The sequence below is a fragment of the Rattus norvegicus genome, chromosome 8 (genome assembly GCF_021556685.1).
Source record: "Rattus norvegicus strain SHRSP/BbbUtx chromosome 8, alternate assembly SHRSP_T2T, whole genome shotgun sequence".
NCBI classification, from domain to species: Eukaryota; Metazoa; Chordata; class Mammalia; order Rodentia; family Muridae; genus Rattus; species Rattus norvegicus.
Genome location: NC_141541.1, coordinates 49,319,786 through 49,463,964, shown reverse-complemented (window position 1 = coordinate 49,463,964; position 144,179 = coordinate 49,319,786). Strand labels below are relative to the sequence as shown.

The following is a 144,179-nucleotide window of genomic DNA, read 5'->3' as shown; positions in this document are numbered from 1 at the left end:
AGCCAAGTTGTGTTGAGTCCTAGATTTGGTTTCTCCCAGGAATAGTTGAATTTAGACTCTTCTTAAACTTGATCTGTTACCAGCCCCTAAGTTTCTGTGATCTTGGAAGTAGAGGGAAGTACATATTCAAATATCCCCCTCTAACCTTATACAGAAAATATAGAGAGTTTCAAAGAAGTGAATAGGTTCCCAAAGGGCATGAGACTGACATGGGCAATACACCACTCAATACTTCTCTGGTGGTCAGGCAGGATTTTAGGCAACTTGTTCAGATGAAACAGTCTTTCTGAACAGGCATGGTCATCACCATAGACCCAAGTGCACCGGCCCCATGATGAAGAGACTCTGAGCCAGGGAGGGATAGCAGAGGGATCATCACAAATGCCCAAACAGCCCACTGAAGCATCCCTGGGGGAAGTAAATAAATAACATAGAAAACTTAATTTTTAATACAGAGAGTTCTTTGCAGTCCTCAATGGTGGCCAAAGTTCATGAAATTACTAATCATTATAAAGATGGGAAATTATCATTTGAATTATCCTCATAATAGCTTGTAAAGGAGTCCTATTCTGCTATAATTTGCCGAGGGTAAGTCTCAGTGCTAAGACTGCAAAGTTCATTTGCAGCCTCTAAGCTCAGTAAGTTCATTGCCTGGATCTGGGTTGGGAGATGAAAACAGGATGTCAGAGGGTAGATAGAAGGCCTCAAACTATCAGACTTTTAGACAAAAGGGGAACCTTCCTGGTAATGCATTTGGAATGGTGTCTTACATATAACCCCCGAAGCTCAGACAACCCAGGAAACATTAGATAAATTAGATGACATTAAAACTTATGTAACAGGATAAGAGTAACAAACTGGGAAAGACAATTTTCTGGATGGAAAAATATATATGTGCAAACCATGTATCTCATAAGAGACCTGAAATCCAGAAGGAATTGGTGTGTTCATCTATAAACAAACAAGCCAGTTCCAAGACGAACACGGAACAAGAGAGTTCTCTAAAGGTGACAAAAGACTGGCACACGCCTGAAATGATGTTTAATATAATTAAACGAAATGCACACCGTCCATTTCTGATGGTAAAAGCTTACAAGCCCTGCTACTTGGAAAGACTGAGAGGCATGAAGATCACAAGTTTCAGGCCTGCCTGGGTTACTTAGTGAGACCATCTCAAAAGAAAAGGCAAAATAGAGGGCTCAGGCTGGATCTCAGCGTAGAGTGATCTTTAGTGTGTAAGGTACTAAACTCAGTCATTAGTACTGAGAAGAGGGAGGGAAGAAAGGAAGGAAGAAAGAACAGAAAAGGGTAGAAGGAAGGAGATCAAATATACAATGTGATCCCACTCTACCCCATTAGGGAATCTACATTTAAAAAAAACAGCAAATAAGAAGTTTTGATGAGAATCTCAAAGAATTGGGATATTCAGTGAGTGTGGAATGGTGCAGTTATGCAAAGCATAGTCGGAACCTCCACAAATTAAAAATACAAGAACTGTTTAATCCCTCAATGCCATTTTTGGTCATTTATCCAAAAGATCTGAAATTGGGACGTTGTTGGGAAAACCTGGGCACCCACATTCACAACAGAGTTATTTTAAGCCAAGAAAGAAGAGGGGAAAAAATGTCCAGGGGTAGATGAGTTGAGATTTAAGACATGGCATGTAAACAAAATAAAATATTGTTCAACCAAAAAAAAAAAAAAGAAAGAAAGAAAGAAAAAAGGAAAGAAGCACAGCATGCACTGTGGCATCATAGATCTGAAGGGCATTGTTCTGTGGGATAATAAGCCAATCAAAAGACAAGCGATCCATGTATATGAGGTACATAAGGCAGTTCAGATACATAGGGATGGAGAATAGAAGGGTGAATGTGAGGTCTGGGAAAAGAGAGGGGAGGAAGGAATTATTGTTTAATAGGCATGAGTCAACTTTGCAGATGGGAATGGCCTGTTGGATGGCTCAATGACACGGGTGATTTAACACAACTATATGTTCACTTCAAAATGGACAAGGTGGTAACTTTCATATCAGTAAACACACACACTAAGATTGTCATCATTAGTAACCCCACATAAGCTAACACAGGTACCCAGTGACCAGCTGGTACTGCAAGGATTCAGCCAAGAGACACAGGAAAACCCTCTCAACAAAGAAATCTCAAGATTCAGTATGGATCTCGAGAGACAACTCAAAGAATAAGGTGCTTCCTTCATTCCTCAAGATCCTAAGCTCAAATCCTCCATGCTCACCTAAGAGACAAGTACCGTGACAGTGTTTGTAATTCCAGCAGTGGTGGGGCAGGCAGAGACAGGTAGAGCACTCCCTGCATAGGATTACTGAGTACCCATGTAGCTGAGTTAATGGGCGCCAAACTAAGACATATGCTTTCAAAGAACAAGGCAAAGAGTAATGGGGGAATACAACTGATGTGAACCTCTAACCTCTATACATACATAAACATATAAAAAGGCATACAACATACATAGACACATACACACATCATTGTGAAATTATGCCTTATTGCACACACAAAATAGGGAGACCATACTGAAGAATGGTCGGCACCAAGTGCCTGTAAGTCTTCTATGAAGACCAAGGCTCTTTCTAAAGCAGTGAGTCTCAAACATGTGGGTTGCGACCCCTTTAGCAAGCCTCCTTCTCCAAAAAGTATTAACATTATGATTCATAACTGGTGAAATTATGGTTATGAAGTAGCAATGAAAATAATTTTATAGTTGGGGGTCACCACAACATGAGGGACTGTATTAAAGGGTCGCAGCATTAGGAAGGTTTGAGACCCCACTCGTCAAGAGCTTGCAAAAGCAAGACTGTTAAATCTCTCACTTAAGGAAGTTATTTTAAATGCCCTTTCATATAGAATAGACACATTAGGGCAGACAAGTATGCTATCCATCATTGCCTTTGACTTCTGGTTGCTGAAAGGATTCCTTCCTGTCTCCTGGAAGAGCCACAGGGAATAAGGTCAACTGAAGTTGTTTGGTTTTGAAGAGAAATATTGACTTGTTGGAAAAAAACACTTACCAACCTCTTTGCACTTAGGAGCTCCTGGCTGTCTCCGTTGTTCAGCAATGGTGAAACTCTCCTAAAACATCATAGCCTTGGACAGATGAGGTGAGTCCACCACGGGATTCACTAAGAGTGAACAGAGAAAGCTGAGCTGCCTGGAGTAGGGGTACGATGACTGCACCAAGGTCCCGACATTCACCCATCTCACTCATCGGTGCCCTTAACAAGCTGGTTTTTGTCTCCAGTATCTAACAAAGTCCTTGAATATATTCTTTATGTGGCGCACTGTGCTGGATTTCAGGGAGCAAGACATTCCTGAACTCTGCATCCTGGAGTATGAGAAGCCATTAACGAAAAAGTTTTCAAGACCACAGCATCCGCTACATTTTGGGTTGGTGTGCCTGCATTAACGGAAGCACGCGTGTCTCCCTGAACACTACTGTCTGATGAGTCAGAGAAAACGCACAGAAATGAGAAGTAAGTCAAGTACCCCACCCGCGACTGTATGCACTTCACTTGCTGTTCCCCGGTGCCTCGTCTCTGGACTTGGTGTAGCCCAAAGCTGAGGCTGAGATCACACAATCTCCCAATCCTGTTCCTGCTCTGAGCCTCCCAAAGGAGCAGTCGCCATCCCCTGGCTTCAGAGGACACAAACCTTCCTTTAGTCAGGAAGACAAGCAGCCAGGCTGTGTAAACGGCAAAGGCAAGCAATACTAGCATACGGACTGCAAGGTTGACTGTACTGTCTCCACGAATTAAAAATGACATATCGCAAAGATTACACGGCTCCGGGAGACCTCATGGCCTGCCTGACATGCTAGTTCAGTCTAAATCACAGACTGATTCAGACACCCAAACAAATTAACACGTGTTTCCTGATGATACAAAATTGCATCTGTGTGTTTGTGTGTGTGTGTGTGTGTGTGTGTGTTCAAACCACTATGCAACCTCATCATCAATTAAATATTTATCAGACTTCCACTGATCTATGAAAGTCATCATCCACCGGCCCTCAGAGCATCATGGCTGGCTGGTTTTAAAAGCTAGCTTGCAGCCTTGGTCAGTGGCACACATTAGACCTTCTCTGTGAAAAGCTCTTTTCTGTCTTTTGAACCGGATCCACACCCTGGACTGAATGAAGCTTTTAGAACCAGTGAGAACCAGATGGCCCTCCGAGATCATTTTTGAATGTTTGGATCTGAGTCATTTGTATGCAGAAGGTTTCACAAAATAGCAATCTGGGTGGCAGGCTCCAGGCTGGGTCCAGCTTTCCAGGCAGCCCGTCTTTGCCTACAATTGAGAAGACAATATTGTAAGGTTCTATAAAAGTATTGCAACATTTATCTATATGTGTTGCATCAGATACATGAAGTGTTCTTGTCAGGCTGTTATTTCCGTGGGAGTTCTCACAACTCCCCCTTCTCTCTCCTCCTTCCTACCCTATTCCTCTTGCTTGTTTCCATTCCACCTATATTTCTTGTCTTGTTTTGTTTTGTTTTAATCACAGGCACCATGGATCCAGCATTGTGAACCAGCCAGCACAGAGTACTCCCTTACTGGTGTAAAAATCCAAGCCACAGGCAAACAGGGCAAACAGGAGCTGAGAAAATGTAGATGAATTAAAATGGGCACCACTAGAATTCTGTTCTGGGAGTTCCTCATTTGCAAAGGAAAGGCTGTGGGATGGAAGAGATGAGAAGGAGGGGGTGGGGGGTGGGGCGGTGGGGGGGTGTTCTTATCCAAGAGGAAAGGCAAGTGTCTGAGAGCAGGAGGCAAGGGGTGGGACACACTCAGGTTCAAAGGGGGAAAGTGATACCAACTAAGAGATAAGCTTACCTCTTAGGAAGGTCGGAAGAGGGGAAAAAACTAACTTTACAGTCACACAGATATAAGCATATGGATATCGTGGCAATCTTATTTACCGTCATTCCAAACTGGGAGGAGTCAAAATGCCCTGTAATCCATGAATGGAAGACCAAGAGTAGTATACCATTGAGCTACAAAGAGGAATACATTCTAGCAGGATGCGGATGCGGTAACTTATGACTGAAATCTCAACACTCAGGATGCTGAGATGGAGATCAACGCTAGTTAAACACCAGTGTGGATGGCATAGCAAGGATCTATTTAAATGATGAAAAAAGTTACTGACATAGCAATATGGATGCATCTAAAGGACATTGTATTGAGTGGAAGACGCCATCCACGCAACCTCCACCAAACGTTATCTTCTTCTAATTCCATTTGTACACTATTCTCAGCAAACTTGAGGCTGTAAGGACAGGGCATGGCAGAGGTGTGTTAGGACAAAGCAGTGGTGTGGGAAAAGATTTAGGATGGCAAATGTTCTGCTCTGAGTGATGAATGATTCCACACAGGAATTAAAATCATAGAACCACACACCCAAGAAGATGAATTGCTTTATATGCTAATTTTAGATGTAAAGTTTTTAAAGAAAAAAGTAACGTGTGTTTAAAATGACTGCTACAAGAATACATGCATATACATGCATATACATATAACATGCATATACATATACATGCATATACATATAACCTGATAACAGTATAACTGAGAACAGTATGGGATAAGCAGATACTTGTGAAGTCTGGAGAATAGGGGAAGGGAGCTGTTAACTCAGTGGTAGATTGCTTATCTAGCTGGAACATGCAGGAACCTTTTTTGCACCCCCAGTGTTGAAAGCGGAGAGATGATACTGCAGGTGAAGTACATTTATGGTCAACTCCAAGAATGTGCAGACAGAGCAAACATGGAAGGCCAGAGTGTCACTGAACCCAACGGAACAGGTTAGCAAGAACCAGATGAGATGAGACTCCCCATGGCAGATTAGTATGTACGCACAGTAGGCCTTCACTGACTCCAGCAGCTCAGGCTGAAGGGACCAGATGAGCCATCGGCTCCACATGGTGGTGACATAGCCATGGCTAACAGTCATTTCTGGTGCCATGCCAGGGTCTGCCCGGCCTTAGAACCACCATCCATGAGAGCGTGAGACAGCCCCCAAGGATTTCTCTCCCTGACTCACCGGTAAGAATGGCTCACTAGCTTTGGACAGGAACTCAGGTGAGAGGGCAAGTAAAAAAGCAGCCTAATCCTCTGACAGACAAGGTACAGAAGCAGAACAGAATGATTTAGCGGGGAGAGGAGTTTACACCTCATCCCCAGACCCTTGTGTCTCACAGATCATGTGTTATCTAGCTTGGGATAGCATTTCTCTTTATACAGCAGTTACCAGCCTGTGGGTAGCAACCCTCACAGGACTCACATATCAGACATCTTGCATAACAGATATTTACATTATGATTCGTAACAGCAGCAAAATTACACTTATGAAGGAGTAACGAAATAACTTTATGATTAGGGTCAGCACAACTTGAGCAACTGTATTAAAGGGTCTCAGCTTTAAGAAGGTTGAGAACCACTGCTCTTATCTGTCCTAAGAGGACAAGATTATATTCCACACCAATAAGAAACACATCACGTGATTCCCCCCACCCCTGCCCCATCGGCATCCACATCAAATTCACCATGCCCCCTCGCCTTTTAGTACTTGTTGAGATCAGTTTGGGTGAATTGCTTATTAATTCTTGCTTTGGCTTCCTCTATCACCCATCTTAGTCACTGAAAAAAAAATAGTCTAGGGGTTGGGGATTTAGCTCAGTGGTAGAGCGCTTGCCTAGCAAGCTCAAGGCCCTGGGTTTGGTCCTCAGCTCCGGAAAAAAAAAATAGTCTAGGAATTTTTGCCTATTAAGTCTCCTCCAATGTCTATTTGTGGTGTTTGTTTCCATCTAATTCTAGGGAGCTCAGAGGCAGGAGGATGACTTATGCCTCCTGTATGTGGATTTCTCGGATCCCAGGATACACTGTAGCAGTCCTGGTTAAGAAGCTGCCATCTGGGTGGGGTTCCAGCTTTGCTAAGTAAGAACTCGTTGCAAGACTTTGAGTCTCTTCCTTTTTCTCTCTACTTCCTCTACAAGGTGAGCTGGTTAGGTCAGAAGACCTTCAAAGGGGCTTTTGAATCTGATATTTTTACACCCCTGTGTTCAGTTCTAAGCATTAGTGAGAAATAATTAAGTTGATGTACACCAGAATTGATCATTTCTGTTTAACTCAAGATTTCTGAGAGTCTACTCCTTTACAGATACATAGGAACCAGAACAAAGCTAAAATAAACAAGAAAAAAGAAGAAAAAACTTAAAATACATATGGTAGCACAAATGGCCCCAGATAACCAAAGCAACACATGGATAAGAACATCCATGTAACAGCCCCACATTTGATGAATAAGCACAATTAAGGTTAATAATAAACACTTAATAATAGTTATTATATATAGGTATAAATAAAATAATAATAATTTAAAAGTTCCGCCTTGGGATCCATCCCATATGCAGCCACCAAACCCAGTCACTATTGCTTATACCAAGAAGTGCAAGCTGACAGGAGCCTGATATAGGTGTGTCCTGAGCAGCTGCCAGAGCCTACTGATACAGATGAGGATGCTTGCAGCTAACCATTGGACTGAGCATGGGGACCCCAATGGAGGAGCTAGAGAAAAGACTGAAGGAGCTGAAGGGGTTTGCAACACCATAGGAAGAACAACAATATCTACCAGCTAGACCTCCCAGAGCTCCCAGGAACTAAACCACCAACCAAAGAGTACCCATGACTCCAACCACATATGTAGTAGAGGATGGCATTGTCTGGCATCAATAGTAGGAGAAGCCCTTGGTCCTGTGAAGGCTTGTTTCCCTAGTGTAGGGTAATGTTGGGGTGTTGAAGTGGGGTTGGTTGGGATGGGGAACATTCTCATAGAACTGGGAACTGGGAAAGGGGATAACATTTGAAACATAAATACATAAACTATCCAATAAAAAACACATTAGTGAGATATTATAAACTCAAAAAATTAAAAAGTTACAATATTTTAAAATCAAAATTAAATTGGAGAAAGAGAACCCTACCTTTTAAGGACACATATCCTAACCAATCAGAATAAGACTCTGGGTAACGTAAAGGATTTGCGTTCAAGTCTTGTATTCTAACTGGAACCACTTGAGACTTTTATTCAACCTCTCGGAATCCATTTCCTCTACAAATTGGGGTAACGATGACTCTGGCTGTAAGTAAAGGATAAATGGTAAAGTACTTAGTTTTATAATTCATTCACTTGTATCACTGCCCTGCCCTATTGAAGTGTTGGCACCATTGTGGCCATTTATCTCCATCTAAGCTCCCCTCATCTTCTGAGTTGAACAAGCCCCCACTGCTGTAAGAACTAATCTAGTCCCCCAACCCAGGAACACTTCTCTGTTCCCATCAGCCCAGATACCTGTTTCCCCCGGGTTTCTGCTGATATTACTGAATGCCTATTTGCTGTCTGCACTGCTACTTCAAACTGACTTGGACATCTCAAAACTCCAACGCTCTATACGAATGCCTATCTATCATCCAAGACCACTTATCCAGTAGAGGCCAGAATCTTATGCAGATGCCCTGATTCTCTTCCTGGATTCATCTTGGTCACTTCCTCTGGACATTTAAGTATTGATAACGTTTCCTGTCCACAACAGCATCCTCCGGCCCATCCTGCTTTCCGATTCTTGCCCATCTCTCAGATCCATCTTTTCTTATCACCATCATCAAGGCTAACTTAAGCAACCTTGCTGTAACATCCGACTTGGAATGATGATGTATTAGCAGGCTTTTCCAAAACATCCCTGCTTGCTTCCTCACCACCTCCTATCATATCAGAAGCTTGGGTGGAGGAGACAAAAACCAGAGGACGAAAACAGCTTTGGATATTTGTACATACTTCTCATTGCGTTCTGAGACATTGCCCACCCTTGGTGAATACTGCTTCTTAGTCTTTTTCCTCTTCAGCCCTTTCCCTGCTCTCTTGCCCAGGTCACTTTCCAAAGCCTCCATTTGGTGAGAGTCTACTTAGCCTTCAATACTTAGGAGCCAATGCTACCTCCCTTGAAGCCTTTCTAACTCCTAGTCCCTTCCAGATGAGTCTGTCTCTGCTTTCTCTAAGTCTCTACACCTCTCTGCTCAACAGGTTCTCCTTCCATTTAGTACCAATACCAAATGGCTTAGCTCTACTTACTGGACTCTCAAAGGTATAAAGGTTTATCCTTCGGACTCCTGGGTAAGTTTTCATGTCTCTATCATGGTCTATTGTCTATGCAACCCCTGTATGTGGTATGTTTAAGGTCCTGCGTGTCTTCTAACCTAGACTGAAATATCTTCAAATATAAACCCTGCCTTTTACTCCTTTGAGTCCCAAGCACAAGCATAATGTTAGTGAATATAAGATTCAGACTGTCTCCTCTTCACACCCTTCCTAGTCCTGTAAAGTGTCTACAGGCTGCTATTGTGACAGCTGGACTGAATTCATTGTTATCTCTTTATACACAACAGATTTCTTGAGGTGTTTTTTATTATAGATACTATATAATACAGTTTATATTTTATTGTATTACATAATATATCCTATATTTATATACTTATTTGATATAGTAGATAATATATAATAATAATAGATGCTCTATTCTATATACAAGATATATATATATATATATATATTGCATCTTTGATTATTCTCATATTTTTGCCATTATCTTTTTCATCCCTGCACTGAGAACAAGTCTTCAACAAGCAAGTACCAATTAACAAACTTTTATTGGTTGAATAAACCCATGCCTGCCTAGGAAAGGATGAAAGTCTCTTGTAGAGGTGTTGTCGGGAAAAGAAGGAATCACTCTCCCAATGGTTATTTCCCTGTGCTGTTGGCTGTCTGCTGGAATCCTGGGATTCCATCAGGTTCAGTCAAGTCCCTAGGGAAAGTGGATCCACTGCTATTGGAGTTCTTGGATCATGGACTTGGATCAGCCATGTTTTTTAAGTGGTTCCCCAGATACAGCCACCAAACTTCACAGTAACTTTGTCTGGTATTTTTTTCTTTTTTCTTTTTTTCGGAACTGGGGACTGAACCCAGGGCCTAGCGCTTGCTAGGCAAGCGCTCTACCACTGAGCTAAATCCCCAACCCCTGTCTTGTGTTTTTTAAAGTGTTAAGAGGACATAGAATGAAACTGAGAACCAGCCAAAGCGCCGCTTCGACAAGTGCAAAGCGAAGGGGTGCACCACCGTCTCATGCATTCATAGTCACAGTCCGTTAGAGAACACAGGACTGCTTCATCCTGTGCAAATGGTTACCTTTCCTTGAGTAAGTCTCTTCACTTTCTCCCCTTCCTGTGGCCATCCTCCACCCGCCAACCCACACACCAGTCTGCAGGGGTAACCTAGTTCAGTTTAGGAAATTTTTTAATTGCAGGATTTATGCAAATAAACTCAATATTTCATGAACACTAGAATAAAAGATACCAATATACTTTGTGGTGTTTTATTTTGAACAATAATAATTACCCGTGACGTTTTTGAAAAGCGCTTTTTAGATGTTGTTTGAGTGAGACAGCACAAGCTTCTTTACATGACTCTGCACGTCATACCGTCCTCCTTGGTGTCACCATCCAGAACAGTAAGTGAGCCGATAAGCAGCCAAGGAAGTAAGTTTTCTAGATGTTAGCAAATCACATCAGCTTGAGTTAAGCAAAAGGAATAAGTTCAACAGGGACAGAGCTACAAACTAGGAGGAGAGGCAGAAGGTCTGGCTGCCATCATAATGCAAGGTGACAGAGACATGAACAAACCAGGAAGCTGTCCCAAGATCGTGTAGTATGAAAACACTTGGAGTCAGAAAATAAGGTGACAGTCATGGGACGTAGGTGATACATCACAATTGTCGTTTTATGTAACGGTCCTAAGAGTATTGATTGTGCTACAGTTCTGTCCCCAAGCCACCTTTCCCCCCTATTATTAGTGACTTTGCTTGTGTGAATAGCCACAGTACAGTAATTTTAAGGCTCTTAAAAGGAAGAAATTAAGAATGTAAGATAATAGTCCACGTTGACTTTGGTGTGTGTGGGGGGGGGGTCATTTGTTGGTTTTACCGAGACAAGGTTTTATTCTTAGCCCAGTCTTGAGCTTGTATTCACTCACAGCAATCCTCCTGCCTCAGTCTCCCAAGTGCTGATAGGACAAGAGCAAATGCTAGAGCTAGAACTAATATCTCCTTTCCAAGCTCACCTCAGCTGAGCATGAGTTTCTTAAGAGCAGTTTGGGTCTCTCTGATCACAGTAACCAGCCTACAGAAACAAACGGACTGAGAAATAATACACCCTGAGCCAAGAAGCTCCTAGCAGGCCTGGGCGTCATCTCAATTCATGACTGAGTACAATACATTTTATTAGCATGTGTGTATACACGTTCCTGTGCATACAACGGGTAGGAGTGCAGGTTCACATCTCTCTCTCTCTCTCTCTCTCTCTCTCTCTCTCTCTCTCTCTCTGTGTGTGTGTGTGTGTGTGTGTGTGTGTGTGTGTGTGTGTGTGTGTAGGCTTCAGGATGGCATTAGGTATCTTCCTCAATCACTCTGAGGTAGGCAAGGGCATGGAACAGCCAAGCAGCATGGGTCTCTCCTTGGTTTGGTATACACAACACACCCTTCCTCTAACAATGGATTCAACAATCTAGGACCCACAGCTGTATGTACTATGAAAACATACCCCTCTTCCAGCAATTCACCCCACAGCCTAGAGCCTCCACCTGTGTCGACCTGCAGAGATGCTCTCCTGAAGAGATAAGTTTCTACTTCCCTTAACAGCCATAAGCTATGGACATTCTCTGTTCAAACATCCCCAGTTATAGCTCAGATTAGGAGCAATGGGTTGAAGCCAATCTGGTTTGAACTATTTTGGGGTAGGTCTAGTAAGGCAAATTCTACCCTCTGACAGAACTTTTCTCAGAGAACTCCCCCACTTGTCACCTTATTGCCTGTGCATAATTGAGCATGCATATGATTAAAATCAGATGCATTGTGGGAAGGGGCATGCACAATAAGCAAATATGTACATAATCCAAACCTGCCAATCAGAACAGATACACACACACACACACACACACACACACACACACACACACAATGTCCCTGAACAACAAATTACCATGTCCTTTAAACGCCATTAAAAAGAAGCCCCAACAGCAGTAGAGTACTCCAACCTATGTGACCACTTTGCTTTTGAGTAAAGTTTTATTGCTACTTCATAATCTGTGTGTATCTTTGTTACAATTCTTTGAGTAAGAGACCAACGATCTGTAATACCAGTTCCAGACACGGACCACTGGTAACAACTCTCCATCTATTTTTCCTTTTGAGGCACAGTCTCTCACTGAACACTCCGATTTGTCTAGATTAGCTGGACAACAAGCTCGAATGTATTCTCGTCTCTTTATCTCCCAGGGCTGGGATTCCAGGTGTGTGCCACTATGTCCAGAATTTTAAATAAGGTCCCATCTCCCCAGATCATCACCATATGTGACTTAATTGTGGGTAAACCAACTCCCCTGAACCCCCAGTTTCCCTTCCTCTACAGCAGGGAAGAAAGACTATGAAGATGAACTAGATGATCATTGCCAAATGCATTGCACAGTAATAATGGATTTCCTTCAACAGATTGAATAGAATATATTTATCTGTAATTTCTTAGCTTATGCTTAAACAACCTGACTGTACTGGCCAGTGAGGCTGGCGCTTCTGTTGGGTACCACTTCAGTCTTTTCTTGTCAGGCACTGAGGGAAATGGGCTGAGAGGCTCCCAAGGGCAGAAGGAGAAAGAAAGATGTTGCTAACATTGGGAAGGATTAAGTATTCATTTGAGAATGCCTCTTATTACCCTCCTAACAACTTCCTTTTCAACAGTTCTGGGGTGGCTAATTTTCATACCATCTCACTTCTTTTTTTTTTTTTTCTTTTTTTCGGAGCTGGGGACCGAACCCAGGGCCTTGCGGTTGCTAGGCAAGCGCTCTACCACTGAGCTAAATCCCCAACCCCACCATCTCACTTCTAAATCTGTTCCCAGAGAAGTGGCTAGGGGAAGAATTCAGCCCCCAGTCTTCACTGCTTCTCTTACATACAAGTACATACAAAGGCTGGTGAGATGGCTCAGTGGGGAAGAGCACCAGTCACCAAGCCTGATCCCAGGAATCAACATGGTGGAGAAAGAAAGCCAACTCCTGTGAGTTGCGCGCTGACCTCTACACATGTGTTGCAGCATGCATATTCCCCATCCCCCAAATAAGTTAATGAAGTATTTATTGTAAATATTTCATACTGAATGAATGTGTATGCATCATATGTGTGCATGTATTCCATGTGTTATCACACTTTGTCTCTTATATGCTAGAGAACTCTATAATCTACTTAACAAGCCAGCTGTTAAGATAGAATTATTATGTTCAAAGAAGCCTCAAAGGTCTACAGGTTGTGTGTACCCCTAGACTCCATCCTGAAATGGTTGGGAATAAAAAACAAACCGTTGCCAAAGCACCATCTCCAGAGAGCACCTTCATTTCTCACATTGGCTATCTTTAAACTCAACTCCTTGAACACAGAACATCACCTCCAAGCACCACCCTCTGCTGAGCCGACAAGTCACTGGGGTTTCCCTGTTTATATTCCTACAAATCACAGGGACAGCAGGGCCCTGTGGTTGGTTAGCAGTGAGAGCAACTCCTCTTTGAACAAATGTCTCTCATATATCTCTGACAACTCAGATCTCGACATCACGAGTAAAGTTATGCGAATGTGGGGCTGCAGAGGCTTCCGATCCTTGGATAGAGAAGGGCATGCTGTATGTTCAAAGGGATAGGCCACCTGTAACCCCGTACTGGAGGAAGAAAGAGGAGGTCTTCCCAGTACTAATATGAGATAAATCCAAAAGATGCTGTGGCCTCCGAACTGGACAATCTCAACAATAAACACATGGTTTAGAAAAGAGGAAACCTTTTCAATTAGTCATGAGACTGGGTATTAGTTTACTATTCATGGCTGTGCTCTATTATTTTAACAGGTTGTTTACGACATTATCAGGGCATTATGGGTAAGGAGTAATGAAGAGCCACATTTTGTCTACGCATATGATTGTGATCTATTGTTTGTGACTGGATAAGAAATAGTCCCACAAGGTCAGAAAACACTGTTTCATCCTTTCTTTTTCTTAAAAAAAATGTGTATGGGCTACAGAGATGGCTCAGTGGTTAATAGTACTAGCTACACTTGCAGAGAAGCTCAGTTTGGTTCCCAGCACACACATCTGCTGGCTTACAACCATTCGGAACTCCAGTTCGAGAGGCTCCAACTCTGGCCTCTGTGGGCACACACACACTCATGTGCAGGCACATACACACACACTTACTTTAGGGTTACAATAAATAAAGTTTTTACAGATACTTATCATCTTAGGTTCTAAGACACAAAAGGCATCAAGTGATGTTCTGACCAAATGATGTTTCAATACAGAAAAGTCCAGGAACTGGAACAAACCTACAGCTAAGTAACGCCCCTGGGTTGGAGAGATGGGTGAATAGTTAAAGTGCTTGCTGAGAACCTGGGTGGACCAGAGTTTGGATCTGCAGAACCGACTTCACCAAGCCAGGTGGAAGTGACAGAGATGGGGGAATGCCCCCAAGAAAGCTGTCTAGTGACACTAGTCACATCTGTCCACTGATGGTTCCACTGGGAGACCTGCGTCCATGACAGAGGTGAAGACGACAGAGAATGAAACCTGATGTCCACCGGCATGCATGTGCATACGCACACACATATTACACGTCCCTACACGCATTTGAACATGCATGCACTTATGTGTAAAATGCACAGAGAGAAATGAAAAGAGACGTGTCCAAGTGAGAGATCTACGTGTTTTCAAAGTTTTGTGTCAGCTGGAGGTGGCAGTGTGCACGTGTTCCCAGCATTTGAGAGGCTGAGGCAGGGTGGTCACGAGTGTCATGCGTGTAGCTTGGGCTACAGTGTTGAGATTCTCTCAGAAAATAAAACCAACATCAGAAGTTTTATGTCTACTTAAACAACTACGGCGATTGTATGATATACACTGATCAACAAGTAAACTTGAATCCACACCTGTAACACCTTTGGGGATCAGTCTCTGCCCCAAACTCGGTTGTCCCAGAAGTTAAACATCTCTAGAGGACACAGGCCTGGAGGGGTTTTCTCCAAGTTTGTCTCCGTGGGCATGAGAACACCTCCCAGCCCATGGAGAAATCAACGGCCTGATAGTGAGCAAACAGAACTTTCCACAGCTTCACCCCTACAGACCCAGGGACTTGAACCCACCTCTGTGGCTTTTCTGGTATTGCTAAGGTGGAGAGAGACAGCTCAACCTCACATTTTGCCCATCTCAGATTTTGCCAAAATAGAGCTGACCAAAAATGGAACACTTGCTCCATTGCTTTCTGGCCAAAGTGCTTTGAAGAAGCCAGAGAGACTGAGACTGACTTCTGATCTCCCCATTCCCAAAACTTACTTATCTAGTTTTGACTTTGAATCAGTCCCAAATGACTACTCAATAGTTCAGATAGATAGATAGATAGATAGATAGATAGATAGATAGATAGATAGATAGATAGATAGATAGAGATAGATAGACGGACAGACAGATAGACAGATAGCACTAAGGATGTAGTTCAATGGTTGTTCCCTAGCATGTTCAAGGCCTTGGTTTTACCTCTAGCAATAACAATATTTTGTTTTAAAGCCAAGTAAACTTTTTAAAAAATATGTGTAACTACCCTATCACAGAGAAATTGTCCTTGCTCACAAAGTTTGGTCGAAAGCTGCTGCAAGGATTACACAGGCTGCAGACACACACTGGGAATTACACAGTGGCCTATCAGGGTGGCCACAATTAAGCTCAACCTTTCGTTCACACTGCAGCCTGCCCTGCATTTTTACAAGAATCTTTTTTTGATAGACATTTCAAACTGTCTCCTTACAAAAGAGAGACAAGGTGGCTCAGCCTGAGAGCCTTTTCTATCCACACAGGGAGGAGACAGGGAAAGGAGGTGCATGCTGTTCACCGGACCAGATGTTCACACACACAGGCTTGACACTTGGCTGATTTCCTAAGGAACCCAGAAGATTTTTACAAACTCACATTAACCAACCAACTGTTACCATCATGTGGAAAGGGAAGGAAAAAGTTTGTATTAACCAGCAACCACACACCCACATCATGTAGCATCAATTGAATGACTTCTGAATAGAACATGGTCTCTGCATGTAGACACAGCCACCTTTGACTTAAAATCATTTTAGAACAGAAAAGCTGTGTATTTATCAAATTCTGAAACTAGCAAGGAGTCTTAGACCCCAGCCAGAGTAGGGGAAAATAGCAGAAAGGGGGAGGGGGGGAACTTACAATGTATTTATATTTACTTAGATAGAACCTTGGAAGTAAATTATACTTAGCCACTTGGACCCAAGTGATTTTTCCAAGCTAAAACTTAAGTTTGTAAAATGCATGAAAGTGCTTGGTAGTTAAACACTCTGTATACAAAGTTAGCACTTAATCCATCCTGTGAGTCAACGTATATGGAATCATTGTGGGTTGATTTTATTTGTAGAAATAAAAGTTGTATAAAGTCAAAGTGGCAGGTTGAAAAACCCAACACTCTCACGCTCCATCAAATGCATATCTGAAGTTAACTTCCTAGGAATTTCACTTGGGGGTGTGACTCTGTAACCTATGATAACTTTGAAAGCTATCAGGAGTTAACCTGTTCACAAAAGATAATCACTCACACATAAAGACCGTCTGAAACAGCAGCTAAGGTTAAGGTACAAAGCAATAGAAAACCAAGAAGGCAGATGCCTACACAAGCAATGGTCATTGTGTGTGTGTGTGTGTGTGTGTGTGTGTGACATAGCTCATTGAACTACCACTGTAATCCCACATGCAGACTTAGATGATCCAAAAAACACAAAACCAGACAGGCTCAGGCTGAACTGATTTCAGAACAGAACACACACAGAAGTTCGGGCCTGCCCTAAAATTCCCACATAGGTTTGCACGGAACCAATCAATAAATAAGCAGAAGCAGGACAGATGAGGGGGCCCCTCTCTCATGATTTTAAAGACTAAAAAGAAGCAGCACACAGCAGGGATTGTGACAGAAGGAACTGCCTTGGGCGGGGAGGCTGAGGTGGGGTTTCCACAGCATCCCCTCCATCTCAGCTAGAATCCTCCAGTTGCACTCCATTCTCGAATTCTGTGGCCTGCACTGCTGAGCTGTTTATTAAAACGGCGTACAATGAAAACATTCCATTCCTCCAGTCTATGAACCCCTGTAATTTCCTCCCTCCTCCTGGACAGAGGCCACTAGGACAGGAAAGCCTCAGGGGAAAAAAATTAAAAAGAAAAGCGGTGAAAGCAAAGAAGACAATAGACAAACCCTGGCTCTGACAATGCTGTCCCTCAGCCCCCTTTCCCTGCCTGCTGTGACACTGGCCTTCAAGAGCAAGGGTGGCTGCCATCTGATGCATGGACAATGAGCTGAGAAATACAAGGCAGAGAAGGGAAAGAAAACCAGATGAATTCCGAGCTAAGATGCAGGGCTCTCACCTTGTCCAGGTTATTATTATTATTATTATTATTATTATTATTATTATTATGCGAATAGTATGGATAGAGGTGCCCTGCAGAGAAAGGGGGGAAATGGGGTGTCTTGCATCGTTGGATGGTTCTGAAGCTTTCTGTATTTGCGGATGCATTTTAGAACCATTTGCAGGGTGACTCTCTCTCTCTCTCTCTCTCTCTCTCTCTCTCTCTCTCTCTCCCTCCTGCTTTATGCCCCATAACCTCCAGCACAGTCCTGTTGGTACGAAGACCACCAGCCTGTGTAAGTGAGCCGTGTGTCCCTGAGTATTTGCATGAACACACACATCTGCATGGGTTTCTGACCTGAGGAGCCTATCACGGTGACTACCAACATCAATTAGTCAGCACTAGCTGAGACTTTCAACGCCTCTGAAGGAACAAAGCTCGAAAAACACGCATAAGTTCCAGCATAGGTAGCTCATGGGCTGTACACAGCAGTGCCTCTCTCTGTTCTGCCTCCTACTTACCCCCCAAATCTATGTCCTCCTCTGGTTATTAACAGACCTAGCCGAGTAATTAGCTGCGTCGCATCCACAAACACAGTGCTTCTCGAGCATCATTGGAATTAAGATACATTAGACTGAACTAAGAGCAAACGCAAGTTTACAACGTATTTGATCCTTTCACCGTTTTGTTTTTTTTTTTTTACCCAGCTGCTACGGGGAGCTAAAAGTTACTGTGTGGCTAATGTTCTTTGTCTCGGTGTCTTCTATGAAAGAGGCCAAGGAAATTTAACAGAGAAGAAAAGCAAAAAGCAAAAAAAAAAAAAAAAAAAAAAAGAAGAAGAAGAAGAAGAAGAAGAGTGTTCAGTTGCAGAAAAGCATCCTGGGAGGTTCATTCTTCTCCACAGAGGGTAGCACTTCAAGATTTACAGGCAGCCTAGATTTTTGGCTAACATTGGGTGTGTTGGCTTCAGGGGGAGGGTGTGCGTGTTGCGGTGCTTGGTTTGCTCATGGAGAATAACAGCTTATGTTGGACATGTCTGTATTAGCTTTTACTGGATGGATTCTGAGCTTACTCACTGTTTGAAATAAAATAAATAATTTTTCATTTCATTTTAGAGAAACCTCCATGTAATCTTTGGAAAAACAATGCACTGCCTTCAGTGGCCAAGGACACAGAAATATTGCTAATCCGAAAACACAGGAGAGAGAGAGAGAGAGAGAGAGAGAGAGAGAGAGAGAGAGAGAGAGAGAGAGAGAGAGAGAGAGAGACTATTTAACAATCGCTCTCCCTCACTTTCAAATTTCCAGAGGGGTGGTGTGGTCTGGGGCTGTTTGTATGTGTGCTTTGTGCCCCTCCTTTCTCCTACATGGGAAACCAGATTTCTTTCATCAGTGCCTCTTGTTAGAATTAAAATCATTTCAAACGAGACACAAAATATCTTGGGTGCTCTCTGACTCTGTAAAGGAGACAGTCGTCTCACCTGGAGAACTTTTCTCAGCCATGCTGGAGCCGAGCACACAGCGTCCTCTGTGGTCTCTCTACTCTGATCTCCTTTCTTGAGATTATCACTCTGAAGAGTCCCTTCTGTTTTCTCTCTTCTCTAGCACAATAGCTCAACAATCATTTCAGCATGTGAGGTAGCCACAGAAGCTAAGACATTTGGAGCTGATATTCAAAGAGAGAGAGACCCCCAAAACAACAAATCATTTATAAAAAAAAAAAAAAACCCTGTTTACAAAGACAGGGACCGAGAGTCTAGCAAGCTTTCCTAATGAGAGGACGTGTTACAAAACCTGCGAGAGAGATTCAGATCAGAATAGATAGAGAGGGGCTAAGGAACCCCCTCAAACCCTGGGCACTTAGGAAAAAAAAACTAACAAGGTTAAGGAAGAGAAAGGAAATGTGCAAAATAGCCAGCGAGGTGACCCACCGTCCTGCGTGCGCCTTGACTCTTGCGGAGGGGAGTAACAGCCACAGCAGTGACATCGGAGTTCTAGCGGGTCAGGTGCCACCTCTGCCCAGCGCTCTCGCCCTCCCCGGCAGGATAGAAAACCATGCTCGAGACAGAGAAGGAGCAAGCAGGCGCCACCGCCAAGTCACGGACCCCCATCAGCACCGGCTGGTCTCTGAAAGCCTTGGATCAAGGGTCCCATTCAAAGGCAACGAGGAAGCAGACAGTGGCAAATCAGACCCTGGCGGGCCTTCTGGAATAATTTAACTCCTCGCTCCAGCATTTAGATGGGGATAGCAAGAAACACAGGCGAGAGAGCTCCTTCACACCGAGGCGCGAGCATATGCCTGCATCTCGGTGGTGTATTTTTAGACACGCTGTCATGGGCAAGGCAGCCTGCGACAGCTTTTGCTTCCCAATGTGGGTGCCGCCTTCCCCGGCAGCCTGAAAGCAGCTGAGAGAGCCCAGGGTAGCCACCATACACATCTCTCAGCAAGCCAAAGGTCAGGCAGGAGGAGAGCACCCCCACCCCCAACCATAAGCCATTGTCCCTGTGCTCAGAAAGCGATGGAAACATTTTCAAGATGTGTTCTAGACGGAGGGTCATGTTTTGTGGCCGTGTGAGCACTTCCTGTGTTTGTAGGCTGAAAGCACCAGCAGGATTCAGACACACCTTGGGGAAGAAAATTCTAGTATAGGCCCTCCCGGAAGGGTGAAAACGTGAGGCTGAACATGTGTTATTAATAACATGTACTAAACTTTTCAATGCATCCAAACTGCATTATTCTAGAAAAACAAGAGATGAGTGACACTTTGTGGTAGATTTAAATGTGCTGTGAAAAATCTGGGTACCGAGCCTAAAAATGTTTAAAGAATAAACACTCATCTCATTAAAATGTAACAAACCAAACACAAACACCTGGGCGTTACTTTGTGAACCAAAGCAAGAAGTCTGGTGCTTCTTATCTGATCTGGGGATTTTTGCCCCCCCCCCCCGTTGGCATACTTTAGAAGACCTCCTTAAATTTTTCATATTAGCTTATTTATGAAATATGCATGCACACATACCTGATGTATGTAAAAGCTCTCAGGTTAATTTGAATTTGTGGGAGAAATCTATGGGAAGAGTAAGTTAGGCAATCAAAATAGCAAGATAACCGTAAACAAAATCTCTTAACTACATACCAGTCTCTCTCGGGTTTCATATATTCTGAGAATGGGGAGTGGAAATGAGTCAAAAAAACAACCTTGTAACAGGCAACATTGCAAATTAAACAGCTTAAGGCATGAACAAAATGCCTGCCTTCCACCTCTGGGAGTTCGGTTTTGAGTTTGTCTCTCTTTTCCTCTCTGTCATATGTAGGTAATCTGGGGTGACCAAAATGGTGACTCCCGACTCCTCCTCCCAACCCCACAGACAGACAGACAGACAGACAGACAGACAGACAGACACACACACACACACACACACACACACACACACACCGAGCTCCCGTCTTCTTTCAGGGCAGAGGCAGTGTACGATTTCCAATTGTAAATCTCACGAGGCCTGAATAAAGCTCTCACAAGAACTGACAAAGAAAGAATAATTCACGTCAGACCAAAAGGCTCCTTTCAGACAGATCCGGACCCAGACGCAGGGAGAATCCAGAGTTCAACTCCCCATCACACTTTCCGAGCCTTTCAGTTAATGACTTTGCAATCAGATCGATAGAAAGTAATAAGGAAAGAGCTTTGCATTTCTCTAGCTATTAATTCGCTGAGTAACTCCAGCAGTAAAACGTGACTGGAAAGGAAAAACACTTAGGAAGATGGATTCTCTTAGCGCGCCAGGCAACAACTCCCCGGCCCAAAAGTGAACCCTGCAGCTTCCCAGTGCTGTGAGGATCGAGCAGGTGAGGAGATCGAGGAGATCGTGCTATTAAGGCTGAGCCTGTCCTTCTGTCACAAGACACTGCAATACGCTAACACCACGGATCGGAACCAATGGGTCTTTGCTCAGGATTCTGGTGCAAATAATCCTGATGTGCTGGTTGCTGCATGGGTGGATGGGGAAGGGCAGCCATTGTTCTCTGACTAGGAAGGCAGCCCTGAGCCACTAGATCCCTGATCTTGGTTTTCAGGGACAGTCTGCATAGAGGAAAGGCTAGAGCAATGGCAGATCGATGAGGATGCTTACTTAGCCCTGCCACAGGCCAGACTATCACAAACAGTGAAGGACATATCGGGGCAATGCCGTGCCTGACCATCCATTTTGTCACCAGAGACAGGCCTGAGAGAAAGCTGGTGTTCTCTGTGGCAGGGCACAGAAGAGCAGGTCTAAAGTGCTCCTTGTTCTGTCATTCTGGGGCTTGAAAAATATTCAAAATATTCAAAAATTCATAGGAAGCACAAAAGCGAGCACCCCGAAAGTCAATCCAACACCAAGTAGTCAGCCCTAAGGGCATAGACGTACAAGCAACACCAAATGGACTCAGTAGATTGTATTTACATATTTATATATTTATGTGCACGCGTTTGCACACTGGTGATAATAATTAAGCAAAAGAGGGTATGGATTTGAGAGAGACTGAGGGCAATATGGCAGGAGTTGAAGAGAGAAGAGGGAGGAGAAATGATGTGGTTGTATTTAATTTTTGAAAATGAGGTACCTTTTAAAAGGGGGAGGGGAGTGTAGTCTAACTTTAAGTATAAGATGAGGTAACAGGCATAGAAACGTCTATAAACTGTTCCCGCCCCTCCAACTGATCTTATTTTTGACACAAACTGGCACACTTTTTAAAATCGAGCATGATACTCAGTGTCAATCATTTGCATAAGGAGAGGATGCTGTGACCCAGGTCTGGTGGATACTTCAAAGCCATAGAGCAACAGCAGCCATTTCTACTGGGAAGGATGTAACTGCTAAATCACTTTCCCAGTGGTCCCAATCTTAGCATACTGGCATCTTCTGAAGGCAGAAAAGTCTAAAACCTTAAAGCACTGAGATGGGATTGCAAGGAATGCAACAAAGTGTCTTAAACTATTACCCATGTCCCCCAGAGGAGTGGAGCTACTCAGTGAATGTGTTGTTCATCTCTCAGGAAATAGTTAACAAGAGTTATTATGTGGCTTATGTAGGGGAAACACTTTTGCAGTGTAAAATCTTAGAGTCTAAAGAAGACAAATTCTAAATCTGGAGATGATTCTAACGATGAATTGTTAAGTGGGGAAATGTGACTAGTTTCCTGACGATGTTTTACAGTAAGCCAGGTTAGACATCTGCAGTATGTAAAGTGTTCTTTCTTCTCTTTCACATGTGTATTCATGTGGGGTATGTGCGTTCATGTGTGGGTGCATATGTGCATGTCAGTGCATGTTCACATGGGTGAAGGTGGAGAAGCAAGGTTGACATTGGGCATCTTCCTAGATTGCACTACATCTCCTATAGAGAGGTAGGGTCTCCAACAGACCCTTGAGCACACTGACTTGGCTAGTCAAACTCGGCAGCTACCCAGGCTTATCTCTACCTTCTGCACCCGGGGATTACAGGCAGATTTCCAAGTCCACTCAGCTTTCACATAGGTGTTGGACATTAAAACGTCAGTCACAGGTACATGGCCAGCACTTTGCCCATTGAGCCATCTCTGCAACATCAGAAGCAGTTTTAAAAAGAATTCTTGTCATTGCTTAGTCATGGTAATCCTGAACTAATAATGAGACAATGGATGTGAGAGCTTCAAAAAATTGCTACAGAATATCAAGCTTCATTAAGACATCAAGCTCAGGGGCTACAGAGATGGCTCAGCAGTATGTACTGCTCTTCCAGGGGACCCCAGTTCAATTCCCAGTGTCCACATTAGATGGATCCTGATGGCCTATAACTCCAGTTCCAGTACGATCAGAGGCTTCTCATCTCTATGGGCATCTGCACTCATACACATATATCCACGGACACAGGAATAATTTTAAATAAAAATAAACATTTTCAAAAAGACATTAAGCTAAATACACTTGATATGATTGATAGACTATTTGGAGACTTGTAGAAACCACAACCAACCTATTTCTATAGGTATGGTAAACCAAAGGGTACATCTGCCATCTTTAGGGAAGAAAGTGATACAGTTGCAATTCCAAGAACACCCACTCTGTGCCAGGTAATCTAGAAAGTGCAGGGTTTCATAGCGTTTCATTTTAAAACCCACTTAATCCTCAACACCCTCAAGCCTTATGTGATAGCTACCACCAGTGTTTGGCAGACAAAGTTCTGAAGCACAGAGGGGTCAAGTGACTTTCTCTAGGATGCAAAGCCAGTTCATAACAGTCAGACCTGGACAAATTGATACCAGAATCCATGTTCCTTTTAGATCCTTAGATCTCCATCAGCTGAACGTCAGAACAAAATAGGACCAAATGCCTAACAGGCAAATTGTGAAAGAAAAGGCTCATCTGCTGAGTAAAGTTACAGTCAGAGACAAACGAGGGGAGGGGGGTGAGGGGCAGTGAGACTTCATTCATTCACGGAGGGAGCACAGCTCTGCCACAGAAAGCTTCCAGGCCTGATGTCAACACAGGAAGCAGTTCTGCTGGGGAAGCTAGACTTGAAATCCTATTTTCTTTTTTTCATTAAAAATAGCTTTTAAGACAGGGTGACGACGTAAGATTCCAGGGAGAACGCATCTCAGTAGTATTTGTATCTAGATTCATGATAAGTATTATTCTAATTTCCGTCTATGAATAGCCAGGTAGAGTGGCTCACACGTGTAATTCGAGCACTCCAAGGGAGCTGAGAGGATCACAGTGTGGCCAAGGCCAGCCTACCTACATAGTAAGTTCCAGAATACTCTAGACTATATAACAAGACTTGTCTCAAGGAAACAGTGGAGCACCTGGGGACAGTTTGCAGAGGCCTTTGGAGCCCTCCAAGACTCACTGCCCAGATACTGGAGACACACACAGTGTGCCTTTCAACACCAACAGTTCACACTAGCCCAGTCACCACAAAAGAGAAGGAGGTACTGCCCTTCTCTCCGCACCAATATTTTAAGGAAACTAAAGAAGAACATTTAGTGATAATTCAAGTAAGACAAGTGCTCACACTTTAGTAATGCCAATTACTTTTATGAGTATAATAACACAGATTTGTTAGCAAAAAATCAGGGGGAAAGTTGCAAAAGCCATATCGGTGACAATTCAAATCATCTTTAATAGTTGTAGATAGCCACAAGGGAGTTGATGAATCTCCTCCTTATCCTCTATGGATACAGATGTTTACCCATGTACTGGCTAGTTGTTTGTTTGTTTCTTTGTTTGTTTAATCAACTTGATACAAGCTAGAATCATCTGAAAACAGGTAATCACAACTGAGAAAAAGCCTCCATAAGATCCAAATATAAGGCATTTTCTTAATTAGTGGTTGGTTAGGGAAGACCAGTCCACTGTTGGTGGTGTCGCCCCTGGGCTGGTGGTCCTGAGTTCTATAAGAAAGCAGGCTGAGTAAGCCATGTAAGCAAGCCAGTAAGCAGCATCCCTCCATGGCCTCTGCATCCACAGAGGATCATCCAGGATCCTCCCCTGTTTGAGTTCCTGTCCTTACTCCCTTCAGTGATGAACAGTGATGTGAAATTGTAAGCTCAATGAGCCCTTTCCTACCCAACTTGGTCATGCTGTTTGCTCAGAGCAATAGAAACCCAAACTAAGACAATCCACATAGCCGTATGATTTTTTACAATGTAGGTATCACCACAGCCACAGTTTTTCTTCCTGTCCTGTCACCTGATGCCTAAGCAAAGTTCAAGTACACATTAAAAACTACAGAGCATTCTACTTGATAAATATAACTTATTTAGTTGCTCTGCCAATGCTGGACATTTAAGCTGCTTCCAAATTTTAGATTATATATAACATTTTTTCACTCTGTCTGTGTCTGTGTGTGCATTTGTATGCGTGTCTCTCTCTCTCTCTCTCTCTCTCTCTCTCTCTCTCTTTCTCTCTGTGTGTGTTTGTGTGTGTGTGTTTGTGTGTGTGTGTGTGTGTGTGTGTGTGTGTGGATGTGTTACTATATAGAGTGTTCTAGAAATCGTGGTCTCTTTATGTAGCTATTGGATGGGAGTTCCATCCCTCTGCCGTGTCACTGATCTTGAGTTACATTTAATTTTGATTTCTGCAACTTATTAGTATTGGTGAGCACTGAGCAAGAGTGCACTGACTGGCATTTCAAGAGTCCAGGGAGCATTTCTTCTGGCTTTACAACTTATTCATTCCTTTCCTTTTCTTTTTCTATGTTGCGTAAGTATTGCTTTTCTTATTGGTAAATAAGGCGCACTCGTGTGTTTAGGTATATTTTTAACTATAGTCTCTGACGACGATCACAAACACATTTTTCTTCTTAAAGATTATGTCATGTGGGGTATGTACACACATGTAAATGTGGGACTGTGTATGTGTTGGTTCATGTGTATGTATGTGGAGGACAGGGGTTGATTTCCACCTCATTTCTTGAGACAGTCTCTAAGTGCACTCAGAGCTCACAAACTAGCTGACCCGTGAGCTCCCAGGATCTGTCTAAATCCAGCCCACGACAATAGTATTACAGATGTGACCATGAAACACAGTTTCTCTATTTGGCTGCTGGGAAACCTCTAGTGTCACAGTTGCCATGTGGACATCTGAGCCCTCTCCCCAGGCCAACAAACACATTTCCCTATCCAGATTAATTACTGAAATTTCAACAGTGTCATGTATACCTCCAAACATATGTGAGTCCCCCATATTCCAATCAGATTCCGTATTTAACTTCTCTGTGGGGGGTGGAAAACTTGGAGACATTTTCTGTTTTTCAACTTCACTAAGACCGAAAGTTTCTGTGATCTAGGTCAAAGGCAAGCGTTTCCTGTTTCTAAGGCTTGTAGAGTGGTTTTAAGGATGCCAGGTGTGATCAGACTGAGGAAGACGTTTGCTATGTCTGTACAGGATTGACCAAGCTGGAAAAGGGTCTAAAATTGAATTCAAGGGGCTTGAGTTTAAGACCAAACAAAGCTCAAACAAAGAAAACCAGGAAAGTCAGGAGTCACAAGAGCTGAGCAAAGACCTTGTAAGGCCCAAATACTGACAAGAGCACTTAGAAATTTGAGTTTGAAAAGATCAGGCCCCACTTGAGCTAATCTCTACAGAATGGACAACAGGGGCTGAAGCATCCCACAGGGAAGAAGGCTGAAAATATGGAGAGAGAGGAGTGGAACTTGGGTCCCATCTTCTGCCTGGCACGTGGACAATATGTGTCAACAGACTAGGTCAAGACTGAGGAACATGAACACACTTGGGCATCTCATTTGCAAAGGCAGTTTCAAGTTCTATGTCCCTAAACATGGAGAGAGCTCTCATGTCATGTCCCATGGCTGTCATGGGAATGGGCTGTCCTGGACAGTTGGAAATACTCTTATTCTCCACTGGCACAAAAGTGAAATTTAGGCTGAAGTTGGGCAGAGAAGAATGCACTCTCTGGGCAGGAACCAGTTCAAACAGAAAGAATGAAAACTGAAGCCACCGATTCACTCACTGTAAGCACACAAGCAGGGAAAGTAGGCTGCAGCCATGCCACCAGCCAGCACTGTCCCGCCGGACTGATGGGAGCATGTAGGGGATGATGGAGAGTGGTTGGTAACAATTGGAGCAAGCAGGTGGATGCTCGTCTAGTAATGCCTCTGTGCTCTTCAGTACGGTTCCTTGATGCCATCTGCTATAATGGGGGCATAGTAACTGCATTCACCTCATAGGGTGGCTGCAGTAACTTAGATGTTTATGGACTATGTAGAGACCAGGGATATGAGTAAGATTCAGACAGTAGCTCCCTGGACTAGAAGGCAGAACAGAGAGCCTAAACCTGAGGCTCAGATCTCAGGTCTACCATTCATTAATTCTATTACTTTCTTCTCTATTAAATGTTGACACAGCGATAACCATTGCACAAAACTGTTGAAAACAGCAAACGTAATAACTGCAGAACTGGGAGCCGGACCCATCTTTAGAGGCTGATTGAGTTGCTGTTCTTGTTTTAGTGCCTAAAATAGCAAACAAAAATCTTTAGAAGACCTGAATTTGGATCCCTAGCACCAACGTAAACATTTTTTGAAGGCACAGAAATGCGTGCCCGCAATCCCAGCACTGGAAATATGGATACAGGCAGATCCCCCGTGCTCTTGGTGAACAGCCAGGCTATCCGAGATCAGTGAGCTTCGGGTACAGTAAGAGACTGAGAAAGGAGTCTGATATTGGCCTCCAGTCTTCACATACATGAGAGCACATTTGCACATGTATTTACATTCACACAGGCACAGGTACACAATTGTTCACACACAAAGAGAGAGAGAAACTGAAAACATGAAAATAGGAGGAATCCTCTCCTGGGTTATGGGTTGTAACTGAGGTTGGCTTTCTGAACTGATCTCCTATCCCTAATGGAATCCTGCAGTGCAGCAGCACGGGCTCCTGCAGCAATGATGGGGGCATCCCCTGTGGAATCACAGACAGACCATGCCTCTGACACAACCAGGTTGGCAGTTCCGAGGTGCTCTGAGTTCCCTCAAAGAGCACAGATGCCTTTCCTCAGGAGGTGATGGATGGATGCCATTCTCTATCCTCAGCCCCTTAGCTTTCTTCTTCCTCTCCCTCTCCTTCCCTCCCTCTCCCTTCCCCTCCCCTCCCTCCCTCTCCCTCCCCCTCCCCTCTCTCTCTCTCCCTCTGTCTCTGTCTCTGTCTCTGTCTCTCTCTCTCTCTCTCTCTCTCTCTCTGGAATTCTGTAGGCGATTTTAGAAATGTGATCTGTGAGAAAAGCACAAGGTGTCCTTAATCTCTGACCATCATCTCTACTTACTCCTGATTTTATTTTTGAATTCTTTCATCCCTGCATTTCTGCTTTTAATATCTAGATTCATTGTCTGTGCCCAACTCATTAGGTCCTTGACTAATACAGCTCACATTCATGAGGGAAAGTCAAACAGTTATATAATCACACTGGTAAATAAAGACTCACAAGTTGGGATGTGACGGTAAGGAGAGCAGGACTGGCTGATGTGTCTGTGATGTAAGACCATGAGGGAGTTTAAAGGGATGCCCAGACAATATTCAAGAGGAAACGCCAGCTTTGACTCTAAAGTCTTCATGGGTATGTTTGAAGGAAACTGCTGAGACTTCCCAACAGAAGATGATCTCTCTGCTGGGTTCCGAAGCCCACCAGCTAGTCACTATGGAGGCAAAGGTGAGTGAGCATTGGTCTCAATCTGCCCAGCAAAATGAGGGAAGGCAAAATGAGCAGTTGATGTTCTTTTTCGTGGGCTAATCCCTCCCACAGTACCCACTATGGGTCTCTTAGAAAGGATATCGATTGGAGGATGACAGAACAGAGTCCAGTCAAGATAACCATCTGAAGCAGTGGTGGTTAAGAGAGGTGGGAAGCGTACGGGTAAGAAGGTAGGGAATATGGTTCCTGGTATTTGGAAGAGGGAAACCTCTGGGAAAGTGAGTGAATGAAATCTCAAATTCATACATTATTTACACATAGTGGAGATACTCCCACCCCCAAAAGAACTCTTTTCTTTCTACCAGTCTAAATGCGACACATTCCTCAAGAGCCGACTCAAGGCTGGCCAGGTTCCATGGCACATCCCTCTATCCCAGAGCACATCACCTCCCTGCAGCATCACAGTTCCATAGCATTGTTCTCAAGGATGCGTTGTTCTCTAGTCACTAGTGAATTATTTCCTGGCTCATTCAATAAGATGATAGACTTCTCAAAGACTAAGTGCGTTCTTTTCCTTCCTTTGTATTCCCCAGAGCTCAGCTTACATTGTGCTCACTCAAGGCACTTAACATATCAATGCCTATGGGATAAATGAAGGGTTTAATTAATCTGTATATTGGTAGGATTTCAGTAAGTCCAAAAGAAAGGAAAAGGAAAGGAAGTTCTCTGCCTATCAGAAAATTGAACCAACCCTGACTAAGACATCCATAGGACTGCTTTTAATCCTATACATTAGTTCTTATTTAATCAGAGGGCTTGGGGTCCTCCATCTGAAGTTTTTATCTATCTAGGGTAATTGAAGGACACCCTGCAGATAGTGGTATAAGATGGTCCAGCGGTACCTTTAGAAGCTCTTTCCATTTTAATTCTGACTCTCTAGACTCTGATTTATCACCATCTCAACCCAGAGAGATCATGGCAGATGCTTTAGCTGGGCCTTAGGAACCCTCCCCCAAACCATGTCCTTGAAAGAATTAGGCTCCACACCCACCAGACCCCTCAACTCTTTGGGAGCTCAACTCTCCCACCAGATCAAAGTATATCCTTGGATGCCAGCAAAGTGCAGTCATTGGTTTGGTGCCACAGATGCTGGATTGCTATGCAAGAATTGGTAGGAGAGTTTGTTGGAAGGAAGGGAGGGATAGAGGGAGGGAGGGAGGGTGGAGAGAGGTAGGTGGAGAAAGGAGGGAAGGAAAGGGGGAGGGAGAGAGAGATTGTGTCCAGCACTCACTGCTGTATTACTTTCTTCCGCCTTACTGGAAGACGAAATGAGACAATCTTTTCAGAACACCGAAGAGATGAAGTAGATTTGTGTAGCCTTATTGTTATTCTTATTTAGAAGCTTCATTGTATTTATTCCCAGCTAGGATTAAAGGGCATCTTTCTATTTACTTCTAACGAGTTTTAGTAAAAATAAAATAAAAAACATACAGAAGCATAAAACTTGACTCTCTGGAGGCACCAATAGTCCATTAAATCTGATGTCATTGCCTCGGCAGGCACTGAGACAAAAAGCCAGACGCCCCCGAGCCTGTCATCTTACTGCGCCCAGCAGTGGCCAGGCCAATGCACCGGAAGGTCTGAGCCCCTGCACAGAAAGCATCCATCATTCCCTGGGCTCGTCCCGACACAAAAGGCTTGGTTTTCTCCAGTTCGGCAGCATGGTATGCCCTCTTGCAGACCCCTGTCACACTCCATGACCTCCTCAGTTGGTGTGGCCTTTGTTTCCTTTGCTCATTTCAAAACTGGCTCAGCTGGCGCTGCGTGGAAGCGCAGCCATGTTTCCATTTTCAAAGCAGCCCCTCCCTTGAAAGTCTCCGCCACGCTTTTAGTAGGCAGGTACCAAACGGTAAAGTTATAAGAATGCGTTGTTTTATGCATATCATCTACTTGGAGCAAGAACAAAAGCAACGACAACTGATTTCCAGAAATAGGTTCTACGAGTGGTAACTTTGGAATCCTTGGGTTTGTTTGGGGGTGTTTCGTTTTGTTTTTTCAAGGACTTTGGTCATCTTTGCACTTTTCTCAGTCTGCCCAGCCCCCTCAAATCTATCGTCCCAGTTGGAGCTTGGGGAAATCAATTCACAACTGAAGGGAAAAGGTATCTAGAGACACAGATTTCCTCTCGACAGCAGCGACTGGCAACATAAATCACAGGAAGCTGTGCGAAGGGGCAGGGAAAGCCGCATGAACATCACAGTGGGTTTTGCGTTCAGCTAGGAATAACAACCCCTGATTAATTTTTAGCTTCATTGTTCATTGGTGGAGATGCTTTCAAATTCACTGGGAAGATTTTGGAATATCTTATTATTGTTGTTTTCTTTTTTAAACCAGGGAAACAAGCTCTCTCTCTGTGTGTGTATTGATCCATTAGCATCCTTGAGCATGACTCCCAGCATAATCATCCATCTGGTCAACCTTCAATTTTCCTCCTCTTCATACCAACTCTGCTTTAACTTGCTCTGTGGGCTATGAATGATCTTGAATTTCTCTGCTTATGTGTTTATGTTTCATGTTCAGAGGCAGACAATAGATGTGGTAAAGGCCATTACTCATGAGGTGCTTCAAGGGTAATGTGAGAAATGCCCCCATTGCCTGACCCCTCTTAGCATAAGAATTGATGATAAAATTCTGAACTGAAAGAAAAGTTCTGAGAAACAGACTACTTTACTCTGGAGAGCCTTTTTGGAGGAAAAAAAATCTTGGGAAGGGATTTAATAAAATATGCACAATAAAATATATCACACGAAGGAGTACACTGACTATAATTAAGATCACTAATTCACTACTATCATTGCTGCCTCTGAAAATAGCAATACAAACCCAAAATAACAATAACTCACCAAATCCTTGAGTCAACAAACTAGAGGTCTTTTAGCAAATTTCCCATCAGATCCCTTTGCCCTCCCCTGACTTTATTTGAATCAGCTGCAGGCAAGTGGTACCAAGGCAGAGTCATGGAAAGGGAAAAAACACACATAGCAATCAAAAACCCACAGGAGCAATCAAATCATTCTCTGCTTACTCCAGAGTTACCTGTAAGAGAAGTATGCAGCCCAGAGGTACCCAGAACAATGACTCCCGGGGTTCCTTTTGTCAGTAACATTATTCAGAGTCAAGTCCACCGCATCCTGAAGGCACTGGTGAAAAAACAAATTACTTCCTGTGCCCATTCTACTGCGCCACTACCAATGGTTTCCATAGCTGAAGCTTCACCCCTTGTCCATCCCACTAATATTTCTCTTTCATGGTCACCTTTGTCATCCTGCACCTGTCTCTGAACCCCCCAAGGAAAACGCTTCCTAACACTTCCTGGACTTCTCCTAGTTCCTGGGAGAAACTGAAACACAACATGGCTGACTAAAAGAATTTAACACTGATGTCGATTCTACACACACACACACACACACACACACACACACACACACACACACACTGTTCACCCTACTTGACTGTCCGGAGAATTAGAAAACTAGAAACCTGAGACTCACCCTAGTTCCTTCACCTAAATAACACACTCCATCCCCAACAACTAGTCTTGCAAATGTGCCTCACCAGCCCGCCTTGCTTTTCCTATACCTGTATTGCAATCCAGCACAGCCTCTGTTACTTTCGTCTAGATGGTAGCGACATATAAGCCCCCCTTCAATGTTTTAGTTCTTCAGTATTCCAATGTACTCTTCAGTACTTTGTCACATGAACAACAGTGTTCTCTTAAAAAGAGAGAAACATGTTGCTTTTGCTGTTTAAAACCATGCAGTATTTCTTTCTCATTTTCAAAATAAGCATCCATCCCTTTAGAAAAGCATATAGACCCCTTTAGTTGACTCCTGCACACTTCTTGGCCTCAACTTCTGCCAAAGGCTTGGATTCTGTCCGGGTTCCAACTGTTTAGAAATATTAGCATTCCCTGCACATGCTGTCTTTTCCCACAGTTCTTTCCTTTCTGTGCGTTCCTCCATTCCTCTGACCTTTTTATTGTGTTTTCTTTTGTTTTGAAGCAGGGCCTCACTATGTATCCCAGGCTAGCCTTAAACTGCAGTCTGCCTCAGTCTCCTGAATGCTGGCATTTCAGGGGTGAGCCACAAGTCCTCTGATGCTTTGTCTAGGCAGCACCAATTCTTCAAACAAAATAGCCCAAGGGTGACTTTCCCAAACTTTCCCGGTACTTAGGTTCTTTCTTAACCGCAATGCACACCAAAGCACCCATCCTTGGTTTCATTACACAGTTTTGTTCTCCCCTACAGGACCTTGAAACACACATAATGCACTAGATAAGCACTTCTCTTCAAGACAAAACTTTCTAAACCAGGAATGTGTGGTAACCAGAGCAGGACATCCCAACACCCAGCATCAGTTCAGCTTGATCATATGACAGACTTCCCATATCACATGCTATTCACATAGTCTGCTAATACCATATGCATTTCATAGATAAAGAATTGAACTTCGGAGCAAGTGAGCTGTTGTCCCCCTTTTTTTTTTTTTCTGGACTATGGAGAGATAAGTTATGATGCGATTTCTAGCAAACCTCTGAAAACACAGAGACCTACGCCACAGCCCCCACAATTATGGACAGAATAGAAATTACCAGTTTCACAGATGCTCTGTGATGGAGTGAAAATTGACAAAAATACAAATTTTGCCAGAAGAAGGTCTATCTCATACACCTGAATTAAAAAGACGTAAGTGCGGACCCCTTACCTATAATTAGAGGCCTAAAAGCTCAGAGGGCTCAGTGCTTCTCATCTTGCAATGAAGGGAAAGCAATGTCTAAAACGTGACATAATTAATCTACAGAGCACCGCTCAACCCTCCTGAGTCAACAGAGTATTATTGGCTGTTCCATTGTGTAGAGAGACTGGAACTCAGAGCCTATGGGGCTGATAAATCTGAGCATTCCATTCAAAGACCAGTTGAACATTCCAAAGCTGGCCTATGGGTTGTGGTGATGCAGACTGATAGGATATGCAGAAGAGGCAATAGCAGGTGGGTCACAAGTTGAAAGCTGGCCTCATACTCAGCACCCGGATAGGCTGGGGATATGGCTAAGGGGCAGAACATATTTGAAGTCTGGAGTTCAATCCTCAGCACCACCATCGGGGGAGGCTTCTGATACCTCTCCTTACAGATGTTTCATATCATTATATCTGTCTTTATTAAACAAAACAAAAGCAAGCTTATCCAGGAAGCTGAGCTTCATAAGAATCTAGAGGAGACAAGAGGGATGTTAAGAGCCAGGGGGAGCTGTCTTTGGGCACAGTTCAGCCACTGCATCCATCAACTCACACTGCTGGGTTGCTACCACAAGATCTGTAGAAGATCAAACCCCTCACTGAGGAACCAACTCCTAAGTGAAGAATAATTGGCAGTTGGTAGCTACAGATGGAGAGAGGCTGATTCTTCTTTGAGAAAGTGGTTGTGAATATAGAAAGTTGCCTATGCACCAACGGATAGCCCCATGCCCACGCATGTTGGGGGAGCACCAATTTAACTTCGCAGAAGAGGAAGAGCGAGGAGCTGGTGGGAGGTAGAGGGAGGAGAAGAGTTACGAGAAGAAAAGTTAGGAGTCAGATGTGTGGAGGGAGATTCAGGGGACATTGGAGGAGTTAAATGTGATCAAAGATTCATTGCATGCACATATGAAATTCTCAAAGAATAATTTTTTAAGCAATAGTATAGGCTATACTAGAAAAATGGGGAAAAAACCCATAGTAATAATGCAAGTAGAAACCCTGACCCTACTTATGTTTTAAGTAACAGACAAAGTTAATTTTCTGAGTTTGGGTTTTTCCCACCTTAAAATAAACATTTCAAATAAAATGAAACAAAGTGACACCTTGCTACTGGGGAATGACATCTCTGCTCCTGTGTCCGGTAGGCATCGTCAGATTCACTGCTATTCATTAAGAGCTGTTGACATGCCAACTTTGGCCAATTCGCCAAACCGCATATGATTTTCGTTTCTATTTTACAGTGATAATAGCTGTCTGATACAGCTACACAGAAAGATGTCGACATACTAAGACATAAACCGTAAACTGTATTTCTTCTTCTCGTATTAGGTGCCAAGTCTGCCTGTAGGCAGTTTGGGGTGCCAAGAATATCCTTGTAGATTAGATGTGTTTTTAGTTCGTGTGTGTGTGTGTGTGTGTGTGTGTGTGTGTGTGTGTTTAAGGGTAAGAACATGGAGGAGTATCATTTAAACGCCACCTTAGATGCCAGATATGACTGATGAATAAGAGTCTAGGTACTGAATAACCACAATGGGAGAAACTTTGCCAACTACAGACTGGAGAACACGAAGGATGGTCAGTCTCACAAGGCTGTGGGAAAGAGGAGCCCTGGCCTGCTGCTCTTGAGAGAAGCTAGTGTAACCACCACAGAAATCAATATGGAGATTTCCCAAAAACCTGGAAACCAAACTACCATGTAGCTCTGTTTTGCCCCTCTTGGGCATGCACCCAAAAGATTCTGGATCCTCCCAGAGACACATACACATTTGTGTTTATTTCTGCATTAGCCACAAGGGTAAGATTGTGGAACCAGACTTGCTGCCCATCAGTAGAAGAGTGGTCCATATACACAAAGGAATTTTACTCTGCTGTTCAGAATAAGGATATTATGAAATTTAGGAAAGCAGATGAAAACTGGGAAGTATTATGTTAACAGAGTCACCCATTCTCGGGAAGACAAGGCACACCTTCTCTCTTACGTAAAGGTCCTAACTTTGAATGTTTATGTGTGAGTAAATAAGGGCTTGTGAGAACGAGCTAGACTATGAAATCAGATAGGAGACAGGGGTGGGGATGGTGGGGAGATGAGAGGCACTGGGGAAGGGAAGAGGCAAAGGGTGAGTGATGGTGGAAACTCAAGAGAGCTCATGGGAGTGAGAGAGGATGAGGGAGGGAGAGGAGATGGAGAAGGAAGCAGTGGAAAGAAAAAAATTGAAAAATGCCATTATGAACCCTAATTCTACGTAAACTAATTTTTTTAATTAAATAAAAAGTATCTAGGCTCTGAAATCAGAACAATGACATCAAATTTCATCCCAGTATAAACAAGCTATTGGTATTGGGCAAGTCACTTCTCTTTAGAGGTGGAATTTTCCTTATATATGTAGAATAGACAAACTCATAGAGCCCATTTTGAAGAGATGTGGCACACATTAAATAGATTGATGCCTTCAAATGAACACAGATCTGACACTTGGTATGCATTTAAAAAAGATGCAGCCTGTTGCCACCATGTTCTTTAAAGCCACAGTTAATCAGGAAACAGCATCACAGTGGGGAAAGCATGGAGTTGACTCTTCTAGAAGAGTCCTGCTTTGCCATCTTGTTCTACTGATTCACAAACTATGTGGGTCTGTGGGCCTGTGGGTCTGCGGGTCTGTGGGTCTGTGTGATGTTTTGGGTGAGAATTGTCTCAACCAGTTTATTTGTTCGCAAGTCCTGAACTTTGTGTGGTACTGTTGTGGTCAAGGAAGGGTGTGGCACAGTGCTAGAGGACCAGGAAATAGAATGTGGCTAAAACCAGGGGTCACAATATAATCTTCAAAGACATGCCTCTAATGACTCAGGTACTTCCTCTGGCTAGGCCATACCTCCTGAAGATTCCATAACTTCTCAAAACAAAGCCATCAGGTGGGGAACAAACATTCAAAACAAGATCCTGTAAGGGATATTTTGGATTTAAACCATAGCGGTACTCCTCTCTGTAGAGCTTTTCTTATACTCTATTTACACGTCTTTTTGAGGTCATAATCAAGATTTACACACACACACACACCACCACCACCACCACCACCACCACCATCACCACCACCATCACCACCACCACCACCACCACCACCACCACCACCACTACCACGTGGCACCACCACCACCACTATCACCACCATCACCACCACCACCACCACCACCACCACCACCACCACATTGCTAAAACACAACCTCGCATCCAGTTATACACAGACAAAGGTGGTGGAGGGGCATGATAGTTTAATGGTTAAGGCCTCAGATAGAGCTGTATTGCCTGGGGTATAATACCAGACTTGCCTTCTTGAAATTTTTTAAGATTTATTTATTTTATGTATATCAGTAATCTAGCTGTATGTACCCCTGTATGCCAGAAGAAAGCATCAGGTCCTAGTATAGATGATTGTGAGCCACCATGTGGTTGCTAGGAGTTGAATTCAGGACCTCTGGAAGATCAGACAGATCCACCGAGCCATCTCTGCAGACCTAGATCTACCTTTTACTTGGTCAGCTGTACACAATTGCCATGACTCAGTTTCTTCCTCTGTATAGGATTATAATAGTGGAGCATCCACCTCATTGGCTTGTAAAAATGGAATGAGTTAATATATGCAAAATGCTTTGAGGGCTTCCAGGCACAGAACAAGCTATAAATATATTAATTATTATTATTACTATTATTATTATTGTCAGAACACAGTGGTTAAGAGCAGAGTGTTGAACATTTCCAAGTATCTGAAATGCTTTAAAAATCAATTTCTTTGTTTATAAAAATGAGCAGAAAACACCTATTTTTAAGACTTGCCTTATGAAGAAGTAATGTGCAAACATTTTAGCACACAGAAACCAATAAGTTGATTAGCTATTATAATTATTATAATTCAATACTCTCTGCACTAAACGAGTTGGTATTTATTTAATAAAAAATGCTCTGGCCTGTCAGGAACCTTAAGGAATGTTTATTCTTTCCTCCTTACAGCTACAAAGAAGGATGGTGGGGCTTGATGAGTGCATGAGAACTCGGTCAGGCTCCTTCCCATCCTGCCTCCTGCTGTTTGCTCCTTTCCTCCTCTCTGCACAGCTCTGCACTAGGACCAGGAACTCTTCCTCCACACCCCTGAGTCCTTCTCCATATCCCCAGGCACATGATAAACCCTTGGGAATTGCCACTCCACACACCCTGGTTCTGCTCCCTACACACTACACACTCCAACCCTGCAATTGAGCTCTTGACTCACACAGTGTCCCTTCAAAGTCTTACGGCCACACACACACACACACACACACACACACACACACACACACACACACATATACTTTTCAATCATTTTCTCTTGGACTCACTGGGAGCCAGGATGATGAATTTAGTTCAATGACTTAATCATCTCTACTGCCATCCTCAGTAACTGTAGAGTGAGGATTGATGGTTGTGTCTTACTGATTTGGGCACAGGTACTCCCTGGCTGTCACAGGATGCTTCAGGGACCTTGAGAAACAGCATCCAGGTATAACCAGGGAAGTATGCAAATGTTTTAATACTTTCTTTAGCCTTGTCTCCAAAGCAAACTAGTAGAAAGGATGTTACTATGTGCCTGAAGGGCTGAGTCCCCAGATAGGGCACCGTCGAGATGGGAGTAGATGATGAAGACACTAAGTCCATCAGTAGATGAAGTCATCGGCAAAGGGATAGTGAATGGACCATTTGGAAATGGCGCCTGATTGGAGGAATGAGGCTGATGGGGGCGTGCCTTTGCGGGATGTATATTGTTCTGTTCCCTTCCTGTCTGCTGTCTTTGCTGGAGGATCACCATGAAAAAAGCTGCTGCCTTCCTCTCTCTTTCTCCTCCCTCTCCTCCTCTTCTTCCTGTCCCTCTGCATTTCTCCCATAGCTATCCTGTTCTGCCTCCCTTCAGATGCAACATAATGGAACCATAGACCAGGGTTTGAGACCTCTGTAACCATAAACAAAAATAAATCTTCCCTGCCTGAAGTCATGTTCTTATGGATTAATAGAGAAGGATCCATACCCACACTAAGACAAATGTTCATGAAAGCCCAAAAGACTCAGAGAAACTCTCAGAGCAAAGAGTAGCGATGCTAGCACTCAATATAGTCACCCATTACCTGCCTTTCACCTTTGTACCATCTGCTCCCCAGGGCCAGCCAGAGGAAACATTTATATTCATATGTGTTAGCACAGCACAAGTATTCTATTTTATTGTTAGCTATGGATACTAATCTGTTACACATGTACTTTATAAATTCGTTTATCACAAATGTGTATTTCTCTGTACAAAAACCCAAATAGGATTTGGTACTGCCAATAGCTCCAGATATCACAAGGGGATGTTGTAAGGGATCCCCTGTTGGGGAGGGGGGTCTGTACGAAGGCTTTGCTGTTGAGTCCTTTAGCTTTCTGTCACTTCTTACATCTCACACTTCAAGAGTGTGGATGAAAATGCTCGTTGGAGGCACAAAAGACTCTTTCCTTGAGAATCCATGCAACTTCTTTTCACGATCAAGTCTCTATCTTACAAGAGTCTGCAGAGGTGGCGAGAAGGGCCTTCAAATAGTAAGGCTGTACTGTCTCTCGGAAGAGTGAGCAGATGATACTGGAGAATGGGAATAGGATGCAGTTACATCATTGTTTGACTTGATGCATACCTTTCTCCTGATGAGGCAGCCATGAGACACTTCCACAAGCTAGGGAAAGGGCAATGGGAACAACTTTTGCCAGCTCACAGGAGTACTTGATTAATTAGTGGAGCACTTGATCTTATTTAATTTAAAGTCTGTGTGTGTGTGTGTGTGTGTGTGTGTGTGTGTGTGTGTGTGTGTGTGTGTGTGTGTGTGTGTTTTGATATTGGTGTTCATAGTCCAGGCTGGCCCTAATTCAGAATGATCCCCCTGCCTCAGCCTCTTGAATGCTACACAGTATGGTTAGAAATTTTTCTCCATAAAATCTTACTGGCACAGGATCCTCATCAACCCAAGACCCCAGAACAACTGTGCTCAACACTGTATTGTGAACCTTGGGATAGGCTCACTATGATATCATAAGAGTGGACATTACCTGCAAGAAACCATGACATGGTGTTGAACCTATTAACATTCCCTTGCAGAGGAGCGGGTAAGACATCAGACACTTGCCAGAGATTTCAACTGCCCTCTACCTTCCCCAGCTCCTGTGGTCTCAGGACATATAGGAGTGGAAGGCTTACTGGAAGTGGGGACCCCATCAAGACAGCCTTTAGGAGGACTGTCATTGCCCATGCCTAGGTATGACCTCTAAGTGATCCAGTTGTTCTGGGATCACTTCATTGGCTCACCAAGTTGTCCTTGGGTAGAATTTTTCCTTTGGTCTGTTGTTGCCAAATCTATCTGTAGCAAATAGATTCCCTAAGGAAAGTCATGTGACACCATTCAAAGTACAAATAACTTTTGCTGGTTGAGCTAAAATTCTTGAGGTTCAAAAGAAGAACAAGATCATAGAACATAATTCCAGAACTGGAAAAATCTTGACAAAGTGATGCAAGTCAGGGCACAGCATGTTGTAGGAATAGTGCTCAAGAAATTGGTATTAACTGCAGCTAGGGATAGAAGTCAGTAGCAAATCCTACATTTAGCATGCCTGAGGGCCCTGGGTTCAGTCCTCAAAACCAAGAAAGAAAAGCAACCTTGGCCTAACAGCAACAGTCCCAGCGCAGTATAGAATAGAAGGAAGAGAGTCATTTCCTTTGCTGTGTGCTTGAACCACAGCATCTTTCTCTAGATAAACACACCTTCCACATAGGTTGCTCAACTCCATTTGATGGCCTTTATCAGAAAGTTAGACCTATGTTAATTATCTTTTCTTGATGTCATTCAGAACAGTCAAAATGATTACCAACCAGAGAATCTTGGAGACAGGAAGAATGTCTGCTACACATCAACCTTAAATGCTCTAGGGAAACGCCAAGGGGAAGCTTTTAGGGGTGAAAGGTTTTGTGTAGCCCACACTGCTCATAATCCTCCTGCCTCCACATCCCTGCACTGTGACTGCAAGCTTCAGCCACCACACTTGTCTTAAGTAGCTGCTCTTTAGACAGGCATAGGCCATATTAGTGATAAAGGAGCAGAGAAGGATGATGTAAGGCATGTGGGAAATGGACTGTCAAAGCATGATGGGAATGATCTCCTGAGTTGAAGATAATACGAACCAGAGCATCTTCATAGTGATATTAAATTCTTCAAAGTGAAATCTCATTCATTTGAGTCACACTGATTCAGAATGGACGATAATCCAAACCAGACGGTGTAACTTACTTTTGTACTGCCAGGAAGGGGGAGAAATGATTTTAGCACTTTAGGAGTGATGGCTTCCATGCAAATAAATGTCATGTTAAAATTTTTGAGCACTCACAAAGAAATTACATGAAAATTCTAAGTGGCAAGTTACTCATTAATTGTGCACACAACCCAGAGGAGAGCGGAGAACTGGACAGAGTGGGTTCCAGCATTGCTTGGACCCTTCATATCTGTAAGAGGTCAGAAAAACCACTTGTCCCCCTGAGCTACCATGTTTCTGATATTATCAAAAGGACACTTTGCTCCTATGTTATGGAACAACTGCTTTAGAAGTCTCCATAAAGTTTTGCATAATAACTAAAAGAAGTGCCATGCAAGTATGAGGAATTGAATTTAGATTCCTGGAACTCACCAGAAGAGTAGCCATGGAGGAATGCTTCTGTAATTCAAGTGCTAGGGAGGCAGAGGCACTGGAGTTCATTGAGCAGTCAGCCTAGCCAAAATGATGAACTCCAGGCTCAGTGAGAGATCCTGTCTCAAAAGATACAATGGAGAGTAATTGAGAAGACACCTGATGACTTGTGCAGCAGTGTGGGTGGGGGGGGGGTAACCAAGAAACAAACACACACACACACACACAGACACACAGACACACACACACACACACACACACACACACACACACACACACACACCAAATAAATCTAACAAACAAGAAGAGACTGAGCCACACGTATCTCTTCCAGAATGTAATCTGAGACATCCTCACCAAGGAATGCTGACATTCAACTCAACACTGTTCAAAGCGTAAGCAAGCTAGCAAGCCAGCAGACGTTTACGGACAGTAAAGAGCCTCCTTCCTGTTCTCTGACTATCTTAGCAGATGGAGTGGGTCCCAACTTGCCTGTTCTTACTAATTTGTCTTTACTGTGAGGAAACAAGCACATTGTTTGTAGGAGAGAAGCTTGTCAGTGGTTAGTCTTCTCTCGGAATAATTCAAGCTAAACTTCTCTTTTAACTGTAGTATTTGCTCAAGTTTTCCACCAGTTACTTTTGTTATTGTTGTGAGCAGAAGATATGACAAAGAAGCAACTTGAAGAGGGAAGGGTTTTTTGTGGCTTATAATTCAAGTCGTTCTTGTGGGAAGGTGTAGAGGAGCATGGGGCAGCTGGTCGCACCTTGTCTCTGCTCTGGAAACAGCTACAGATTCTGGTACATGGCTCCCTTTCTCCTCTCACTTAGTCTGAGACTCAGTCCACCAGATAACACAGCGCATATTTACCGCTGCTTTTCCCTCTTCGAGTGACCCTTTCCAAAAACATGGTCATAGACTCAGGGAGTGACTCTAAGTCCAATCGAGCTGATGCTGAAAACCGGCCAGCAAAAACTAGAACCCATTCCATGTGTACGTAAGTTTCTGATAATATTAGCATTCAGTGGTGGCTGCTGTGATATTAGTCCTGTCTCTCAGAGAGGTGAGCCTCTTCGTCTAATGAAGGAGAAAAGGTGAGGAAAAATACATGAGATTTAAATCACAGAGAGAGAGAGAGAGAGAGAGAGAGAGAGAGAGAGAGAGAGAGAGAGAACCTGGTTGTTATTTCCTTTAAACTTTTTTTGTTAAATGAGGAGTTTCAGCCAAATCTTGATGTCTAAGTGTGTGCGTCACTTTCTCTACCTATGAAGTCATAGGACAATCTCCGATGCACAGTAAAAATGTCAGAACTTGAATAAAAAACTGGCGAGCAAAACTTTACCTAGAGACTATTTGCAATTAATGTTCAGTTTAATGCAGAAACCAGGTAGTACAAAGACTATAAAAATGTTTGTTTTTAGCTGAGGAGAGACAGGGAAAGATTCTCGGTTAGTTTTATTTCGAAGAAAACTACATTTTCTGAAAGCTTTTGTTTATATAAAATATCCAGGGGCCAAAGAGACAGCTCATCTGGTGAAGGTGCTTGCTGCTTGGTTTGATGATCTGACTTTGATCTGCCAGGACTCACAGGTTGGGAGGAAAGAACCAGCGCTCAAACATTGTTGTCTGACCTCTACATGTATGACATGGCACACACAATCCCATCCAATGCACACATGCATAAACTCATACATAAATAAATATAATTTTTAATCCATAAGGTATTAATAATAAGAAAACCAGTTTCCTTTTTCTTTCTTTATTTTTACTTATTTGATTTTGAGACAAAGTCTTATTATATACTTCTGGCTATCCTGAAACTACCTATATAGCCCCTCAAACTCACAGAGCTCTGCCTGCCTCTGACTTTAGAGTGCTTGGATTAAAGGTGTATGCCATCACACCTGGCATAAACCCATTTTTCTTATTGTTTCTTCCTGATATTGTTTTCTTCTTCCTGTGTGATGGTCCCTAAATGACAGGCCCATGGTCTTGTCCATGTGTTCCCTCCCATGTGTTACATAACTTTCACATTTATTATGTATGATATGAAGGTGTATTAAGCTACATTTATCTGACAATTCCCCCATCTAGCAAGACTTAGCTTGATTGTAGCTAATAAAGTGTTCACTCAAAAAATAGTCCATTCTCACAACCCCAAACCATCAACCGATTAGAGGCTACACAAAGAAAACACTTCATACCTCTGAGTTCTATCTCAAATATTCACATCTCTTACTTCTGTCAAAATCTTCTGTCTAAACATCAAAAGGACAATATTCTGAGTGCATGAAGAGGTTTCCTGTTTGGTTTTTCCATGGCTCTCAGTAGGCACTCCACTTGCTTGTGACAAAGAAACCAGAACTCATTTATTAGAGGACTCTGAGAAGCCAACCACTTTAAAGAGTCACATAACCCTTATCTTCCCTCGGCCTTTCAAGCACCCACTTCCACAGAAGAGCTTCTGCCCTCAGCCAAAGAAGTACCTATTCTTGTTCAAGTATCATCAAAGCTCATATTAATGAAATTTTGATGATGTTTAAAGACTTTTCGTTGATTCAATATAGATTCCTATGACGACTGCATGACCAGCAATGTTCTCAGTGCCAAGGATTAGCATAGAGTGAACAAAGCAGCCCCTGTGCACACAGGCCTGTCCTCTTTCACCTCACATTGTAGAGCAAAGTGGGGAAAACCAGTCAACAAGAAAATTAAGCATGCGGAAATTGATAGAAGTGTGTTTCACAAGATAGTATGGCAGGGGACCAAGACAGTAAGGGAGAAGAGAGATTCTACAAACAACAAAATAGAAAAAAAAAGGCAGTAACACCAGTTCTCCATACATGTGACCACTCTGAGGTGGATAAAATAGCAACCATTACTTCTGTTAATGATCTTTCTAGAAGATATAACAACCAGGCTAATGTACAAAGAATAAGAAGAGCACTAGTGATAATAAATAACATATATTGGGCACCAAGCATTCTATTCAGCAAGTCTAAGTTTGCCTTGGAACCCTTTCAAGCCCAGAGAAGCTAATGTTTAGTTTGAACCAATAAGAAAAAGGAGACAACACAGTCTAGTCTGAAATCACAAAGTTAGTGACAGCCCTATGGGACTCTGGGCTCCCAGCTCATGACGTTAAGCTAACCCTTTGTTAGCTAAGTACAGCTAACAGACTTAGTAAACATCTCTAAGAGCTGTGTGGGGTTTATTGTTTTCTACAAAAGAGTGAGCCTGGTGTAGAGGCACATGCCTATAATTCTAGTACATGCACGTGGATGAATGAGGATGAATAGTGCAACTATAAGGATACAGGAAACCTTCTCTAAAAGACAAACACAACACAACACAACACAACACAGCAAAACAAAAACCAAGCTTGAACTTTGGTGGTACAGGCCTGAAAGCACTTGAGGGTTGGAGATAAGAAGACAAAGAGTTCAAGGTCATATTTAGCTAAATAAATTGCTCAGCCTGAGCTATGTAAGACCACATCTCAAAAAAATAGAAAGAAGAAGAAAAGGAAGGAGGGGGAGGAAGAGGAGGAGGAGGAGGGAAAGGGGAAGAAGGGGAAGGGGAAGAAGGGGAGAAGAGGAAGAAAGGGAGAAGAGGAAGGGAAAGGGAGGGAGAAAGGAAGGAAGGAGAAAGAGGAAGAGGAGAAGGAGGAAGAGAAGGAAGGAAGGAGAAGGGGAAGGAGCAGAAGGCAAGGAAAGGGAAGGGATGGAAGGGAAAGGAGGGAGGACAAGGAAGGGTGAGGGAGAGGAAGGGAAAGGAGGGGGAGGGAAGGGGAGCCATTTAAACTCAACCATTTCACTTCACTGCACATTTCAGTGGACTCTGTGCTCTTGGGAAGCAAGCAATCTACATTTCATAGCTTCCTTGAGTGCGTTCTGGAACTTCATGCTTCAGCTAAAAGAAGCCATTGTGATCACAAAGTCGAAGGAAGACAAACCTACAGAATGAAGCCTGAGCTCAATAGGAAAGATATATGCACTGATTAGACCAAGGTTACTGGAAGAGATTTAAGAACAGTGAACATCAAGTCAGTCCTGTGTCCCCTGAGCGTCCTACAACCAGGACTGTCAACTCAACGACAAGAGCCAGGGTCCTCGGGAAGACATCAATACAGGCATAAAAGCTGACATGACAACTTACTTCTTAGCAACATAGAGCAAAAAAACAAAGCCCTCCAATTCCATGCTGTGCCCAAGCAATTTAATTACATTTTAACTATTTGCATCACTTTATTCCAGAAATGATACGACAGAGTAGATGCATGAGGATGGAAAAAGAAGAAAAATTATACATAATACCATATAATAAGAACAGGAATTGAGCAAATACAGAAACAATAACATAGACTGTAATGACTGCCATGCACATGAGAGCATGATCGTGGTGCCATTCAATTTCAGCCTGAGACTGGAGGAACACTGTGTGCCACCCAGATTATGTCTATAGACTTCGTTTAAAAAGTACTCCAATGAAATGTCACCTCCCCCCACACACCATCTTGTCCAGCTGTGACTGAAGGCAAAAGAGAGTTGAGCTCTGTTCTGTAGGCGGCAAAATGGAGTGTGCAGAATGCGGACCGAACGGTCTCTGTACTGGCTGTTCTAAGGAATGATGATGCCGGGTTGAAGAGTGCGTGGAGGAAGCTGACCGACAGCAGGAACTTCAGAAATGATGGCTGCCCTTAGGAAGATGGAGATGGAGAAGATGGTGGTAGAGAGGGATAGGGAGGAAGTGGGAAAGGAAGGAAACCTCCTCGAGACAGTTCTAGGAGTCACTCATGACGTCATCCCGGGATGTCATTCTGTCTCCTACCCTTCTCTCTAAAACTGAGAAAATATCACTTCACAGGCTTAATATGAAGACAAGTTGTGACAACAGGTGAGAAAGCATGCTGTGAACGCGGAGCCTTTTATGAAAATAAAATCATGACTGAGCATTGCTCTGAGGGCTTGCAAGGCTGTGCATGACCTTCCTTTGTGGGGGATTATCTGGGCAAGCACTGATGACGTAACAACTCCTGACCTATCCACAGTGCTCTAGAAATATCCGTTCTGTGCTTCCTATTGGCTCTTCCCAGTCTTCACCTGAGGGCACCCACTGTTCATGTTCCAAGACCCAGTCCTTCTCTGGGGCAGCCACATCTCCCCTGCCCCTCCCTGGCTCACAGGGCTCTATCGACAGATGATTCCTTGCTTACCACTGTTCAACCTGTGAATGCCTTATTTCATGATGCTACACAAGCATAAACACGCCCACAAGAAACCATGGGTAGAGCTTTGAACTTTGCTTTTCATCCAAGGTAGGAATTAGAAGTCTGAGAGCCTCTCCTGACCTTCAGCGGAGAAAACAAATGGCAACTCCCAGTAGAACCTGCAAGTGGGCAGCCGATTCCGCACCATGCTGTGCTGTTGACTCCTCCCATGTCTGTTGCTAGGTACACCGGATGCGTTTTTCAACTTGTGATATTTTCAACCTACCACCGACCGGCTTATCAGGCTGTTAATGCCATTGTAGGTTGAGAAGCATTGGGTTTTTTTCCAAAATAATGACACTGTTAGCATTTCAGCTTTCCTGTCTAGACCATGCCACTTGGCTGTAAACTCCTTGGATGTGAGGATTACAGATGTGACATGTAGCCTACTGCCTGCATATATAAGGAATTCAGTAAATGTTCAATGGATCATGAAGAAACAGAAGTGGATACAGGATGTCTAAGATCACCTGCATGTATCTCTTTTCTCTGATACCGTTATGGTACTTAACTGATTGCCATTCTTTCTTGAACTGAGCACAGGACACCCGTCCCCTCCACTGGAGCTAAAATGTGCTAGAAATTGTGCTTAAAGCTATGCTAGTTCAAGTTTCAAAGACAAATTCTAGAACGCTTAGCAACATTTTAAAAAGCATTGTGTTTGGATCTAAATTTTTCCATCTAAGAACATGGATGAGGGTTCAATAAATCAGTTTAACAAACATTTATCTTGAGCCATGTCCTTTCCTCTAAGTCTTTTACAACTTTGCATAGTTCAAAAGAAATGAAATCCTTCTATTGCCCCTTCATTTGTTCATAAATCATTACTATGTTGGTTTAAATGAGCCTCTTAAGATGAAAAAAATTCCCTCACTGAAGTTGTTAAAAGCAGATTTTCCTCTTAGACACAGAGGCCATTTTTGGCAGAAGAGAAACCTAAGCATCCTTAGATAGTATGACCTCTTAATCTATCCTGTTTGAAGTCTTTGATTAAATACAATTCCCTATAACATGTCTGTGTTTTCTAAGTGTATATAAGATTGCAGTGGGCCATTCAAAGTCACTCAGCAAGTGAGATATCAAGACCTTCGGACATTTACCACCAAATAATGAGAGGCAATTGGTAATTTAGTCATCTCCAGAAGAATGGCAAAGGAAAACAGCTCGGTCTGCCCAGTTCAACTATCACCCAACAAATGACCTTTCTCCTGAGCTTTAGAAACATCTTTTGCTTTACAAGCGGTGGCAGCATTGAACAGAGAGTCCTTAAAACAAGGTTGTATAGAGACAATAGCCAACTGGATGCCAGCCAACCTTACATATGGATATTCCCATAAAGATAAAATATGACAGGTAATTGGCTAAAGTCATAAGAGCAAAATATCTTAAACAAATGTAGTCCATGACAGTCAAATAACACAAGCAGAATATTTTTCTCTGGAAGGCAACTCGGTAATACCTGGGGGAGGAATGTAGAATGTCTAAAGGAAGAGTTAGTGATTGTGTCCTCAGAGGGTTCTATTTTCCTTTGCCCATGAGCTTTGTGAAATTCCTTTCAAATGACCTGTCTTCAGACACGCCAAAGGCCCTGCAGGTGATGCACTGATGGGATGGAGTTCTCCACTAAATTCCCATTCAGAAGTCACCCTAAATAAAGGATTTGCCTCACATACTTATGATTTGTACAAGATCACAGTGGTCAGACACTTGGTTCTGCAGCTGTTGGAAGTGACACTTGTCCTGTGTCAAATAACAGTGGATATAACCAAACCAGGTCTGGGATTTAACTCAATTTACTCTTTGTCTAAGTTCCATTCACTAAGGTGGAATTTCTTCTGCATGTTTTCCATGAATGAAGGGCCCTCAGAGCAAAAGCACTATTCTTAAATTCTACTGAAACACACACACACAAAATTCATGCACACACACTCACATGCACACATTTAAAGACTAGTTATATTTTGCTTTATTGAGGAGAATTTTTTTTGAGGGTGCAGCGAACTTTATTGATGGTATTCAAGAGAGAAGGGAGGGCTCCCCAGGCCCCTCCTGTTGTTATGGGGTCTGGGATGGAATTGTGAGGGAGATGCTCAGTGTTGGGGGGCTGAGTTGGGATGGGGACTCCTCAGCAACTGAGGGCCTCTCTCTTGCTCTCAGTATCCTTGCTGGGCTGGGTGGTCCAGGGTTTCTTACTCCTTGGAGGCCATGTAGGCCATGAGGTCCACCACCCTGTTGCTGTAGCCATATTCATTGTCATACCAGGAAATGAGCTTCACAAAGTTGTCGTTGAGAGCAATGCCAGCCCCAGCATCAAAGGTGGAAGAATGGGAGTTGCTGTTGAAGTCACAGGAGACAACCTGGTCCTCAGTGTAGCCCAGGATGCCCTTTAGTGGGCCCTCGGCCGCCTGCTTCACCACCTTCTTGATGTCATCATACTTGGCAGGTTTCTCCAGGCGGCATGTCAGATCCACAACGGATACATTGGGGGTAGGAACACGGAAGGCCATGCCAGTGAGCTTCCCGTTCAGCTCTGGGATGACCTTGCCCACAGCCTTGGCAGCACCAGTGGATGCAGGGATGATGTTCTGGGCTGCCCCACGGCCATCACGCCACAGCTTTCCAGAGGGGCCATCCACAGTCTTCTGAGTGGCAGTGATGGCATGGACTGTGGTCATGAGCCCTTCCACGATGCCAAAGTTGTCATGGATGACCTTGGCCAGGGGGGCTAAGCAGTTGGTGGTGCAGGATGCATTGCTGACAATCTTGAGGGAGTTGTCATATTTCTCGTGGTTCACACCCATCACAAACATGGGGGCATCAGCGGAAGGGGCGGAGATGATGACCCTTTTGGCCCCACCCTTCAGGTGAGCCCCAGCCTTCTCCATGGTGGTGAAGATGCCAGTTGACTCCATGACATACTCAGCACCAGCATCACCCCATTTGATGTTAGCGGGATCTCGCTCCTGGAAGATGGTGATGGGCTTCCCGTTGTTGACAAGCTTCCCATTCTCAGCCTTGACTGTGCTGTTGAACTTGCCATGGGGAGAGCCATACTGGGACATGTAGACCATGTAGTTGAGGTCAATGAATGGGTCGTTGATGGCAACAATGTCCACTTTGTCACAAGAGAAGGCAGCCCTGGTAACCAGGCGTCCGATACGGCCAAATCCGTTCACACCGACCTTCACCATCTTGTCTATGAGACGAGGCTGGCACTGCACAAGAAGATGCGGCTGTCTCTAGAACAGGGAGGAGCAGAGAGCCGAGGAGAATTTTTTTGACATAGCTCTGTATTGATCCAAAGAGGTTGTAATGAGACATTGCCTTAATGGGCAGTGGAGTGGAAGAAGTTTCTGGAAGGAAAGTGATCATGTATAAAAGTTTGATGATCAAACTGTAGAGAAAGAACCAAAGTAGTGACAAAGGAAAAGCCAGGTTATAGAAAGAGAACCGTGTAGTTCCTAAAAAAAGTGAAAATATACATCACAGATGTGGACGGTGGAGTCTGTAGAATACAAGGGAATATTGAGCAATTGAGGTTCCCAACATAGAATGTTATGGATGTGAAGTAGAGTGTTCCCTAGAAGAAAGTCTTTAATATCTCTGTAGTATTGGTAGAAGAGGGTTTCCCCGTAGAAAGAAGCCTGGTTGGAACATGACATAGATCGGCCTCCACTTGTGGTAACATCATCTTATCTTGGTGGTTCTGGGATGGGTTGTGTGAATGAAAAGTCCTCGTTGGGGGGTTGGGGATTTAGCTCAGCGGTAGAGCGCTTGCCTAGCAAGTGCAAGGCCCTGGGTTCGGTACCCAGCTTCGAAAAAAGAAAAAGAAAAGTCCTTGTTGGAAGACATTCTGTCCCCACCAGCAACTTCAGCCTTCCTACTGTCTTCATTGGCCCTTGATCCCTTGCTTTCCTCCTTTTCTGAACAGGTCACTCTATCTAAACATCATGAACACCAAGGTCAAACCCCCAGGTCAAACACCGTGGAGTGGAGTCTGAGGCTGCCAAGTCAGGCTTTTGGAGATGAGCTGGGAACTCAACAGGAAAGCAAAGCCATGAAGATGGGATTGAGTGAGGCTAATGGCTGAGTTCAGAGGACGGGGTAAGAGAGAGATGCAGGGGATGGTGAGACGGGATAGACCTGGCGAGGGTGTTAAAGAAACAAAAAGGGGAAAGTTTTTCTTATAGTCATTCTTCTCTCCATCCCACAAACACAGGTTTAAATCACGTTACCATTCACCCCATTCTGCATTATCCTGGAGTGTGTCACAACATTTGGGGAAATCAGTAGCATCAATTAGATGGGGTTTGAGGAAAGCAAGAAAAGAGGGCAAGTTACTTCTCCCAGCTTTCCCACAGTGCTCTGGCCACATTTGGTCATGCCTCCTGACAGCTCCTGTTGACACTGCTCTTCAACGTTCATCCATCCTGCAGGACTCAGTCCTTCTCTTTCCCCATCTCCTGTGTTTCCCAGCCCTGCTAGTCTTCACCTACAGATGGTTCTTGAGTTATGATTGTTCGACTTCTGAATTCTCTTGACTTCTTAATGCTTCAGGGGATCTGACCCACTCTTATAGCCATCTTGAGCACATGTGAGGGTACACACACACACACACACACACACACACACACACACACACGCCAACATATATGCACAGATACAAACAGATAAATAAAAATAAATCTTTTAGAAAGGTAGTTGAATGGAACAATGAAAGTTCTGATTATCTCCACCATACCTTAAAATGTTCTCTTCACATCAGAATTTAGAAATCAACAGGAACAATTTCTGGCTCCCATACAGGATTGAAGAATCATGGGACCACAGAAGGCCAGTGACATGAGGACCCCCACCATACAGCTAGAACAGGCTTACTATCCAGGCTCTAGATTTTTCTTCCTCTTCATTGCCTGGCTTGCCTCTTGTTTGAATCAAAGCATAAAGCAACAAAGCTGCCTCAAGCAGCCTTTTGGCAGAGATCTACTTCTGTTGGGGGTGAATGTGTTGAGCCCCAGTGGCTAAGAATAGCTCCAAGCACCTTGGAAGGAGGACCGGTTTCTAAAGAAATTCCCACGTAGGGAATGTGCCTCCTTCTTACTGGCCCATCTGTCACTATGAATCTCCAGTAACACTTCAGAGATGGTTCAATACATGGAAACATACCGAAGGTATTATATATGCCAGAGACATTTTATATTTCCATTAAAAACTCTCAGCCTCGCCAACAGAAAACTCTCATTCCCAAATGGGGTGCATTTCAGCAAGTGACTGATGGATTAAACTGAAAGAACTCTCTAAGGAAGAAGAGTTGCAAAAGAGAACGGAAACACGCCAGGAAAAGAGAGAAAGAAATTGCAAGCAATCCCAGAAGACAGGGTCGAGTTCTCGGATTCTACACTGATTTACAAGACCTAAACCTTGCACACTTCAGCTTTCAACTCACATCATTCTTCTCAATTTGTTTTCTAAAGCAGATAACCAAGTGAAGAGGCTCTCAATGCACAGGTATGTCATTCTGTATGGGTATGCAGTGTGGATGTTTCTACGACCATCTTTGGGAAGGACTTCTTGGATCTTCCCTTTTTCATGTCTTTTGCAGACTTCACTGAGCTTAGGGTTTTCATGGCTTCACAGGTGGCCAGCCCTAAAGGAAACGTGTATTTCAAGGAAAACCTTTCTCAAGTTTGCCAGTCAACATGAGAATCTCATAAAATACCATCTTAGAAGCAGTTTGTTGTGTGTCTATAATGAAAAGGACCAAGTCCTAGAGCTCCAGGAAATGGAGCAGCTGTTCACAGCAATAATTCTCCTGAAAAGTGAGTATAGCTTGAAGCCTCAGAGAGGTTTAAGTGTACCTTTGACAACCACACAGCCAGAAAAGAGGTACCTTGAAAACTACTTGGGTAACTCCTCCTCTTCCCATTTTTCTGAAATTATTCCTGCCCCAAGTGTCTTCAGCCATTGAAAATCCCAGGTTACAGTTCAGCTGCTATGTAGCTTGGTCTGATGCTAATATTGGGTCATGGTGTCCCTTCGCAAACACAGCCCTCCAACTGATAAGTGCTCAGCAGACACAATGGTAGAGAATAGTCACAGTGTGGCATTTTGTAAAGGCAATATGTGGTCACAATAGTTGATACTAAAAATGAAGTGACAAATGGTAGATATATGTGGGCATAATGCATTCACTTCTCAGTTTCTCACGTTGTCCTTTTATTTTGATAGTATAATTGCTATTCATTGACTGTTGTACTGACCTTATAATAATTCTTCCCCAGGAGTTTCATCACTCCACATATTTGATTACTCCTCAATCTCCACTTTCTCCTCACACATGCCTGGGTCTCTAATAACCATCAGGATGGCTAGAACATAACAGGGAGCCAACCTTGTATCCTCACCTCCAACTTTATTCTGATCCATGCCTAGCTCACGAATGGCCCTCTAGGAATGACTAGAACACGGTGGAGAGATGATGGCCTTGCTCTTTGTCATGAACTGAGCGTATTGTGTGTTCCCCAACTCGGGTCTCATTCATTTGCTTGGTTTTCATCTTTGTTTGAGACCAGACCTCACTCTGGAGCTCTGGCTGGCCTGGAACCTACTGTGCAGCCCTATCTGGCAACAGTCTTTCAGTGCCAGCCTTCCAAGTACTGTGATTACAGGCATGAGCCACCATGACTGCCTGGGTGCTAAGGTTCTATAGAGTGTCAATGCACTTCCCAAGTCATCCTGTGCTTCCTGTCAAAGGTTTATAGCCTGGGTTAAATGAAGATCAAGGAGCTTAAGGTCTGCATCTCACTACCTTTCTCTCAGCAGCCTTGGGATATGATTTTTGTGCTGATAAACAATACACTGTGTTAGTCACACCTTCACTGCCCTTTCAGTACAAGAGCTCCCCATCTATCAAGTTCAAGTGTATTCAATAAGCTAATTTTTCATTATTATGGCCTAATCTTCTAAGAAAACTGGGATTCTGCTCATTAATGCTGCAAATGAATTTAGTTTAAATAAATATCTGTAACGTTATTGTACCCTTCTGTCTTAGACTTTCTATTGCTTTGAAGAAACACCATGACAATGACAACCATGTTTGTTTGTTTCTTTTTCTAGAAAATGTTTGCCTGTATAAAGCACTGGCTGTCCTGAAACTTGCCTTTTAGACCAGGCTGACCTTGAACTTCCCTTGCCTCTGGCTCCCAAGTGCTGTGATTAAGGGACCACCACGGACAGCTGACCACAGCAACTCTTACAAAGGAAAACATTTAACTGGAGCGAGCTTACGGTTCAGAGGTTTTGTCCATTGTCGTCATAGCGGGAGCACCGTGGCATAGAGGCAGTCATGGTGCTGGAGAGTAGCTGAGAGTTCTCTATCTTGATCCACAGGCAGCAGGAAACTGTGAGCCACAGTGGGCATAGACTGAGCATGTCAAACCTCAAAGCCTTCCCCCACAGTGACACACTTCCTCCAATAAGGCCACACCGCCTAGTAGTGCCACAAACACTGAAACATGTAAGTAATAGGAGCCATACCTACTCAAACACACCTTCCTACTCTACTAATAGAGATCGCAGCTAATTGTATCATTTATAAAATTTTGCAAATTCCATCATTCTTTATTGCAAAAATAGTCTTGAGTCTTGATCATTCTGGATTTTAGGAGCCTTAGCAGGTTATCCTCTAGTCCACTCAGACTCCCTGTAATTATTTGTTCTTCCAAAGAATTCAGGCAGAATAACTTTTCTTCCTGGACTAATTATATTCCTATCTATCTGTAAGAGGGGCTGCAGACCCCACCACCATCACCCATCACCAGTGTCTCAAATCAGCAGTAACAGAGCCATGTGCGTTACAAACGATATTATACTATACTGATTAAAAAGAAGGCTGACCTTAAGCAGGTAGTGACATATTAATCTGTTAGTAAGTTCAGGAGGAAGAATTCAACCCTGGTCCTTCCATGTCTCAGTACATGTCTCCGCTGCAAACTCACTATCTACTTCCTCTGGTGTTGGGGACATGCTGTCTCCAGCAGACACATGTTCCTAAGTGCCTGGCTTCCTCTCTCCCTCCTGATAAATCCATCATCTTCAGAATTCCTTCCAAACTAGGCAGACAATGATATCTGAGGCAGAGGCTTAAAGGAAAAATTGTGGGAGAGTTTTTATTGATTTATTTTTTAACATGTGCTTTTCTGAGAATCCCACTTCTTGGGAAATACTACCCATTCCCAAGAGCTCGGTATATATATGGAGGCCCAACACAATTTATACTCATCAAAGAATGAAACACCAACTGTATGTCACTAAGGGAGAGGGTGTTAGATACCAAGGGCAGAACCTAAAATCCTCTATAATTTCTAGACACTTTTCCTGACGGTCAATAAAAGCTACAGCACCCTCAGTCACCTGACACACCAACCTCACCACCTCCATCAAAATGCCTCGCAGGAACCTGTGTTCTGAACACCTCTGTGAAGGCATTGTTCTCCACATCTGTTCTCAAGGTCTCTTGCTCTGGTCACACAGCAGAGACTTTGAAGATTCCATAACACTAAGGACTTGCCTTTCCTCTCACTAGTCCAGGGAACCTCCAATCATTTTCTCTCTTCGTGAACAACCCATCTATCATCTCCCCAGCATGGCCCAGAAGTGTCTCCGACTCTTTGCTCATCTATCTTCCAAAGTGCTTCAGAAAGAACTGGGAGATCAGAGACACAGACAGTCCCGCCACACCTTCTTCCCCTGCGTGATACACACCTGTCCCCCTGGGCTCCCAGAGCATCCTTGTTAACATGAAGGGTTACATTTACCTCTGCCCGTAATCATGCCTCATCGCTCATGAGGTTGTGAGGTACCCTGGCTGTAGACAGCGGCGTTCCCCATCCCTAAGGCTTGATGGAATAGACTGGCACACCTGTGTTGACGATGGCACTACACGAGGTGGACTGAGCAACCACCTAACACCTGCCCCCTTCAGAGCTTCACCCTGTTCCCAGTCTTGAGCCCATTACACAGTAAAACCTTCTCAGGTTGCACTAGGACCCCTGTCTAGTGAAAGAAACCTCAGAGTCCTGATAACCAAAGTAATATATGGACTGTTCGGTCCTGATTTCAGGACACTGATTAGAAAGTCCAGTAATTAGAATAGTCACTGAAGTGGCAGCTTTTAAATAAGAGTGAAGCATCAGCCAGGTGTGATAGTATATACTTTAAATCTCATACTAGGGAGGCAGAGTCAGGTGGACCCCTATGAGTTCAAGCCCAACCAGATCTACATAGTGAGTTCCAGGACAACCAGGACTATGTAGAAAGACCCTGTCTCAGAGAAAGAGGGGGGGAGGAGGAAGAGGAGGAGGAAGAGGAGTTGGAAGAGGAGGAGGAGGAAGAGGAGTAGGAGGAGGAGTTGGAAGAAGAGGAGGAGGAGGAAGAAGAGGAGGAGGAGTTGGAAGAGGAGGAGGAGGAAGAAGAGGAGGAGGAGTTGGAAGAGGAGGAGGAGGAGGAAGAGGAGGAAGAGGAGGAGTTGGAAGAGGAGGAAGAGGAGGAAGAGGAGGAGGAGGAGGAAGAAGAAGAGGAGGAGGAGGAAGAGGAGGAGGATGAAGAAGAAGAAGAAGAAGAAGAAGAAGAAGAAGAAGAAGAAGAAGAAAAAGAAGAAGAAGAAGAAGAAGAAGAAGAAGAAGAAGAAGAAGAAGAAGAAGAAGAAGAAGAAGAAATAGTAAAACAATAAATATCCATTTTTTTCATAACTTAGAATAACTTTTTGAAGATGCCCAAATTGGGAAAGGTATGACACAGAAATCCCATCTGAATCAAGAATAGATAATTCTGGAAGAATGCCTCTTTCTCCAGTGTGTTCTTCATCCATGGGTATACATTCCATCATCTGCTTCCTGAATGTTTGGGTGACATGCGTTCGCCACCATGTTCATCTTGTTCTAATCGAAAGCTTCCCAGGAGTAGTGAGATGGGATTCTACTGACAACAGACTTCAACCCAAGAAGTTTCTAGACAAACTTCCAAAGAAGAGCAGGAGAAGGTAAGAGGGTTGAACACACTGTCAGAGCAAAGCTGCCAGGAGTGAGGAAAAGTATTGCAGAGGCTGCATATGCTTGGTAAGTGGTGATGACACTTGGTAAGTGGAAGCTCTGTTGTTAGAGACCTAATTGTCACGTTCATATTCTGAGGTTGAACAACTGTGCATACGTTTTGAGAACTTGGTCAAGCACACCTACTTCCTGAGGTTCTCCACCAACCACAGGCATGCAGCCATAGTGGTAATACTACATTGGTGATGACAGTTAAATGCTGTGAGCCCAAAGCAGACAACTCCTGCATCCAGCTCAAATTCAGATCTTCTTAGCTCTGAAAGTCTTCAGTACAACAACAAGCCAACCTGAAGGTGTGAGTGAGGTGGCATTGAACTAAAAAACAACAGCAAAAATGTCCTCCGAGCCTTCATGGTTTTGTAGCCCTGGCTCATTCCCTCTCAAAATCACTAATCTTGAAATGAAAGTTACCTCAGAGATGGTGGGAATTTACTTCAGAGATGGTAGGAAGTTACCTCAAAGATGGTGGGAACAGAACCTGCCACAGGTGATACAAAAGTACATTTCCAAGTTCAGATCTTCTCAACCCTAAGTAACTTTATTGATCACAGGGATATGCACCATTGTTTACTCCTACATGCTGGAAAATTAGCTTCCTCTCAACACTTACTCCTTTTTCACCAGACACCTGTAGAAAGGAGTCCTTTCTGTTGCTCTGATAAAACTGGCAAAAAATACCTTGGCAGGGGAAGGACTTATTTAGTTCACAGATCCTGGTCACAGCCCATCATGAAGGGAAACCAGGGCAGGAAGTTAAGTCAGAAAATGGAAAATTAAGCAGGAACCATGGAGAAACATTTCTTACTGGCTTACTCTTCTGACTTGATCAGTCTGCTTTCTTTCTCATACAACCTAGGAACAGCTGTCCAGTAGTGTCACTGCCCATAGTGGTTGGGGCCCTCCTACACCAATCACACACACACACACACACACACACACACACACACACACACACACACACGAGTCCCACAGCCTACAAATGTCATTTAAGGGAGGCATTTTCTTAGTTGAGGCTCCCTCTTTTCAAATGACTCAAGCTTGTTACACATCAACAAACAAACAAAACCAGAACACCTTGAGACAGTTTTGTTCTGTGACTAAACTTGGAATGACTGATGTCCAGAAACTCTTCACAGGGCTGCTGAGCTCTGAGGTGGCCTATCAGTCAGGGCAAAATGGACTCCGTCATCCAAAATTAGGCTGAAACAGGAAGTTGTGAGTTGAAGGCCAGTTATGGGAAGCCCTCAGCCTAACAAGGTGGCCTTCCAAGGTGGAAATGAAAGAGTACTTCTGTGTACCTGGGAGCCACCGGCATAAACACTGTGAGCTGCCCCACATGCAAAAGGATGGTTGGTGTAATGCTTGAGAGGACATGAGCTATGTTACATAAGCTCTGATGAAGGTCACAGGCACCTGTATGTGTATCAAGGTGCAGCTGAGGACAGCTGTGTAGGAGAGCTGTGTACATTCATGGTTATCCCTGCACTGCCTCCAGTGGCCAAGGTAGGGAACCAACCTAGCTGCCCATCATCAGATGAACAGAAAATGCACATGTGGTTCAATGTGCAGAGACTGAGAAGCCGAGGAATTCTCGGGCCTATGTGGGATATCTGTATCACACCCCTCCACCCAAGGCTTGTGATTACTGTGGAAAAAGGGGACAGAAAGATGGTAAGGGCCAGAGGTAATCAATATCAGCAATAAAAACCACCTTCTGGGCATGCGAGGGCTTTTGCAAACATGAAGTTAGAGCATCTGTGACTACATGCACAAGACCTGCACAAGATGAAGCCTCACAGAATCCCAGCATGGATGGGGGTGGGGAAAGCATGAAGCCCCACCCCTTGATGAGAAACAATCGGCATAGGATTGCCACTTCGAGAGGGAGAGTCAGTTTTCTTTAATGGTGTGACACTTGGTACACAACAGACACATTCCACACCCAGAAATGGTGGATGGGTAGGGATATAGGGGTAAATCTGGGAGAAGCTAGGGAGGGTTTTGAATATGATTTAAATAAATTGCATAAAATTCTCAAAGAATAAAAACATTATTATTCAAGGAAAATAAGGAACCTGTGTGTTCTACTCAGCGCTGATTCACTACCTGGCTGTCCTTAACCAGAATGGGCAAATCAGGACTACAGATGTCTGACTCCCCCCTCCTCCTGTAGAGTGACAGGTGGCCCTGGTAATATATGTCCCCTGTCTGAGGCGCCAGGAACTGCAGCAGGCACCTGTGGCCCAAATTCCCAGAGTTGAATCTCCCCTTTGTCATGTCTTAACCCTGGAACCTTAGCAGGCAGGCGGCAGGCTGACCAACAAGCCAGCTTTTCTGAGATTATTGATTGAGAAAGCAACACCTCCCTTATAGCATTGTTACAAAAATGAGACAAAATTATTTGGTCTTTTTTAAAGTTTAAAATGCCTCAAATGTGATCTGTATCCCCATCTGCTAAGGCAAGCACTACCCTGGCAAGAATAGCCACACATATCCTTCCCTGTGTTTGTCTCTTGTCAGATTTTTTTAAGGCCTTTTCACAGGAAAAACGGAGTGGACATTCCAATAATTATCTAGTGAAATCAGATCATGAAAAGGCTCGGCTGTATGTCCTAGGCGTAGAAGATTGGGGAGTTTGTGTCAATGTGCCTCGATTTAATATCTCACTTGTCACTCATGGTAAATGCAGTTTCAGGGACTGACACTCTGATGCTCTGTGGTTGAAAATTTCTCATAAGGAAGATGAGAATGTGCTTCGCTAGTCACCTCCCTGCCCCTGGACAGGCATCATTTCATTAAAAAAAAAAAAAAGTAAGGAAAGAAAAACCCCGCCCCACGCTGCTCAACACGGAGACTGGGTCCTGAACAGTCACGACGCTATTTTCTAACACATTCTTTCCCTGCTTTTCCGTCCCCATGGGGCCCTGCTCTAATCCTGGCCTTCTGCAACCCCGGGCTGTGGCTTCAATTTCACAGAGCAGATTTTCAAACAAAGTCGCCTTGCTGAGCTCGCAGCTCTGCCCTCCAGAGCTGCAGGCCTGCCTGTCGAAGCTGGGGGTGGGAATGTGCTCCCCCCACGCTGAATTTACTTCTCACATCCTGGACACCTCACTCTGCCCCCCCAACCCCCATCCCTCCGGGGCCCACTCCTCCCCACTCCCTACTTCATTCCAGAGTCCTGAAGCCATGACAGAAATAAATTAGCTAGAGGTGCAGGTCACACCTTGGAAAGCAGTAAGCATTCTGTGGGAAATCTATAGAGAATATGGGAATCTCCAACTGCTGAAGGCAGAAGGGACCATACGTTGGGCTGCATGCAAACCAAACAAAGGAGCCTGTGCAATGTCTTTGTGGGTGGGGAGCACAGACACCCATTTATTCCAGCACCTGCACGCTGGATAGCCAGCCTCACACCTGGCCTTGTCCCCCAGGGAGCTGACATCATGCCATGTGAACGCTGGTCAAAAATGAACATTTCAGTTCAGATTGTGAATTCTGATGCTGGAGTTCCCCCCCCCCCACCTCCACTGAAAACCACCTGGAGAAGCTGAGTGTGGGGGACACTACAATAGATCTGTCCCAGGGAACTTCCTTTGCTGATGCTAATAGTGACCACCAGGAAGGCACTACCCAGAGGGCTTAGGGAAGTGGAATTTCTATGAGGGTGGTTTACTGAAACCCATGGGCTTATACTCCAACAGCAGAAAGAAAGAAAGAAAGAAAAGAAAGAAAGAAAGAAAGAAAGAAAGAAAGAAAGAAAGAAAGAAAGAAAGAAGGAAAGAAAGAGAAAGGAAAGGAAATGATACCAGTATTAAAATGTCATGTAAGGCCTGCAAAATGATGGAAAAAGAGAACTGATCCCCCCCCCCGAGACTTCTCATCTCATTTCCATACCCATAGCCACACATAGGTGCACACATCACTTGCAAATACTCCTCCTATTCCTCCTCCTCCCATCCCTCCTCCTCCTCCCTCTCATCATTCACCATCATCATCATCATCACCAACAGCAATAACATTTTAAAATAAATAAAATGGCCATGTAAAATCTACCCTGGAGTCAATTGTACAGGTGAAATAAGTATTCGTGAATAGATACCACAAATAGAGCACTTAGTGGGTGCTCCTGAATGGGTACCACAAACATAGCACTTAGTGGGTGCTCGTGACCTTTCCTTCTCCCCATTAGACAATTAGGCTGTTCCCCAAGTGTCTCTTTAGTTCTACTACTTTTCTCATCAAGAACTTTTACAAAGGCTGACCCTAATGAAAACTGACCAGACTACCAAAGATGGTGTCTCAAAACGAGGTCACAGCAGAGCCACTGATACCCCACAAACCCTGTCAACTGCCAGAGACACCAAGTTCAAGTCTGGTCCTACATGTTGTGCAATCACATCGCTGTAAATGGAAGCACACCTCTAAGTTCCTCATATATGGAAATGTTGCTGTGGATCAGCAGCTGGCTCTGGGACTTTCCAAAACCTGAACTCAATGACTGGTTTAAAATACTTACCTCTTGATTTTGAGTTTTAGATTTATTTTGTTCATGTGCATCAGTATTTGGGCAAATGTATGTCTGCATACCATCTGTATACCACCTGCACAGCACCTGTACACCACCTGCATACCTCCTTTGTGCCAGGTGTCTAAGGAAGCCAGAAGAGGGTATCAGTTACCATAGAACTGGAGCTGAAGATGGTTGTAGGTGCTGGGACTCAAACCCAAGACCTCTGTAAGAACAACAAGTGCTCTGAACTGCCGAGCCCTCTCTGTTATGCCTCATTGGCTTATTTTATTCTCTTCCACTTCAGTGTGATTTTCACACACTTACAATGGGAAGCCCTTGTAAATTTAACATAGCCTTCTTTTGAAGTCAGCGTCTTACTGTGTAGGTTAAGCTGGCCTCAGATTCACCTGCCTTGGTCTCCTAAGTGCTGGGACTCAAGGTGCGTGCCACCATTTTTTAATTAAAAAATTTTTAATTAAACTAAAATTGAATCGTTTCTCTTTCCTTTTCTTCTCTCTGACCCCACCCAGGTCTGCCCCACTTTATCCCTCTCAAATTTATTGCCCTTCTTCTTTAATATAATCATATTTTACAATCTCAATTTTAAAGCTTTTTATTGTGGTTAATGATGTACAACATAAAAATCTACCTGATTAATCACCTTTAAGTGCACTATCAGAAGCATTCAGAACATCCATACTGTCAGGTTGACATCTGTCACCAAGATCCTCTTCCAGAATGTGTTCATATTCTATAACCAAACCTCTATGTATTAATCATACCTATCAGATACCCTTGGCCCAAGAACCAGCATTTTACTTTCCTTTTCTATGTATTTGATTTCCCTCCATACTTCATATGAGTGGAATCATGAGCATTCGTCCTTTTAAGATTGGTTATCCTACTTTCCATAATAACCTCAATGTTGACCCATGATGTAGTATATGTCTAGATGTCCTTCATCTTCAGGACTGCATAGTATTCTAGTGTATGGATATACCACATTTTCCTTACCCATTCACTCATTGATGAGTCCTTAGGTTGCTTCTACTTTAGAGCAATTGTACTAATGCTGTTTGGAACACAGATACAAAGTATCTTCTTAAGACCTTAACTTCTATTCTTTAGAAATATACCAAGAAGCAAAATTGCTGGATCCCATGGTAATGCTTCCTTTTAGTCTCTTGAGGAGCTGCCACATTGTTTCCAGAGTACCTTTCTGATGCAAGGCATCCTAGGGATTAGGAGATGGTTCTGTGGGAAAAACACTTGCTGTGAACCATGACAACCTGAGTTTGATCCTAGCTCCCACTCTAAAAGCTATGCATGTCAGTGCTTTTCTGGAGTCTCAGCACTGGAGGATGTAAATGGAGACAGGAGGTTCCCAGAGACCCACTAGTCATCCAACCCAGGCATTTGATGAGCTCCAAGTTCAGGGAAAGATGCTGCCTCAAAAAATAAGATGGCAGTTGCTTGAAGAAAGTATCTAGTGTCAACTTCTAGACTCCAAGTGCACATGAGCAGGTGTGTGGATATGCACACAGACACACATAGACAGACAGACAGACAGACAGACAGACACACACACACACACACACACACACACACACACACACACGCTCTCACTTACATGCTTTAAAAGCCAGTGTACCCTATGCTAGGTCAATGACCTCATGGTCCCTCTGTGCTTCTATGGCCATACATACTTCTCTTACAACAGGGTCGCCCCCCTGAAACCTCCTCCTTAGTTAGAGTTACTTTTATTTTGATGAAACACCAAAGCCAAAAGCAAGTTGAAGAGGAAAGGGTTTATTTTGCTTATATTCTCTATCACAGTTCATCATCAAAGGCAATCAGGGCAAGAACTCAAACAGGACAGGAACACAGGCAGGAGCTGATGGGAAGCCTATGAAGGAATGCTGCTTACAGGCTTACTCCATATTGCTTGCTCAGCCTGCTTTCTTTATCGAACCAAAGACATGATTTGGTCCCTCCCCAATCACTAATTAATAAAATCCTCTCGAGGCCTTCTTGTCTACAACTCACTCTAATGGAGGCATTTTCTCAATTGAGGTTCCCTCATGTAGATGACTGTAGCTACATCAAGTTGACATAAAACTAGCCAGCAAGTTTTGGATGGTTTTAACTTTGAAAGGTCTTGGTAGAGCTTCTCAAAACCCACCCCCGCTCCCTCCTTCCTGTCCACTTCCCCCTCTCTGGTCCTCCTTTCCTGCACAAACATGTGTATGAAGGCTGTGATAAGCCCCTGGAAAAGAACTCTCCATTAAAAGGTAAAGACATTAAGACTTGGGTGTAGACATCTGGAACTTTCATCTCCAGCAGTGGTCAGCCTGCTCAGACCTGTGTTGCCTACATTCATGTAGCTACTCCAAGTACTTCTATTGGTTCAACTGGAGGGTGCAGGATTCAAGCAGAGTGGCTCTTTCTTGACACTGAGCATCCTTACAGTTCTCAGTACAGAAAATACTCCATTAGGAACAACTCATTTGCTTTGCAAAAGACCTTTGACCTTTCCATCTCTAAGAGGATCTTTCTATTGCAATACCATGCTCACTAAGACCCAGAAGCTCTAGAGTGCAGGGGTGTTGTTGACCTCCAGTCAAGAATGGCCAGAGATGCCCAAGAGAAACTCAGTCTTGACACAGCTGCACGATGTGTTTTCAGTACCCCTCAAATCTATGAATTCATCCTGAGTGTGGACCAGCCATCTGTACCTTCCCGTCCAAGAAACCTTCTCAGTAACATCTGAACCATAGAAAAGATTTGACTCACCAGTACTGCTAAGTCCGTGTCTATCTGTGCAGGCAACCTCCCACATCCTTTCCCTGGAGTGAGCTTGTTCTAGCCAGCCCATTTTATCTTTTAGCACAGTTTGTACTGTCAATAAATTTCCCTCAAATGCTATCCATCCACTGATGGTGAACCCCAACAGCCACTCTGGTGTGGACAATAAGAATAACTGGTACTTACTTTATTTACAACCAAAAGTAACAACACAAACCACCCAAGAGTTTAGGATTTGTTCCAAGTTCTAGATTTATCACAGTCACCTCTTCGTTTCCTCGTTTATATCTGAGCACAAACAGCAACGCCCAGGGGTTTACACAGAACATCATGCAGCACGCTTTGGGATTCAACAGAGAATTCAAATCCAGCTCCCCAACCTCTTAATAGAACTGAGTGAAGTGCATGTCATTTCTTTGGCCTTGGTTTTCTCCTTTGTAAAGGAACTGGCATGCTAAAACGTCCTGGCTCTGCTGTGCTTCTGACACTTGGGGACACAGAACTTATGAGTCCCCATGCAGTCTCTGTCCATCCTGAGGCAGCAAGTCATTCAATCCTGCATCCTTTGTCTAATGTCAACATTGGCCCAACCTAGTTTGGTATTGGGTTTTAATCTTCTCTGCCCATTACTGGACCCTATCTATTTCAATGGATGTTGCTGAAGGAAAACAAGGAGAAATGTGAGTCACCTGTAAAGCCCCATAAACCTTCTCAGGCTTATGATAGTGGGGTACCAGGGGTTCTAAGAAAGTGTCCCATGAGATAAAGAAACTGAGTCCACAGTGCAGATGCAGACCAGATTATGCTGCTACCAAAGAGCTGAAACTTAGACCTTAAGGATGTAAACTTAAATTAACTTATACACTGTTTCATGCAGACCACCTATTTCCTATAAAATACACCATGCCTTCCTTCCCAAGAGTCCAGTGAGTGGAGATGTGGGTTGAATTCAGAATCCACACTCAGCATACTGGGAACAAGAAAACCAGGAAGTCAATGATATATAGTTTTTAAAATGAATGTAAGACTCAGACTTCTTTCCCTTATTCACTCTTATCATAACCTAAATGTTGCCCAAACATGACTACCAGGAGGCCCATCTCTGTTCCATTGAACAGCCTTTGGTTATCTTTGTACCTCTAAGGGTTTTAGTGCTAAACATTGGTTATGACGGGGGGGGGGGGGATGGAAACTGCAGAGAGTGGTTTGAAGCAATGGTAAAAGAGTCAGAAGCAAGTTCCAAAATAGTGACCACACGTCAGTACAATAAGAAAGGTCCCTGACCCAAACCAACACACCCAGTCTTGCAAATCTTTCCAAGAAGCAAGGTCTCAGAATCCAGGCTACAGGGGCACACACAGACACAGAAAACACATACATTCTTCACACTTACACATACAAACATAAAGTCACTCATGTGCACACAGCATGTATTCTCTCACATTCATACATACATGTACACATTCACCCCTCCACCTGCAAGCACACACAAGGACACACTCATCCATGTACACACATTCATGCACATGAGCACACAGACACAGACACAGACACACACACACACACACACACACACGTGCACACTTCCTCACACTCACCTTCAGGGAGACCTGTGCTTTCTCGCCCCAGAAAGCATCTGTGCCTTCAACCAAACCACTCAAAAATGGTACTTTAAGTTAGAGGGAAGCAAAAGAACCTGAAAGACTTTTGCTGTCTCCTTAGAGAATGTTCTGCACCAAATAAAGCCCATCCATCCACAAAGAGTGACCTTAACTTAGGGAAACAGAAAGGCAGGTGCGGCAAACAGCCCCAGCACTAAATCCAAGAAGAGACATGAATTTAGACCTCTCTGGAGCACTGGATAGAGCACAAGTCCCAGCCAGGGTGGGTCTGGCCTCTCCTTCCTGATCTCCGCTGAGGTCGTTTGACTCCCAGCTCCTCGTGCCTGCTGCCCCTTAAGAGCAAATAGACCAAAGTTAAGAGAGCAAGGTCAGCTCACAGAGCCACATAGTCTTTCTACCATGTCCCGCCTCTCTCGGCCCTTCCTGGGTGTGGAGGGTAATGAGGAGCTAGGGCTTCTGTATTTGACCCTGTGAAAATGTGGGGGGCTCTCATTTACCTGCCCTGAATAGTTGGAAGATCTGACTTACATATTGGTGTCCTGTGATGCACTGTGCGTCAGCAAACATTTAATCCCAGATAAATCAATAATACTTAACCAGCCCTTTTGTTTTGAAAAGAAACAAAAATCCCCTTTGCTCTAAAGATTTGTGCATAATATAGCAAAACAGCCCGGGACACAGGCTGTGTGGTTTCCTAAGCCCCGCCCTCCGATGTTTTTAAAGGGACTGTCTTTGCACACTTGCTTGTTCTGCCGAGTATGACATCATCGTCACCTGATGTTACAGAACAATGCTTTAAAGTTGGATCCACTTTCTCCAAAAAAGAAAGATTTAAAGGCACAAACCTCAGTATATCAGTGAGTTTACAGCACTTAATCTTTTTCTTGTCTCGAATCTAGTTACCATGAGGGTCTTGATTTAAATGGTTCATTACAAACTGTGTCTGCCTTCTGCTGGATATCTCCCTCCAAAACTACACTTTATTCCTACACAGATTCTTAAAAAGATATAATTCTTACTTAGATGCAGAGAGTTGACTATTTAAGAGAGAGGGAGAGGGAGAGGGGGGGGAGAGAGAGAGAGAGAGAGAGAGAGAGAGAGAGAGAGAGAGAGAGAGAGATTGCACATTAAACAGGAAAAGAGGTCTCTCTCACTCTCTCCTGAGGGTTCCCAATGCAGCCTCCAAACCTACCAAAAGTTTCAGAAACAACGACAGAAATAAACGAACTCCCTTTTCTCTTTGGCAGCACAAAAGCCAACTTCATCAAAGCCACCCTTGCCAAGAGTTAATGCCACACCGACCACATCCACATTTGACTGTGATGGCTACATCAGTTCAGCACAATATTTGTTTGAAAAACTTATAATTTGCGGTAGAGAAAAAAGAGAAAGAAGAAGAGAGAAAAAAAACTCCTGCACAAAAAAAGTTTCTTTCAAATGCAAATTAATCCAAAGACATATCTTTCCCCTGTGTTTGGAAAACCACTCTAATATGAGAAAACCGGTGTAGTTCACATGAGAAAAATATTGGTGTCTGTACACCCACCAGTTGAAAAGACAATTAAATTGCTGTCAGTTCTCTGAGCCACTAAGGAAAGATGACTCCTGACTCCAGAAACCTTGGGAGTACTTGATTAGTTTCTACTGACCTAAGAAGTCTTCTGTTCCCAGGTAGCCAACAACATTCTTTTCTTCTCCAGTGAGATGCTGGTGTTGGTGTGAGATGCTGATGTGGACATCAGAGGGCATTGTATAACTGAACTGATCAGAAAAAAACATTGTTACTGATCTTCTGAGAGAGAGAGAGAGCGGCAGAGCACAGGGTAATGAAGCATTCTTCCGGGTAGGGAAAAGAGTAAAGGCAGCCCTGCTGGATGGAGTTCAAACATAGCTGACAGACTCTGGGAGAATTTACACTGAGCATGCTTGCCCGCGCAGCTTGCATGAGACACTCTTAATGAATATTACTTCCTTCCCACTGGCTAGCCCTGGAAGTCCACACCCTCCCCTCTTTCAGAAGTCAGGAATTTAGCATCAGCCAAAGCCCAGAAAACAGGCTTCCAGGGAGGCCTTGTCTCCCTGATCCATAAACTTTCAGGTTATGACCTGTGGGGTCAGCATGACAAATAGAACACGGGGTGAGTTTTCTCTGCCCTTGATTATGTTCCCGGCTTTGTGCCTGCCTGTCCGAAATGGCAGCTACCCCAGAGAGAAGAAAAACAGAAGGCTGGCTTTTTCTTTAAAGAAAAAGCTGTCCCGAAAGCCTGCATAAAGGCCTTTCTCCAGCTAGCTTTGGGAGCCAGGTCAGAAGGAAGGTTTTCTTGTGACTTAAAATTCACTGTGATCATTTTTAACTTCTGGCTACAATGAACTAAAATCCCTACCAGTTTTGGAAGCTTACCCATCACCTCTCTCTAAAATGCTGTGTGACTAAATCTAAGACTATGGTCAGAATCCATTTTAGCCTGATATGTGTCACGTACGCATTGCATCTGTGGACATTCAGCCGACACCGATAAGGTAGGCTTTCGTCATTGCTGCTGCTGCTGCTGCTGCTGCTGCTGCTGCTGCTGCTGCTGCTGCTGCTGCTGCCACTGTTGCTTTCCATATAATATTTTCCTTTTCCCTAAGACTGAAATTCTAAAAATTTAAAAATGGGCTATTTGTCTGACAGTGTTGGAAGACAAGATTCTTACCCTGGAGGAGACGTGGGGAGGGAAGCGTCAGACAGCATCCACAACAAAGACAAAGGATGTTTTCCATTTTAAGGAATAATTTTGAAATCTACTTTATTATCCAGCTGATATTTCCAGATTCCCGTCTATAAGTGTCAAATGACAGTTAAATATCATAAAATGCTCATTTAAATTAAAGTGCTTGCCTACCTACAAGCACGCGCGCGCACACACACACACACACACACACACACACACACACAGTTTTATTTGAAGAAACAATGATGTCAGAGTTTAAACAGCAAAAGAAACTAGGCTTACAAAGAAATGCTGTATCTCAGGCCTCTGATACAAAGCTTGCCTGGCCAGCATTGATCCGTGATTTACAAAAGGTATATGTCTAAACCTGACAAGAAAACCAGCTTCTCCCAGTGCCTGTAGCACCTGACACAGCCATGCTGTACATCCAGAAGGCTCCTGTTGTCTGAGGCTCTTGTCACGTAAACATCCCCTCGCCTACTACTGAACAAATTCAGTCACTCACACATGCGTCCCTTCCTATAATTCTGGGAACTTTGGGAGTGTTCAAACATGGGGGCTGTTTTGTTTGTTTTCATGCTTTCGATGAAGAAGAGTAAAGCTGAGCCCCCTCCCCAACATACATACACACTGTAAGGTATTTGTATGTACTAGCAGGAGCACAAACGAATTTCTCAGCTGTTAGATAAAGCCCAAGAAAAAGAGAGTTTAGAACGCTGAACCATTCTCATGGCAAGACATCTTTGAGAACAGAGAGGCCCCGCAGCACAGCATAAAGGGCAGGGACCCTCAGCCAGTAGTGGTGTCTTGACCTGCAATGACTCCACCTCCCTCCACCAGAGTCCATGTGTGTCTCTCTTTTTTCGTAGCATAATGTGGCCTCTGGATCTAGATTGCTGTTCTAGGCAACACAGAGACCTGAGTGAGGCTGGCCATGCTTCTTCCACTCAAAAAAGGCAGAGGCATGCTGGGAAATAAGTCAGGAGAAAAGTATTAAGCATGGCTGGGAGAAACCCTAGAAGATGACATGAAGCCTCTGTATTTAAATGGCAAATCACGGGATGTCATGGGCGGCTTTTGTAAAGAATCAATTCATCTAGAGCTATCCTTTGCCAAGATTCAAATGTCAGCCAAGTACAAGTTGCTTCCCAAATCTGTGGAGGATATATCACAAGAATCCCAGTCATCACAGGTAACACGAATCCATATGGCTATAGCACTCCCTCCTTTACACACATCTGTCATAAAGTACCATTTGTCCATTAAGCACGGTAAGAGATTGATCATAACTACTTTAAAGAGTAGGGCAATCACTAACAGCATAATGACTAAGTTAGACGTGGTGGCAAAGGCCTGTCATCCCTGCTACTCAGAGCCTAAAGAAAGAGGATCAGGAATTCAAGAACAGCTCCAAGAGTGAGTCAAGGCTAGCAGTGCAACTTCGTGAAACTCTGTTCTAAAATTTCAAAATCTAAAATGAAAGAGGTCTAGGAATATAGCTCCATGATAGAACAGAGGTCTAGCATACATATCCCTGTATTTAATCCTTAGGACAGAATGGGGTGGTGATGTTAAGTAAAATAAAGATTGTTTGAATGCTAACACCGAGAGAGCTGGTTATCTGGATGGCTATGGAGTAGCTTCCAACAGAGTAGTGCATACGAAATGGAAACACTGAAAAGGGAAGGAAGACTTGTGCTCCAGGAAGAACAGAACAGAATTGAAAGCAGTTCCACGACACTAAAAATAACATGAAATCAAGAATCTGTAAATTATTCATATAGAGAATTTTTATTTTGATTAATTTAGTTTTTATTTAACTAGCTGACTGCTTCCTGAAATCAAAGTTTAGATAAGAGAGAACCAAAATGTAGCAACTCATAGACCACATCAGGCATGAGCACCAAGGACACAAAGCTTTGTAGTAGCAGGGGAGAAAAGCAAGGTGCCCAATCTTGATGTGGTGTGGCAGACAGGGATGGGGAGAAACTAGCCTGAGGCATTGTTGAGACAGAAGGATGAGCTCTGACAACTAACTAGGTATGCAAATGAGCACAAATCTAAATGAGCAGAGAATCCGTAGATGGATTAGCTTTGAGAATCATGGTGCCTTGACCAGAAAGTCAGTCTTCTAGAGAAAGAATCTGTTGAAGAGTAAACTTAAGAATTTAAGTGGCCCATATCTCAAGACATCCCACTAATGAATTCTCTATGGAGCTTACGTTTTCTGCCCACTCGGGCTCTCGTATTCACAACCCTTTAAATCCACGGGACCGACAAGCTCTTCATCTGCCCACCTTTTCTTTACCGTCCCTCCAACATCACCTGCTTACCCCCACACAACTTAAAAGCTTGAAGGAGCATGTGGATTATGTGTTTTCGCAGCCTCTCTGAGCATCTCGCCGTATGGCGCTTGCCAGGGACAGAGAATATTATGCTGCCCTCTACAGGAGCACCTTCAAGACTAAGACCATCATTGAATCGTCAGAGGGATTGACCTTGACAGCTCGTACCCTGTTCGTATTCATCCTTCCACCCTTCCCCGCTTCCCTCCTCCAGCCTCCTCTCTCACGAGTCCCCAGGAGCCATCTTGCCCACCCACCCCACCTTGCCCTCCCCTGAGGCTATTCTTAAGGTTTCTCCCTACTGTGCTGTGGCAGCGTCCTAGCATCAACTCCACTCCGCTCACCTCCCCTTTCCCTTTTCAAATATTTCTCCCAACATCCTCCCTCCTAAAACTTCCCGTGTGAGTATATCTATCAGGGTCCATTTACTGAGAATTATACCCCAAACAGTCGGCGGTTCTGACCCTCAGAAAAGCAAACTCTGACGCGACCTTTAGGACCATCCCACACCCAGCCAATGGGAAGTCAGGATCTCTCGAGCTGCAGTGAGTGAGTTACCGTAATGGACAGCTCTATATACCCACGGGGTCTTGATAAAAATCAAATGCGCTGGCAGGAACCTTGAAGTATAGGACTGTGATGCTAGATGGGAGATGGTTGGGGACCGTCAGTGTATTGAGGGATGGAAGTAAAAGACGATAAGTTATCAATGGACAACTAAAAATCGAATAGAGGCGTTGGGGATTTAGCTCAGTGGTAGAGCGCTTGCCTAGGAAGCGCAAGGCCCTGGGTTCGGTCCCCAGCTCCGAAAAAAAGAACCAAAAAAAAAAAAAAAAAAAAAAAAAAAGAATAGAAAAACCAGTAGAACTCATCAGCTACTTTAGAATGGACTGGTTCTTTTGCTACTGAAGGTTCTCGAAGCTGAACTTTAGACCAAAATTAAAATACAGGAGCAGCAGAATTGTGGAGTCTGAAAACCTTCCGAAGGTTGCTATGCTGAGGTCAGGAACTGACTTGGGAAAGAATGAATCCCCTGAGACGGGAACAGTAGAACTGATGCTGCTTGAGTATCTAGAATTCCCAGTTTCTCCTGGACCTGCTGGGCCTGCAGGAATGGCCGGCTCCTCCCTGTTCTGATCCGGGCATCTCAGAATTTCTAAGGCAATCAAGAAGATCCCGGCTTTGCAAGAAATGATCTTTTGCTTCCTGCATGACCCATGGATATTATGGAAATGTTTTAAACACATATTTTTTTATCAGTTTTAGAGAAAAGATGATGAGCAGCAAACAAGGGGGTGGCTTAATATATTGTCTGAAAGGAGTGTTGGGTGACTAGTCAGAAGTCCAAAGGTGGTAACCCCAACAGAAGGTCAAAATCAGTTGACCCGTCCCTGGACCGATCCAGACCCCATTGAGTAAAGGAGAGGATGTGTTACCAAGAGAACAATTTATGAAAAGGAGTAAGTATTTATGAAAATAATAGATCTTTCCAAAAGGAGGAAAATGAGAAAATAAAGTCATTAAACATAACAGTAAAAGGATTGCTAGACATACCAAAACTAAAGTTTTAGAGGCTCCTTTGAAAGAGAAGGGATTCAGGACCAGGTAATACATGAAGACTTGTCCCGGGTACAGAAGGCAGAAGCCTCAGAAACTGGTCGTTTCCTCCACTCACAAGCACAGTGGAAACAGATTGTCTTTGGGAGTGAACAAGACCCACACATCAGCTCCTGGAGCTGTGAAGTAAGAGCAACCCCGAGAGGGATCCAGAGGAATTCCTTAACTCATATCCTCTGGCCAAGATAGTAAATCAAAGCAATACTTTATCCCTGGGGGAACGGCAGAGATGTCTCACGCAAAAGACCAAAGGAATGCAGGGGTGATGGCTCCGTCATATCTCATTTAATTCACCCTTCTGCCTGCAACAAAAACCAGATGGACTGTGATGGATGGCAGTGACATACGGAGCAGTTAGCCGGTCTCAATCACAGCTTGTTTGCTGAGTTTAAAGTCTTTCCTAGGTACACAGCCTTAAGCACATGGTCCACAGATAGCCAGTGATGTGGAAAATGTGTCCCTTTCTATCCTTGTTGGAAAGTAGGACCAGAAGCAGTTTCTGTCCATATGGAGAAGGACGAAAGCACACATTTGGCACCAGACTCTTCCCCTTGTTTGATAACATTGTCTAAAGGGAACCAAGTGCTTTCATTCCACACGGCATCCGCATTACCTCACTATACCCACCAGGCCTCATTTGCCTGCCTGCTTGAGCTGGTGGCAGGCACACTGCTCTGTAGAACGGATGTGCACCAATTTGGAGAGGCTCCCCTGAGAGCATGGGGTGCTATACCCCAGGACAGAAGTTTGATTCAGTGGCAGGTTTATACTGCCATGCCCCCGAGGGTAATGCACATAGGTCAGGGAACCATGAAGTCCTTCTTATCTATGCACACAGGGCCTCATTAGAGGATTTGTGGTTTTTAACCCTAAGACTGCCCCGTGTACTTAGACATCTTCAGTCTCAGAATGAAGTGCACCATGTCCCATTAAGCTTTAGACTAAAGGTACTACCTGGTCACTGAGTTCTTGTCTCAAAATACCAGCAGTTAAGAAACGAAGTTATTATCGTGGCAGGAGAGACAAGGGAAGCCAGCTCTTCAAAGAAGGAGGAGAAAAGTCTGTGTCTGACCAAGTGACTGTCACTGACACTTCCCTAACTCTGAACAAACAAATTCAGGAGTCAATGCTTAAGAATAGCGTGGTAGCCTTTTTAAAATAGATGAGAATCTGGGTCATAGCCGGGAAGCCAAGCTGTCTTGGAGAGAAGAATATAAGGTAGAGAGTAGATTTGGGGTGATGAGGCCTGCTGGACGCCCCTAGACCAGTTACAGACTTGAGATTCAGATCCACCAACCTTGTACAAATTTTGTCTAGAAAAAAAAGAAGTAATGAGAATTCTGGAGGAGGTATCCTTTTACTCATTTTTTAATTTTATGTATGTGGCAGGGCATGTATGTATGTTTATGTATGAATACGTGAGACTGTATCTTTGTGTATGAATTTTATAGGTGTAGTATGTATGTGTGTGAGTGCGTGTAGTGAATGTGTGTGACTATATGTGTGCATAGTGTGTGTGTAAGTGCACATGTGTATATGAGTGTGTGAATGTGTGTGTGTAAACGTGTTGTATGAGTATGTGTGAGAGTACATATGAGTATGTGTGCAAATGTGTATATGAGTGTGTGTGTCAGTGTATGTGAGTGTTCATTTGTATGAATGTGTGTATATGACTGTGTGAATGTGTATGAGTCTGTGTGTGTGTGTATGAGTCTGTGTGTGAATGTCTGTGTATGAGTCTGTGTCTGTGTGTGTGTGTGTGTGTGTGTGTCTGTGTGTCTGTGTGTCTGTGTGTCTGTATATATGTACAAGTCTGTGTGTGTGAGTATATAGTGTAAATTGCTGGGTCCAGCATGGCCTTGGTAGGGACAAAATGGCATGGTTCCTGCCCCTGGGACAGGGCCAGCAGATATGGGCCTCAGCAAGTATTGGTGGCTGCTGTAATGCAAGGTTTGTTTATATAATAATATAGATACTTTACATCCATCCTTCAGGGAATGGTCCTCCCAGGGAATATCCTCCCTGTTAATGACTTCATGATAATCAGAGACAGAAGAGTCTGGGAGGCAAAGGTGTGGCTGATGTCTCAGCAAATGTAAATACGAGACATTCAGGACAGACCTTAAGGCTGTGGGAAAGAACTCTAAAAACATGGGTTCAAAAATATATAATTTTCCAAAAAAATAAGGACGCAATATGAATTTTATGAGGGGCTGCATGAGTCTAAAGAAAAAAAAGATATTAAGGAATGAACTAAAGAGATTTAGGGAGACAGATTCCTGAGTTGGGGTCAGCCTGGAACAAGCCAGGTTAGGCCCTGACATGTTAGAAATGATAACTTCAGGGTGGGGTCCCACCAAGTCAGTTTAGCATCTATGCTTAACAGAGGTGGGTGGATCTCTGAATGCTTTTGCAATGTTAAAAAAATGTGGGAGGGACTTGGGAGGAAGAGAGAAGGGGGAGGGGAAAAAGAGGGGCAGAATCGGGTATGAGAGAAGATGGAGATGTATAGAGGGTCAAGAAATTGAAGAGAGATGTACAGCAATGGGGGATGGGAAACTAGGGGTAGCAACCAGAAAGTCCCAGATACCAGGAAAGCAAGAGCCTCCCAGGAGCCCCTGGGGATGACATTAGCTGAAATACCCCACAAAGGGAAGGGAGAGCCTGTCAAGACCATATCTAGAGGCTAGGCATGACCCACCCCAGTTGAGGGATGGGGCCACTCACCCATCTCCAAAATTTTAACCCAGAATTGTTCCTGTCTAAAGGAAATACAGGAACAAAACATGAAGCAAAGACTGAAAGAAAGGCCATCCAGAGACTGCCTTACCTGGGGATCCATCCCACATGCAAGCACCAAACCCAGACACTACTGCTGATGCCAAGAAGTGCATGCTGACAGGAGCCTGATACAGTTGTCTCCTGAGAGGTTCTGCCAGATTTGGACCAATACAGATGCAGATGCTTGAAGCCAACCATTGGACTGATCACAGGGACTCCAATGGAGGAATTAGGGATAGGACTGAAGGAGATGATTCCTAGGTTAATCAAAGGGAACCTGGAATAAATGACTGGATTGATATGTAAAATAAAAGACTGGACTTAGGATCTGCAAGATATGAACTATACAGAGTAAGTTTTAGAATAGTAAGAGAGAACTGCTTGGAGAACTGTCTCCAGCAGAGAAATCTGTCTAAAGGGAGAACTGTCAGGGCATCTCCAGAGAAAGCAGATTGGAAAGCTGCCTTGAACAGAAGCTAGGCCTCCAGCTTGGACCCCTAATTTTGAAGAAATAAAGTTTCAAAGTTTCATAGATATGAGAAACAAAGTTGTAAAAACAAGGTTTTGAGAAGTACATCTGGTGGTCAGGATGCCTATGACAAACTTGTGACCTTTCTGAGAGATACATCTGATGTCATGATGCTCAGTGATATGATAAAGTTTTGGTGATCAAGATTCTGACTAAGCGGGGCTGGGGATTTAGCTCAGTGGTAGAGTGCTTACCTAGGAAGCACAAGGCCCTAGGTTCGGTCCCCAGCTCCGAAAAAAAAAAGAACCAAAAAAAAAAAAATATTCTGACTAAGCTAATTAAGCAATAACAACAGTTCTTGGAAAGACCCCCTACCCCTCCCTGTGGTAAATTCTGAAAACAACTGCAAGATGTCATCCTGACCCTGCCCGACCACCCTGTTCACTCCTCCTCTAAGGGACTTGCCAACTTAGCCCTTTCCCAGTGATTCACCAAGGCCAGGTATAGGGCTGGATGAGGAAAGGGACCAACTGAGCCAAGAACAGCCCCTTGAGCAGGCCAGCCAATACCTGGCCAGATCCTTTGTCCTGTGCACCACCAATGAGAATGAGCCAGCTAACCCTGTTGCTGATCTGCCCTCTGTAACAAATAAAAGTTTGTGTTTTTTGGGTTCGGGGTTGCCTCTCCCTGCATGGATGAGCAACCCTACGTACATGGATTAAAAACCTTATACCCTCATGCTATTGCAGCGGTCACTTTGTCAATCTGTGCTCTGTGGGTTGTGCTCCTGAGGTAGGGCCACTTTGGGGGTCTTACAACAATTTGACTTTGAGTCATTTGTTTTCACTGCTCCCAGATGCCTCTTTTCTCAGAACCCCTCTCCAAGCTGAGGCTGGTATTTGGCAGTGTGTGTATGTGTGTGTGTGTGTGTGTGTGTGTGTGTGTGTGTGTGTGTGTGTGTGTGTGTGTACTACTGAGTGTGCATAGGCTAGTAAGTTGGTTTAGAGGATAAGAATACTCAGGCTCTTATAGAGGACCAAGATTTAACTCCCAGAACCTATACAGTGTCTCAAGACTATCTGTAGTCCTAGAGGATTCAATGCCCTCCTCTGATCTCTGTGGGCACCAGACATGCATGTGGTACACACACATTCAGGCCAAACACTCAAACATACAGTATAATAATATAAATAATTCAAAATAATAAAAAAATAAACAAGTGAATATGTACGTAAAAGCCAGAGATGAACAGAGGGCATCGATCCCCAGGAGTTGGCTACCTTGCTTGTTAGGATAAAGGTCTCTAGAGCATGGGGCTCACTGATTAAGCTAGATTGGCCACTCTTTAATCCCCCCAAACCAATGGGTCTCCAAATCCCCAGCACTGGGATTACAAGCATCTGTCCACCACTGTGTCTGGCTTTTTATATGAGTACTAGGGATCAAACTTGGGCCTTCATGCTTGTGGGGCAAGCACTTGTCTAATTGAGCCATCTCCTAACCTCCATGAAAGAGGTTTTCTGAGAGATGCAAACAACACCTTCTATAAACAGTGTGGGGAATGAGTTGTAGTAGTGTAAGACCCCAACCCTCGGTCAGTGGTATTTACTTCCAGATGTCTCCGAGTGAGACACTGAGACACAGATCAAAGCAAAAGCAAGAGGTTGATTTTCCAGCATGTTGAGATGGACCCTCAATCAGTCCCTGAGGCAAGTGACAAGAAGGTGACCCAGAATGGCTATTACAAGCAGTTTTCATACTTTTTGTGGACATAGGTTACATCAGCAAGGTTACAACTCAAACTTATTGTCTAAGCATATTGACCTTTAAATCTATTGGCTAGCACAAGTATCAGTCAGTACATTCTAAGAATTTTCTACTCAAGAATGTTCCTGTGGGTGGAGAATGGAATTTGGCCTAGCCTTGGCCCAAAACAGGAAGGAAGTTGGAAGCTGGCCTAGCCGTGACCTGAGGCAGATGGATGTAAGAATATCAAAAGCCCCTAGGTCTTGCAGTATACCCTGTTATGTGCCACTGTAATTGTATTGTCAACCTTACAAGCTCTAGAATCACCTAGAAGATGGTCCTTCCATCATGCCTTTGGAGGATTATCTTAGCTACATTGACTGACATGGGAAGACTCATCCTAACTGAGGGAAGGACCACTTCTTGAGCTTAGACCCTAGACTGTATGAACTGAAGAAAGCTAATTGAGCACCGCCAGCACTTATCACTTCCTGGACTTGACTGTGGGTGTGCTGTGACCAGCTCCTTCAAATTTCTACCACTTTGACCTCTCTCTTTGATGAACTTTGAACTGTGAGATCAATCCTTTCTCCCTTAAGCTGCTTCTGCCGGGCATTTTACCATAGCAGCAGGAAAAGAAACAAAGGCAGATGCTACCAGCTCTCCCTTGAGATTGATTTTTGTGCCTTCTAGAGGTGTTGATTGCTATCTTCTTACAGTGGACTCTCTTTTGGGGGAATGCCTCCAACCCAACAGGACCTTCCTTGTCCATGGCTATGTCTCTATGGCAGGAGAATCAGATTTTCAAATATCAACAAAAGGCATAGCCTCTTTGCCTCAAAGAGCTCAGGGGGCATCCCAGATCCATAGCTAGCTATAGAAATCCCTGAGGCCTCCATTACCTTGATGGGGAGTGACATCAGGTGACTCATTGGGTAAGAGAGATGCTACACAAGCATGAGGACCTGAGTTCAAATCCCCTGGATCTGCTCACTGTTAGCTGTGGTCTCAATCACCTGTAACATGGCCATGGCAAAGAGGATTCTGTTGAGTCAGAAGCATTCTCCAAGAGAGATTCTACTGAAAGAAGATAGCTATCAACACTCCTAATCCAATCAGCACTAGACGGGAAAGATGCATTCAACAAAATGAATGACCTATGGCTTAGCGTTCACAGACTTGTGCAATCATGAACCACTCAGAATACTTCTATTACACCAAAAAGAAAGTCCCTACCAGTCAGCAGCAATTCTCTCTTCACCTACGTTCTCTAACCCCCAGGCTCACTTGCCATCATTGTCAATTTGTCTGTTCTCAGCTTTTCATGCAAATGAAATCGTATGGTGTGTGGCCTTTCATGATCCTTTTCTTCCACTCAGCATGCAATTATCAAGCATATCCAAGCTGGAACAAGAATTGGTGCTCTGTTTTCCTGGGTGCATAATATTTCATAGTAAAAAGACCCTGATTATTTACCTGCTCATCGATTGATTGGCATGTAAGTGTTTTAACTGTTATTAGTAATCTTGTTATAAACATTCCTTGATATGGATGGGTGTTTTTATATCTCCCAAGTATGTAAGAAGGATAGGTTATTTTGTCAGATGGTAATTCTAAGTTTTTTTTTCTTGGTCTAAGACTTCTATAAAGCATATTTTATCATATTCTTTCCATCACCCAATCCCTCCCAGTTCTTCCTCCCACTCACTCTCTTCACAACCTCACATTTTTTCTCTAGAAAGAAAGAGAGACAGACAGAGAGAGAGAGAGAGAGAGAGAGAGAGAGAGAGAGAGAGATCACAAAAAAACATGGAGTCTGTTTTGTGTTGGTCAAATCCTCCTGAGCCTTGGGCCTGCCTTGGTATGTGGTTGATGTACCCAGTGTCCTGCCATTGGAGAAGATGGATTTCCCATTACCTAACAGGCGTTAATTGCAAATAACTTCTTGATCAGGAATGAGAGTTGTGTCTACCTCCCTTTGTCTGTATTGAGATTTTTGTCTGCTTTGAACCCCTGTAGAGCACGTGCATGGTATTACAGTCTCGGTGATTCCATATGTTTATCAATCCTGTTGTGTCCAGATGACACTGTTTCCTTGGGGTCATCCATCACCTCTGGCCCTTACAACCTTTCTGCCTCCTTTCCACATAGATCTCTGAGTCTTGAGTGGAGTTGAGTGACAAAGAGCCGCCCTCAGGACTGAGTGCTTCTAAACTCCCATTCTCTGCACATCATCCGGCTGTGGGCCTCTGTATTGATCTACTGCAGGAGGGAATAGCTCTGCTGAGGACTAAGCAACGCTCTGATCTACAGGTAACTTTTTGAGGAACTATGTATACATTGGTGCCCCCTTTATAACCCTTCTAAAACTGCATAAAGATTCTAGTGTGCCCGCACCTTTGCCTCTTCATATCATCTGCAAGACTGTTGAAGCCATGCTGGTGGGGGAGGGGAGTCAAGTAAATATCTTGTGGCTTTGAAACTTTCCTGCTGGCCATTCATACTAATTGTACGCCTTTTCTTTTCTTTTTTTTTAAAGATTTATTCACTGGGGGTTGGGGATTTAGCTCAGTGGTAGAGCGCTTGCCTAGCAAGCGCAAGGCCCTGGGTTCGGTCCCCAGCTCCGGGAAAAAAAACAAAAAAACCCAGAAGTTTTGGGGATTTAGCTCAGTGGTAGAGCGCTTGCCTAGCAAGCGCAAGGCCCTGGGTTCGGTCCCCAGCTCCGAAAAAAAGAACCAAAAAAAAAAAGATTTATTCACTTATTATGTATAAGTACACTGTAGCTGTCTTCAGACACACCAGAAGAGGGCATCGGATCTCTTTACAGATGGTTGTGAGCCACCATGTCATTGCTGGGAATTGAACTCAGGACCTCTGGAAGAGCAGTCAGGGCTCTTAACCACTGAGCCATCTCTCCAGCCCAATTGTACTCCTTTTCATGTTCTCTCTCGCTCCCTTCTCCTCCTTTCTTCTCCCCCTCCCTCTTTATTTTCTTGGACAAGGTCTCAAGGAACTCAGTCTAGCCTCAAATTCATCATATATGAAGGAGAGATCTTGAACTTCCGATGCTCCTACCACACATCCCAGGTGTCTGAATTATAGTGGGTGCCACCGCACCTTTTTTATGTGGTGCTGAGGAATAAACTCAGGACTTTGTACATACAAGGCAGGTACTCCATCAACTGATGAGTAGTTCAGAACCACACCCATTTTTCCTTGAGCATGCTCCAAGGCAGTTGTCTTGGCTGTTAGGACACCATGTTGTCTTCCTTTCTAGTTTTCATTTGCAGCTATGCCCGTTCACTTCCTTTTCCTAGCTCATCCTCATTTCTCTAATATCTAAATGTAGATTCCCCCCAACCAGTGACAGTCATCACCTGGCCTGCTGTCTATCCACGTTGTCCCACCACAGATTCATGTCACATTTCAAATGCCTTCATATGCCATTCATATGATGGTGGTGGCTTTCGACACTGTATCTTCAGCCTGTATCTCTCTCTGTTTAGCCAAAAGTGACACTTGAACATCACTGCTTCAGTATCAAAGAGATAAGAGGAAATATCACTCAGACTAACCTAACCCCCTACTGTTTTCAACCAAACCAGCCTCCTTCTCTTCTCACTTCATGGCCATTCACTCAAACTGAAACCCTTGACTCCTCCATTTCTCAGGCTAGAACATGAATGCTTTCTCTGTGGCCTCCGTCTGTCTGGCCACCAGGACATGCAGTATGTGCCACTTGATTAGAAGTACACTGTCACAACAAGCACCCAATAAATGTCTTTAAGAAAATCCTGTTGACGTCCTCCCCGAAATGTTTTTTCTTCTATTCTCCGGTTTACAGACATAGGTAAATGCTACCTTCTCCCTGCTGTTTCCCTGGTTCCTCAGACTTCCCTCCCTGTCAGAGCCATGTGCTCCTTCCTCTGTGCTCCAGGAGCGTATTATGTTTAACCTCTGCCATTGTACTTAAAATATTGCTTTGTGACTTTCACTATCCAATTTTCCCACAAGATAATGAGTTCCTGCAATACACAATCATCACCTTATTATTTCTTTAATAATCCCAGGTGCCTAGCTCATAGTAAAATTAATAAAAGTGTCAAATGAATCACTGAACATACGCTGTCTTCTCTCAGCTCCCTGCCTCTCCTTTCCACTACCCCAAAAAATTAGGTAGCCCCTCTGCTCTAAGTGAATAAGGATATGGGCTCTTTTATGCCTCCACTGCTCCCCAGTCCTCATCCTGTTCTCACATCTGTGGTTAAAGAGCAATTCCTCCTCGCATCACTGTTATTATGGCTCAGTGGGTAAAGAACCTATGGAAAAGCATGAGGACCCAAGTTCAGAGCCCTAGAACCTGCGTGGCAGCATACATCTGTAACCCCAACACTAGGGAGGCAGAGGTGGGTAAGTCCTGGGGACTTGCTGGGCAGTGAATCTCGCTGAACCATCAAATTCTGGGTTCATCGAGAATCCCTGTTTTGAAAACTAAAGACAACAGCTATTGAGAAATATATCTGACATTGACCTCTGAATGACATACATGCACATATGAGAATGTACAACTCACATGCATACATACATAGTACACACGCACAAAAGGCAAGTGTTTTGTGTCCAGTTACATACGGAATCAAATAGCAAAGAGCAGAATGGTGAATGGTGACTGCCAGGGTGAGGCAGATGTGGTCATATGACAGGAAATTTCAGTTTCATGAGACGAGTAGGCTCAGAATAACAATTCTACAACATGGAAGCTACTGATCATGTATGAGGGCATTGATCATTCTAAGAACATAGATGTTACATCTCAGTTCAAGAATTATCAGTTCATCAAGTAATAGATGTGTTGAATTTAACCCTATCACAAAATATGCATTTAGCAAGGCACCAGCCTTCACACCATAAATATAAATATAATTTGTATCTGTAAGTTTAGAATACTAATAGTTTTTATTTTAAAAAATAAAGAAATATATATTTAAATGGGAGGTAAATTCTAAGGCAATAACAAGGCAGGGTTCATTTGACACAAGGGTCATTTAAGACATACATAATGGAATGGGGGGGCTGTTAACACACTTAACCAACTTGTTTGCCTTATTGGTTCGTTCCAAATAGCCCTGGACTAGGAAATGTGGATCTAATGTTTACCCAACTCATTCAACTATTCAATAGCTCACTTAACCTGGGTCCAGGTTTCCTTACCTAAACAATAGCGATGTAAACATCCACCTCCTTGTCTCATAAGGGGCCAGATCTTATGTTGAGAGACTATGCCATGACACCAAAAAGTAAAAATGCTAATAACCATCAATTATGATAATCCTGGCAGATTTCGCACATCTCTTCTTTCCATTAAAATAACCCTAAGTGTGGTAATTCAAAAAAGTACAACCCTCACAGATTCAGGTGCGTAGGTCATGTTGGAGGAATGTGTCACTAAGGGGGCAGACTTGGAGGTCGGCTATGCTCAAGCTATGTCCAGTGTGACACAAAACCTCTCCTTGCTACCTGTGGATCAAGATGTAGAAGTCTCAGCTCCATCTCCAGCACCATGTCAGCCTGCACACTGCCATGCTTTCCGCCATGATGATAATGGGCTAAACCACCGAAACTGTGAGTCAGCCTCAATTAAATGTTTTCTTCATATTAGTAGCCATGGCCTTGATCTCTCTTCACAGCAATAAAACTCTAAATAAGACACTAGGAATCACTAAACAGAGCTAGACCTACCCTGCCCCTTCACCTGTCATTCCCTTCTTTCTCCCGCTTCCACACAGTTTCCAAAAGCTCTCTGTTCCTTCTTATGCCACAGTCTTTTTAATTCTGACTGGGGGCTACAAAAGTCCAATAACTGAGTGACCTAGTTTGCTCTCTGCTGCTGTGACCACAAGCAACTTCATGGAGAAAGGGGTTTATTTGGCTTACATGTCTTGATCACTGGAAATCATTGAGGAAAATCAGGGCAAGAGCTGAAACAGAGGTCAGAGAGAAACACTACTTACTGGCTCGCTCCTCATGATTTGCTCAGTTCGATTTTTCAGATAACCCAGACCACCTGGGGTGACACTGCCCATTGTGCTCTGGGTCCTCTCACAACAATTACTAATCAAGAAAATGACCCCCATGGACTTGCCTACTAGCTGATATTTTAGAGGTATTTTCTCATTTGAGGTTCCCTCTTCCTATGACCCTATATTGTGTCAAGTTGATACTAAAACTAACCAGTACACTGAATAACCAGCAAATATACCTGGAAAGGCATCAATGTGTTTGCTTGCATGCAAAAGATATGCCATGATAGTAGACAAGAAATCACATTAGATATGTTAACTGACAACAGTAGCCATCCTAGGGCTAACAGCAGGTACTGTTGGTCTAATAAACATTATGTCTACACTGTATATGTTCAGAGCCTTAGTACTGTGAGAAGTATCTTCAGACCAGCCTATACTACACAATGAAATCCTTATCCCCTCCAAAAAAAGTACATAACTAAGAGAGCGCTGCCTTGATTGACCTTGGAAGATTTTTTAAAAAAGCCATCATGTCAAGCTTCAGTATAATCTGAAACATCACAAATCTAATTCAGAATAATAAGAATTAATGAGTGGGGCTGCATGAAAGTATGAAGCTTCTGCACAGCAAAGGAAACAATAAGAAGAAAGCCTACAGAGTGGGAGAAAAATCCCTGCCAACTCTACATCTGATAGGGCACAGCTATCCAGAGTATAGAAAGAACTCACAAAATTAAGCATCAGAAGAACAAATAATCTAACCAATGAACAAGCCAATGTACAAAATAAACACACTTCAGGAGAAAAAGTACAAATGGGCCTTTGTTCCAATTTGCTTCTCTTTTGAAATTAAACACCATGACCATGGGTGGCTTACGGAGGGAAGGTTTTCTTTCACATTCTTGCTTGTAGTCCACCAATCAGGGAAGTCAGGGCAGGAGCTCAAGGCAGAAACATGAAGGAATGTTGACTACCTGCTTGCTTCTTCTGATTTAATCAGTTGCTTTTCTGCTACAGTCCAGGTGTATCTGCCTAGGTATGGCTCCGCCCACAGTGGGCTAAGCCTTCCATATCAATCAGCCGTTATGAAAATGCCTCACAGACATACCTACAGGCCAATCTGGTGGAGGCTTTCCCTCAGCTGAGGTTCCTTCTTCCCAGATGACTCTAGTTTAGGTCAGTTGCCCAAAACTAACCACCACAACAATAAATGCATGAAGATGTTGAACACCCATCAGAGAAATAAAATTAAGACAATATTAGGCATTCATCTTATCCCCAGCAGGATACCATAACGGGCCACTGAGTTGGCTCAGCAGGTAAAAAGCACTAGCCAGCTAGCCTGATGATGACTTGAGTTCAATCACTGGGGCTCACATGGTGAAAGGAGAGAAACAACTGCTCATGGGTTGTCCTCAGACCTCCACAAGGATATCATGACATATCCATGTACAAATAGATAAACAGTAAAAATTTAAACACAAGAAACAGAAATGGACAAGAACGCAGGACAAACAGGAACTCCTACACGGTGTCTTCCACTGTGGAAACTGGCATGGAGGATCCTTAAGCAACTAAAACTAGAGCTAGCTCATGAACCGCCTGCACTTGGAAGATAACCAAAGATCCCTGCAGACACATGCTTATTACAGCAACATTCATTAGAGCCTAGCTGTCCATCAACAGGCAAGTGCATTAAGAAAATGTGGCACATATACACAGACATTAAGAACAAAATTATGTCATTTGCAAGGAAATGAATGGAACTGGAACCTGTCATATTAAGCAAAATAAGCCAGGGTCAGAGGCACCTATTACATATTTTCTCTCAAATGTGGGCTGGAAAGGTAGGAAGGGAGATACTAGGAAAGGAATGGACCAGGGAGAGAGAATGGAGAATAGGAGTGGATATTAGGGAGCATAATGTGTGTTGTATATTGTGTGTATGTATATATAAATGTATGATGTTATAATAAAAACCTACTAATTCATAAAACTAATGAGCACATAAAAATAAATCATTAATGAACAAATTGATTCAGTTTCTTCAAATGAAGTTTTACGGGTTGCGTAACCCTCTAATCCCAGCCGAGGAAGACCAAGAATGATTCCGGAGGAGGCTGAAGTACTTATAGAACCTTTAAAATGAGAGCATTATGGGGGCTTTGTCAGCATGCACGGGATTATGATGTGCCACTTGATATGAAAAGGCATCTCCTTACTCTAAGATCAAGAGCCGTTTCTGAAGCTTCCTCTTGCTCAACACTGGGAAAGAATTTGCCAGCTCAGAAGAGATCGCTTGATACAGTGTGTGAATCTAGTCCTACAAGAACCAGGGAGCAGAATCACAGGGTAACATTAAAATGTCCAGGGGGTCAGCTGGCTTTGAACCTGAGTGCATTCGGTGTGAGGGAGCCCCATGCACTGCTAGGTCTTTGAACAACAGGAGGACAGTGGTGTGTGTAACATCTCATGAGGCATGCCAAGTACATGTCTCGGCACCATCCAACATGCCTTCCTTTGCATCACCACTAATGGAACATCAACCCCTGCCTGGGGTTGAGATGGAGGAAAACAGGATCCAAAGGATCCTTTCTGCTCTGTGTTTAATGCAAGCAAGGCAAATGACTGTAGAAAATACAGGGGGTTGGGGATTTAGCTCAGTGCTAGAGCACTTGCCTAGCAATCACAAGGCCCTGGGTTCGGTCCCCAGCTCCGAAAAAAAGAAAAAAAAAAGAAAATACAGGAGGTTCAGTGGGGAGTGGAGTGGTAGAGACAGGGAATCCCCAGAGCGAGCTAGTGACTAGCCAAGCCTGCAAGCTCTGGTTCAAATAAGAGAACCTGCCTCGAAATATAAGGTAGAAAACAATTAAGAATGCTTTAATTTCCACAGGCATGCATGCACACATGTGCCCCCCCCCCCACACACACACGAATACAACTGGGGTAATGGGTTATATAGAGTTCATTCTTTTTTTCCTTACTGATGTCAATGTTTGACATTTCCTAGAATGAGACACTAAAAAGCAATAGGCAGCTTCTCTGCTTCTTTAAGCTTCCGGGAACAGAGAACATTTTCCTCCACCTATTTCCACCACTTCCTATTGTTCAGCCGGAAACACAAGTGTGGATAGAAACTCAGTGACTAAACTCCAGTCAGATGGAATCTGCTAGAGGCGGAACTTTCCCAGGACGGAGCAGCAGGGTGCCAGGCACCTGAAGGGATACAGTGACACTCAGAAGGGGACATGGGAGAGGAGGGGACATGGGAAAGGAGGGTGGGAGCCTTTGGAAGCTATTGTACTGACTCTGGGATTTGGCCATGTCTCCCTCACAGGTGTTCTTGCGGGTAGCTCTGGGTCGTTGAGTTTCCTCCCTTCTCCCATGAGCTCCCACTGCTGCCCCATCCCGGATACAATTATCATGGGCTTCAGAGACAAAGTCTCTCACTGGCTTTTGACCCCTGCCCCCTTAATAATATTAGACCATAAAGTTGCTTAGCACGGGAACAGTTGCCATGACGACGACATCCATATCTCTGTACAAGTGCCAGAGCTGAGACCTGGGGGCTCGGGCACATGGCAAAAGGACAGCTTGTGAGGAACAATGGAGGGAGAGACTGCAGATTCTTTTCATGCCTAATTACCCATAAGCACATGGCACAATGGCTTATTTAACTCTGCCTTGGCTCAGAACGGAGGCAGGTCCCTGTTCCAGTTGGAAAGGATTCCCACCCTGGCCATGGAGGGGCGGGAGAGAAAGGACCAGGAATTGCAGAGACCTCTTCCGAATTATTTCGCATTTGGCCATCTTTCCTCAGAAGGCAGTTATTCCAAGAGAGGAGGATCGTTCCACTTCAAAGATAGCTGCTGAAGGATGAACTCTGATAACTGATGTTAGGAACCATTGCTTCCCAGGCATAGCTGGGCAGTAGAACGCAGCATAGGGTCCATGCTCAGAACTGACTGAGCCAATCGAAGGGTAGGATGGCTTTTGAACACCTTAGGATGTAGAAAGTGACTGTTCTAACTTCCTATTCACTTGACAGGAATAGAATTTAGACCTCTACACACACACACACACACACACACACACACACACACACACACACTAGAATTTTGCAGATTGGGCAGGGGGTGCTGACAGGAGAGATAGAATGGCAATAGGAACAAAGAAGGGTGCCTACTTGCATCAGGGGGCTGGGCTATCTCTCTACACAAAGAGCTCACAAAAACCTCCAACTCATTAAAGATAGAAGGAGAGAAAACAAGACTACATCCTTAGAGGAATTAGAACGATGTATGATTTTCTCAGATGTATGCCTGAGGCTCTTTGTTGGATTCCCGATCATCATAGCCTAATGAATAGGCAAGAAATGCGGGGGAAATGTTCTGTGCTTTTACTGATTACCAACGCAGCACCCAAGTCAATCCAGATAACTTTGCTTTAAACACTGATTGGGTCTCTGCTCCAGTCTGACCTGGCTCATTTTCTCCTCTAGGTGATTTACTGTTCATCCTCTCAGTCAAATAACCCTGGACAAAGAGGTCAAAGGCTTTCCTTCTCTCTTTCCTGGCTCAGTAAAGTCCAGTGTGTCTCACTGTGCTCTCTGAATATCTCTTCCGTATCATTAAGTGCACTGGGATATAAGATGTCAGAGCTATCTTCCCAAGCTGTCCAGAGCACACTCTGCAATTATGGAAAGAAAAATGTATTTGTTAAGGTGGCATTGGCATGTTTGAGAATCTCTATAGATCTATCATGGGAAGTACAACCATAATATTATGTATGTGATATATATGTATGTATATATGTATGCATATGATGTGTATACATATGTATATGATGCATATATGATGCATATGTATATGATATATATGCTTATGTATGAGAGTGTGTACATGTATGTGAATGCATGTTCATATATGCAATCATATAATTTTGTAGTGACTTCCAAATAACTAAGCCTTGGCTCTAAGGCAGGGCTCATGTGGATTTTATGTGCAGCCATGGAAAAAGGAAAGTCCAAAAGGAAGCAGACCCCAAAAAGATGACCCTTGAGGACCTTGAGGCACCCTTGAGGCCCAATTCTGCTCTTTCTGTAACCATGGGAAGTCTATGATGTGAAAATGGACCATGATCAAAATGCCAGAGTTATCTCCTGTACACTGTGCAGATCTATTAGAATAACACCTGACTCCTCAATGGAGATTCTAAGAGCCAGAAGTTTCTGAACAGGTGTTCTAGGACTCTAAGAGACCTCAAATGCCAATCCAGACTACTATCTAGCAAAGGATTCAATCACAATAGTTGGAGAAATTAAGGCATTCCATGATTAAAAAATAAATAAAAGCAATATCTATCTACAAATCTAGCCATGCAGAAGGCACTAGAAGGAAAAATCCAACCTAAATAGGTTAACTACACCCAATAAAACACAAGAAATATATAATCCCTACCAGAAAAATCTAAAGGAGAAAACACACAGAGAGAGAGAGAGAGAGAGAGAGAGAGAGAGAGAGAGAACCACCACTACCACAACAACAACAACAACAATAACAACAATAACAAACAGGAAACAACAAAGACAGCTCATTGGTATCTCCCAACAATAATGTTCTCAATCCTCCAATAAAAAGATACAGACTAACAGAAAGGACAGGAAAAGTGAATCCATCCTTCTGTTGCATCCAAGAAACACACCCTAACATCAAGGACAGCCATCATCTCAGGGTGAAATAATGGAACAATATATTGTAAGCATATTAATCTAAGAAGAAAGCTGGTGTAGTCATTTTAATATCTGACAAAATAGACTCCAAACCAAAACTAATTAGAAGAGATAGGATGTATGCATATGATAACACCAGATACTCATTAAAGGAAAAATCCACCAAAATGACATTGTAATTTTTAAGATCTATGCAGCATACGCAAGGGCACCCAAGTTCATAAGAGAAACACTACTACAGCTCAAATCACATATAGACCTTCATACGCTGATAATGGGAGACCTCAGTACACCATCCTTGCCAATAGACAGATCATTCAGACAAAAACAAAACAGAGAAACACTGGAGTTAACTGGTTATAAAGCAAATGAACTTAGATATTTATATAGAACATTTCACCCAAACACAAAAGAATACACCTACCTTCTGTACCTCATGGAACTTTTCAGAAATGACCACAAACCCAGACAGAGAGCAAGTCTCGACAGATACAAGAAAATGAAATAACACCCTGTATCCTATCTGGCCACCAAGGATTAAAGCTGGACATCAGAAACAACTGAAAGAATACGAATGCATGGAAATTCACTAATGAATGAGAAATAGGTCGAGAAAGAAATTAAAGAGTTTTTATAATTGAATGAAGATGAATAAACAACACACCCAAACTTATGGGAAACAGTGAGGAAAGTTCATAGCTCTAAGTATCTACACTGAGAGGAGAGAGAGAGAGAGAGAGAGAGAGAGAGAGAGAGAGAGAGAGATCGCATATAAGTACTTACCAGCACACCTGAAAAATAATTTATACCCAAAGGAAGTAGGTGGCAAGAAATAACTCAGGGCTGAAATCAATAAAATTGAAACAGCAGCAACAACAAAAACTTTCCAAGAATCAATGAAACAAAGAGTTGGTTCTTTGAGAAAATCAATAGAGTTGACAAGCCCTTACCTAAGTTTAACTAAAAGTGCAAGAGAGAAGATCCAAATGAACACAATTAGAGTTGAAAAGGGAGATATAAACAGACACAGAAAATTCAGGGAATCATAAGGAAATACTTTAAAGCCTGTAACCTACAAAATTGGAAAATATAAAAGAAATTGACAATTTTCTCAATATATACTACTTGCCAAAGTTAAACCAAGATCAGATTAGCAATTTAAACAGACCTAGAACCCCTAGTGAAATAAAAGCAGTCATTAAGTCTGACAACCAAAACAAACAAACAGGGGCAGATAATTTTAGTGCGAAATTCTAATAGACTTTCAAAGAAGAGTTAATGCTAATGCTCCTCAAACTATTCCACAATATGGAAAGAGAAGGAACACCACCCGATTCACTTAAAGAGGCTGCAGTTATCCTGAAACCCAAACCACATAAAGACTCAACAAAGAGAATCATAGACCAATTTCCAATGCAAAAAATGATCAACAAAACTTGCAAACTGAATCCAAGAACACATAAGAAAGGTCATCCACCATTATCAAGTAGGTTTCATCACAGAGATGCAGGGATGGTTCAATATAAAAAAAAATCATTAAATATAATGCACCAAATAAACAAACTGAAAGAAAAAACATATGACCATCTCATTAGATGCAGAAAAAGCCTAGGACAATACTGGAAAAAAAAGTTTTGAAGAGATTAAAGATACAAGGGGCATACCTCAGCATAATAAAGGCAATTTACAACAAACCCATAGCCAACATTAACCTAAACAGGGAAAAACTCAAAGTAATTCCACTAAAATCAGGCATAAGACAAGGTTGTCCACTCTTTCCATATTTATTCAATATAGTACTTGAAGCCTTGGCTAGAGCAATAAGACAACTGAAGATCAGGGAAACCAAAGTGCAAAGGAAGAGGTCAAAGTATCTTTATTTGTGGAAGATGTGATAGTACACATAAATGACCCTAAAAATTCCACCAGACAACTCCTGCAAGAGATAAAAACACTTTTTAGCAAAGTAGCTGGATATCAAATGAACTCACAAAATTCAGTAGCCCTCCTATATACAAATATCAAACGGACTGAGAAGATAATCAGAGATCCCACCTTTCCCAATAATGTCAAATAATATCAAATATCTTGGGATGACCAAGCAAGTTACCCGTATGATAAAACTTTAAGACATTGAGAAATTGAAGAAGATCTCAGAAGATGGAAAGATCTCCCATGCTCATGGATTGGTAGGATTAATACAGTAAAAATGACCCTCTTACCAAAACCAAGCTACAGGTTGAAGGAATTCCCACCGAAATCCCAACACAACTATACACAAAACAAAGCAGAGTTACTAAAACAATCCTGAATAATAATAATAATAATAATAATGATAACAACAACAACTGCTGGAGCTATTCTCATCCCTGGCTTTAAATTGTGCTACTGAACTACATTAATAAAATTACGTGGTATTGGCACAAAAACAGATACATCAATCAATGGAATCTAATTGAAGACTCAGACATAAATCTACATACTTATGGACACCTGATTTTTGATGAAGAAACCATGAGTGTCCCCTGGGAAAAAGACAGCCTCTTCAACAAATGGTGTTGGTCAATCTGGATGGCTACATGCAGACAAATTCAAATGGATCCATAGTTATCACCCTGAATAGAACTCAGCTCCAAATGGATCAAATACCTCAACATAAAATCCAGTACACTGAACCCGAAAGAAGAGAAAGTGGGGAGTAGCCTTGAACTCACCAGCACAGACAAAGACTTTCGGAGTAGAACACGATTAGCATAGACACTAAGATCCACAATTAATAAATAGGACTTCATAAAACCGAAAAGTTTCTGTAAGGGAAAGGACACCATCAATAGGACAAAACAAAATGGCAGCCTACTGAATGGGAAAAGATTGTTAGAATACATACCTATGTGAAGGTGATCTTGACAAATAGTGGGGAGACAGAGCCCCAACTGTCTATCTCTTGTCACCAAATGAACTTTCCACTATCAGAAACGGGTTACATCTGATTCAATTGTCGGTCAAAGGGGTCCCATGGGAATCCCCAAACAACCCAGGCTGTTGCCAAGACTACAGGATGCTCTCGACAAACTGACAGCAAGGCCTCATTGCAGAAGACAACACCTACAGAACTCACGGAACACGGAGAAGTCGAGCAGGTACCTGACTCCTGGAAGGGAATTCTGCTGGCAGGTTGCTACCTACAGGAAAGCATGGGCAGGTAGCTCAGCAGTTTTACCCTCCATCGTGCAGATGAAAGATGGAGGGCAGGAACTGCTGCTGCACTCTTAGTGGCAAATTAACCTGGTTGCAATGAAAATTGCAGGTGCTTGTTTCATGCAGAAGGGACTCCGAGGAATCCTGTGGATTCCAGGGTTCCCCCCAAGACTTTCCTCACCTCTGTGCCCAATGCTAAAAGCAAGTGAGCAGTTGTAGCCTCCATAGGTGGGGCAAGGCAGTTGACACTGAAAATCCTCAGGGGTGGAAATCTAGTTCGTCCCATTAAACAGGGAACTTAGTTGCATCTTCCCGGCCCCGTCTGGTCCTGCAACAGTAGTGCACCATTTGTGTCTACCTTCCTCCCTCCCTCTCCCCTTGCATGAGGTTCACTATTAAGTTATATTCGTGCATATAACAGGATGTAGGAGAAGTGCTCCCAGAAGGGAAGGAAGAACTACAGGGGATGGAGAAGAGACAAAGGAATGAGGATTAAGGCTGCTTGGGACCAGAGGCAGCTTGTTTGCATAACCTCTCTATAAGTTATACCACAAACAGATGCTAGTCATCATCCTTAAGTGATCTTCTGATTGGTTAGAGTCATTTCTTTCCTATTAGAAGAGGAGTGAAGGCATATTGTTCTGATAAAAATGGAGCAATCCTATTAGAGAGGTAGACATGGACGGTGTAAAGATTATTACGCTACCGGATGGGGCTGGGGAGATGGCTTAGTGACTAAAGCGTCTACTGAGCTACCATGAGGAGCTGAGCTCAGAACCCCAGCACCTGTATAAAAGCCTGGTGCAGTTGCCCACATTTGTAACCACAGTGCTAGGGGTGTGGAAAGAGGCAGATGGCCTGGGTTCACTGCTCTGCCAATCTGGCTAAAATGGTGAATTCTGGAATTACTGGGTGTCCTGTTTATAATAATAATATTAATAATAATAATAACAATAATAATAACAATAACATGGAAAGTGGTAAAGACAACCAAACATTGGCCTCTAGCCCCCACAAGCACACACACATATGCACTCAAACATCATATACATGTACATGCATATAACACTACTTATAACACTACTTATTTTTGTCCCATATCAGATACTTAATAACACTACTTATTTTTGTCCCATATCAGATACTCAAGACACCATCATGTGGTTATGGGGATGCCTGGGCTTGTACACCATGGCACTGTAGCTGTTTATGGGCTTCTACTCTGGCTGGAAGGTGCTCGCTCGGTGAGAAGAGTTCACGTTATCGTGTCTGTCCTTCTGTGGAGGCACCACTGTCTTCCCACTAAAGCTGAACCCCTTTCTTCAGCTTATTGAACAGTTTAAAGACAGTATAGAGAGATTAATATGTGTAAATGGGGTAAAGAGTTGAAGAGGGCAGAGGTCAATCATGAAGGTCAGGCTCACCTGGGAAGGAGTAAAAGGAAAGCTCTTTAGAGAATTCAGGAATGATGAAGGTCTCCTGACAACTCTAATTGAGACAGTTCGAAGAAGCAGCATTGAGTCAGAAATGCAAACTCCCATCTTCCCTTCAACAGCCAAGAGGATTGAGAAGAATTAAGAGTATGGAGAAAGGAGTTAGAAGGGATGTTTATCCAGGTGCATGAAAGACCCTGTGGTGGGAGAACACTATTCTCTAGAGTAGTATCAGGTCTATCAACCTCACGAAAAGCAACAAATTTCCTCCACTCTGGTTGATACGTTTGTAAAATGTGTGCCACTGGAAAGATCTAGAAATTACTTTACCAGAGCACTTAGAGTGTGTTCTATAGAATATCTGTCCTGAAAATGTGAAACAAATGTTTTTGCAACTAAAACATTCGATCATTCTATGATTGAATAAGCTTGGGAAGTTTTAGATGATAGTTGTGTCCCTTAGGAATCTGGTCTTTGTCATTTGTATTATTTGACAATGGGAGAATTAAACACACACACATACACACACACACACACACACACAAATACAATTAAAATTAAGAACATGAATGATGTTTCTTATTTAGTTTTTAAACTGGAAGAGAATGCAATCATTTCTTTTCAAAATAAGTAGTAATCATAAAATATTATTTTAGACAATAAAAAGAAATATAAATTGTTCTTCTACATTCATCTTTTTTTTTTTTGGTTCTTTTTTTCGGAGCTGGGGACCGAACCCAGGGCCTTGCGCTTCCTAGGTAAGCGCTCTACCACTGAGCTAAATCCCCAGCCCCTACATTCATCTTTAATGAGCTTTGTGCTTTATCTTGCAGACCAGTGGTGTCCAAAGTAGAGCGAATGGACTCAGATCACTCTAAATAATTCCCTTGAAATGCTGAGACCAAAAAGATCAGAAAGTCTCTTCATACACTTTTATAACTTTTATGTTATTTTATATTATTATTATTATAATTATTATTTGTTTCCTCACAGGTACCATTGCATATTGGAGAGGTGTAATGTTCTCTTTGATTTTACAGGGACGTACAGTGTAGAATTTGCCCTGTCTCTCGAAAAAGGATTTAAACTCAGGCGTTTGAGTTATGTTAAACTGGTGAGACCCCTAGGAGTCTTAGGTATGAATGAAGGGATGCAGTGTGGGATGGGAGGAAGAGTTTGGGGCGGAGCAAGTGTGAAGTGGGGTTTAGGGAGGTATGACTAGGGGATGGCTATTACCAGTGGACAAGTGGTGGTTCACCGGTCCCCTAGGAGGGGTTGGCGAGAGTAGCAGTTAAGAGCATGTGCTGCCACTGTAGAGGACCCAGGTGAGGTGGCTCACACCTGCCTGTCACTCCATCAGAAGGGAGATCTGATCCCCCTGTGGGAATTGCCCTGTCCATTTACACAGATGTACATACATTCACAAAATTTAGAATAAATGTTTTTTAAAAGAAAGTTCCTAAGAGGCTACTAAAGAGGGAGAGAAAGGGGAAGGGGAAAGGGGGAAGAAATCCAAAGTCAGAGGAACAGGAAGTAAAGAATAAAGACAAAGAAAGAACTTGGCAACAGTGAGCCTCTGACTCCAGTCCTTGGCTTCTTGGGCGCTTCCTGCCCTGAGTTCTCTTCCTTCTACTCCGGAATTTTGACACTGTTTTCCCAACAGATCCCTTATTTTTAGTTTTTCTTCTGCTTGTTTTTTCCTATGTTGGATTGAGCTGAGTTCTTTCAGTGGCAAGCTTCCCCACAGAGACTCGGTAGGAGGAATAGATACTACAAGGAGCAGAGCCTGAAATAGAGAATTACCTAAATCAGAACCGAGTTACGGGTGCTTTCTTCCTATACCATGACCAACTCTGGGTAAGGCGGTGCATACGTGTAATGCCTGCAGTCAAACGTGCTCAAGGCCAGCTGGAGCAGCATAGCCAGACTCTGTCCCCAGATAAACCAACAACAGCCTCTGCATTGTAGCCTTTATTTCCCTTCCTCTACACTCCACTTTCAAAGAGCAGGAAAATCAAGATGAAAGTTATCTCTTACTCTGTCTCATTTCTGGTTTTGTATCGGTGCCTTTAGTTTGTATGTTTGCACATGCGTGTGTGCGTGCGTGTGCATGGGTGTACACATTCCTGTAGGTACGTGCATGCGGAAGCCAGGGGCCAGTGTTCAGAGTCTTCCTCTATCACTCTCCACCTTACTGTTTGAGACAGGGTTGCTGTCTTAGTTAGGGTTTTATTGCTGTGAAGAGACACCATGACCGTGGCAACTCTTATAAAAGGAAACACTTAATTTGAGGCAGGCTTATAGTTTCAGAGATTTAACCCATTATCATCATGATATTCATATGGCATTGTGCAGGGAGACATGGTGCTGGAGGAACCGAAAGTTCTACATCTTTGTCTGCAGGCAGCAGAAGGAGACTGCATGCCACACTGGGCATAGCTTAAGTATAGGAGACCTCAAAGCCCACCACCACAGTGACACACTTCCTCCAACAAGGCCACACCTACTCCAACAAATCCTCTCTTCCTAATAGTGCCACTTCCTATGAGCCAAGCACTCTAACACATGAGTCTATGGGGGCCAAACCTATTCAAACCACCACAGTCTCCCACTGAAATTAGAAATCAGTTTGCTAGACTAGCTGGCTAGTGAGCTCCAAGGGTTATGGACCTGTCTCTCCTCCCCAGCACTGACCCTATAGATGCAGGCCACACACTGGATTTGTATGTGAGTACTGGAGATCTGAGCATGAGTTCTCATGCTTGAGCAGCAAGCAGTTTACTGACTGAACTTCAGCCTTTAGTCTTAATGGTGGGTGGTTCTCTGTGTAGCTGTATTGTTGAGTCCATGAACCCCACCTGTGCCTTGTTGATTCAATGATGCTCCTTCCAAAGCAGATATAGTGGGTGCCATGCCCCTGGTCCACACTAATGAGACTCGCAACCAGAAAGGAACAGGCAGAGGCTGGGCTTTCTGAAGAGCTTTTCTTCTCACCTTTAGCCAGCGATCTAAGGTCACTGCAGAAGAATCATTTTCCTGAAGAGCTGGGAAGGCCACCCGTTCCACACTTCCAAAATGGTACAGAGAGAGAAGGGTTTCTGAGGTGCCTGAGAGAAAGGCTGGGGACAGAGAAATGGAGGGAATTTTATTATTTTGGTGTCCTTCAAAGCTTCTTCCTAAGCATCTATAAAGCAAGGGCCCCTTTTCCTTATTTTATTCTATACTACAAGCCACCAGGGAGCATGTGGGAACAGGAACCATATCTTCTCTGTCTGTCATGGGTTTATTAGTTCCTGGTGCAGGAAGAAGGGAAGGCCAGCAGGAGACAGGGAGCAATAGACACAACCCTTGGGCCAATAGCTCGGCCCCAGAAAACCAAGGGGTCTGTAAAAACCAGAAGAGTTTATTTTTAGTATGTGTTGCTAATTAAGAAGTTAAAACAAAAAAAATTAAAGAACTCGGTTCTCCATCTGTGTATAATTGACAGAACTCAAGTCAAACAGCAATGGGCTTTGTTTGTTCTTGGAGGATCACAAAATAATCCAGTGCCTGCATTTCTCAATCCTGTTATCCTAGCACCAACAATCATTTCTATTTAGTGTGTCGTGTATGTATGTATGTGTATATATATATATGTATGTATATGTGTGTGTGCATGTGTCAGTGTATGTGTGAGAGAAAATTGTGTGCACATATGCGTATGGGTGCTGATGGAGGCCAGAAGAGGGCATCAGATCCATTGGAGCTGGAGTTCAGGTGTCTCTGAACCACCAGACAAGGATAATGGGATCTGAATTCTGGTCCTAATGATTGAGCAGCAAGGACTCTTTTTTTTTTTTTCCGGAGCTGGGGACCGAACCCAGGGCCTTGCGCTTCCTAGGCAAGCGCTCTACCACTGAGCTAACTCCCCAGCCCCCAGCAGCAAGGACTCTTAAGTGCTGAGCCCTTGTCTCTCCAATCATTCACCAGCCATTTACTATGTTGAACAGTATTTGAGTATTTTCTGTGTGTGAGGCCTCACAATAAGACATCTGATGACTGTAAAGAATAAAGCAGACTCATGTCTCCAGCAGGTGACACAGAGCAAAGGACTGTGGCCATAAATAGAGCTCCCTCTGCAGCTGCCTAGAGTCAACAAATGGACATCAACTCCACCTGAGTCCCGTGAGGAGAGAAGAGGAACGAAGGCACATGGGTCGCCACTCACGACTAGAACCCAAACTCAAGTGCAGCGCTAGGAACTTTAAACAAATCAGAATCCCAAGGGGTCCCAGCTTTCGTCGTTTGCTTCACTTGCTTTGAATAAGACACAGAAGAGTCTACAACTTCTTCCATTAATCTGTCACAGCATCCTAAGCTAGAGCAAAACGAAGATGCTTTCACGTCACCTGCTGATCCTATGAGGACCTTTGTTGACTTCAGTCTCTGAAACATCTTTGGCTGAAACATAGAGAAAATTCAGGAGGAACCCAAAAATCTAAATTCCAAGTTCCGTTGCCTAAAACATCTACACAAACCTTCCACCTTGTGACTTTTTTTTTTATGTTGACACCTGCATAACCAGAGAATGACAAGGTATAAACAATTCAAATGTGACAGTTGTGTCGTTTCGGGGGAGAATGACAGAAAAGAAGCATATAGTAAAAATTATCAATTACTACTTTGGAAAGGTAAGCTCGGCAAGTCTGGCCCTTCCTGGCATGGAGAGATGTCATTTCTCAGTTGTGAATGGTCGCCGTGAGTCAGCTGCAGGGCAGATGAGAAGGCACTGGAGCTGGCAGGGAGCGGCAAGCAATTATTGGTTCAATCTCCTGTGAGCACTACACCTCCCCATCAGAATAAATGGTGGGCAGGTACCACTTCCACCAACGCTCCCTCCGATAAAGACCCACAACACTGCTCGACCTCCAGCAGACGTCGGCAACCTTTCCGCACTCCAGGCTTATCTGCTCTGTTACAGGACGCCATTCCCATTTGTTCCATTCTCTGCACACAGCAAATGCCCGCTCGATATCTTCTTTAACAGAAGCCGCCGTAGCTTGAAAAGGAAATGTATCTCTGAAGGCTAGTTCCTGCAATAAAATGTTTACACTTTCTCAAAACCCAAGCGAGTCTCAAGGTTATACCACACTTCTGTTATTCAAGTCGCCAACATTCAATCAGGACTCACGTCTGCTACAGCCTAATTGTTCCTCCTCCTGTTCCTCCTCCTCTCCCTCCTCTTCCCTCTCCCCTCCCCCTCCTCCTCCCTCTTCTCTTCCTCCTATTTTTCTTCTGATTTTTTTCTTTATTATGTGTCTCTAGTCTGGGTTGAATTTCTCCCTGCTATTTATGTGGATGTTAAATCTTCCTGGTCACTCTCCATATCTCCTGAAATCCATCCCAGATGATACATCTGAATTTTGTTAAAACCTTCAATATGCTTCCCCCCTCCTTCAATATACTTTTAGAAGACAAGACAAACATAGGAAGTCATGAGATGTTTATGACAATGGAATAAGCTAAGATTTAATACAGGAAGCATAAAGGACAACATGATAGATTAAATTAAAATTTTCTATCTGTCAAGAGACCATTAAGGGAGTGAAATAACTAGGCATGCAGTATATATAACAGAGGAATTATAATCAAGATATATCTTTAAAAATCTTTCCAACAATGAAGAAATAATTTAGCTCTCCTACTGAAAACACACAAAACCAAACCAAACCAAACAAACACACAAAAAACTCCAAACCTAAGATAGGTAGTTTAAATTTAGACTGAAGGAGGATTGGGGGCTGGAGAGATGGCGCAGTGGTTAAGAGCACCACTGCTCTCTCAGAGGACCCAGGTTCAATACCCAGCACCTACATGGTGATGCACAATCAGAACTTGCTTCCTAGATGCACCAACGCTTCTCTGGCTTGTGCAGAATCCAGGCATGCACATGGTACACAGACATCCATTCAGCAAAAGGCCCATAGATGCAAAATAAAACTAAATAAATTTAAATGAAGGAACGTTGCCAGTAAATCTACAAAAGCATATGGAGCCCCATTCATCATCAGTAAAAGCATCGTGTACGGTGAAGTGTGTTCTTTATGCATCAGACGTTCTGTACCTGTTCTACCTGTTCTGTAAATCTGCTCTGTGCCTGTACATCAGTTAAGAGCAAGAGAAAAACCACAATGAATTCTAACTGCGCACCCCACCAGTGTGTCACAGACCACATGGAGCAGTAGTACTAGACCCCAGAAACCTTCTGATGAAGTGAACTTTCATCCCACCATCAGGGAACACCAACCCATGCACACACCCTATATCCAGAATTATATCCCTAGGTTTCGCCTAAACAGAAACGTGCACAATAAGGAAAGCCAGTAGTCAGCTTTCTTTGCAACAGCCAAAGCGCTTGCCCTCAACATATATTAAAAGAGTCATGCGTAAGGGCGCGATGATGTCATCATGATAGGCAGTGAAGATGACAAGTGTGAAGAAATCACAACTGAGAGCAGCAACATAAACTCAGAAAAATAACACAGAGTACAACAACCATCACATAAAGTATGCTTTCTGTAAGGCTCTGTTTATACAATGGACACAAATAGGCAGAGCTAATCCATGCCTGAATTCAGGCTGGCATCTCCCCTAGGGAAGACATTGACTGGCGAGGGCTGGCAGAGTGACATCTGGAGTTCCTGAAACATATTCCTCTCCCCCTGGGTGATTCAGGCACAGGCCTATTCACCTGGTGATAACTCACCAGGTTCCACACTGGTGTCCATGCCTTTATATTTTAGTAGAAAACCAAAGCAAAATGACATGGTTTCTCTTATTATTCAGTAATTGTCTTTGTGTTTTCATAACCTGTGAAATCCAAGTTTACTTTTAACACACACACACACACACACACACACACACACACACCATGCACATGTGCACAGCGCATGCATGAATATGCAGCCACATACGGACCCTCTTGTGTCCTTACTTACAGTTTCTCCATATTGAAATGCCCTTACTCTTCATGTCTGCTTTGGTACAGCACAGCCCTTTAACATAGCATGATACTGAGTATTAATTTCCTCCCAACAGTCCTGTTTAAGACTATTGTCCTGAAGAAACTATTAAAAGATCCTAGAAGCATTCTAGATGTTTAGAATAAACTTCTTCCTTATAAAGAAGGGGTATTTGCTTGTTTGTTGTTTGTTTGTTTGTTTGTTTGTTTGTTGATTGGGAAAGATTTGCAAGATAGATCAGCGTGTTAGGTGCTTGCCACCAGGCCTGATGGCCAGAGTGTGATGTCTGGAATACATGGTGGAAGGAGAGACTCAAGTCCTACAAGTTGTCTCTGACCTCCACAAGTAGGCTGTGATACATACAAGCGTATGCCTCCCACCCTACACACACACACACACACACACACACACACACACACACACACACACACATAAATAAATGTAATTAAAATAAATAATAAAGGTGCTTTTAAAGATCGATTTATTTATTATGTATCAGTACACTGTAGGTCTCTTCAGACACACCAGAAGAGGGGATCAGACTCTATGACAGATGGTTGTGAGCCACCATGTGGTTGCTGGATTTGAACTCAGGACATCTGGAAGAGCAGTCAGTGCTCTTAACCATTGAGCCATTTCTCCAGCCCAATAAAGGTGTTTTTTTTTAACATAACCAATTCAAGAACAAGTTTCTGGTGGCTTGATTTCCTCTCATGTTTTCCAAACATTCAATGTAGTTTGCATGGAAAGATTAAACGCGGCATCTGATTAAGTTATATCCATATAACAAGTAAAGCTGGCAGGCACAGAAAAGAATTAGAATTGATGTCTCACACTGTTGGCTCTTGGGAGCTTAGCTAGTGAGAGAATACAATGGTGACTGGTCAGACTGTTCAGTGCTGCCCACTGAGAATGGAGAACCCCCAGAAACTGGGTACCCGCAGGTCAAATCTGGGTGATTTTACTGTGTATCATTTGTTAGGAAAATCCCTAAACACATCAGATACACTTGCAAAGACTTCAAATCAACAGTGGGAATGGGGGCAAAATTCTGTTGGTTTCCTTAAAGCTGAGTGTACATTTAATCAAGAGATTGAAACAGCTTAGGGTTGAGTCACACAGATCTTATGGAATTCAAAAGCCAGCATGAATATTCAGACATATACAGCATCCCTACCCAAGCAGATGTTTTATACAAAGCTACACAGGAGAGTACTTCACTCGTACCAAGCCCTGGTGACACTAGTCTTCTTCATGCCACCCTGGGGAGTTCAGTGCTGGCATGGCCACAGAAATCTGCCTCCTGGTCGTTAGTCAGTCCCTTGACAGGGACATAACGGGAAGAAAGAGAACCTAATGGGATTAGAAAAAAATGAAAAAGGGGGCTGGAGCCAAGGATGACATCAGCCTTGTAGGGAGGCCAGGAGGTGATGGGAAAATGCTGCAAGAAAGGACATTCTTCATTCTTGTCATCGTGAGAAGGTCCATCCATCTTGAGGCTGGATTCCTTGCCACAGGGTAAATGTAAAACTTAGAAAAGCCCTTTCCATTAAATTGCCACTTAGCATTAAATACGAGAGAGAGAGAGAGAGAGAGAGAGAGAGAGAGAGAGAGAGAGAGAGAACTGAAATCGTGACCATCTAGCTAGCTAGATCCCCAGCAAAGTAAGCAAAGTTCTCTCATGTCTGTGACTCTGGCAATGGCCACTGTGTTTTAATGGGGCCCACTAGGAGCAACCTGACCCAGCATGGCTGGCGAGAGGGGGATTAAGCTGTGTGTTCTTCCATCCAAAGCACCTTTAAATAACATTATGGGATTAGAAGCCTTGCAAGGAATATAACTCCTTCAGCTGGTTCCCCTTACTTTTTTCTAAAACAAGCGTGGTGGGCTGGATTCAGAAGCCCCATGACAAAGGTACATCATTTAATTCCGTTTAGAACAAGAGTTTTTTGATGACATTATTTTACATGGGTAAAAATCCTTCATTACCATGTTTTAGCTGTTCCAGTAAGTCTCGGGACCTGGTCAACATGCTTGCCTGTCACAGATGGAGACAAATGGGGAACAGAAGCAAATATATAGTTAGAAGAGGATAGAAGCAGACAGTGAGGCAAGGGGCAGGGAGGCTGGAGTGTAGAGTTCTGTTGGTAGATCACTTGCTGGGAATGTATGAGACTCTGGGTTTGACTCTGAGAACCCTAGAAACTGAACTTCAAAGTCATTCACAGTCATATTGTAGTTCCACACCAGCCTGGGATACAGGGGACCCTGACATGAGATGGCAGAAGAACGAGTGTCAGGCTTGGTACTAGTGAAACTCTCCTGTGTAGTTTTGTATCTGCTTGGGTAGGGATGTAGGGATCCTGTATCTGTCTGAATATGCTAAAGAAACGTAGTGAACTGTAGATCCCTCTCTTCAGGGCCTGTTTGCACCAGGCCCCAGGAACTCTTCCACTCCAGTCCAAAGCACTGACTTATGAGGACTTGTCTCAGTGTCCCTCTGCTAGGACCTGACCAGTTTGCTGAGGACTCACACTCTCTTCCTTTGGTAATAGCCAACCTACCCCGTCAAGTCGCCTGGTCTAACATATCTGTCATCCCATAGCCTTGTTGCCTAGAGCTGTGGATCCCAAGCTGACTTTACTTTTCAAGGCATTTTTCAGTCATCTTTATAAAACACCCTTTTGAAAATGAACGGACACATGGAAAGTATACAGGGCGTTTCTCCAATGGGATCAGGTGAGAAGGCAAAAATCCCTATACCTCTCTGTGTCTCCCTTCCCTGGAAGCCTCTGCTGAGAAAGGCCTGGCTTCTCACACACATGGAGCACCCAAAGACAAACAGGAAGGTGGGCACAGCTGCCCTCCAAAGACAAAGCGTATGATGCCAAGGCACCATTTCAACCCAGTCACGAAACAAAGCAAATTACAAATGCTGGCAGAGACACAGGAGAAGGAGTTGCTGGGAACATAAACTGGTAAGGTATAAGAGTCGGTAAGGAACATCTAGACCACTAAAGACAGAGCTACCACACTGTGCTATGTTAAATTGATTGTCAGTTTGACTGGATCTGAATCTATTAAAATACAAGCTGCTGGGCACATCTGTGAAGAATTGTATTGATCAGCTTATTCGATATAGGAAGACCCACTCTAACTCTGCTGACCTCTCCTGATGGCAGCCCAGATAAAGGAGTTGGCAGTTGGAAGGTTTTTTTTTTTGCTTCTGGCCTACTTGCCTCTATTCCCTCTGGCAAGTTCACCTAACCTGTGGCTGTCACGGCTGCAGGATTCCAATGTGAGGTGGAGATTGACCAGCAACTCTCCAGGAATCTTCCAGATCTTTAACACCAGAGGGAGCTGCTGCAGGATAATTTGATCACACTGCGAACCCCAGGACTGTGTTACTTACTGGAAAAACTCTGTTGCTAGTTGTGGTATGGCTTAGCCCTTAGCACACACCTTTAATCCCAAACAACAAAGGTAAAGTTAGTTTGAAGAAGGAAGCACCATGTTTGAAAGTGATGTCTCATGGAATGGCAGACAAAGTGATGAATCAGAGAAAGATTTGACTGAATGAGTCAGAAACATCAATATGCCCAATGACAACAGATAGGAAAGAGAGACGGCGGAAGAGAGAGTACCACAGAAAAGAGGAAGGTGAAAGAGTCCGTTTTGTCAGGAATGTTTTACAGAGGCAGGTTGCGGAGAAAGAATGAGCTAGACATAGGTGAAGACAGGATGAGCCAGAAATGAAAGGGAGCCAGAAAATTAGAACTGAATGCCCAAGTGAGTTTTAGGCTAAGTGGAATAATTCGGTCAGAAATGAGAGAAGCCAGTTTGAATCAGTCAACATCAAGAGGAGTTTTGAACCAGAACAGCTGACTTAAACAAGCCAGCCAGAGCTCAGAGGGAACAGGAAAAGGTGAGCATATTCAGCACCAAGTCTCGGAGTCTGAAAGCATCCTAGGCCTAGATAAGATTACACAGAGGCTAGAAGCTTCCAGGGCTAGACCTAGGTTAACAGAGGCAGTTAGCATCTGAGACAACAATTACCTCAGATGAATAAAGGTTACTTTTACAGGTAACTTTGACCCTTTGGATAGATAGATAGATAGATAGATAGATAGATAGATAGATAGATAGATAGATAGTAGGTAGATAGATGATAGATAGGTAGATAGATAGATGATGATAGATAGTTTTACAGGGAACTTTGACCCTTTGGATAGATAGATAGATAGATAGATAGATAGATAGATAGATGATAGATCGATAGATAGATAGTAGGTAGATAGATAGATGATAGATAGGTAGATAGATAGGTAGATAGATAGATAGATAGATAGATAGGTAGATAGGTAGTAGATAGGTAGATAGACAGGTAGATAGATAAATAGATAGGTAGATAGATAGATAGATAGATAGATAGATAGATAGATAGATAGATAAAAGATGGAAAACAAGCTATTACTTGAACTAAGTCAGACACGGAAAGACAAATATCATGTTTATCTCATATGAAAATTGAAAAGAAGACCTAAAAGGAAAAGAAGATTGGGAATTGAGAGGGGTAGGGGTGGGAAAAGAGAGGGTAGGAGGGGAGCTGAACATGATCAATACATGATCAGTGCATAATGGGAATGGCACAGCAAAACCCACTAATCTAGACAATTACTTTGGATTAATTAAAGCAAAGCAGAAGCAGGGCGTGGTAGTGCACACCTTTAATCTCAGCACTCAGGAGGTAGAGGCAAGTGGATCTCTGTGAGTTCGAGGTTAACTTGGTCTACAAAGAAACTATACATACTACATACATACTACATACTACATACATACATACAAACACACACACACACACACACACACACACACACACACACAGGGCAGAGTCTCCCTCCAAGCTCCCAGAAATGATGGACCCTTAGGAGACAATTGAGGTCAACAGCTCAGCTGCTATGCACAAATTTTCTCTTACCGCCCACCCTCCCTCCTGGGAACTATGGCTATGTTTAAAGACACTGCTTATCAGAGGAACAGGAAACAGAATCTAGGATCTTCTGAAAGAAAAATGATTCTGACTTTGGAGACAAATAGAGCTATGATAACCAAGACACCTCAGTTTTCCAGCGTTTTCTGAACAACTGAGCTCACAGCTCTCAAAGTGAGGATGGAGACGCACTAACCTCTTGAACATAACTAGGAACATTATACTTTCTGATGGCTGAAGCAGGGAACCCCCATGGAACTCCTCAGTCCATTACCTGGTGTCTCTGCAAACCTTCCCCAGCCTGTTCTCACCAAGAGACTGGCCATCATAAGGAAGTTGAAAGAAGAGGATGAAAAAGATGATCTAATCGTTTGCACGGAAACATGCTCAGCCCAAGTCAAGTACGGGGGAAGGCTGGGTAGAGGAGACAATTTAATAGCATCATCTGAATCCAGATGCTGTCTGTTGTTTGACCTCCGGCTCATCAGAACATGTCCTTTGAAGGTAAGTCTATAGTTCAATGTGTGAAGCTCAGTCTGACCCCTAGCAGTGACCATCTGCAATGGTTCCTGATGAGAGGTCCTCACAGCTAGAACTGCAGTTGCCCTGATGGGGATTCCACTGTGCCCTGACTTTGTGACCAGAGAACAAAGTGCATTAGCTCTAAAGGAAACCCCTCAAAGAGTACTCTGTGAAGTTTGAAGTCTCACAGTTTCTAATGCTTTCATAAAAACTTTCCCCTTTCAAAAGGCAAGGAAATTCATAGCCTGCACCCCACCCCCAATAATCATATGAACCAAGGTAAACCTTCTAATACTTTTTACTTCCTTAATGTTTTCTTTATGAGTCCATTCCATCCTACCTCCCTGCACACAGATTCCCTACAGAGTAGATAATTGGGCTATTCCAATACACTATAAAGTTTGCATAAATATAGGGTCTGGCCTATGAGAAGTACAATGATCTTGTTACAGGCTTGGCTTTGTAAGGTCACCTTTCTTCTGGTCTATTTGTCCTGCATTTAGAATAAGCAGAGGTCCCAGCAACTTGCTAGCTTTGGTTTTGTGGTTTAAATTGTGTGGTCTCCCATTATGTTTTGGTGGGAGGTTGGGGGTTTTCTCTCAGTTGATTCTGTATTCTTAAAGGAGCGTCTTAAGGCTGTGGAGGGGGAATCAACGTATAAAGCCTTTGCTCCACAAATGTGAAGGCTAGAGTTCGGATTCCCAGAACCCACATACATTCCGCAGGTATGGCGGCCACCTGTAATCCCAGCACTGAGGAGTCAGAGACAAGGTCTCCGTGGGAAGAGGTGGCTTATGAGACCAGCAGAAATTGGCAAGCCCAGGTTCAGGAAGGATCCGACATCAGTAAATAAAGAGTTGATCAGTCAAAGTCCATTTTGAACCTACACACACACACATACAGAGAGAGAGAGAGAGAGAGAGAGAGAGAGAGAGAGAGAAGAGAAAGACAGACAAAGAGAGACAGAGACAGACAGAGACAGACAGACAAAGCGAGACAGAGAAAGAGAGACAGACAGAAGTAGAGAGACAGACAGACAGACAAAGAGAGACAGACAGAGAAAGAGAGACAGAGACAGACACGGAGAGAGACAGAGAGACAGAAGTAGAGAGACAGACAGACAGACAAAGAGAGACAGACAAAGAGAGACAGAGACAGACACAGAGAGAGACAGAGAGACAGAGAGAAGGAGAGAGAGAGACAGAGAGAGACAGAGAGAAACAGAGGAGAGAGACAGAGAAAGAGAGAGACAGAGAGAGAGAAGGAGAGAGACAGACAGACAAAGAGAAACAGTGAAAGACAGACAAACAGACAGAGAAAGAGAGAGAGCGACAGAGAGACAGAGAGCAAACACAGAGCACTGTTATTGAAGGAAAAAGAAAAAGTCCTAATTTCATTAATTGCTGTAAAAATGTAGAAATGTAGGAAAAAGTTACCCACACTTAAAGCCCTGCTGGCCGCAAACCTCACTGTTAACTTAAACACAGCAGGTACTATTTAATAACAATTCTAGGACCTGATAGATTTACCCCAGACTCTCTACAAGTTTATTCAATCGTTACAAATAGATCACTTGATTTGAGAATGGCTCTCCTCAGTAGTCCTTGGCCCTAAAGTTTTCAGCAACTTCATCAGGTAGAAAGCATAAACCCCTTCCAGGTATAGCTTCTCCATCACAGACTTTAGTCCCCTAAAGACAGGAATGTAATAGCCAGAGGCCAGCTGTACTCTCACGCCTTCTGGCCGTCTTTATCTGTTTTCCCCTGCAGTGCTCTGCACACTAAGATTTCTGCATTCCATCTTTGAAAGCAGAAATGACTTTTCTTCACAATTCAGATACAATAAGAAAGAGACCATATATACCTGTAGTGGGGATTCCTATCAACGGAAAGAAACGGTTCAACTTTTGTGGTTAAAAGAAAGAAAAAGAAAAACTTAATTTTCCTTTATTATCCAAGACTCATCGGGTTCCCAGTGGCAAAGAATCCATAAATGTGGAAACGCAAGGTCCTTATCAACCTTGGAGGGCACAAGTCAGCTTCAAACTTCCTCCTTTTAAGGTAGATTATCCATTTTAAATTTCCAAATCCATTTAACAGAACCATTTAAATACATTGAAACAACCATTATAGAATTTCAGACCACAGTGAGAAACAATTTCACTCTGAGAGTTTAAAGCCAACATCAAAGCTGCTAGGCATGACTCCCAGCAACCTCTGTGGTTTCCTGACATTTGTGGTGACTTGGGGGCACAGTACCATTAGAGTCTGGGCAAGGTGTCATCGCCAACATCCAAATCAATGGTGCCAAGGCTTCATGGAGTTCCTAGTGCCTGCTTAGACTAGATCTAGAGGTGGAATTTGTTGAACTTGTGGGCCTTGGGTTATCTAATCCTGCCAAATAAAATAAAATAAAATAAAAAGCCATGCAAGTAGGCTTTCCTTCTCATGAGCCTCAGTTTTCCTTTTCATATATACATGAAATTTAAAAAGCATCCCAGAGTGCATTCTTAGCTTGAGTCAAGACTAGGTTTGAATCTTTACTCTACCACTTATTTCCCAATTGTCTTTGACAAGTGACTGGAGACTCTGCTGCTTGCTTCTCTTGTTCTAGTACTGCCATCCCAGGATGTGAGCATTGGTCAAACACGCACGCTAAGCTTTGGCCCTGCTGGAGTCCAGTTCCCTTCCCCTTGAACGTGATCACCATTGACTTGCCAGAAAGATAGACTAGTCTAGACAGTCCAGTTCTATCGTGGGCTTTTTGGAATAGCAGTTCTGAAAGCCCTGGTATTATAAACTCAAAGCCATCCCTGTGGAGAGGCCACTTAAGCAGATCTTGAGATGAGAGAGTTAAATAGATTGTCCTTTAATCCTAACTCACTCTAGCTCTTCTCTGTTTAATCATCCCAGGAGAGACTCTAAACCATCAGATGAAACATAGCAGGCTAGGCATTCCACCGAGCCCTGACTAAGTCACGGGCTCATTGCTGTAAATCACCTAAGTCCAAAGTAATAGACCATTCAGCAACAAGCCAAGAGCCTACATGTAAAACCCTCACGGTAGAGACAGGGCCTGCCCTGCCCCAATTCTCCATGAGTATCAAATTCAAAGCCTCATGGTTGTGTTACTTTGTTTTCTATTGCTGTGATAAAATACTATGGCCAAGAGCAACTAAGGAAATGAGGGTTTATTTTAGTCCGTGGTAAAGGGAAGTTAGGACAGAAAGTAAAGGTAGGAACCCTGTGAAAGGGACTGAAACAGAGGCCATGGGAGAATGCTACTCACTGGGTCCTTGCTTACTTACTTGCTCTCCAAGCTCATGTTCAGCTACCTTTTTTAGACCTCCCAGGCATACCTGCCAAGATGTAACACCCCCCATATCACTCGCCAATCAAGAAAAATATCCCATAGATGTGCCTACAGGACAATCTGATGGAAGCCTTTCCTCAGTTGAAGTCCTCTCTTCCCAGACACGAACCAGCACACCCTCACTGACAAACAAGTCAATGTGCCAGCCAGTACATGACAGCTGAGAACGGAACCAGACACTTGTTTTCATTGGATTAAGCCAATGTTATATTGTTTCACTCTTCGTTTGGGGTATTGTTCCCGGCCCTTAAATAGAATGATCCAGGTAATGAGAACATAAGCAAGTCCACTAGAAACTTCAACAAAGCTCTGGTAAGGTTTAGACCCAAGGAGAATACAGAATGAGAGCAACTACCTTAATGTCTGTTGCTTTTGGACTAATAGTGAAGTAGGAAATAGACCTTGACTTGACTTCCACAAAAGAAAACTTGAGACTTTACCCCTGTGGTGATCTGAATATGCTTGGCCCAGGGAGTGGCACCACTGGGAGGTGTGGTCTTGTTGGAATAGGTGTGGCCTTTGTTAGAGGAAGTGAGTTACTGTGGGTGAGGGTGGGAAGACCCTTGTCCTAGCTGCCTGGAAGTCAGTCTTCTCCTAACAGCCTTCAAATAAAGATGTAGAACTCTCAGTTCCTCCTGCACCATGCCTGCCTGGACGCTGCCATGCTCACACCTTGATGATACTGGACTGAACCTCTGAACCTCTAAGCCAGCCCCAACTAAATGTTGTCGTTTACAAGAGTTGCCTTGCTCAGTGGTGTTTCTTCACAGCAGTGAAAACCCTAACTAAACCACCAAACAGAACTTTTGCTGACAAACTATAGTAAGCTGCACACAACAACGTCCATGCTATCTCCTAAATGAAACACAGAGATGTTGGCAGCACCCATGACCTTGAAGCTGGGGTCAGAGAAGAGCTACATTACAGCCACTTTGGCAGGAGAGGTACGCTCTCTGAGGAGCTCAGTTGAGCATATTCGTGGCTTTCTTTTACTTCCATTTTTTCTTATTTGTTTGTCCATTTTGAAGGGAAGGTGTTCTGTTGTTGTTGTTTTATAGTTTCTCAATTGGCATTCACATTCAACAATGGAGAAAAGTGGGCTTCTTCAGAGATGTGATGTAGTCTCTGTCAATGTTAATAAAAGGGAAATAAGAGGAAGGTTGTATCAGTGGGGAGAAATTCTTCCATACACTCATATTTATCCAGGTTAGATTCAGGGCTCACAAACACAGTCGCACACAATTCTAGGCTTCCACTACATATCATGGCATGTGAGCCCAGTTCTGAAATGTGGAAAGGGGCTGAAGAAATGACCAGAAGATAGGAATATCTGCTGACCACCTATGAGGACTGGAGTTTAAATCTCAGCAGCCACATAACAAACTGGTCATTGTGCATGCTTGAAAGTGCGCACGCGCGCGCACACACACACATACACACACACATGTGTACACATACATGCACATGCATAACTATAATTCAACTTCTGATGGAGGCACCGACAGGAGAATTATTGGAGTTTGATAGCTTCCAGTGTGGCCAAGAAAATGCAAACCTCAGATTCAGCCAGAGACCTTGCTTCAAAAGAAACTGTTAGAGAACACCCAAACCCCTCTTTAGGCCACTGCACTCACGCATATGAGCACATACGTGCACACACACTCACATAGACACATGCATGCAAATCAACAATTTGAAAAAAATGCAGGAAGCATGAAACCCCAACTTTTCTCTCCTTCCTGTAAAATTTCACTAAACACTTTTCAGTCAGACTACAATTGATTTAAAGTATAGTAATTAGATTAAGTGCTTTCATATTTGATTTCATATTTGAACAGAAGAGACTGAATAGCTTTTAATAAAAATGATTAAAAGTTGTCTTTAAAGAAAGTCTGAGAACTTGGGAGGTAACTCAATGGCTAAAAGAACTGGCTGGACCAGCTATGCCCATGTCCACTGTTCCCTTTGCTGTGTTTCAAGGGTCAAGATTGGTCCCTTCTGCCCCTGATAAAACATGAATCAAGCAACCATGAATACTCTTCAAACGCTTATGAAAGACCTCGTATGTCATAATTATCACCTTTTAAAACACACTGTCACGCGGAGCCTCTAGAGCAAGGCTTACAAGTAGACGATATTTTCCGTCAAACAAAATGAAACTCGAAGCTTTAAGTGCCTTCCCCAAGTCAGAACACAGCTAAGAAGCCGGAGTCCAAATGTGATTAAAGCCAAGTTCACCGCCGCAGTAAATGTGCTTTTGACGGACTCTTCCCAGATGTTTGGAGCATTTCCTGTAAGTGACTGTCTTGAGCTGACCAGCCTGGCTCAGGCTGTGCCAGGCACCTTCCCAAAGAGAATCAAGGGGAAGCCACCAGCATGGGGTACTCTAGTCCTCTCCAAGTGTTTTCCCATACACTCTTCTGGGAGTTGGAGAAAGATGATAAAATGCAAATAACTCTGAGAGAGCCAGAGTATGCTCATGGTACAGTGTAAATATGGGTACAGCAGAAGGCCCGATTTTAAGTGGAAGCACAAATGACCTTAAAGCTATGAGTGATCGAAAGAGTTGAAAGATGAAGAGAACTTCGTGACCTGTAAGCTTTAGACGAGCCCAACTAACCTGTGTCCACAGATAAAGTTCCCCTCAGGGGCAGTCCCCCTTGCTCATTTAGATCTAAAGTCATCTAGAGTCACCCTGCACCCAGAATCAGGCAATTGCAACACAGGCCAGTGGCCTGCAGAGCCTAACGTATTTTCTTTTTTCTTTATTAACTTGGGTATTTCTTATTTACATTTCGATTGTTATTCCCTTTCTCAGTTTCAGGGCCAACATCCCCTAACCCCTCCCCCTCCCCGTCTACATGGGTGTTCCCCTCTCCATCCTCCCCCCATTACTGCCCTCCCCCCAACAATCACGTTCACTGAGGGTTCAGTCTTGGCAGGACCAAGGGCTTCCCCTTCCACTGGTGATCTTACTAGGATATTCATTGCTACCTATGCAGTTGGAGCCAGGGTCAGCCCATATAGTCTTTGGGTAGTGGCTTAGTCCCTGGAAGCCCTGGTTGGTTGGCATTGTTGTTCATATGGGGTCTTGAGCCCCTTCAAGCTCTTCCAGTCCTTTCTCTGAATCTTTCAACAGGGGTCCCATTCTCAGTTCAGTGGTTTGCTGCTGGCATTCGCCTCTGTATTTGCTGTATTCTGGCTGTGTCTCTCAGGAGAGATCTACATCCCTAACATATTTTCTATGGCTCTTTATAAGAAAAAAAATGTTGCTGTCAATCATGACACACAGAGCCATTTCTGTAATAAGATGTTTGTTTTGTTTGAGGGGGCTGGACAATGGAGACAAGAAGTAGGCAGGACTGATGTCTCTTTAAAAACCAGAAAAGGGTTTAGTGTGACCAACGCCTGAGAGGTAGAGGCAGAGGCAGAAGGATCAGAATTTCAAAGCCAGATTTGGCTACGCAGTGAGCCGGAGGCCAGCCTGGGCTACGTGAGACTGTTCCTCTCAATTAAGAAATTAATTAATTAAAAATGCAGCACAAATGATGACAAACTGAAGGGAAAACAAGAGTAAGAAAAGGCACATCACAGGGTATGGTGGCCAAACATCGTTAACCCCAGCACTCAGGAAGCAGAGGCAGGCAGATCTCTGAGAGCTCAAGGCCAGCCAGGATGTTACACAGAGAAACCCTGTCTCAAAAAAAGAAAGAAAGAAAGAAAGAAAGAAAGAAAGAAAGAAAGAAAGAAAGAAAGAAAGAAAGAAGGAAGGAAGGAAGGAAGGAAGGAAGGAGAAAGAGAGAGAGAGAGAGAGAGAGAGAGGAAGAAAAAAAGATGCATCAGCGGTCTAACGAGATGGTTCAGTGGGCAAAAGGATTTGCTTGCCTAATGCAATCCCTGGAATCATATAGTGGGAGAAAAGAACCTATTCCTATAAATTAACTTTGTTCTCCACTCTTGATATGCACACTCAAGCCTGTGCATGCAAGCACACACACACATGTACACACACACACACACACACACACACACACAATTAATAAATAAAACAAAATTGAGAGAGGAAGAAAAACACATCAGCCTCATAATGTCACCTTTGATCCACCCCAGACATAAAAAAAAATAAATGTCAACCATCTACTTTAATCTATCAGTTCAAAGAAAACTAAAAGTTATGATAATTAACAGCACCTTCCACAATGCTCCACCATGCACCTCTCACCCCCGGCTCCCTGGCACCCATCTCTTCAGAAGGCTTTTTTTTTAGGAAGGCATGTTGGTTGGTGGGTTGAACAGAGAAGTAAGCATTAAGAATTACTGAATACGGGTGGCAGTGGCGCACACCTTTAATCCCAGCACTCGGGAGGCAGAAGCAGGAAGCTCTCTGAATTCCAGATCAACTGGTTTACTGAGTGAGTTCCAGGGCAGACAGGCCTACACAGAGATATCCCCAGGGTTGTGGGGTTAATGAGGGATACTGAACAGAAGCCACATGGGTGGCTGTGATCCTTCCACACAACCAAAATCATTCTTTTGTTTGTCTGTAAGGGTCTGTTTGCGTTTCACGTCTTCATTACAAACTCCTTTAGGGCAGATCTGAATGTATTTTTGGCTGCATTTTTCCCCCCCACTGGTGGGCGTGGACTAGCACAGAAACAGAAAGGTATCTGTGATAAATGACTGATTGAGTAGATGAAAGAATGAATGATGGAGAAAGCCAGAAGGTGTGATGCCTCTTACACTGGGAATAAATGTTCAGTCTCAACAGCACTTCCCAGGGTCTCTCGGCTAAAAGCATCTGGAACTAGAGGAATCAGCTTTGCTGGCTTTCAAGCAAGTTACCTCCATGATCTGGAAGAACCAGATAACTCCATGCCTGATGCGAGGGCTTCTCAACCATTTGCACATACAAGCAGCTCTCTAAGCTCGGGTCGGGTAACTAAATTCCAATTTTGACTCCAGGGAAAACTCGCCTACTCAAGTTGGCTAAAAGCACCCTGCAAACCACCTGCAGAAACCCTCGCCTTTGTCTCCCTCGATACGGAGATGATTTGTCAAAGTGTACACACCCCAAATTGATACAGTGTGACTCGCGAAGTCCTTTGAAAGAGGGGATCGCTGGGAAAGCAGCATTTTACAAAAGAGATCCTCAGGCTAGGGGAGGTCCAGCGCTGTCGCTGTAGCTGCTCCTGCCACCTCGCAGAGTACCCAGATAAATAGTTCCTTTTTGTCTCCTTCCCTGCTTAAATCGATGCGGAGTGGGGGTGGGGGGGGTCGGTCGTTAAAATCTGTCTGAGACATCTACTTGGGGTTCTGGAATTTGTGAAAAATTGAGACTTTCCTGAACAACAAAGAAATGAAGATTTCTGGGAAAAGCCCACGCCCCTCCAAGGCTGCTAGTGAGAAACAGAATCGCACCCGGGTACCTTAGCTGGCCATATTACTCTGAGAAGGTGCTTGCAGCTGCAAAGCCTTGCAGAAAGAAAGCTGCGGGGCTGGGACCTTACATCCTGGGGGGGCGGGCTGGGGCCTCCCGGCTGGGAGATGCCCAGACGTCGGCCCCGCCCCCACCCCTTCCGCCCTCCTAGTGGTCACGGCTGAGCAGCCTCGGTCCGGGTTAAACAAAGAGACTGGTGTGCCTTAGGGGGGTAAAAAAATCTTTCTTCTCCCTTCGTGGAGTAGGTGATATGTAGAAAATTAATAACAGGAAATGCCGCAGCCAAAAATGTGGCAGTATTTGTCTTTGAGGGATCTGGCCCCTTCCTGATCCTCCAAGTTCCTCCCTGGCTGCCTTGCAGCTCAGCAACCAGGAGCAGACAGCCATCCACCCCACCCCACCCCCGCCCTTTCCTTCTCCCTCCTTAGCCACCGTCCCCCGCCCCCCTCAAAACTCTTTTATTATCAGTTGAGTCACGTCTCCTGCCAAGCGAAAGGTCACTTCAGGTCATCTTGGAGACGAAAGGACGGGGTAATGCATTTGAAGGTGCTGGAATTGGCAAGTCTGCGCGCATATATGTGCATATATATTATATATAATATATATATGGAGGCAGGGAGGAGGAAAGGAGAGAGAGAGAGAGAGAGAGAGAGAGAGAGAGAGAGAGAGAGAGAGAGAGAGAGAGAGAGAGAGAAGTGCCAGCATGCTCAGCTCTGCCAGGAAGAGAAGGAATGTTTCAAGGCATGACAGGGGCAGCTAGCTACCCAATCTGTAGCTAATTCCTTATAAAAATAAGAATGTGGTTTATAATTGTGCGCTGCCTGAAGGGTAATTAAAGTTTCTAATTGTTCTCATCCAGTATCTCATTTCTGGCCATTCATCAGAGAAAGAGGTTGCAAAAGTGCTTGTTGTGGAAAGGAAAGGGGGGGGGGGGGGGAGAGCGGACTGGGACCTGGAGTAGGGAGTAGTTTGACTGCCTGGCGCTCTCAGGATTTTAGAACCACCACGAGGGGAAAGCAGGCAACGTGTTTAAGTGTCTCCACAGCACATGCCGATCGCTTTGTTTTGAGATGAGGAAAACAAAACTTGCAAGTATTATTTTTCTATGCTGCTTACACAGAAACTACGGTCTTTCCTCCTTTTTCTTCTTTCTTCTACTAAAGAGGATGCCTTCTACCTTCTTTGAGTTATTAATTCAGTGTCATTTCAATAAACACAATTAGCAGCCCCTGAATTCCCACCAAGTACATTTTCCCCTCCTTTCCGTTACCCCTGCTGTACTTGAATGCCCTGGATTGGCTTCACAGACTTTTCTAAGAAGCAAGAACTACTCTTCTTACTCTTACTCTTCCTCCTCTTCTTTTTCTGTTTTTTCTTTGTTTGTTTGTTTGGTTGGTTGGTTTTGGTTTTGTTTTAAATAAGACACGTGCCAACAGCAATGTGTCCAGGGAGCTAGAAGTTTGGCTAATAAATTATTTGCTCCCAGATTCCAAATATCTCTTACATGGAAATTCCCCATGCCTACATCCCCAACAATGGCCTCTGTCCCTCCCTGTGTTATTAGCTCTCAATAGTTTGCTTTCTGTTGCGGTGATAAAACACTGATCACACTTCATCATAGACTGTAGGAGAGAAACCCAAGGCAGAAATTCATAAAACAGAGTTAAAGCAGAACCCAGAATAGGCTGCTTAAACTGGCCTCCAAGTTCGCCCTCTGCTCCCTTTCGTATACCCAGACCACCTGTCCAAGGGTAGCATGGCCCCAGAGAGCTAGCTATCGCCCCCCTCCATGGATTAGCAATCAAAAAATTGTGTCCCACAGACACACCCACAAACCCGTCTGGTAGAGGCAATTCCTCAAGCGAGGTCCCCTCTTCTTAAGTGTCTCAAGTTTGTGACCAACACAAAAGCCGAGTTCCATCTACCATGACCTTTTCACGCCACACCCAAAGATGTTACCCAAAGGAGCCTTTTTTGGAAGCCACCAGTTAAAAGGTAGACTGGTGATCGACAGGGTCTGTCACAGTAAAAACAAAGAGACCTTTTGCAAAACATGACCTTTTTTTTCCTGGACTCAACCCATCCTGGAACATCTCCGTGGAAGCGGCCTGCCTCCACATGTCGCTCAGCCATCTCCCTCCATGCTTAAACTCCCACTGCAGGAAAAGCACATCCCCTGAAGCGGCAACACCTCACCTATTGTTGGTGACACATGTTTCCGAGAAACAAAATCGGTTTTGCTTCTGTTGTAGCTGTTAGGCACAGAAACCTCAGTTTTCTAGGTGTTTGAAGAGAACAGATTACATCGGTATGTAGGAGTGTGACTACTGCGTAGAATGGCAGAAATAACAGCCAGCTGTGGACTCCGGGACAAGATTCTTTGCTTTAGCTAAAGGCTGGACAATGAGTGTTACACACAAGTGTTCAAAGATTGGCTTGTACTTACCACACATAGTCAGCAGCTACAGGCACTCACACGTAACTAGAAAGATCTCTCGGGCAACAGCTGATTTCCTACCAGTCAGAAGCTCCAGGCGGGAAGACCCCACAGCAAATCTGAGGTGAAGCATGGGGTTCATCACCACCACAGCCTTGACAAAGACTCTCCAGCACATTGCTACTGACGGCATTCATTTTCCAGAATTGCTAAACAGTAATACACCCTCATGGGCTTATCTACCCAGGTCTCTTTGGGTCTAGGGAGAGCCTAAAGGTTTTAAAGGTTGACTCAAAGATCCACGGGACTTGAAATAAAAGCAAGTGTTTTCCAGAACCCCGAGGGAAAGAATAAAAAGAAGAGCTTCAAAATCTGTGAAGTGATCACCGTGCGTTATGCACTACATGTAAACCTAACTGGGGAATAGGTACCATTACATCCTTAATCAATGAGGAAACTGACTGCCAAGATCAGTAACTTGGAGAGCGCCCCGTGTCTAACAAGAGAAAGAAGAAGTTGGGAGTTACCAAGAAGGTTTGCTTCTTGGAGACCCAGCTTCCCTTCTTGCGTGGTTACTTGCAAATGAATGTGTGCAGTAAAAGTGTCACTGTGCTAAACGAAAAACACTAAGAGTCAAGAGAGGGATGTTGACTTGTTCCAAACCACAGACCTAAGAAACAAAGGCGCCAAAACTTGAAATCACCTCAATTCTGGTTCTCCTGGTGCCATTTCAACTTTTTCCCTTTCATTTGAGATAGAAAAGTGATATCTGTTCCCAATATGATACTACACCAAATAGCCCTGTTCTTAGAGGGCTTCCCTCAGGAAAATTGACATTAGTTCTTACATATGGTTCAGGAATAGGTATCACTATGAAGTCCCATGTGTCTACCAGAAAGATGCCTCGGAAAATTCTATGGAAATCACAAATAATTAGCATCTAAGTATGGATTTTAGATTAAGATTTCATGAATGGTGTTTGTTTTATGTCACAAAGACTTCAAATGGAAAATCCCCATACCATTCTTCCATTTTAGCTATTGACTATCAGTCCAAGACCATTTTTTAATATAGCTATCAAATCTATCACTTTCAATTGATTTGGCCATTTTAGCTAATGGAATTTGTTTATTCAGTGAACATGGCTAAGTGCCTGCTAGGTAGCAGGCAGTGCGCCAAATGTTTGAGATTCTTCCATACTTGCAGACTAGACTAAACGGTGTCATCATTCACTATCGAGGGACCGAAAAGCAGACAGAAAAGGAAACAAAGAAATCGGAATGGTTTAGAAGAGAACGTGATGAATAAAGATTTGGCAAACTAAGTTGAGTCTGAGATGCCCACGAAGTACCCAACCCTGCAACGTACGAAGCAGACAGAGACGCGTGTGGCCTAGGAAACAGAATGAATCCAAAAAGGTAGACCTCGGCCTCGTGTGATAAACCAGGTAGTGACTCAAGCTGTAGCGTCTGGGATCGCTCAGAACCAGTCAGGCGGGACGACGACAACAGGAGCTTGAACAGATGTTTGAGAAGTCTGTGGTGATTATGGACACTCGACAGTTGCATCGGTGGCAAAGTAGACCATGCATTCATTCATTCATTCATTCACTAATTCACTCCACACCCACTTGCTGATGAAGTTCTCTGCGTTTGATAATCACACTATTATCATGGCTTTGGGGATATATAATAGAAAGTCATTAATAAGACCCAGTATCTCCAGGACCGGGAAAGGGTTCAGCAGTTAAGAGAACTTAACAGCTCTCGCAGATGACCTAAGTTCCGTTCTCAGCACCCACAGGGTGGCTCTCAACCATCTGTATCTGTAACTCCAGCTCCAGGGGAACTTCAGGCCTTCTTCTGGCCCCCAAAGGCACAAGACACATATGTGGTACACATAAATACACTCAGACAAAGATTAGTATTCAAGGAACTGTCTGCATTCCTTCTTTTTGTTTTGAAAGAAAAAGAAATACCTTAACAATATAGACTCATGGTAGACATGGCATTTAAACTTTATGGTGACCGATGTAGGAAATATCAGAAATTTTCTGATCTTTGTACATTTTAAGGAGTGCCGATACTTAGAAAATTGTAATATTAAAGAGAACAAACTTGCAGTGACAATAAGCACAATATGATGAAATAGTGGGCTTTGGGACCGTATAAATGGAGTAGGCATGAAAATCACCAAAGAAATGATAATAGAGAGAAAAACGGGAAATTTAAAAACTAGTGAGGAGCCCTTTTATCACTAGAGAAAAGAATTTCATTAGTCAACAACAACAACAACCAAAAAAAAAAAAAAAAAAGACTGTGAAGGAAAGTTTGATTATGTTTCTTTCCTGGAAGGAAATGAGATGAGAACAAAATTGGAATGGTTAAGACAGCAGATCAACCAACATTCTCAAGTTGTTACTAAAGCCAACAAATTTAGAGTGGTTTAGGGCAGTGGGGCGGCATTGGCAGAGGAGGGGGCCAGGGATGTTGAAGGTCTTTGCAGAATGACTGATGTAGTGTCACACAGGACTCAGAGGATGGATGCTGCTACATCCGAGGGGGTTGGAAGCTTGCCCGGAACAGGTGTTGCTAAGTCAGGCAGGACTGCTTCTCTCTCGCCTCTCTGCCCCTCTGCTTCATCCTCTCCCTTTCTTCCCCTGCTCTCAGACCTTGTGCTGAAAATTGGGTGCCTGACAGCCTGTGAGCCTAGATGTGTCCTTTGCTCACAGTAGAGCAAGAGGTCATTTACCTTCAAGATAGGAGACTTGGTGTCTCCCCAATTTCACACCTGAAGCAACGACCTCACTCCTTCCAGCCCCCACCTGCTAAGAAGCTAGCAGGAAACCAGGTAATGAGTTGGACAATGCCTTGTATGCAGAGAAGCTTGAATGAACTTAACAAAGTGACTTGAAAGTCATTCATCCATGCTGCAATGCACAGAGACAAATCAAAGGCAAAAGACAGCTATAATGTCTTGCTGACAATTAACATCTGTGGCCAGCACCACAGATGTACAGAAAATCCCAAACATACAGATGTACAGAAAATCCCAAATAGCCTACATGAATACCAGAAACAGTCAGTAAAGTTAGATAGCTCACAGTGCTGTGGGTAGAATTTTGTCTCCCAAAATATACGATAAAAGATTACAAATCTCTACCACCTGTAAATGGAAACTTATATGGAAAGAGAGTCTTCGCAAATAGAATCACATTAAGAGATGACCATACTGGACTAAGATGAGCCTTTAATTCCATGACTGGTATCTTTCTAAGAGGGAAATGCGCACCCAGACATTCACAGAGGGAGAGAATGCCATAAGACTATGGAGACAGAGATTTGAATCATATAATATGAAAACAAGAAAAGCCAAGGGCTGCAGGCAACCACAATAGCTAGGAGAGAGAAGGAGGGCAATCCCCCTGGAGCCTCCCACAGGGAATAAATCTTGTTGTCACTTCAGACTTTCAGGACTATGAAGGGTTAAATTTCTGTTGTTTTAGACATGGAATGTGTGTTTCTCTGTTGGAGTGTTCCTAGAAAATTAATACACAAGATCCGTCATATACAAAAGTTCTTTGTGTTTCTAAATAGTAGCAACAAAAAAAAATTGAAAGCTAAATTTTTAATCCCACTTAAAATAACATTGAACGTATTAAATATTTAGAAATAAGTCAAATAAACTGTGTACAAAATTGATACGGTAAAACTACAAAACATCGTTAAGAGAGTCTAGGCAAGACTGAAGTCCTTGAAAAGGTTCCTTGAGCCCCAGGAGTAAGAGGCTCACCCCGTCCAGATAGCACTTCTCTCTGAGTGGATGGTCAATTTAGTGCAATCCGCCCGCCAAAAAAATCTCAGCATGTGTTCGGTATTGACAAACAGAACCTAGAATTTACGTGGAGAAAGCGCTAAGATAAACTTAACAATTTCACAAGATTAAAATAACTTGAAAGAATTACATACTATTTTATTTCAGGATTGATAGAGCTAAGCAGTCATTTTAATACTGGCTTAAGGCACCGTACCAGCACACAGGAACAGACGTATGAGGATGGCCAACAGATTCAAACTGGAAGATCCAGGGTGTTCCAAGAGGCCTGGGGACACAGTAGAACAATTAACATCCATGTGTGAAAATACTTCAACCCTAGAACTACGCACAAAACTTACCTGGAAATGGGCTATAGATAAGTCTAAAACTGTAAGCTGTGTAAAGCCAAACCTCGCATAAAATCTTCATATGCCTTAACAAGGCAGTTTTTATACAAGTCTCTGAGAACAGCAATAACAGCATCAGGGGCTGTGTATGACAACAGCTTAACTTGGAATTTATCCAAATAATTGATTAAAACTCCAGCACTGCAAACATCAGTGCTAGGGGCCAGTGAGATGACTGAGCAGGCAGTGGTGATGAACACCAAGCCCGGAGGACAACCAAAACAGACTCCAGTGAGCTGTCGTCCTCTGGTTTGCACATCACATATGCACTGTGGCTGCATGTGCACACACACAGAGGTACAGAGAAAGAGGTAGAGAAGGAGGGGGAGGGGGAGAGAGAGAGAGAGAGAGAGAGAGAGAGAGAGAGAGAGAGAGAGAGACTAAACCAACAAATTTTAAAATAGATATGTTACATATTTGAAATATTACAATACTGCTAAAATTTATCTTTACTGGAGAACTCATTATAGAATACATAAAGAAGTCTTAAGAGATAATAAGCAAAGCAACCCATTAATAAGAGAGCAAAATATTTAAACAGACTTTTCATTAAAGGAAGTACACGCATCACATAAACACACTAAAAGAGGGATAGATAGATAGATAGATAGATAGATAGATAGATAGATAGATAGATAGATAGACAGACAGCTCAAATAATGTCAATTGTTAGAGGAATGTAAATTAAAGTGATAGCATTTTACCATACACATGTTAAACGTTGAAATTAGAAAGACTAACAATACCAAGTAGTGGAAAGAATTGAGAGCAACTGTGAGTCTTCTGCTTTGCAGATAGGAATACAAAACAATAGTGCCATATTGGAAAGCCAAGTAACAGATTCTTAAAGTTAAACATATCAACCATCTACTTCTGGGCATGATATCTGAGGATATGAAGATATATTTCCCTGAAAAGGCCCATATGTAAAAGATTATAATGGCTTTGTTCTTAATTAGCGGCAGCTGGAAAGAACTTGCATATGCCTCAGATAACGATGAGCAGTTATGTGCGCTTGTCTCCTGGCTGTCCCTGAGCAAACTAATGGAACGAATTTTTAGTGCATGAAACAGTATGGGCACATCTCAGAAGACTACTGAAGGGTCAAAGAGATGTCGCTGCAGTTAAGGGCATTTGCTGTTCTTGCAGAGGACCCAGGTTCAATTCCCAGCATCCATATCTGTAACTCCAATCCTAGAGGATCCACTCTCCTCTTCTGGTCTCTGCAAACACTAGACATATGCATCATCGACATGGGGGCAAACATAAATTGTATGAATATATTTGTAAAGGCTATTGAAAGAGGCCAGATTTGATTTAATATCCTTGAAAAAAAGACACATAAGCAGAAAGTTCCTAGTGAACGAAACAAGTGTAGGAACTTCCCAGAAAAAGAAAATAAAGACACATATAGAACAGACAAGGATGTATTAGATCTTCAACATGACCACGCTTGCATGACTCTGTGTGTGTGTGTGTTTTGTGTGTGTGTGTGTGTTTTGTGTGAGTGTGTATGTGTTCGTGTGTCTATGTGTGTTTGAAGAACTTGTTGAATGGTATGCTTTAAAAGACTGAATTTTATTTAAATCAATTACATCTCAATTAAATGACTAGAATGTTCAAGCAAAAAAAACTGAATAAACATTTGAACCATTTGTAAACTCACTAAGCTCTAATTATTTTCATGGTATGGTCACAAAATAAGAGCAGGCATATGGATAATTCATGAACTAATTTGAAGCAAACTTTCCATTTTCTGTATACTTATACAGAGGACATAATCTGCGTTTACTTCTTTCCACATCCTCCTAAAACCACTGCCCCCTCCTCCTCCTCCCTCTCCTCCTCCCTCTCCTCCTCCTCCTGCTCCTCCTCCCTCTCCTTCTCCTCCTGCTTCTCCTCCCCCTCCTCCTCCTCTTCTTCCTCCTCCTTTCCCTCAAAGTCGCAGATACAAAAACACAGATGCCCACTCACAGCTTAGTCCTTCAGGGCTGTCTATCAACCTCTTCCTGGATCTGGGCAACATCCAAGAAAAAGTACACAAGGAAAACTAACAAGGAAGGAATAGTTTCTTCGTCATCTGGCCCGCTCTGTCATTCCCTTTGGATGGTGGCCGATCTGACCTCCACCAGTTCAATTTCTCCATGCTATCTATCCCACTCTGGCCTCTCAGCAGTCACTCCTCTCATCCAGCATGAGAAATCATTTTTCTTTAACAGATCATTGACCCAGATTAAAATTCACTTATGGACCAGACACCAAATAGGTCTCCTGGTGACGATGAACCTTGAGCCAACTTCTGAAGGAAGATTGGAACATGAGTTGTCAGACAGCAAATGGAAGAAAATTGCCTGAAGCAGGGGACCGGCTGGAGAAGAGAAAACTGTCTGCCTGACTGCTTCAATAAAAATCTCCTTTTGGAGAGTATAACAGTATCCCACCAAGTCCATTCACCCGTGAAAAGCCCAGATTTCCTGTGCCTCCTGTCTCCTCTCCTTCAGACGTTCCAACAGGGCCAAGCTGCTTCCTGTTCAAACACTTGGGCATATTCTTCCTATCCCACATGCACACACCACAGCCCTGCAGGGGAACATTCACTCTGATCTGTTTAAATGTTCCAATCTGGTCACAGCTCGCCTTTCCAGTAACTACTGCTTATAAGAAACTCACCCACGGGTTGTGCATGGTGGGTCACACCTTTAATCCCAGCACTCAGAGAAGCAGAGAAAGGTAGGCAGATCTCTGTGAGGTAGAAGCCAGGCTGGACAAGATAGTGAGACCCTGTCTCGGGGGGGGGGGGGGAGGGCAAATGAAATGCATTCTACCTAAGTAAACATTCTACATATACGGGCTGGGACAAGCCCCTCTCCCGTATGTAACAGACAGGCAACTCAGTCTTCATGACTGCCTTGCCTGGCCTCAGAGAGAGAGGATGATGCCCCAATGTGACAGAGACTTGTTGTGCCGCGGTAGAGGGGACACCCAAGGGGTTCCCACCATCTCAGAGGAGAAGGGCAAAGGGAAAGGGGAGGGATTCAATGAGAGGGGGACTGGGAGGGGGAGCATCATTTGGGATGTAAGCAAATCAATTAAATATTAATTTTTAGAGAAAGAAAGAAAATGAGCTAAAGTATTAAATAGCTAGTCAGAGTGATAGAAGGGCAAGGTAAAATTGTGATTACTTGGAGGCTGAAAGAGGCAGAGAGTGAACTGGATTTTGCTAAGAATAAAGCTTCAGTTTTGAAGGAAGAAATGAGTTCAGGAAATTGCATGTCCATGTGAATAACCTTCACCCTATTCAGTTGGGCTTTCCAAATTACTTAAATGATAAGCTTGATGTTTGCATATATTTAATGAAAATTAAAATAATTTTCCGTAAACGAACAGGCATTCAAAGAAGCAAGAAATACTGCTATAGCCCAGAGAATCAACCCAAACCTACCCAAGTGGTATTCACAGTAGAATTAGCAAACAGAGACATTAAAATAGATACTGTAAATATTGTAAACATACTCCACAGGTAGGAAATTGTCAGAAGACAATTGTGTGATGAATAGAGCAACAGGACGTTTAGAAGAACTAACGGGAACCTATAAAGTTGAAAATACAATGTCTGGAACTAAAACTAACGTCTTACTCAGCCATCTTCAGAGAAGCCTTCCCCTGCAGCAAACGATACGGAGACCCACAGCCAGATGTGGGGATGGGAGAGAGAGAGAGAGAGAGAGAGAGAGAGAGAGAGAAGGAATGAATATTTGGAATGCACAGCTCTAAATGTAATGTCTTCATCAAACCCCTCACTTCAGAGCTCAGGAAACCCCATAGAAGAAGAGGTTGAGAGACTGTGAGAGATAGCAGACACCATGAGAACAAAGCCCTATAAATCAACTGAACCAAGCTCCTATGAATTCACAGAGACTGGAGCAGCAAGCACAGGCCCTACAGTGGTCTGTACCAGGTCCTCTGTGTATGTATTATAGCTTTCAGTTGAGTGCTTTTCTGGGACCCCCGAGTATATGAACCAGTGGGCCGCTGATTCTTTTGCCTCTCTCAGGCTGATAAAATGAGAAAACAGGGAAAGGTGAGTAGCGTTGAAAACAGAAGTAAGGGCAGCTACAAAACACAGAGAACAACGCGGAGAAGTACGAATAGTGTAGCACCACATGTGTAACTGGAGTCCCAAGGGAAGAGGAGGAGGGGAGAGAGGTTAATAAATATGATAATATTTGAAGAACTAGCGGTAGAAAAATTTCCAAATTTGATGAAAACTGTAAACTTGTGCAGATAAAGAAGCTTTTTTTTTTAATTTGAAGAAACATGAAACGCACAGAGAAAGACGTAATCAAATTGTTGATGAGCAATGAAGTCTTGAAGAGCATTGGGAGGAGAGCATCAAACGCTAAAGGAAGCATTCTAAAGGAGAACAGGGGGATACAGATAACAAGAAACCGAGCAGGTAAGGAGACATGAGGAGATATGCAAATGAGAAGAAGTGATAGTAATTCTGTATGTGTAGAACATATCTTTTACATTTCAGTTCTAACAACTGAAAAGCAAAATGAAAACTGTTTGAAAAACAAAACACAACAAGAACTTGGCTCCTTTTTTGCCAGCAGACCAGCATGACCACAAAGTCCTTTGACAAGAAGGGTGAGAACACCAGGTACAAACATGACCCTACACAAACTTGGCACCATCTAGAAATGGCCACATATGCACGTGACTACGAATGACACTTCGAAACTAATGATAACTGTCCTGAGAAGGTAACTGACTCTTTAAAGTTATAAAAGCATGTTCATAGCACAGACATAAAATGTTCACTATCAGGAACACAGGGGGCAGGAGGAAAGACAACAACACATGCTATATGCTATGGAAAAGCTCCATATTGCACACGAAGTAATTTAATATTATTTAAAGGTTCCCTCGGTAAATAAAAGGCTGTTAAGATAAATCCTCGTAGCTTATAAATAAGTAATAATAGAGTTGAATAAAATACAGATATAAAAATAATCTGTGAAGATGCCAGTTCACAAGGAAAAGAAATGTAAATAGGAGATAAGCAGGGGTTGGGGATTTAGCTCAGTGGTAGAGCGCTTGCCTAGGAAACGCAAGGCCCTGGGTTCGGTCCCCAGCTCCGAAAAAAAGAACCAAAAAAAAAAAAAAAAAAAGAGATAAGCGAATCAAGAGAAAAGGTGGGAGGGTGAGTTGAACTCCATGGAGTAATAATTAAAGAAGACGCCATGAATTTGACGAGGAGCTGGAGAGGGGGACACAGGAGGAGTGGGAGGGGTAAAGGGTGAGGGAGAAGGGATGCAAATACAGTGCTCATGTTTGACGTGCTCAAAAAGCTACATGTAAAACATGCTGCAAAAAAGACTCCCTATAATAAAATGTCAGTGGTAGTAAGCGTAAGAGTATGGGTGCTTAGTGTAAAGTTACTCCATTGACATGTTATAACAAACTTGTTTATTTGTTTGTTTATCTATTTGTTTTTGAGGGGTTATTTTGAGACAGGGTCTCACTAGATAGCTTTTGACGATACTGGAACTCACTATGTATACCATCAAACTCAAAGAAATCCACCTGCCTCTGCCTCTGCCTCCTGAGTGCTGGGAATCAAGGTACACACTAATACTATGGCAAGCTATAACAATTTTACCCAAAAGAAACAAGTATGCATTATTTTATCCAATTCATACAAAATTCAAAGTAGGCCAAAAAAAAAGATATCTAGACGGATGATGGTCAGAACAGTAGCCATCTTTGGAGTGTGGTTGGGGGAAGACTTCTAGGGGGATTTGTGGGATCCTGCAACGTTCTAGATCCAGATCTGGATGGTGTATACATGACTGTCTCCATATGAAATGCTACCATTAGATGCCATATTTTGCAGTCTGTGCTATCCCATACACTATATAAACATCTACCAGGCATGTCCAGAGACCCCCGACCCTTTTGAATCCATTAGCTTTTCACTTGGAAAGATAAGTGAGAAAGCAGATCCTTTGCTCAGTTCATTATGAGAGAAAAATCAAATCTGAAAATTTTAGTGACAGGCTGGATTTTATGCTTTAGAGTGTTAAGGGTCTAAATTATTCACATTTAGACTCTCTGAATTTCACATTTCAAGCTGGCACGGGAGGGTCGGTAGTTGGCATCTCTGTATTCGTCGCCCTCCTGGACTTCTCCGCTTTGCCAGCACATCAAACATCATGCCTAGAAGTAAGGTTACTACTCCAAAGTACCCATGTCTCCTCCCACCATATCCCTTCACCTTGTCCCATTTCTGTCAAAGAACTACAATTTGTCACATCTAGTCACCCACTTGACGAATCCTCTGTGATTATTCCTGGTCTGTAAGTCACCAAGGATGCTACCCCCTCCTTCTCACATCCCTTGAGTGCATTGCTTTTGGTTCACATCCTATCAGCTTATTGGAATCAAATCCAAAGTGTCCTGGCTACAGCCTGTCTCCAACAGCACCACCAGATAACTCTTCCTTCCCTGTCCTTGGTGCTCCCCCCTGCTGATGTTTCAGAAGGTCACCACTCCCTATGGGACAAAACGCAAATCCCATACAACATCCAAGGCCTTCTGTGATGCTCTAATCTACTTCTCCAACCTAATTGCCAAGTGACCCAAAATAGTGGCCCTTATTATGTCCCCACCACTCTCTTGTATTTATTAATTCAATGTACTCCTTTTCTATGACCTCTGTAAATATCGTGGTCCCTGTCTGGGAGGCCCTTTCCTTTCATTACTTGTGAAAACTTCATATCCAGGAGTGGGGTGATGGCAAAGTAGGGAAAGCACTCACGCGTAAACATAGAGACCTGAGTTCAAATCCCCAGGACCCATGAAAAGCAGGCTCTGTAGTGACTCCATAACCCCTGAAGTGACAGGCTAACATGGAGGTGGAGCCAGGAGAACACCCACCCAGAAGCTTGTGGACAAGCTAGCCTAGCATACATAACCAGAAACAAAAGACTGTGCCCTCGAACAAGGCAGAAGTTTGTTCCTCTGACTCTACACACTCCATTATCATGTGTAACCCTGCATTCGCACATCATGCACACATAGACACACAAACGGAAGTCAGATGTTTAACAACTAAAAAGCATTTCCTATCCCCCAGAGATATTTGTGGAAAGACAGCCACGTCTTCAGGACGCCTTCACAGTTCTTCATACTCTTTCCCTAGCAAATGATTCTGGATGCTTCAACTTTTCCATGTGCTCACATTTTTTTCCTCCAAATATGGAGGAAGTTCTTTGGGTATAAGATTCACATTGAGATTTTTGAGTACTTGAGAGATAAATATATGCATATTTCACAAGGTAAACCATTTGTATATGTCATTCCATCTAGAAATGGCTATGGAGTCAACTGTGTGTGTTCAGGAGATCTTGGGTCACTACTATATCTCCATACCATTTCCCTAGAAAGTTCTCGTGTCTGTGCTTTGGGGATAGAATATGAGGTTACATTTTATCCTCATTTAGAGGCATATATATATGTAGTTTGGATCTGAGATGCCCACTGTGAATACTTGGTCCTTGGGCTGGAGAGATGGCTCCGCGGTTAAGAGCACTGACTGCTCTTCCAGAGGTCCTGAGTTCAAATCCCAGCAACCACACGGTGGCTCACAAGCATCTGTAATGGGATCTGATGCCCTCTTCTGGTGTGTCTGAAGACAGCCACAGTGCACTTATATATATATAATAAATAAATCTTTAAAAAAAAGAAAGAAAAGAAAACTTGATCCTCCTACAGACTGGTGGTGGAAACCTTAAGAAATGGGACCTTGTGAAAGTTTGTAGATAAACTCCTAGGGATGTACCCCAGAGGGGATTCTGGTCTGTCACTCTCTTTCTCTTCACTTGCCTTGAAGTAGACAGACTACAGGGATATGATGACTCATCTAGCCTAGAATCCAGGCTGACCATGGGCAAGAATCTCCAAACTGTGAGCCAAAATAACCCTTTCTTCCTTTCAAATTAATTATGTTGAGCATTTTGTCACAGTAATGCGAAGTTGGCTAACAGACTACCACAGCTAAACTGAGAGTTGTAAGCTCAGAGCCCTGTTTCTAGTTCTATGATAATCTGGCTGTGTTTTCTTGAGTCCATCCCTTTAACCTCCTTTGTTCATTCGGTAAAAATAAAAATTTAGGACAAGATTAGTTCAAGTCTCTTTTGACTCTAGCATTATGTTGGTATTTGTGTCTCACTAATTGCATAGTCTTAATAATACCTGTCCCAGCAGGTGTCAAACTCAGGCAAAAGACGTTTATGCATTTATTGAATACCTGCTATATCTTAATTAAACTTTGCCATGAGTCCAGAAATAGCTCGTGGTGTACAGGCTCCAGGAATTTGAGCACTTGTCAAAATTCCAGCAGCTACAGATTGGTGGGGTTAAGATCTGATGTTCAGAATATCAAAGAGAAGCAAGGCATGATGGTACATACCTGCAATTCTTGTGCTTTGGATGTTGAAGAAAAATGTTGGTTAAGTTTGAAGCTCACCTGGGGTACAGAGAGACCCAGCCTCAAACAAAGCAAGAACAATAAAAAAAAGATAGCAAATGTCCAAGGGGATTAATGCCAAAACCAGCTCTTTATATCTACCATTTAAGTGACTTAACACAAATCTGTTTCAAAATATTTTCAACTTATAAGCAAATGACTTTATCAGATACATTGGTCAAGAACCAATGTTTACATGTACTCACAGCATTCAAAATGTCCTTCCCACAATCATCCTACAAATATGTCCTCATTAGAATTACAATATTTTACATTTATGTGAGCCATTACACACCACCTAGAGGATCTCCTGACTCTTACGTGGGAGGGCCATCACTATGACCATCATAAAAGAGAAGCAACCAAGTCTTAGAGAAGATGCATGATTTTGCCTTAACCACTACGGAGTTAGAGATCTCACAGAATACTGGTGGGGAAGCTGTGTTTTTCTTTTTTAATTATGCAGACCCAAAGTCAAATATGAGTTCACCTGGTTACCATTTGAATTACTTAGCTTATTTTTTGTGATTCTTTTATTTTCAATTGTCTTGTTTTTTTTTAGAGGCAGAAACTAATGAGAACAGCAGCAATCGCAGGAATGGGCTTTAAAGCAACAAATAGATCTATCTTGCTGTGCTGGTCATTGTGGTTCGTGGGTTTATAGCTGAGTAGGAATATTGATTGTTTTCCTCCCTTGGAAGTTCGCTTGGCCCTTTCAGATGCTATGAAAGCCAGTCTTCAAGGCAGAAGCTTCCAGGCCAGTTCTAGCCCTTTAAGTCATTTGTCCAAAGTGAGCAGTCTTCTGCAAGTTCTAGGAGGCAACCAAGAGCATCAGTCTTTATTGTTGTGGGAGTCACACCCAAGGGTACGTTGGTAGCACTTTAATCTTGGTAGTAAGGAACAGCCACCTGACGGGACGTAAGTACCTCTTAATAGGTAAGAATTTGTGTCTGGTACTGTAAACGAGACAACTGCCTGAGGCTGGTGAGGTCATGGACCCCAGAGGAGAACCTACTTCTACTTTCTGAAATCAGTATAATTCCCCAATCAGAATAATTCCCCACTGTATTCTAAACACCTGTCCTTATAGCCACGGAAGCTCCTTTCTGTAGCCTATGGAGACTATTACACAGCCCACAACTCCTCAATATGCAAAGGATGTCCAACTACAGGGTGCCCATTTCCAGTTGTTAACGTCTACAGCACAGTTTCTACACCTGAGGCTCATGGGGCATCATGGAAGAGGGGGCAAAAAGACTGTAAAAGCCAGAGGATCAGGATAGCTGCTATGAGAGAGTGTCTTCTATATATGACAGAGAGGTTGGACATTAGTCATAGTCGATTAAGCAAGACCTGCATCATAATGACAATACCAGTTGACACGCCAGTGTGAACAGGGGAAATCACAAGGCCCCACCCCTAGATAAAGAGCTACAAGTGATTAATGGCTGGTAAGGGGAAAAGAATCAGTGTTTTTCAACAATGAAGCCCTGATAGGTTATCAAATCTCAATGAATGAGCATTTAAACACATACGCATATCAGCAACACTAAATGTATGCAGCCGGCTGTGTTTACATATACATATATATGAATATATATGTATGTGTATGTATGTATGTATGTGTGTGTGTATGTATGTATGTAAAGAAGAGAAGGTCATAACGTTGAAAGAAAGTGGTAGGGGCTAGTAGGAGAGGAGTTGGAAGACAGAGAGTACAGGATAAAAATGACATAAATATACTCAATGTGTGAAATTCCCAACACTAGTAATATTAATAGTTTTAGAACAACACATGGAAATATTATTCTACCATTTGTCATTAGATCATGTTCTGATGCCCAGTCCACAGCGTAAGTGGATGAGAGGTAGCTTAGTCCAGAAGAGGAAATGAGTGAGCACAGCTCAGGAATAGAGATATTCAGGTTACTTCAAAATGCCATGTTCCGATGTTGTGGCCATTTTCACAAGTTTATATAGTAATAAAATAAAGAAAACCATGAATCAGGACACTTTTAAGATAGGTTGTTGGAAACACTAGGTAGGTGGACTACAGCCAAGTGTGGAAATCTCTATAAGAGGCTACAGATGGCAACTGATGACACACTTAGCATCTTCGACTTCATTGGCTGTTATGGAGATTGTGTAAGAGAATGCAAGGCATATCGCATTTTACCTAACATGCCGTGGGGAGTATTAACTCTTACACTGTGGTTGAACCCCAACATCTAACCCTGAATATATCCTCTTTGTTAGCTCATGACCTCTTGGCGCTTCCACCGATCTCCATTAGGTAAGCTTTAGGACAGCTTTATCCAACTGATAGCTATCTCCAGTTGTGTTATAGCCTCCAAAGAAGACCTTTGAGTTATCTTCCTGGAATGGCGAGGACCAGTTCACTGTGAGTCATTCAGACAATGCTTCCCCAAATGAGTTATTGTCAGAGCTGTAAGTGCCTCCACCCGTTGTCTCCCTCCATAATTGCAGATCAGAGTTTCTCTCCAGATAATCAGTCTATGAGAATGCGGAACCCAGGAGCCTGGCCTCACTAGCACCACAGGATAGACTTGGTTTCTAGTACTAGAGCTCTATCTGTGCTCACTCATTTTCACCGAGGTAACCTTTTGATTATGAATGAATGAAAGCAATTATACCTCAGTAAAAAAAATTGAACTTTATTTTTGTTCATGGTCGAGAATAGAAACTTGGAAAGAGTTAAAGAAATACGCATACCACCTGTGTGCGTGTGTGTGTGTGTGTGTGTGTGTGTGTGAGAGAGAGAGAGAGAGAGAGAGAGAGAGTCGCTTTTTAAAATACCTGGAGTTTCGAAGCGGGAGTGTTTACATAGTAACTTGCATTGGTTTCGGGAAGGCTGGCAGCAGATCAAATCCCCAGCCAAGTGTTACAGTCGTAATTTTATTTTGATTTTAATTAGTATCAATTAAGACTAAAAAATAGACAGTGTGGTCGAACAATGTGTGGTTGGCTCTAACGAGTAAATTAGATACTTTGCAGGAAAGAGAAAAGGAAAGCCAAGGGGACGTTGCTTTCTCTTCTAGTCCCTTGATCCTCCTCATAGCTGCTGCTATGGGCAACTCAGGATTCTGGGATAGTGCCTGTGTTGATTCTCAGGGATTCACATCTGTAGTGGGAAAGTAAAGGTGGGAAATATGTACACCTCAGATTGCCTTCCAATGTGCTAATGGGCTTACGTTGTTTTGCACTGAGTTCCTGAATCATGTATGAATTTCCCTTTTGCCTTTGAAGTCTGCAACATTCACAGTGTAGGACCTGCTGAGACGTTCTATCTGCTTTCTTTTCTTCGTTCTGACATCTAACCTCAGGTTACCTTGTGAGCAAGAAACTCTGTAATGGAAGGCATCCAGCAGTGTCCTGATAAATGTTTAACAGACTTTGTAATAGCTGTATTTAGATGAGTAGGTGGAGATAGATAAATAGATAGATGATAGATAGATAGATAGATAGATAGATAGATAGATAGATAGATAATTGATAGATGACTGATGGATAGATAGATGATAGATAGATAGATAGATAGATAGATAGATAGATAGATAGATAGATAAGGTAAATGATAGAAAATAAGTATATCAAAATATTACTGATACATTTGGGCTATAGTATAGTGAACGACTTACAAATAATAATATAACACTACCAATACGATATGTCTTTTGTTTCACACAATATAAAAATAATACTCATCATAAGGTTTGTATAGGAACTGACTCTTAGCATGAGTTCATTCATAGATTTCTGTCAAACTCTTGTCCTCATATCTACAGTACTCTAGGCTCCAAGCACCCATCCTTGCACACCCTTTCTGGTGTATGAATCTGCCTCCACCCTAAGCCTTATTTGTGGTTAGGCCTGTAGGCTGTTAAGCCTGTGCACACTGTATGATAATGATATGGGAAATGACTTACCTACAGCTTACTATAGACAGTACTTGGGCTGCATGCAGTCTGAGCTGCTTAGCCTCCCTGTGGGTCTGGCATGCTACTTTGTGGCCCAGAGTAGCCAGCTTTCAGCTACCAATGAGACTGCTTCTGAACACAAATTGGGGGAGGCTTGAGTGATATCTAAAATACAGTGTTTGGACTTAAAGCATATGGGGAATAGTGAAGTGTAAAATAAACAGGAAAGGATAGTGGAGGGACAATTATAATTTGTGTTTCTGGTTGTGTGTGTGTGTGTGTGTGTGTGTGTGTGTGCGTGCATGCGCACGCATACATGCGCACACCCACAAGTGAGTGCACACGTACTTGCACACGTGTACCCATATGGAAGTCAGAGGACAACCCATGGGACTCAATTCTCTCTTTCCATCATGTGAGTTCTAAGGATCAAACTCAGTTCGCCAAACTTGGTACCATGTTCCTTCTGAGCCTTCCTACCATACCCCTATCATTTTCATTTTAGCATAATTTGAAACACTGCAAAAGCACACAATCTAGGCTTTAAGAAGGGCCATATTTGATAACCAATGGGAAAAATTCCTAAAACTTAACAGACATGATGGCTCTTGGGGGCCTTTATGAGTCAACCCCAGCACATCACTAAACCCATCTAAGCGGCCAGATTCTTTCCTATTTTTTATTAATTATTTATTTACATCCTAAATGCTGCCTCCTCCCAGTCCCCCCCTTGAAGAGTTCTTCCCCCTTCCCCTCCCCTTTGCCTCTGAGAGGGTCTCCCCACCCCTGTTCTCCCCCCACCCTGGGGCATCAAGTCTCTATAACAGTGAGAACGACCATAGTGAGACCTGAACCTCACTGTGGGGAAAATCCAGAGACTGAAGAAGCCAGCTACCCCTTCACAAGGCATGCTGTGCTGTCTGGTCTCACCCTTTAATCCCAGGACTCTTGAGGCAGATCTCTGTGAATTCTGTGTCAGTCTGGGCTACATAGAAAGTTCCGGGTCAACCCACACTACATATGTACTAAAGCTCTGTCTCAATACATTCATACATACATACATACATACATACATACATACATACATATATACATAAATACATAAATACAAAAATATAAAAATAAAAATAAATAAAGTGAAAGCCAGATCACTTGTGTTCGCCAAGTGCCTCCCATCACTTAAACCCTGGGCAGTTGACTTCCCACAGATATCACATTCAAGCTTCCACTTTTCACACCCTATCAGAAGCAGTGGCCAACCAGAGCAGATACGCATAGATAGACTTGGGATGCGGATGGAGCATGCCGTTGGCTTCTCAGCCTTCATTATTCTCCTTAACTTTGAGCAATCCTAGCTCTGAGTCCTTGTTGCTAGGGTTTTCAGGTCAAGACCAATGGTACCTTGCCTGGTTTACTTCAGTTTTTCTCCTTGCAAATTACAGTTCACACTTGCCTGTTAGAGGCTCATGACTGTTGGTATTTGGGGCTTTGAGGAAGGGAAATCCAGAAACTTGGAATCGGATGGACAGTGATGGACAGGTGACATTCACCCAAATCCTCCTCGCCAGAGCTTCACGAAGCCTGTGTCCCAGCCAGAGGCCAATTCTAAATCATCCTTTTTCTGGTCCACACCAGAAAAGTATTCCCTTGGCTGTTAACTTTTGACCAATGACTTTTGTGTAGAAAAAGCAAAGGAAATGTATGAAACACAGACAAAGGCATTAGTAATACAAACTCACTTGTTTCTGAACTAACCATATACTATCTTTGTAGAAATATATGCCTATATATCAAATATATACACTTCTTTTTTTTTTTGGTTCTTTTTTTTGGAGCTGGGGACCGAACCCAGGGCCTTGTGCTTCCTAGGCAAGCGCTCTGCCACTGAGCTAAATCCCCAACCCCATATATACACTTCTATGCATGGGTACCACTGGATAATACATATAGATTACGCAGAGTGTATACATATGCAACTTCTATCTCTTCCACTAGTGCGGGTCATCTGGAACATAATGTTCAGCTAAGCTCCTAGTGCTCACACAGGTAAGCAATGCTGGTGGCACAGTCAGGCTATGCAGTTTTGACAGAGTCTGGGTGCCTAGCTTCTTAAACATAAAACACTCTTCTGAATCACTTCATATGGAGCAATGTCAGGTCACTGCGTCTTAACCTGGACATGAAGATCTCCTCTTTAGTCAAGACTACATCGTAGTCTTCTTATAACCAATTTAAGTAAACTCAGGATTGAGAACCACAATGAGCCCAACATGGTCAATGAAGCAATAGGGATAGCTATACATCAGGGATAGTGTATGTCCATGTCCCTCTCATTTCTGTGTTCATGCACTGACATCCCCCAAATACAGAGATGTGATTCACTAAAACATACAGCATTATTAAACGTGGTACTCGGCAATCTGTTGCTTCAGTCTGAAACTGTGATGGACATCCCTTTGGGTTAATTCTAGTCACAGCTAGAGAATAATCTTGTCTGAGGAGTGTTGTGGATTTGGTATAAAGCTTGTATTAGGTTAATTGGGTTCCCAAAATTGCACAAGAATCCCACATGTAAGACACTGAGGGTCCCTGCCCCCAGTTGGTTCTGATTGGTAAATAAAGTTGCCAACAGCCAGTGGCTGGGTGGGGAGACAGAGGTGAGACTTTAGGATTCTCAGGCAAGGGGATGGGAGAAGAAAAGTTGCCATGCCAGGAAAGGAATAAGATGCGGGCTTGAGAGCTGCAGAAGGCAGGGTACCAATCATGTAAGAGCCAGGGAAAAGCAGCCCCAAGGGGTCCCCCCAATTGGGTCTAGGGTAGCAAGGATGGAATATAGAGTTTAGTAAGAAATAACTCAGACATATTGGGGGGCGGGTATTAGCAATGTGGAAGTTTGGGGGTGGCCCAACAATTGAGCTGATTAAGGCATATTAAATATAAGGCTGCATGTGTGTCTTTCAGGGTAACTTTAGCACCTTAATCAACTACAACAACAGAGGAGTCTCTTCATAAAAATAGCATTTTATGGAGTTGGGGATTTAGCTCAGTGGTAGAGCGCTTGCCTAGCAAGCGCAAGGCCCTGGGTTCAGTCCCCAGCTCCGAAAAAAAGAAAAAAAATAGCATTTTATGACAAACCACACAGTATTATAAAGGAAGAGTAAGTGGGAAATGCCAGAGAGACCTCCTCATAGAATCTTCAAACCTCATTCAGGAATCAGAGGTGTGGGCTTACTCTAGAGAGGTGGAAGGGTGTGTGGAAAGGAATGAAGCGTTATAAGAATCGCTAGGCAGAAAACAACAATTGCTCTGGGCTCTGTCACATAGGACACAAAGGAGATGGGGGAACCAAAGGCCATCTGTGTTCAATTGAATATGCTTAGCCCATGGGGAGTGGCACTATTAGGAAATGTGGCCTTGTTGGGGTAAGTTTGTCACTGTGTAGGTGGGTTTTGAGGCCTTTTAGTGCTCAAGCCCTATCCGTGTGGAAAAGGACCCTCTCCCTGGATGCCAGAGGAAGACAGTCTTCTTCTGGCTGTCCTCAGATCAAGATGTAGAATTCTCTGCTATTCAAGCACCATGTCTGCCTGTATGATGCCATGCTTCCCACCATGATGATAATGGACTGAACCTCTGAAACTGTAAGCCAGCCCCAGTTAAATGTTGTCCTTTATAAGAGTTGCCTTGGTCACGATGCCCCTTCACAGCAATGAAATCCAAACTAAGGCCATTCTGCTGTTTAACCATGAAAACCTGAAAGAATATCTTAGTGAATGCTGGCCCTGGAGCAAGTTCCATGAGACAAGAATAGTGGACTCAAATGTATTCAATCCCCAGTCTGCTCTGTGGATTTCAAGCTTAACTAGTCAATCCCCACACTACTACACAGCATTTTCTTATACTTCTTAGCATCTCCTATGGCTATGCTTCTCTGGATGAACCTAATAGCTATTGTTGTTATTGAAAAGAGAAGGAAGAGAGAAGAGCAAACAACACTGGGGACACAGAGATGGGGTATCTTAAAACCACTGATGGGAAATCACTCAATATGGAAATAAGCAGTGTGCTGAATATGTCTTTTCATTTATATCATTTTCCCATGAGAGACTGAGCCTACATACTCCATATCTCTTTGGCAATCTTGTATTATGTCTGGCATACTGTCCCAGGTTCTTCTCTTGAGAACTTGTAGATATGTTCCTTACCTGTAACCCATCCTTCAATAACTAAGATTTAATAAGACTGGTTAGGTATTTCCAGGTAGTATAGAACAAGACACACACACACACACACACACACACACACACACACACACGGGTGGAAAGGAAGAAGGAGAGGGGGAGGAAGGGAAAGGGGAGGGGGAGGGGAAGTGGAGAGGAAGAGGGAGAGGGAGAGAGAGAACCACCAAATTTCACAACTGTATGTGATACCAAATGACTGTTCTATCATGGAGGAGACGTTGTGAATAGGAGAGGCATCTCAGAATCCAGAGCCAAGGGGATAGGGAACAGGTCACATGGTCACTTACACTCTGCACAAAGCCTCATGCTGAGTTTTAAGGTATTGGTTCTTCTCTTCAGACACACCCTTCGATGCTTTGACTTGTCACGCTGGGGTAAAGGTTCATGCAAGTGTCTCATCCTTCCCAGTGAATCCCAATCAACCCAAAAGCTGGTGCCGATGACTATCTGCTTCCGAACTATCTGCTGTTTCTCTAAGTGCTTTCTCATCTCAGTAGCAGCTACCTCCCATCACAACTGCCCCAGAATCCCGGTCCTTCACAGCCCCACAGAACTCTGAGGTACAACTAACCAGTTCCCTTTCACAAACGTCTGAGTCCTAGCACTGGAGAGCGTCCATCCCAAGCAAGGGTAGAACATCTGCTAATGTTGTAGTCCTAGCCCGTGTCACGTGTCCCTTTGGTTCACATGTCTTATACTGCTAAGTCCTCAACATGCTGACTGGGCAATTATTCCGGTGCTCTTCTTGAGGCCTCGCTGCTCGGCTAGGACAGCCATGCATCTCCTGCATGGAAACGATATTTTCCAGGACCATCTGGGAGTCCTAGACAGATGGAAAGGGTGGAGTTGGTCTGATTGAAGCACCTCTGTGATGGGAACAAAGTGGTAAAGTAGGAAGTCCTAGCAATTAGAGCCATGCCAGTGGAAGCGATTATTGGCAGAATACAGAGTAACCTAACCTAATTCCCAGCAAGGAAGCAACCCACTTATCCTAAATGGTAGCATACGCTTCGCTGATACGTGGTGTTTGCCCCAAGCCAATCCAACTGACAGTCTTTCGTTTTCTGCAGCACGTTCAACACAAACGTGTCCTGTTTTTTTTTTTTTTTAAAGACTCATGCTTCTGATCTCTTAGATGTGAGCATTTGTGTGTGTGCTAGCCATGGCTATGCAGATAGAAAGCAGCACTGATAGAAAGCAAGCCCCATTTGGCACAGGGGGCACCTCCAAAGCTGACCCACTGAGAACCGTGTAGTGGGAGGCTGGGCTGTGACGCAAAAGGACTTGGAAGTCACCTCCTTTTAAGATCATAGCATCAGGGCCGGAGACATGGTTCAGAGCATGTACTGCTCTTCCAGAGGACCTGTGTTCCGTTCCCAGCACCCATAGCAGGTCCTTCTCACAACCTATAATTCAAGTTCCAGAAGATCTCGTGGCTTCTGCAGGCACGTGCAGAGACCACCACATGGACACATAACACATAATTTAAAATAATTTTAAAAATTAAATATCTCAGCAGCTGAGAAAGCCTACTGTGGGAGTTTGAAGAATAAGTAGGCGCCTATATGAGAGCTGAGTCTCCAACATGGACCATGGGCAAGAAGTTATACGGACTATCACTGCCTGCCGACACCCCACGCATGTCCGTGAAGTGAAGCTTCAGAAACCTTCCCCACCTCCAGCTGGGCTTCACAAAAAGTACCAGGGACCCAGACACACCACAGCACTGATATCAGTTCTGCCCTTAGGGTGCAGAGCAGTCATCTTCTGAATAGATCTGCACCTGGGAACTTTGTGTTTCTATTGTCAACGGGTTGCAAAGATTCTGGACTATCTCTGGTAACAAACACCCCAAGTGGTCTTCTGGCAAGGAACATAAAAATAAGAAAGGGATGAACAATCCCCAAGCCTCCCCAAGTGGAGTAGAACCTAAGATACAATGAAAGGAGCTTTTATGAACGCAAAGCATGAGAAACTACTCTAGTGGTCATTGATGGCTTTAGTGACAAGATAGTCTATTATTATTATTATTATTATTATTATTATTATCATCATCATCATCATCATCATCATCATCATCACCACCACCACCACCACCATCCTCTACCACCACCACCACCACCACCGTCATCATCATCATCATCATCATCAAGATCATCATCATCATCAAGATCCTACCCCACCTCCCCCACGACCTCCGGATCAGCTCTCCTGCCTGGCCATAGCACCCCGGAGAACAGGCCTGTTCTCGCTTATACAGCTCAGTAGAGCTAGCCCTGGTGGGAAGACACTAGTGAGTCAGCTGAGGGCTTGAGTGTGCGAGAACTGACCATGCCCCATGCTGGCTGCAACACTGGGTGAGCTAGCCAGGGCAGCGCTGGAGAACTCACCCTAGGAGTGAGAATGCAAGAGAGTTAGCAGGCCAACCAACTTGGCTACTACCCAAACCCAGATCCAGGGCTTTGAGTTGGCTCAGCCCAATATCGACCCCTCTGTGAAGTGCTGGAATCGCGAAGGGGCTGCAGAATCAACGCTACAGAATCTCCACAGGGCAACAACAGGTAATCCAAGGGGAGTCCTGGTAAGAATCCAGTATTGACGGTGTAAGGGAAACCAGAGGCCAACCAGACCAGGGACTCATTGCAATGAGCGTTTGCAAATAAAGATGCTTGGCTCAAAGGTATGCTGTGGGACACACTGCAACTTCCGTGGCAAGATGGAGGGGTTTGCTGCTGTTGTTCTTTAAAGCTTTTTAGTTTTTATTTTTTACTTTCTATTGGTAGGGGTGTTGCAATGGCAGAGGCAGATACAAAGGAACGGGAGATGAGTAGAATTGGGGTACATGCTGGGAAATCAGTAAAGTGTTTCTTAAAAGGTAGATTGTTTTTTCAGAGCTCAGGAAGATGATCAGTATCGTCTGTGCACCACCGCCATCATCTCTGGAGGTGTTAGAACCAGCCATAGTTTGTAAGCAATGATCCTATGAGGGGCGACAGTGGGAACAAACTATGCTATCAATAGCAAAGGAACAAAGGAAACTAGAAAATAAACAGACGAGCATTCAGAGTCCATCATGGAGGTCTCAGGCTGGGTGGGAGGGTGCTCCCTTCCCAGTAGGAGGGTAACTGCAGAGGCCACAAGCCTTGGCTTGAGGCAAAGAGAGAAGCTCAGAAAATGGGCATTTAGTAACAAAGTGTCTAAAGGACGGAGAAAGGCTAGAAACTAGCAGCTGTGCCTCAGAGATAGAGGCCTTGCTGGGAAAATCCCTCTTCTGAGATTTAGATGTTAACCATGAAAAGAAGCCACTTTAAAACACCTATGGAGTCACCACTGAGGCAAGGCAGGAGATCAAGGTCTCGCCTGACCGTGAGGACCTATGTCACAGAGCAAATGTCCCAGGACTGCCTTCTGGGGCCTGGGCTGCAGAACATTTATAGACAGATGGGGAAACTTGGGCTCAGCTTTTCACTATGAAGTGGAAATCTGATCTGAATCCCACAGGAGGCACCCTCTCATCCGCACGTGGGTGCACGTGCACACACACACACACACACACACACACACAGAGAGAGAGAGAGAGAGAGAGAGAGAGAGAGACGGGACAACACAGAGAGGCGTGTGAAGGGTTGCTGATGGAGTCTGCACCCCCACTGAGTTCTCTTTGCTTCGTGTTTATATTTCTCTTATTTGATACCAAATTCAACTCAGTGGCCCAGCCTTGTCTTGCTCTTCTTTCTCCTTGTTTATTTAGATTTACTAAGGAACAGAGGCGAACCTGGAATGAGGGTTGAGGGTTCCATGCTTAAACTCCTGCATCCTGGGATTGTGAGGGGTTGGCTGTTTTTCTTTCTCTTCTTCTCTCCATTTATCTGAAGCTGCCTCCACTCCTTCTTTATTTTGCTCTTGTATTTTTTTCTCTCTTGCTCTAATAATGATCACGAATCTTACTGTGCTCAATTCCTCAGTAATTAATATCTTAATACTATTCTTTCTCCTTTCCTTCTCCAAAATCATTGGAGCTGAAGAGGTGATTGCTTTTAAATTGGCTGTGACAGCACTGTTATCAAGGACCTAGCCATTGATTGTACTCACTTCTGCAGAGAGGAGCTAACTGTCAGAGTACTCTTGGAGGTTGACCTGCTATACTAAGCATGTGTGTTAAGTGTCCTATTGACTGAGCTACATCTCTGGTACAGTGAGGAGAAATAAGAGTTCAGCTATATGACACTCTAGTCCCACTTTAAGACTACAAAAAATTCCACAAAAAAATGCAGATGAAAAGAGGAAACCAATGACCTTAGCCTTGATACACAATTCCCAACAACAATGCCCCCCATAGAAAATTCAAGTGACATGACTTCATTAAAAGGAGATATCCACTGACCTCAGTGGCTGTGGAATATAAGAACTCCAATAAGGAACTCAAAGGAGTGGTTACAAAGAGTGTCAGCAAAATCAAAGGGCAAGACACACCCCTGAGGAAATCCAAAAGCAGAAACAAACAGCTAAAAGAAATAAGAAAGTCAATACAGAGGCAGAAATACTCAGAAAATCCAATTTTGGAAATAAACAGGTTGCATTTTAAAACTCAATGGAAAATTTACCAGTGAAGTAGAGATGGGAGACAAAATATCAGGGCTTGAAGACAAGGTTCCTGAATTAGGACATTCAGCTGACAACAGGGATAAAAATAATAAGAGTGTATGAACAGAATGTTTGAGATATATATGATGTCATAGAGAAGGTACTGGGAGAAGAGGGGGGCTGATATTGGCATGTAATGTGAATAAATTAATTAATTAATAAAAAAGAGAAGTCTATGTACCAGGGGCACGGAAGGGAGGCATTCAAACTAAAATAGTGGAAGATACAGTCAATCAAATTGTAGTAGAAGATTTGCCAGTGTAGAGAAAGAGATAGCCCAGATACAGGAAGCACTTACAGCACTAGGAAGGCAAGGCCATGGGAAGAACACAGCATGCCATCCCACAGCTAAAGTAGTATGCATTCAGAACAAAGGAAAAACTATTAAAACCTGCAAAGGAGTGAGCACAAAATCACATGCAGAGGCGAACCCCACAGACCACCAATGAACTTCTCAGCTCTAAAGTTTTAGAGCCTCTAAAATCCAGAAGGGTGTGGAATAATGCATCCAAACTCTACAAGACAATCATTGCTGATCCAGACCATTCTATTCATCGAAGCTGGTCTCCCCAATGCAAGAAGGAAGATTGTCCATGATGAACAGAGGCTAGAGGAATTCATAAGCAGTAAGAAGACTGCAGAAGAAACTTAGAGGACTCTTGTGTACAGAGAAAATGAGCATGCCCACGAGGACTCAGGCATGGAGACCTTAGACTAAACAGCCTATAATAAAATGAAGACTATGAAGGCATCAGGCACCAGCTAGCGAGATGGCTCAGTCAGTAACATTTCTACCTCACAAGCACAAGGGACCCCCACATAAAAAGAAGCAGCATACATGTGTAATCCAAGCACTTGAAAGGCAGAAACTGGAAGATCTCTACAGCACACTGACCAGCCACTCTACCCAAATCAGTAGGCTCCTGGATCGTTGATCTTCAAAAATTAAAATGGAGAGTGATTAAGAAAGACCATGTGAACCTCATATGCAACACACACACACACACACACACACACACACACACACCAGCATACTCATATGTAAATACAACTCACACTCACAGACATAGCCATAAACAAGTAAAGCAGAGGTTCTTTACTTTCCTAATGCTGAGACCCTTTAACACGTTCCCTCACATTATGGTTACTCCCGACTATAAAACTATTTTCATTGCTACTTCATAACTGTAATTTTGCTACTGTTAGGAAA

General features: G+C 43.4%; 1 protein-coding gene, 3 long non-coding RNA genes and 1 pseudogene across 8 annotated transcripts in view; 2 read left to right on the top strand and 3 right to left on the bottom strand.

The window, feature by feature from the left end:
- Mir100hgl (Mir100 Mirlet7a-2 Mir125b-1 cluster host gene like) overlaps positions 1–8,169 on the bottom strand; it is a 229,255-nt gene extending 221,086 nt beyond the window's left edge. Inside the window, exons 1-2 of the transcript XR_015627193.1 lie at positions 8,014–8,169; positions 3,044–3,154 (exon numbers count right to left, since the gene is read on the bottom strand). The gene's annotated coding sequence lies outside the window, so the exon portion shown is untranslated. The remainder of the gene's footprint in view (positions 1–3,043; positions 3,155–8,013) is intronic.
- A 9,297-nt stretch (positions 8,170–17,466) lies between these two features.
- On the top strand, positions 17,467–18,681 carry LOC120094125 (uncharacterized). Its single transcript, XR_015627195.1, has 2 exons — positions 17,467–17,599; positions 18,280–18,681. It is a non-coding gene; the product is annotated as an uncharacterized LOC120094125 (long non-coding RNA).
- Positions 18,682–48,636: 29,955 nt separating this feature from the next.
- LOC148004090 (glyceraldehyde-3-phosphate dehydrogenase pseudogene) lies at positions 48,637–49,795 on the bottom strand (annotated as a pseudogene). The gene has a single exon (XR_015627192.1). The product of XR_015627192.1 is annotated as a glyceraldehyde-3-phosphate dehydrogenase pseudogene (transcript).
- Positions 49,796–67,585: 17,790 nt separating this feature from the next.
- On the top strand, positions 67,586–100,800 carry LOC120094124 (uncharacterized). 4 transcript variants are annotated; one of them, XR_015627197.1, is made up of 4 exons: positions 67,586–68,097; positions 78,629–78,747; positions 79,401–79,562; positions 97,705–100,800. It is a non-coding gene; the product is annotated as an uncharacterized LOC120094124 (long non-coding RNA). The 4 variants fall into 4 exon arrangements; XR_015627200.1 differs by lacking the exon at positions 67,586–68,097 and adding an exon at positions 77,395–77,486 and having other exon boundaries at positions 78,568–78,747; positions 97,705–98,739; XR_015627201.1 differs by lacking the exon at positions 78,629–78,747 and having other exon boundaries at positions 67,588–68,097; positions 97,708–98,739.
- LOC148004089 (uncharacterized) lies at positions 94,561–115,002 on the bottom strand. The gene is made up of 4 exons (XR_015627196.1): positions 114,946–115,002; positions 97,564–98,706; positions 96,629–97,460; positions 94,561–95,420 (listed from the first exon to the last, which is right to left on the bottom strand). It is a non-coding gene; the product is annotated as an uncharacterized LOC148004089 (long non-coding RNA).
- Positions 115,003–144,179: the final 29,177 nt, after the last annotated feature.